Raw genomic sequence first — 144,179 nt, forward strand, 5'->3', positions numbered from 1 at the left:
GTAAGAGCCGTTCCATCCTAAAATTCCCTCTGCCTGTGCTGGCCTTCCCGGCTCAGGCCTTTACGAACATTACTTTGTCATGCTGCCCATTACGATAACTACAATCACCTTGCCTTTGGCAGTTCAGGGCTGCCACCTGCTACTTTGGGACCCAATTAAACCTATTGCATTTAATTCACCCAACTGAGCAGCAGCGTCTCCAATTCTAAGGTCTGACACAAAGAGAAGGGGACAATAGAGGTCTTCATGCTGGTAGCCCCTCACCATTGTGTGTCCTCTAGAACTAGGGAAGGGCGTGTCTTCTCAGCCTTCTCAGTGTGCCCATTCCAGCACTTCAACTTTCTTGAGCCTTAAAACCTCTTCATCCACACCAAGCTAAGGTATATCGGGCATCTCCAACTCTGCTTCAGTTACTTTTGAAAACTGCTTCAGCCAGTCATTTAAGTAAAAATTTAACATCCTTTTAACTGTGTGAGCTTCCATATTAAACCTAGAATCTCCATTCCGTGGGCCCATATCAAACTCAGCCTGATTCTTTTTATGTTTCTTCCCCTATGACCCAACACCCTTACAAGCCATTCCCACACATTTTCCCCAGGCTTCTGCTTGAATGAATTAGCAAATTCATTAAGCTCTTTAATATTGGAATGTACCTCCTCATGGACTACACTTCCCAGGTCCCTTCTAGGAGTCTGCTTAGCCTGAAGTCTGGTTATAGCTCTAGAGGCAACTGTTGGTGGACCCTGAGAAAGTCATTGCTGATTTAGCAGACGCTGAAGAATTATAGAGAAGTCAGTATTTCAGAGGTTGGGGTGGGTGTTAAAGAGCACTTAACAGTTAATGCTCTTACTTTAACTGCCTCCACCCTCCGAGGCTGGGATTTCAATTTTCACCATAATCCTGTCCACCTTACAATGAGGATTTCAGTTTGATTTTCTGCAGCCTGAGCTCTATGGCTGCTGAAGAGCAATTATCTTCCAGTGGACACTTAGAAACCTTTAGACAATGAGCATCTCGAGCCAGTTGATTTTATCACTGAGTCCAGTGTTCTTCACCATATTCTGGAATGCTAGATATTGCTTAATGTTCTCGTGGAGCTCATTCTTTTTCTTTGTCAGTTTACCCAAAGATGCTAACAGCAACCAGCCAGTATCATCGTTTTTCTTATTTTTCCACAAATTGTTAGATGTTTTATATACAGAGTCACCAAATTCATTGTCTTTCACAATGGGTGAATTAGGATAATCAAATGCATTTGGCTCCTTAAGTTTGTACAATAGTTCATACCGTGGGCTTTTAGCACAGTCTGAGCTTCCAGGAGAGGCTTCAGTCACTGTAGCTGTTGGCAGCTGGAAAGCGTGTTCCAGATACTTAAGAATTCACCCTTTTACTTCCGTTGCTCTAGAATCACTCTTGGTAAGAAAATCTGTATTTGTTAGGGTTCTCTAGAGGAGCAGAACTTACAGAATGAATCTATTTATGCATAGAAAGGGGATTTATTAGGATGGCTTACAGGCTGTGGTCCAGCTAGTCCAACATCAATGGAAGGTCCAAGAGTCTAGTAGTTGTTCAGTCCACGAGGCTGGATGCTCAGCTGGCCATCAGTGTATCTCAGAATTCTGAAGAAGTAGGCTCTAAAGCCTTCTAAAGACCTACCAGGAAGAGAGAGAGCAAGCAGGCAGAGAGAGCAAGCTTCCTTCTTCCTTGTCCTTTATACAGGCTGCCTGCCGAAGGGGTAGTCCAGATTAAAGGTGGATTTTCCCACCCCCAAAGTTGGAGATTTAAAATGGTTCTTCCTACTTCAAATGATTTAATTAAGGAAAGGTCCCTCACAGGTGTTCCCAGTCATTCGGGTTTTAGTTAATTCCAGATGTGGTCATATTGACTACCAAAAACAACCATCACAGAAAGGAATATTGGCTATGGGTCCTCAATGTTTATGACAAATATTATTCGTATCTCCCAGAAAGAGGCTTCATGTTTATAATAAGCAGACATGGAATATTTTTTCTACAAAATTTCAGCTATGATTCACACTACAAGAAAAGGCAGAAAGAACCCAGCAGTCCCTCCCCCTGGTTTGGCAAGACTGGAAGTAAATCTGCTTCTCTTTATTAATTCTCCCCCTAATTCTTTTTAAGATGGCTTTGTGACTCTAGAGAGAACTCCCGTTATACCACCCCAAACAGGACTTGAGGGCTTTAAGAGGGGAGTCAGGTAGAGGCCACGGTGTTGTGCTTGGCAAGGAACTCCAAGACTTCCAAAGAAGTGGCTGTCCTTAACTCTCACCCGAGGACTTGTTTACAAGACACAGCAATGCTGGAACCAGAAAAAGAATTAAGTATTTTTCCCCTCAAGACTTTAGTTTAATTTGCATAATTTTTCAAAAGAATGTTCTACTGAAACCTCTGTTCTCTAAACAAGAACAGAGCAACTGTAGGGTGAGCCAAGAGGAAGCAGGCTTTGTGGGTATTAAATGGTCTGTGTAGGGATGAGAAATGTGGAAAAGCTAATCCTGCTTCGGCCCTTTCTAGCTCACAGCTCTGACTTGATGCTTGCTTTTGCCGTGTTGGCTGTGACATCTGCCCCACGCCCCACTCCGCAAACACTTGGTGTTGGGGAAACTAGGAAGATGGTTTCCCAGCAGCTCATGTACAATTTCCTTGAATGCTCCTTGAATGCTTGTGACCACACTGGGATCAACAGTATTATGTCTCCTGGGGACTTGCTGGATATGCAGTATGTTAGCCCATTCCAGACTCACTGACTTGGAATGCCCATTCCAGGACAGACTCAGGAGTCTGGGTTTTGCTCAGCAGAGGATTCTGATGCCCACCTAAGTCCGAGAGGCACTAGCTGAAATCAGTGTCAAATTGTAAATGTTCAATGGAAGTAACCAGTCAATGATTTTCAAACATATATCGTAAAAGAAATATTAAAAAACATTTAATTAAATAAACAAAAGTACTGTAGAGTAACCAACGGGTATAAATCCTTCTCCCCTTGGCCTGCTCTCCAACTAGTTAACAGCCAAACAATGTTGAGCAAATGACCTAGCAATACTTCCAACCACTCTCTACTTCTCCACTAGTTCACTGAGCATGCTCCAAAGACCCTCAAAAGCCTGACCTTCCACCCAGCCCTCTCCTGTCTCTGTTCCCAGTCAATGGCAGTCACCATTCTCTTCTTCTCCCTGATAAGTCTCTTGTGTGGGTTTGTTATGGTATGACATTGTGATATTCTTTGGCTCCCAATTGCCAAGATGCCCTTGTGCCAGAAAAACCCTTACAAGTATACCAATTTATTTTTTAATTTTTGTTGTATCTGTTCTATTTAGAGAGAGTTTGGGGTGTCAGACAATTAGAGAAATCTTCACGCTTGCAATTAAATTATTTTTTAATTTCAATCATAGCATCTTTTTATAACCACCATGGAGGATGTAGCAGGAGATGACATGATGCTATTTTACTGTGTTCTGCTTCACAGATAGCACTGCACATGTCAGAGGCGGGCGGAGGCTGCAGAGCCCCTAAGGCTGGGAGACGCAGTGTGCCCACAGCCTGTCCGCATGTGTGTGTAACCTTTGCGAGAGGAGGACAAGAATGTTTCGGCTCACTCCTCAGAGTTCCTGGAAAATCTACAACGAAGAGGAGCACTCAGAAAGAAGAAAGACCACATGAGCCGGAGAAAGGAAAGTTTGAAGGCGTCGTAAGGGGATGTGAAAACCAGTCCCTCTCCTAAAGGGCTCACTACTTCAACAGTGTGCATGGGAGGCCTCTGTGGATCCCCTTCTTACTCTGTCATCTTTAGAATATGCTATGACAATGCCAAGTTCTCCAGATGTCATTGCCCTCCAGGACGTGGGGAACTGATAGTATTCTGAGTAGCACAAATGCTCAGCGGTGGGGACTGGGGATGAGGTCAGCAGTCTCAGGAGTAGACATTTGTATCCATCAGAGCAAACATAACAAAACATCCCTTTGGCATCAGAGTACTGACTCCGATGTGCCTGAGAAATTGGAAGCCCGAGGATCCTGTGCTGGGAGAAGGAAAGGCTGCAACCTAGTGTCAGCCAGGGGAGAAACTCCTCTCTGGGAAGAGGTTCTGACAAGTTGGGAGACCCTCTCACAGGAGAGACGGGAACAGACATAAGGTTGGGTCACAGTGATGGGCAGGACCGCACCTTGATCAGAACTTCTTAGTTATCAATACCTCTCACCCCCTACTTAAACCTGAGTCTCCTGTCTGAACTTCCAAGGATGGATTTAGGCGGTCATTGGATTTCTTTATTTGTTCCTCTTCTCAGTGTGTTTGCATTTGCTAATCCCCTTTCTCAGATTTCACTGCTGTCTGTTTAACTGGCTGATTGAGGGCAGGTGACTGTTCGGACTGTCTGAGCCCAGGCTCTGACCTTACAGCTTCATAACTAGGAAACAAGCTTTTAAAAATCATATTTTTGTGCTCACCTTGGCAGCAATGCATACTAAAATACAAATGATACAGAGATGCATGATTCCTGCTTGAGAACCATGTGCAAGTTCTTGAAGCTTTCCTTTGCTTTTCTTTTGAGAAAACTCTCAGTGATTAAGATCACTTGCTGCTCTTCCAGAGGACTTGGGTTCAGTTTCCAGTATCCACATGGCATTTCCCGAGTCCAACTCCAGTCCAAGAGGACCCGACAGCTTCTTCTGGTCTCCTCAGGCACTACATGAATGTCACGTACTTATATATGTGAAGGCAAAACACTAATACGTGTGAAATAAAGACAAATTTTAAAATCTTAAACCTACTTTGTATTATCTCCTAGTGTTTTCTTAAACCTGGTTTTGTACTACTTTTATGTGTATAAATTTATATGTTATATTTATACTTATTACATGCACACATGCATTGACATGTAGAAATCAGAAGACAATGTGAGGGAGTAGATTTTTCTGCTTCAACCTTGTAGGGTTTTTTTTTGTTTTTGTTTTTTTTGTTTTTTTTTTTTTTTTTTTTTTTTTTTTTTTTTTTTTTTGAGACAAGATTTCCCTGTGTAACAGTCCTAGCTGTCCTGGAACTAGCTCTTGTAGACCAGGCTGGCCTTGAACTCACAGGGATTCACCTGCCTCTGCCTCCCGAGTGCTGGGATTAAAGGCGTGCGCCACCACCACACAGCTGACATTGTGGGTCTTGTGGTGTGAACTCAGATAATCACGCTTGGCAGAAAGCACCTTTACCCACTGAGCCATATTGCTGACCCTAAATAATAGAAGGGAAGCAGAAGTAACATGAGTCTCTACTGGTCAGGAACATTAAGAGTCTAACTATAGGGAGGGAAATGGGAAACGGGGAGCAGGTGGAAATTTTAATTAAAAAAGAATAAAAATTAAAATAAAATAAAAAAAAATTAAAAAAAAGAGTCTAACTATACTTTACCATGCTTTCTTTGCAATGCTCGATGCTCCACTAAAGTCTGCTCCATCAGCCTGCCTCATAAAATTAAGACAGTGAGAAATCACACGGTAATGCCTCCAGCCAAACTGCTGTGTGTGTATAGTAAGATACACAATGAGCCTTTTGTATTAGGTCCTAACATACAGGCACTGTGTTATTGCAGAATGACCTAACCTATCTGGACTGCAATATCAGTTTTCTCACAATTTAAAATGAGTCTTAAAGGTCAGGCTGTGGTGGTCCCAGCACTCAGAGACAGAGGCCAGCAGATCTCTATTTGAGGCCAGCCTGGTCTACAGAGTGAGTTTCAGGACAGCCAGAGATACACAGAGAAACCCTGTCTCAAAAAAACAAACCAACAAAAATTAATCATATGGTTTATCAAATTCTAGCTTTATTTAATTTAAACAATAGACGTATCAAAATTATTGATCTTTTTTAGTTTGAATTTTTAAAAACTTAAAATATCTTACTAATAAGACACTAATGTATGACACCTGCCTGAGGCCAGAGGATACATAGCTTTTGCAAAAAGTGGGCAATGTTACTTAGCCCAAAGAAAAGACAATTTAACCAAGCTCTCTTCAAAGAGCCAGAGCGGCTAAATAAAGGGGCGTCAAGGTGGGCATCCCCTCCAAATATCATGTGATCCACTCTGCATCCATCAGTCTGCACAGAAGAGGCCAGGCCAGTCAACTGTGCTGGAACCAGGCCTCATTCTGTTGTGCCAGGCTTCTCAGTCCTTTGCTTTCTTTTTAAAACATTCTTTTTTGTTCAAGTATGAGAAGCGAGGTGCACATGAGTACAAGGGCCCCCTAGAAGGCAGAAGAGGACATCAGATCCCCTGGAACTGGAGTTCAATGTTCACAGCTCTTGCAGCCCAGGTACACTGAAGCCTTTGAGATGTCTGCCAGACAGTGTCCATTGCGGAACTCCGAGTACCACTTTTCCTTTACCTCAGGAAGTTACGGGCCCTGTTCCAGCTGACCTCACTATCATCCTTCCTGATGCCCCTATAACGACTTCTCTCAAGCCCCTCTTCTGTCTGGAACAGTTGCCCTTAGCCCTTTCTTCGGAAACCCCGCCAATCCAGATCTTCTTGCTTAGCTTCCTAACCGGTATCATTACATTCAAAGAGACTCAGCCCACTGGAGTCTTTGTGTCCTAAGTCACCGAGGTGATTGTGTCATCTCCCTGCTAGCCAGATGATTTCCTTATCAGTCCCGCGTGTGTTTATCCCCACTAGTGTAAACATGCCCTGTAATGCCCGCTGTGGAAAGAATGGCAAGGAGAAAAACAGACCGTGCACTCTCTAACCCATGGCTGCTTATCTAGGCCACGGGAAGGGCTGGCTTGGATTCACCTTGATAACATAATCTACGCAGGCTTAATCTATAAACACTGCTATCACAAATAGTTTCCCAAATCAACCAATCCATGAAGGACAAGCATGTGAATATTAAAACATATTCATGATCTTCTTTCTTTAGAATTGTCTTTGAAGAACATAAAACTCTAGGTACTATTTCGTGGAGGGGGGTGTCCTTTTTTATTTCTGTGATTCTCTCTGTAATGAATATACCAGATTCTTAGCTAGAAAATACTAAAGCTTATTATTTCAAGCTTTATTTCAGTGCTCTTTGGCTGGGAAAAAAAAAATGAAGTAGTTCCAGGGAATAACATATCTGACTTTTCAGTTTATAGATGACAAAGTCTAGTGTTAATTCACTCTTGGAAGGGCGAATGTACTTAAGTGACTGATAGAAAATAAAATGCCATGCCAAATTCACCAGAATCAGATGACTTAGCCTTATAGACACCATCTTCTTAACTAACATGCCATGCCAAAACTGATGGCTTGCGTTACTGGCTATTTCCGCTCCATTATATTACAAAGTGAGACAAACCATCTGTAGGCAATTACATGTCAAAGGGGTCTGTCAATTCTGAATGAGCAGTATTTTTTCCTGAATCATACAACTTAAATTATGTTTAGCCTCAAGCATGAATACATGCGGGTTTTAAAAGAATTGTACCATGTCTACAGCCAAGTGGAGCTCAAAATTGCATAACAAGGCCTTTTAGTCATCAGATGCTTGGAGATGCTCCTCCATCCAGGGCCTGGGCACGCAAACACGGGCTCCACTGTGATCTTTGGCGCACAGGCAATAGTGAGATGACCAAATAATCTGAGCATGAGAAACTTAATGTTTCCATCTTCTGTAGAAACTGTACACATTTCTATAGAGCTTCTGTTAGTCTAGCTGCGTCTCAGAGTATCGGAAGGCTCATCTGTCATCTGTGAGCTTCTCCTGGACCATGCCTTAGATTCATGAAGACACGTCCCCAGGCAGGCTTGTTAGTAGACCCTTGGGTACATAAACCTCTCACCTTATCTTCCCTGTATTTCAAAAGAAATTAGGATAGCGATTTTTTTAAGTTGAAATAAATTAAGAAATGAGAATTGGTAAAATGAAGAGTTTGCTCATGGGTTCGCCAGAACTGGAGAAACTCATAATTTTCACTTTTGCTATATAATTTTACTAAAACAGAAAAGATGAAACAAAGCCAGGAGATACGCATGTGTGAGAACTGTCAGGACCGTGGGGCACCACCCCACCCCCACCCCAACACAAGCAAGTGAGAATTTGTATATACATTGTTTTAGGATGCTTCTTACACCGTTTCAGGCTCACTGAGCTGTGAAGGGAAGACTTCATCGTGTCCTTCCAGGTCCCTGTGAGCCCCAACAGAATGTTTTCCCTCCCGCAGGAGACGGGCAGAAAGACTTTCTCCAAAATCAGCCTTTCAGTTGAATGTCTCCACCAGAACTCTTCTCTTGAATGAAAGGATCCCGCTTCCCCTTGGTTCCTTTTGCCTGCTCAGTCCTTTGATTCTCCCTTGGTCTCCTGTTCTGGCCAGAGTGAAATGCTGTAAAGGAAGACACCTGTGCCCTCTCTTTGTTTCTGAATATCGAAACGTGGTCCCCAAAGAATTACAGTTCCCAGAGGAAATCTCATTCCGGGGGAAGGAATGGATGATGCTTGGTACCAACCAGAGGAGTTTGCCTCTCAAGAAGAGATGTCACACAGCTGTGGTACCTTATCCGCCTTTCAGACAAACTGAAACGAGACCGTGATGGGTAAGCCACGGGCAGCATCACTCCTTGGAGAGGATTGCTTGGTGAGACACACCTCTTGCCCTCTATTCAAACCTAACTCTTACATCAGGACCATGGCAACTGATCTGGGAGTCACTAGACCTCTTTAATCTGTTCCTCTGCCCAAGGCAGCCACATCGAATTACTCTCCCTGCTTTTCACTATTATCTCTGCAATTGGCATATTGGTGACAAGTGGCTACACCTCACTTGGTGAGACTGTCAGGGCTCAGGTTCTGACCCAAACAACCCTAGTAATGCCTGCAGTGGTGGAAGAGATGAGCCAGTGCCTGGAGTGGACTTGACCTCCCTCCCTGTTCAAAAGGTAAAGCAAACCCGGAGCAAGTGGCTTAGCCTCTCCGGCTCCCAGTGTTCTCCATCAAACTGCAGAGATTTAGAAGAGCATCCTGTGAGAGAAAACATCAAGCACCATGCCTAAATCACGGCGTCCCCAAATACCACCTGCCATTTCAGTAAAGGAAATGTTGCAACCAAAAGTCAGTTCTTTAACTGTCAAATATAGTCGACGCCAGCCACAAATAGTTAAGTCTATTTAAATCAGTTTAAATTAGGATTTCAGTTCTTCAACTGCATTTGACACATCTGAAGTATAGTTGGAGTTATATATATATATATATATATCTAGTGCAGATAAAACATTTTAACCAGAAAAAAACTACTGGACAGGGCCCTGTCCACTTGGGTTCTGCAATACTAAGATGAAATGCTAGTTTCTTTGAAATCTTCCCTTGGTGGAAGAAAAAAAATATGAACCTTCTGTTTCCCACGGGATCTCTCTGGCATGAATCTTACTTGTCTCCAGTTCAGCCTTCAGAGAGAATTCGCTCCGCAGTCCTTAGCCTTAGTTCAGAAGACAGTGGCTAGTGACTTGGCAGCAGCCTGCCTCCCTTGTAGAGTGTGGGACAATGTGGGTAGGTGCTGGATGCTCCAAATTCAGGGATTTTTTTCCTAAGCAAGGAGTTTTACAACAGGGTTTTACTACAACCACTGTGAGCTTTGGGTGGAGACACCACGAAGTCTCCCTTGAACCCAAAGTATCTTCATGGCAGAGGCCAGAGATCAAAGACCATCTGCCCCAATGATTCTGCTGTCCCCTCTGGACAGGACTGCTAGTCCTGACCCAGCTTAAACCTCTATCTTAGGGCTCCCTGCCCCATCTTTAATTTTCTGCCGAGCATGTTATTCCAAACAACACAAGACCAGGCTCTTGATCTGATTGACTGTCTGTGCCCCACCTGCCTAGGTGTGCTCCAGATGTTTGTCTGCTTGCTCATCCTCCTCTGCCCTTGACTCAGGTCTTTCACAGATCTGCAGGAGGAAAGACAGTGCAAAGATGGGCAACAGGACGGAGTGCCGTTTGGATGGTTGCTCGCTGTCCATGCGACTTGCGACTTGATGCTGTAGAACGACTAGCTCCAGAATACCATCTGTGAATGCTGGGGTCCAGGGCAGATGGCAGGCAGTAGGCTGCAGGTCAGAATGGCAGAGGAGCTACCCATCCAACCGCCCTCTTTCCCGGTCAGGTTTCCCCCAGCATTGCAAGCAGTATTTAACAAACTGGGTCTCAACCATTCTTTGGCCCTTTCAGAGGGGCGACCACCGCTGATAAGGTGGGCTAGACCCCCGAGTATCTCTTGCTGTCCTGGATCCTCTCATGTTCTGTCTCTTTCTTACATTTCACTTATTATCTAATTTGTTGCATACTAGGTGGGTGGGTGGTTGTCCTGGAAGAAACTCTAGTCCTCAGGCCTGACAAGAGCATTGTTATTCGCTAAGCTATCTCTTAGGACCCCAGGGGCCCACGCTCCCCCGCCCTCACTCTCTGTTTAGAAACAGCAGCCACCTCTTGCCTTCACTGTCATTTTGCATCCGCGCATCTTCCAGCACTAGAATCTGGCTCCAGCTCAAGGCCTCTCACCAGCATTAAGTAATTCACTTGATTCTCAGAACCTCTGCTCTGCTGTCCACCACCTGTCCTCCCTGCCTCGCCTCCACGCTGACCTGCAGGTGTTCATTACCTGCTCAGAACCTCAGCACACTTTCCTTGTTCCCAGCTTCCTCTTCTAAGTCCCCACCAAGGCCTGAGGTAGCCCATCCCTGTCACCTCTCTCCTCTTTGGCCTGCAGCTAACCTTTGGAGTGGGTTCTCTAAAGTCAGACAGTTGTGAAATCACAGCAGCTGCGGCGACAAAGCCAGGTCCCCAGAGCTAGGGTCGGAGTGTGCCGTCGAAGAGGCGTGCCACTGGCCTCTGACCCCTCTCACCGCGTAATCGGGGACACGCTCTGTGACCCGCTTTCCCGGAGGCGCCTTCTGGTCCTTCTGCTTGGACAGGACGGCGACCCGGGGGCGGAGGGGAGTGGCCGCCGCGGCCTATTTCCGCGAGCATCCAGACCCGGTTTGGGGAGCTCCACGCCAGCCTCCCGCATCCACGCAGCCCCGTTGGCCCCCCGCCGTCAGCATCCATGCAGCCTCATAGACCCCAGCAGCCCGCGCTGTTGCTGAGCCTCTGGCTGCTGCTGAGCCTCGCGCTGCCCGCGGCTGCCGTGGCGTCCCAGGACCGGAAGCACACCGACGTCCCCACGCGGCCCCCGGCGGCGGGGCTGCCACGCGGGATCCTGCGGCGGGCGGCGCACGCTGCGCTGCACTTCTTCAACTTCCAAGCCGGCTCGCCCAGCGCGCTGCGGGTGCTGGCGGCGGTGCAGGAGGGCCGCGCTAGGGTGAGTGGGCCGCGATGCGGAGGGACACGCGCGGGGACCGCGGTGCAGATCGTGCTGTTCGAGGGCCGCGGAGTCCTCAAACTCCGACATTTCCGAGGCCAGACATACTTTACATGCTATAGGGACGTTTGAGGAAAGGGTCTCACAAACAGTCCCTGGTTAGGGTCCCCCAGCATGGGTGACTGTTGGGATGCACACTGCGTACCCAACCAACCTATGGCTTAAATTCTGTGGCTTCTACCAAAGGCTAGGGAGGTGTGTCCAAAGTCTAAGCCAGCTGTCAACGTCGCAAACATGTTTCTGGTGTTTCGTCCTGTTTGGCTGTTAATTGAAAACTACTGTGGTGTAAGATTCCTCTAGGCCTGTGCAGGGACCACCTAGTTCTAGTGCCGTCCTGATCTAACGAGCGAGTGATAGGGCCGCAGCAGTCTGTGATTGTAGGTATGGATTTGTGTGAGCGAAGCTGTCTGGCTCTCTTCATCAAACAGATTTTAAAAGTTTACTTTTAAACTGCAGAGTCCCCAAAGCAGTGTAGCTTTCCCGAATGTTCCACAAAGCCACAGTCCTGCAGCCTTAAATCGTGTGTAGCTCTGAGCATTAAGATTTAAATCGGTAGGATGGTAACGACTGTTCTCTGTCTGGAATCAGATGATGTGAACCGCCCTTTGGACGGTCAGCCTTGCTCCTTATTTCTAGAAAAGGCAAACTATTGTGATTGTCTACAAGCAAAAACCTTTACTGTCTCAGGGACACGCCCCGCCCAAGCTCCAGTCTTTACTAGTTTATCAGAAAAAGGAGGTCACGTTAAGAGCTTGTCTTCCTCTCTGGGAGGAAAGAGGAGCCCTGAAGGCAGCCTCCCTGGTTTTCTGGGGGAGACTTCTCTGTTAAAACAAAGCAAAACAAAGCAAAACACCCAGACTGACAAAGTATACCAGTTTTCAAAGACCAGGGATTTTCCTGCATTCCAAGATGATTTTCAGAAATCATAAAGAGGGTGAGTGAGGCAGCCACTGGGTAAAAGGTGCATGTTGGCAAGCCTGGTAAGGTGACTTTGGTTCTCTGGCCTGGGAACGGAAGGAGAGAACTGACTCCCCCCAAGTTGTCCTCTGATTTCCATGCGCCTGCTATGGCACACATGCACACACATAAGAAAAAAAAATGCAATTTTAAAACCATTAAATACCTTGCAGTTCTGTGCGTTTGGCCACCCCTTGGAAACGGAATCTTTGGCACCCTTACGAAATAAGCTAGCTCTCACAATCTGAAGGGTAACCCACTCCCCTGCCCTTCACCGAGAGCTCTGGTATGGCTTTTCTGAAGCAGTGTTCTGGAACTTTAAGGAGACCCTACTTCGTTGCAAGTGGTGAGTGTGAGATTAGCTGAAACATGGAAACAATTCCCTGATGTTATGCTTCCTCTTAACCACCCTTGACCTCCCTGGTTTTTAACATTTATGTGATTGCGGGAGCCAAGCAAAAGAGGTCAGTGTGCCAAGAATCAATTTCTGCCATGAATCTAGTCAAATCATTTTTCCTTAAAAGGCTACTGAAGAAAGGTCCACCCTTAAAGATGATCAAGCAGGCCAGCAATGGGGAGATAAACATCTAACAAGGGCATGCAAATGTCTGGGAGGATGGTAGGAGGAAGGCGAATGCCTGGGAATGGGGGCTGATTGCTGGCTAGAGATTGCAGTAAGCCGGCTTCCTAGGGTCTGCAGCAGGTCATATTGATACTTTAAAATGGGTCTTGTTTTACCTCCAAAGAGCCACACAACTTGGAGACCCATATATAAGTATTCTCCAGCTATCACCCCACTAAGGACGGAAATAACATATTCTGCCAACGCCGGGTGGTTATAAAAGTTGTGTCATATGATCAAGCAGGCCAAGTATCAAAATAAGAGTTAGAGGTAGCCCATTGCCCAGTCCTTAAAGCTTGAGCATGTTGTGTTAGGCATGAAGTTGGATTTTGTGGCCTTACTTCAGATGTGGGGTAGCAGCCTTAGGAAGGCGTCTTTGGCATTCTTTTTGCTTTGAAGTGCTCAGCCACCTCTCTTAGGTGACACAAACTTAGCCTGATGGGGACAGCTTCCAGAAAGGTGGCTGTAGGAGCTCCAATGGCGAGAGAAGCCGCAGCCCTCAGAGAACTCATCTACTGTAGGTAGATGGCCGTTAGGATAATGCACTAGGTTGCCAAGCTGCATCTGTCCTTCACCTGGTACTGAGCCAGGGGGAGCAAGTGGATGCCTGAGTGGGAGAAGTAGAACTCATAGGGATCCCTCTTCGTTTAGGGCTGGGTATACTCCTTTTTTAATGTGAGGGGCTGGGACTAAGTCTGGTTTTCGAAGTAAGGGATCAATTATGGGATCAATTGCTGCGGGTCCAATTATTGTAATTTTCGGCTCCAGGGATTGATCCCACAGCCCCGTACATGCGAGGCACATGTCAACCACTGAGCTACCTCCAAAGTCCTATGTAATGAAATGACTTGGGCCATATACCATGAGGGTGAGTAGCAAAAGCAAGAGAGGTGTTTCCCAGTGTGGTCCAAATCTATGTGCATAAACCAGGCCATGAAGAGGGATGCAATTCTTGATGTAGACTTCGTCTGAAAACAAAAACAAACAAAACAAAAATGGAAGCCAGGGGATCAAAAGATGTTTAAAGACATCTTCCAGCCTGGAGATTTCCTTGTTTCTCTTAGAGCCTCCAGAGTCCTCATTCTAGAAACACTGTTGCCCTCTTGTGGTCAAATGCAGTAATCACTGTAGATTATGGTTTAAGAAACTGCAAGTCTCTGTCTCCTGATTGAAGATGAGATCTTACGGTAGTGCCCCGTGTTCTCTGCTATGCCTACCAGATGTCACCTTGTTCCTGGTCATACACTACCATTCCATGACCAAAAATGTTTACGTTTCTGCTACAATGTGGCCCAGCCGCAGGATCACAGTTGGAGCGGAGCCGATCCCCTGTGGTGTTGGAAGGTTCTGAGGCTTCTGGGCATCCAGGGTCAGGCCCATGGGTTTCTCCACTCCTGGACACTTTGCTGTCACTGAGATACATGGACTTGAGGAGAGTTCTGTGGGCACATACTTCCTAAGAAAGCCACCTTATTCCGGAATCTGCTGTTGTTTGGAAATTGGTCAGAGTTCCGTTCCCATCCAGGAACAGACACAATTCAAACAGCTAGGCAAGGTGTGTTGGGGGAGGGGATTGCCCATGCTCTACTCCAATAAAAACTAGTAAGTATAAATGTATCCCTTTAGATTTGACATCGGGCTGTTTAACTGAAGTTTTATGGGGGTTTTTCTAGCAAGAAAGGACACACATCACTTCGGGTTCCATTTTGGTTTACGGCCTGTGGGGTGTGCATGTAGAAAGGATAAGGTACCTAGTCCTCTACTCCGGCCTTTCCCCTGCTTCTTCCACAATCGTGGCTTGCTCACACAGCAAGAGTTGAAGAGACGACCCCGTCGATTCTTTCCAGAGCACTGGGCTTGGACCTTGTGAGTGTGCAAGTTAATTTTCTTGTCATCTTGACACAAGTCTGGTCAGAGGGAACCTCAGCTGAGAGCATGTCCTCATCGGGCTGGCCTGTAGACACGACTATGGGAGTATTTTCTGGATCAATGATTGATGTGGGAGAGTCCAGCTCACTGGGAGCACCGCCACCCTGGGCAGGTGGCCCTGGGGTATATTTAAGAAGAAGGGGGTGTTGAGACAGTCATGGGGAGTCAGTCAGTAAAGCAGCCTGACCTCTATTTCAGTTCATGCCTCCAGGTTCCTGCCCTGCTTGAGTTCCCATCTTGGCTTCCCTCAGTGATAGGAAAGTGTAAACCAAAGAAACCCTTTCCAACCCAAGCTGGTCATGGCCTCTATCACAGCAAGAGGATGCAACCTAGGTCAGCGGGTTGGACACATGATTTATACCTGTTCTTCACAGCTCACCCAACAGTCGGTGCCCGATCAGGTGGTAAGTGCACCTTAAATAGCCGGCCTGGAGGCGAGGCAGTGGGTTTTGGAAAACATCGGACCTTGCTTGTCAGGCCAGAAGGAAGAGCAGCTGCTGCTCTCAGGATTGAGACTGAGACTACCGCAGGCCTGAAGCAGGAGCAGAATTCGTCCCCTGGGCCACGCAGCTCCAAGTGCATGCACTCCACTGAGAAAGAAACGCACCGCTTCTCAGTCGACGGAGCACTTTAGTACAATATTAAACACCCAATTACGACTCTCCTTGAACCCTTCTCTCCATTAATGTCAATAATTCAGAGTCAATCATTAAGAATAGGAAAGCAATGCATTATGTAGGACGTATTACACAGAGACAAAAATTGGAGAATCAAAAGAGGTCGCAACGAAAGATAATAAAATAGTAAGGCAAAGTCAGGTTTTCTTTCCCTGAAAAAAAGCCCTTAACTTTTAGGGCCTTCATGAGACGGCAGTCAAATCAGAGGTCCTGTAGGGCCATGCTGTCATTAGGGCTGCAAGCTGCTGAAGGAGGGAACCTCATGGCACAGAGCACAGGGACACACAAAGTAGCACACTTCTGGCCTGGCCTGCAGAGACTCAGGCAGACTACAGTCTTTGCCCACCACACCAGCTCCTAGAGGGCAGGATCCGGGTCCAGTATTTAGCAGGGACTGCCAGCGGTATAAAACCTGGGTGTGATTTTCCTTGTCCCTTGCCCCAAGTTGTCCAAGCGACTGAACCCAGATGAGTCAGCAAATAGGAATGCCCTCAACTGTTCTGTAACAAGTCGGTTTTGTTCACAGTCCTGTCCACAACATTTTACGTTTGGTTTTCCACGTGTACGACCAGGGTGTTTGTAATCACGTGGTATTAGCAATGCCCCAAGTAAAGACTACTGACCAGGGGCAGGTTGATCTTCTTGGGTGTCCGCCCTAAAGCCTTCCTTTAAGGCTCTTAGCGGTTCCACTGGAAGTTGGATGCAAATACCCAATCCCCCAAAGATTAATTTTTAATACTAAAAGATGAACAGTTTCAATGACTGCTAAGCAGAGAGTCACTCCATGCATGCATACAGCCAGGGCAGGGGCAAGTCATTCGGAGAATATTTTAGAGAGCCAGCCCCACACTGGTTACGACTAGCATCCTGACAAGCGTCCATTTGGTTTATTTGTTATGGTTGCATAAGGTATCATCATCATCGCCACTAAAATCAAGTTGTGAAAGAGAATCTTGTGTGAGCTTGTAAAGAGGATCTATGCAAATTCATGATCACATCAAGAACACGTGTCCATGTCCACAGCAAACATTACATTAGGGACCACAACTAATTCTCTATATTTCTTCCTGTTCACATGACACATTACCATAATGCTCGTGGGTTCGACACGTGAGATACAATCACTTGCAGTTCTAGAGGTCAGGGGTCTGCAGTGGGTCATGCTGCCCCGGAGGTTCAGCAGAAGCCCCATTCCCTTGCCTGTTTGGTACCAGCTGAGCTCCTTGGCTCATGGTCCTGTCTCTTCTCCTCCAAGCCAGTAGTGTCACGTCTCCTGACTCCAGAATAACTAAGGATAATTTCATCATAATGATTACAGTGTATTATGGTTATTCATGATATATAAAGATTATTCATGATAATGATTATGAATGACCCCCTGAAAGTACCTCCCACACCGCCAAGTACTGATGGTCCTTGGGAAACGGCTACCCTTTGTTCCCTTTGCTGGCTCTTGAAACCATGGCAGTACTCCGCTGGCTGTGGCCTGTTACGAATGTGAACAACTTCTGTAATATGGGCTCAGTTTGTTTTATCTGCCCTTGCCTGAAAGGAGGAAATACAATAATATAATTCCAGGGCATAATATAATGCACTCTGTCTAGAACCTAAGAATGGCCCAACAATTTTTATTTACAAATGAGTTATTTTTCTCCAAGCAAGCCTGACTCATAAAAGTAACCTTATAAAGTGGAGATGTTTGCTTTTTTTGGAATAGCATGACATTTATCTTTTCTCACCAAATATGAAGATGGAGGGGACATTTAGAAGCAGAATGTTAGACCAGTGGGTGCCACTACGATGAGAGGGGAGACAGGAAGCCCTCTGAGCTCGACAATGTAACCTGCTTCTCACTTGCCCACCACCCCAGCATGAAAAATGTGGAAAGTCTTCAGCCATGGCCCAACAAAGGAGGGGGACAGGGTTTAACAAGCAATGGCAGAGAGGAGAACGGAGGGAGTATTTTTGCTGGAGCACAGGGCTTCCGTTCACACGTGAACCTTAGGTTTGGGTGTCTTATCACTCGGGTTCTTGCGTTGCAAACGAATTTAAACAGGGGGTTGAATTTGTGAACTGTGCTCTCGGGATGGATAAATACCTGTCGTTTGTCTTCTAGTTCCTTGGCTTCTCTTTAATACTTATATCTCCCGGCTCAATGCTTTATACAATGATTTGGAGACAAAGCAACACAGAAGAAACCTGCCACTGGGTGGAGCCTAAGCAGATTCTGCCCCAGAAACAGAGGGAAACAGCTCCAATCCATTAGGATGAAAATAACTTTGCGGTTGACGATGAGCAGCTTTCACTGAAAAGAAGTGAATTGATAGAGCTGCGCTTAGAACGTGTGCTTTTTACTTCTTGATGCACATACCAGCGCTATATATAGCAGTGCCTCCGCCACGGTGGTTTTTGCTCTCTGTGGTTTCTTACTGGTGGTCGATAACAGAAATATGAAGTGGACATTTTCAGAAATAAATAATTGCTAAGTTTTAAAATACAAGCCACCCTGATGGTATGAAATCTCATGCTAGCCCGCTCTGCCCTGCCCTGTATGTGAATCACCCAAGTGTCTAGTGTATCCACGCTGTATATGCTACCCTCCAGCTAGTCACTCAGTAGCTAGACTGGTTATCAGATCAACTGTCACAGAATTACAGGGCTTGTGTTGAAGCCATTTTACTTCCTAGTAGCCATGGGTCTTTAGTGGAACAGAACCAAGAGAGTGTCCATATAATTTAAGTGGGGTTTTATTACATGGACTTACACAGGTAGAGGCAGGTTAGTCCCCCAATAACCCCCTGTGGGATGGAAAACCTGCGAAACCAGCGGCTGCTCACTTCCAGAGCCTGACAGCCTAAGAACAAAATGTGCCGATGCTATGGTCCCAATCTGAGGATGAAGGCTCAGTGAGTAATTGAGCAAGGGCAGAGCCGAAGGCTGAACTATCTTGTCCACAGATAACGGCCAAAGCAAGAATGCCTGCTCAGGAGGTTGAATGTACCGGGACACAGTGTACACGTGGAATTATGAAAGAACAAAATTTGCTACTAAAAATAGTCACTCGCCTTCTTCTGGAATTTTAAATAAATCCTAAATAAAGTGTTCTATAGGTTAGGAGGAAGGGAGACCATCCAATGTGTGAGCTTCCTCCTCCTTCCATCTTTTTGTTCTGTCTGCGCCTCTGGCTGATTACACCCACGTTTGGGGCATTCGGGGAGTGTCTTCTACGTTTCTTTCGCCACATGCCAATCATCTCCAGAAACATTCTTGTAGACACACCCAGAGCTGTGCGCTACCAATTTCCTAGGCATTGCTCAATCCAGTAGAGTTGACAACTAAGATGAACTCTTAATCCATTTTGTGCCTAGTTTGACAGTATCGCCGGTATGCAGTTATAGGACAAACACCACAGGGAGCTTCGTATTGTCTGTGTTTTCAGGCACCCACGAAGGATCTTAAAACACACGCTGCTGCTGTGGCTAATCTTGGCTGCCAACTTGAATACATCTGGAATGAACTAAAACCCAAACAGCTGGACATTGGTACCATGTGAGGGATATTTCTTGATCGAACCACTGAGGTGGGAAGACCCACCCTAAATCTGAGCCATTGCTGGTGGCAGCTCAGCTAAGGGGACCTGGGAGAAGGAAGATTTCACTCTCCCTGTTTGCCCTTACTCTCTCATTGGCAAATCCTGGTGCTGAGGCATTCCTTCACCGGTGTTAGAACCTGATTCTTTGGGATTCCAACAGAGCAAAGACAGAGCCCCATGGACTTACATCTACCAGATTTCTTCAAGGGATAGCCATTGTTGGACTAGCTGGACCATAGCCTGTAAGCCACTAAAGCCACACCCCCTCTACCCAAGACATGGTTTCTCTGTGTAATGGCAAGCTGTCCTGGAACTCACTGTAGACCAGGCTGGCCTGGAACTCACAGAGATCCGCCTGCCTCTCTGCCTTCAGAGTGCTGGGATTAAAGGTGTGTTCCACCATTACCTGGTTATGCCAAAACCCTTTTGGAGACAGGTCTCTCTACAAAGCCCTGGCTTCCCTCGAACTCACTGTGTAGACCAGGCTGGCCTCAAATTCACAGCAATCACCTGTCGCCTCTGCCTCTGCCTCTTCTGCCTCTGCCTCTGCCTGGATTAAAGATGTGCACCACCATGCCTGACCTAAATTCCCTTTAAAAGTCTTTGAAATGAGCTCTCCAGTTCTCCAGCACCTCTAGTGGCTGCGGTCTCTCCTAGCAGCATGGAGAGCCCTGAAAGTCTGCCGTGTGCGCTGATTAACAAGCTGAGATAAATACATTTGATTACCCTGACTCACTTACTGTGAGAAGCAAAGAACTCAATGACTCTATGCATAAAACTTGACAGTTTGTGGAAAGACAAAGAACATAATGATTCTGGCTGGCTGCTTCTAGCACCCCTGGATAAATTAGCGAAACCAAAGAGTGAGCTCTGTGATATAACCAACAGCTAGCATCTCAGGTTATGGTAACCACGGGAAAGAATGAACCCAGTTATACAATTGCCCAGCTCCCAATGTGCATAAACAGTCCAAAGACTTCTAAATGTTCCTTAAAAGAGAATCTCCGGCAGCCAGAGAGCTCAAGCTGAAGAAAAGCAAACCAAAGCCCTCATTACAGGGCTGAATGACATCAAGAACCCAAACCCCAGCCTCCAAGAGTGTCCAATTAAAGGAAGGCCACTAACCAGTAAGGATTGAGATCCTGTAACTTGGTATGGGGATGTCTGGAAGGACCCTAGTTGAGCAGAGAACTTTGACCCCTAAGATTCTCCAGGGTTTGATCTCACCTGAAGAAGGGCCATCACACTCCCAGTTAGCTTTCTCTGCTTGTGGATCAAGCTGAAGCCCCTGTGTTAGCACCATGCCTTCAACCCTGCCTGCCTCCCAGCACAACAGCCATGGACGCTAACCCTCTAGAACCAGGAGCCGGAAATTAAGTACTTTCCTTTATAAACTGCCTTGGTCATGGTGCTTTGTCATAGCAATAAAAAAGTAACTAAGACATCTACACACAGCTACTTACGTGGGTAAGTACCTCGTTACATTAAAGCAAGGTACTTACCCATGTAACAGGAAGCAAGAAGTAAATTTTCTTTTTTTTTTTTTTAGTTTTATTTCATTTTTAATTTTTTTTTTCTTGCTGATTTTTTTATTAATTAATTAATTTAATTATTAAAGATTTCTGCCTCTTCCCCGACACCACCTCCCATTCCCTCCCCCTCCCCCAATCAAGTCTTCCTTCCTCCTCAGCCCAAAGAGCAAGCAGGTTTCTCTGCCCTGTGGGAGGTCCAAGGACCACCCACCTCCATCCAGGTCTATTAAGGTGAGCATCCAAACTACCTGGGCTCCCACAAAGCCATTACATGAAATAGGATCAAGAACCCATTGCCATTGTTCTTCAGTTCTCAGTAGTCCTCATTGTCCATTATGTTCAGCGAGACCGGTTTTGTCCCATTTCAGACTGCCACTTGCAAATAACCCTTCTTGGAAAATAGCCCACACTAGATTTATAGCCCATCAGTTGCTGCTGAAGCAGAGGGTGGCTTTGCCACCTGGATTTCCGAAGTATCATAGTTTGATTCTCTGGAGATTCTGGGCACTTACACTGACCACAGTTTGAAATAAGTCCTCTATATCGCTGACCCTGCTGATGCCTTAGCGTCACTACTGAAGGAGCTACTTGTCACTTCTTATCCCTCAGAACTTCTATGGCTCCACGCAGCAGTGAGAAAGAACTTCTCAAAGTGTGGTCCCAGGACCAGCAGCATTGATAGCAGCTGGAATTGGTTAAAAAACAAGTTCTCAGACCCCACCCCAGACTGTCTGAATTAATACTTGGTGGGTGGGCCCAGCACACGGTGTTTTAGCAAGCCCCTTTAGCGCATTCTGGTGAGCAACCACAATACCAGGATAAAGTCCATGTAAGAGACCTCCTCTAACCTGGCCCCTGTCCAGCACTGTGACCTTAACCCCAAGTCTACCCCATGTTGATGCGCCAGCGATCGATCCAGGCCGCTCCTGTGCACTGGCTCGCACTCTGCCTGTCTGGAGCAGTTTTTCTGACTCTTGCTTGTCTTGTTCCTTATCTTTACTGACTTTCCACATCTACCCTGAGTTTGCTTCCATTCACAATGTATCCAAAAGGGTCTCTCTTCATCCTTACATCCGAACTGTTAGGAATTGTATCACATCCTCCCAAAGGGGTCTGTTCAAGTCTTTATCCAGCTGGTGAATCCTCCCTTACTGTAAAGAGGGTTTCAGAAGATGTAATTGAGGGACAATGAGGTCCTACTATATTAACCTAAGCCTTAAATCCAGTGACTGCTGTCCTTATAAAAGGACCATGAGAAGGGACAGACAGAGGAGAAAAGAACACTATATAAAGGCAGAGACAGAGGTTGGAGCGATTCAGCTTCAAGTCAGGGATGCCAGGGAATGGGATCCACCGCCTGGAGCCAGGAAGAGGCAGCGGTGGATTCCGCCTACTACCAACTACCTGTTGTTTTGAAACACCCAGTTTGTGATCCTTTACTATGAAACCCTAGCAAATTAGTACAGAGGTCCTCCTTGGCCAGTGTCTCCCAGAGAAAGGTTCTTATCTACAGGATCTGGCTTGCAGATACCGTACAAAGTCCACTCAGGCCAAGGATTCATTCCACCCCTCCCTCACGCACACACCAGCAGCAGGCTTGCTGGCATCCTTTTCTTGGAAGGGGCTGCTGACACCTGCTTTTTCAACCTCTGTGTTTGCAGTGTTGGGAGGATGGGCTCTGAGGATGGGTCATAAGTTACAACTAACAGCTCTTGACAGGGCAGTTCTTCGTTCTGGGACAAGTTGCCTGTTTCTTCATTTATAAAATGGCAATAGTGAAATATCTACTTCAAGGCTTTGTGATATAAGTTTCTACACAGGATCTTTGGGAAGTCAGGAGAAGCACAGAATGAGAGTGGCAGATATATATAGACGGATGGGTGACATGGGTAGATAGGAGATAGATAGATAGATAAATAGATAGATAGATAGATAGATAGATAGATAGATAGATAGATAGATAGTAGATAGATAGTAGATAGATGATAGATAGTAGATAGATGATAGATAGTAGATAGATAGATAGATAGATAGATAGATAGATAGATAGATAGATAGATAGATGGTCTGGCTGATTGTAATAGGTACAGACATAAATTCATTCCCTCCCAGGGCTTACAAGATGCTTTATACATAAGCACTAAATGAACACATGGTATTGATTTGATAAGAATCTGAGGAGTTTTTGCTTACCAAAAAAAAAAAAAAAGGAAGAAAGAAAGATAGGCGTAGGGTGATGAATCTAGCTCTTTGAAGGCACCTCATTGCATGTTTTCTCAAACAGAATTTTGAAAGTAGCCCCCAACCCTCCCAAAGGACTGCAAGTCAAGTCCAACAAAGTCAAGACACTGAGCAATTCCCAGAAGCCAGGACAGTACAGCCAGAAAGAGCAGATACAGCTCTTCTCATGGCCACCGGGGAGCAGGAACTAAGGGCTCTACAAACCAAGTGCACAAAGCCCAGGTTCAATATAAACTCTGTGGCACTAATGGTCCAGATGGTAAGGCATTATGTCCTAGGCTGTAGCACATACACTCCCCTTTCTCACGGAACTACAAAGAGTCCCTGCTAATGCCTTTGTGTTGTAGTCACATGGCCACTTGCTTTGTCTGCCTTTTCTTAGCAAAGAACGTTATTCTGGAAAGTGTGGGAATAATGTACTCTCCCTCTGGCTGTGTCTAAGAAAGTGGCACAGCATCCCATCTGTTCTGCAGATGGTCATTTTGGGTGGCATGGGAGACTGGGCATTAGACACTCAGATTGTCCCTGCATTCACTCCCCGTGGTGGGAAAGTTGGGGCTGGCTCACCTCTGCACGGTATTGGATTCGGCTCTTTCAAAATGAATTGAATGTTCTCACTTTTTTACATCACAGATGTGGAAGCCTCTTATGTAAGATGCAGAGAGACTGTGTGATGGGCAGGGGGGGGTCAGTTGACCAAGAGGGGCCTAAGTTCAAAACCTTGCATTGTGTTTCTCACAGTCCTGGTTCTAGGCACTCTAACAATGAGAAAACTAATGAAAGCGTAGACCTAAGCTCTGGGGTGGGGCACCTGTGCCAAGTCACTTTGTGATGTGGGAGGGTCTTCTGTTCTGTGCTGATTTCATTGGTTAATAAATAAACTGCCTTGGGTCCTCTGTAAGAGTAACCAGTGCTCTTAATCGCTGGGCCATCTCTCCAGCCCCCCTTTTGTACCTTCTGATGGGGCTTGTATCAACCCAGCATGTATTTCTGTCCACATTTGTGATTCCTGCTTTGGCTCAAGTCCCTCCTGTCCCCTCAGGAAGCACCCTTCACTCAGGAAGCACCACTCCTTGCTGTGGGTATCCATCTCTGCTCTCCCACCAGAGGCCTTCTTAAAGCTCACCCCCACCCCAAGTCATGTGCACAGTAACCTGCAGGGCAGCCCTCACCCGCCTGGTCAGCTGCTTCAGGCTTTCTGTCCTCCAGTTCTCTTCAGGCCTTTAGCCTTCTCCTCGCTCTGTATGAGATGACTCACCCACTCCCTCCAGTTCCTCATCCATCTTCAGAGTTGAACTCAAATGTCACCTCCAGATCCCTAGATTGGATCCTAGCCTTCCAAAGCCCATAAGTCAACTTAAATCAGATAATCGTGTCTACAGTGGCACATATGAGTCCTTAATGCTCTGGGCTTCCTGAGGGCAGACAATGGTATTGTTTTTGTCTGCTTTTCCCTCACCTAGCACAGGGTTTTGGGTAAGGCAGACCCTCTGTAATCTTGGAGTGAGGGATACTGAAGAGCACGGGCTGCCAATCAAGGACAGTGAGAGTCAAATCTCTCAGGATGAAGGTGGCCCGGCCTTGTGGGGCTTATCTCACATGGGCCAGCCAAGCCGCTTGTGACTCGGGGTAAGGAAGAGGGGGAGGCTTTGGGGAGATTAGATAAGAGTGAGAGCCTTGATACACGAAAAAGTACTAAAATCCTATTTGAGATGAAAAGTAGAAGCTTTCAAGGGTGCCTAGTTAAAATGAGAAGATTCAAACAGCAAAGAAAGGAACATTTCAGAGAGGGACTGGCTCGGCTTCTAAAGGGATCAAGCAAAAGCACCTGGCCCTCAGTAACTGCCATTTTGACTTCAGACCCCATTTTTATCTGTAGGGTGAAGTAAAGCACAGGTTTCCAAGTCCTGGGGGAGGTGGAAACTTCCCAGTGACTGACTAACGTCCTCCTTAGGCAATAGAAACAGTCTGTTATGCCCCTTAGTTCTCCAAGACATTATGGCTACTCTGAACAACAGAAAGAACAAATGAATCTGGTTGGCTGGACTCACATTCTGTGTTGGTCGATAATGATGGAACACACAAGGAAAGTCCCTAGTCTTTGATTCCTGATTGGAGAAATTTCTAATTGTAACTTGGCAACAAATGCTTGTGATTTCATGCTCATAAACCCCACTTCTGCCCCTGCTCGAAGCTGCCAGAAGAAACAAGGCTCCTGTGTCCTTGTCAACTAGTGACCTGCTTATGTGAGCCCTTAAGTGTTGTCTCTCTTCTTCGTGGAGCACAATGGGTTAGGTATGACATTCAGAGCTTTGATGAGCCTGGTCAGGTTGTCACTTCCCCCCTCCTGCCTAACAACAGTTTATTGACCTCACCTGGCTTCATGTGTTTCCAACAATCTGGCAATATAAATACGACCTTAAATTCCCTATTACCCTTAGTTCGGGTGCTCCAAGGTAGAGACAGGTAAATCCCTGTGAGTTTTATTTTTTTTTCTTTCTTTTTTTTTTAAAAATATTTATTTATTTATTTATTTATTTATTTATTTATTTATTATGTATACAACATTCTGTCTGTGTGTATGCCTACAGGCCAGAAGAGGGCACCAGACCCCATTACAGATGGTTGTGAGCCACCATGTGGTTGCTGAGAATTGAACTCAGGACCTTTGGAAGAGCAGGCAATGCTCTTAACCTCTGAGCCATCTCTCCAGCCCCTCCCTGTGAGTTTTAAATAGTGAGTTTCAGACTAGTCAAGGCTGCAAGGGAGATCCCGTCTCAAGCAAACCACAACAGAAATAAATTAAATGTGCCGAATTATCTAAGAATAAGGAAGCCCCTCAAGAGTACTTCCGTCTGGCAAATCAGGAGCTGCCATTTGTTATTGCCGTGAAGGCTGATGCTTCTGTTGCGTCTTCTCTTTCTCTGTGTCATCCCTGGAGGACCTTGTCCACTTCCACACTTCGACCACCTCTGCCACCTCTGCTAAGTCCTCCTGCGCACTTCAGATGCTTCCAATCTGATTTGGCTCCTTCTGCCTCCTCTTCTCGTAAGGGGCTCGCCCTCCATCTCTGACACCCCTTTCTTGTCTGGAAACCTGAGGGAAGTTCTGGCTCCCACAGATACAACTGCACTCAGAAACTACAGCACCCCAGGGAACATGCCGGGCCCATGGCCAGGTCCTTAAGGTCACATGTGGAGGGCAGGGGCCCAGAGCCTGGGCAGCAAGCCATTAAAGGCCTAGAGCCTGTGGTTAAGGAGCACTGCCTACTGTGGGCTCTGACCATTCTCCCTGATGTGCCACCTCCAACCCTTTGTTTTCGCATTTTGTCTAGCTAATAATGGCTCAGGAGGTAGTTTAGGGGCTGGTAAGATGGCTTAGTGGGTGCAAGTGCTTGCTGCTGTTAATCCAACTAGGTAAGAATAAGGCCACTACCACAGTTTTTGAGCCAGACTTAAAGCAAGCTTTTTTAAATCCTGGCCAAGATTATGGATACTGACCAGATCCATACTAAGCATTCCCAGAGTATGATTCCAAATTACATTAGGCAAAACCTACAGGCAAAACCTACAGGGCTATGTACTTTCTGCCTTCATCCAATCAGAGGTAAGCATACATCCTGATGTACTTCCTGCCTAAGTACCTCCTGCCTGCGTGTGATCAAACACACATCCTGTGTAGCTTGTTTACAGACGTGAAACCACTTGACTTATATTTTACATGAACAGCTCCAGCACTCCAGGAAGTTATCTGTCCTTGGGCAAGCAGGCCTTTCAGGTTAGAGGCAATTTTGTTTTATACATCTCTTAAGCACAACAATTTAAAACTATAATGTAACTTTAACCATCACACCACCAGGCATAAAGACCTAAGTTTGATCCCTGAGACTGACCCACATGGTAGAAGGAGAGAACCATCTCTTATAAGTTGTCTCCTGACCTCTACACACACACACACACACACAACACAGAGAGAGAGACACACACACACACACACAAACACCCTCCCCCAAAGAAATGTAATTTAAAAATCAAAAATCAGTTACTTCAGGCCTCACCTACTACAATACAGATAATCTTCCTAAACTTAGTGCCCTTGGCTACGGCTCCACTGGTTGGCTCTGCTCACCTGCTTCCTTACTGGAAGTGGGTTCTGGGAAAGCTGGCTAGGGAGGTCTATGTTTTAGCTCCAAATGGGTGGACAGACAGACTTCCATGTGTACCTTTGGTAACATGCTGAAAGCTTAAAATGAACCCTAGACAAACACCATTCTCTTCCAGAAACAACCATACATTTTTTTATATTTAAATATATTCTACATAAATAATTGCTGCTCACTCCTGTCTCTTATCTAGTTGTAATTGTAGAAATGGATGCTATCTGGTCTATTTAAGGTCAAATAACCATGTTTAGTCATTGCATCCTTGGGCCAAAATTCAAAGGAAATTGATGTTTATAAAAGTCTATTAAATCAGGGTTATGTGAAGTAATTTCAACTCTGTGCAACACAAAGGTTCCCCTTTTTTCTAGATAGTATTCCTCTTATTGAACGATCATTTTGGTCTGTTTTAAAAATGGTGACAGCCGGGCGGTGGTGGCGCACGCCTTTAATCCCAGCACTCGGGAGGCAGAGGCAGGCGGATCTCTGTGAGTTCGAGACCAGCCTGGTCTACGAGAGCTAGTTCCAGGACAGGCTCCAAAACCACAGAGAAACCCTGTCTCGAAAAACCAAAAATAAATAAATAAATAAAAATGGTGACAAATAATATAAAATTCCAGATAACTGAAGTTTACTCCACAAATATGTGCTAGTTTGGAAACATAAAACACCCAAATACGCATATCGAAAGCTTAGAACGTCTGCCTGCCTGTGAAAACTACATGGGAAAGCCCTGCCAATTAGGTTTCTGCTACAGCGAATGCCCAAGACAGCCAACTCTTAATGGGGAAAGGTTTTATTTTTGACTCGCCATTTCAGAGTTTCAGTCCGTGATGGCTCCATCTCGCTGTGTTTGGGCCTTTGGTGAGACAGCACATCACAGTGGGGAGGTGTGACTGAACAAAACTGCCCTCTCTGTGACCAGGAAGGAAAAAAGGGAAGAGACCATGCATGGTCTTGCCATGGCTTGCTTCGGTGGCCCTACAGATCTGTCACTGGGCCCCACCTCTTCCAGTCTCAGCTCTCCCATGGGCACCTCGAGGGACTCAGCCTTTAGCGCAGGATCTTTAGGGAACACTTAACACTGGGACTATATCAGGGAGCATAAGACCTGAGGACGCCTTTGTTTCTGTCTGTAGGGCATCCCCAGATCTAGACGTGGCGGCTGCTTTGCCGTCCTTCAGCACTCAGCTAGGATACTACACTGTCTCCGGCACCTCCCTGGACCACCGCTCTTCCTTTATGCTCTCACCTGAAAATTCACTACCCATTCATTGTCTGCATTCCATTTGACCAATGATGACACCAGGAAGCCTTCATCTGCCTTCCTGTTGAGGTTGCCTGGGAACCCAGATAGTTCCTGGAGTAGACATGCAACCCTGAAGGATGTCAGAACTGATGTCCTTCCAGCCTGTCCCCACACTTGTTTCTCACTGAATGACTGCTCTAAAAGCGAACTTCCACTCTGGGTTTTCCATATCCCTTTCCCAGCTTTGTCTCTGTGAGTGGGTCAAACCATAAGCAGAACAGTCCAAGTCTGGAAGACTCTCCAGTGTCCCTGAGGCCTAGTCACAGCAGATCCACTGACTTGCCTCAGTGCCCCAAGAACATGATGATGGTAATAGCTTTAAAATTCTTGTGCATATGAGTGCTTTATCTACATGTGTGTATGTGCACTATATGCATGTCTGATGCCCTTGGAGGCCAGTAGAGGGCACTGGACCCCCTTTACTGGAATAACAGGCAGTCGTGAGTCACAATGCGGATGCTGGGAATTGAACCTGGGTCCCCTGAAAGAGGAGAAATCACTCTTAACTACGAATCATCCCTCTGGTCCCAAGAACATGACTTGTTTTATTTTATTTGTAACAGAGTCTTCCTATGTAGTCCTGGTCTCAAACTCACAGAGATCCACCTGCCTCTGCCTCCTGAGTGCTGGGATTAAAAGTGTGCGCCACTATAACCCAACAAGAATATAATTCCGGATAGGAAAATAGCTGTGATGATTCTACCATGCTAAGATTCTGTTTCTGCATTTCAGGTCGACCCTCAAGAGGGATGTGAAGTGAACCTGGTGTTTAGCACAGAGCGCTACAACCTGGAGGAGGTAAGTTGCCCTAATGAGTGATGTAGCCCATTAACTGCATCTGTAAATACAGTTGTTAATGGAAAACATGAGACTGGGTACCCACCACAGTAGGGGGAGAGGACTGGAAGGTAGCAACTCAATTTACCCTTCAGGACAGTAGGGAAATAGTTTACTGAGCATGCTCCAAGAAGACAGCAGATGGCAGTAACTGGAATCTAGCCTGCGTGTAAGGCAGGAAGGCTGCGGGGACTCCACTGGAGAATTACTTTTACAGTTATGGTGAGCTTTTTCTTAAGTCAATATGTTCGGTCTTCTTTTACAATATTTTAATTTACTATTTGCAAGTTCCGTACATACACACAATGTATTTTGAGCTCATTCACCCACTAGTGCCTTTCTCTAATTCCCACAGTGGCTTCTCATTTGTATTTTAATAAATAAAGCTTGCCCAAACGTCAGTGCCATTCTGAGGTTTACTGGAGGCAAGATTGCCATTTCAGACTGAGGTCAGGGTAAGAGCCAGTGGCTGGCAGTTTTGCTTTTCTTTTTTTTTTTTTTTTTTTTTTTTTTTTTTTTTTTTTTTTTTTTGGTTTTTTGAGACAGGGTTTCTCTGTGGTTTTGGAGCCTGTCCTGGAACTAGCTCTGTAGACCAGGCTGGTCTCGAACTCACAGAGATCCGCCTGCCTCTGCCTCCCGAGTGCTGGGATTAAAGGCGTGCGCCACCATCGCCCGGCCAGTTTTGCTTTTCTTACCTTCAAGCTGAACCCCAATTTCTGTCTCTAAGTTTTTGTTAATCATGCTTCAAATTCCCTCAACACCCACCAACCTATCTTCCTCCTAACTTCATGTTCATTATTGTTACTATATTATTAATTTTAGCACATGGAGTCAATTAGCACTGACCACATACACATGTGTATGGGGCCATCCACTGAGGCATGGCCAACCTACCAGTGGCCATGTTACCAAAGAAAAATGAGTCTCCCTCCTCCAGCAGCTACCAACTGACCATAACTTCTCACCTAGGGTTGGGGCCTCAGCAGGCCTGCCCCAGTCCATGTGAGAATTTTGATTGGCTCGGCCCTGTGCAGGTCCCCACATCTGCTGTGAGCTGAGTGGATGCGTGCATCAGCCCTGTCATGGAAGACAGCCTTTAACAATCATTTTATGGGTATGGATGTTTTGCCGTCATGCATGTCTGTGTACCGTGTGTGTGCCTGGTGCCCTGGGAGGCTAGAAGACGACACTGGACTCCCCTAAAACTGGAGTTACAGACACTTGTGTCGTGTGGGTGCCGAGAATCAAAACAGGATCCTCTAGAAGAGCAGCCAGTGCTCTCGACATGGCCCCATCTCTCTAGCACGGAGACCTTTCCATAGGTTTTCACCCTCTGTGCACTCTTCTTTGAGGTTCCCTGAGACTTGGATGGGGTGACCTCTACTCATTGATGGCTGAGACTCATGAGACCCAGAATTAACTGCTACTCCCTGCGAAAAGAAGCTTCCCTGCCCAAGGTGGAAAACAACACAGATCTATGGCTATAAACATAAATAATTAAGAAGGAAGTGGACAACGTGATCATTGATCAAAATAACACCCCTGGGGCATATGGGTTCCCAAGCCATGGGCTTTTGACAAGGTTTACAGCACCAGACATGAAATCGCTCCTGAGGAGCGGACTCACCTTTTAGCAGAAACTGAATGGTCACCTCCGTAAGCGTCGGCCCCTATCACACTCGTAGGTACAACGTTGCCGGCAGGTCAGTGTTGCGGCTTGCAAGGGCCCGCGTTCAACAGGACCATTGGCTGCTTCTCTCCCCGAGCAGCTTGTGGAGCACCTTCCAGAATTATGAAACCCAGACAGCATGTAGAGCTTTCTGGTTGGTCTGAGATGGATTTCCTGGTGTCCTGCAACCATGGTTGAAGTCCCCAGTGCTGGGCTCGAATATTTAGTTACAATGCTTTGAATACCCCCCTTCTCCTGGGCCTTCCTGACCAATGGATTGCAGGGAGGTTTCCTATGCCCAACACTTAAAATTTTCTCTAAATGACCTATTTCTTCTGGGAGGTGGCATTTGAGGATCATTTCTTGCCATGCAATCCCTGCCAGGTGAAGGCAGACAGTCAGACTGGCAGGTGAACTGTTCTGGGTACACTGTGAGTCACTCTGCACATAATTTCCAGTTGTACAATCTCTGACACGTAAAGAAGGCCATGCGAATTAGAGGAATTCTGGCTGATCACACATCTGTCCTGGTCCAAGGCGCAGGTCACAGATGTCAGGCCGCAGAGCTCCGTGGCAGCGGTTTAGAATTCCAGGACCATGCTCGGGGACCCCTTTTTTCGTCTTTCCTTAAGGGCTTCAACAATTGCTGGTTTCATATGTCTGCATTTAAAAACCGCCCACCGTCCTGTCATTTCCCCACTTCCGTCCGGCCCTGGCAGAGAATTTCACAGTTCCCTTGGGTGTCCTTCCTCGCACTTCATAGTCCTTAGAATGACTCACTATGAAATGCCAGTGTGATCTTTATCCTGTCAGCTGGTGACATTTCTAGTTGGTAGGCTGGCACAGCACAGGGCCAGTTCGGTATCAGGTTAGAGAATCATTTATACATGGCATTGCATAAAACATGGAGCGGTGAAACCGGGTGGTGGCGGCACACGCTTTTAATCCCAACTTGGGAGGCAGAGGTAGGTGGCTCTCTGTGAGTTCGAGGCCAGCCTGGTCTACAAGAGCTAGTTCCAGGACTGGCTCCAAAGTTACAGAGAAACCCTGTCTCGAAAAACCATACCAAACCAAACCAACCAACCAACCAAACAAACAAACAAACACGGAGCGGTGACCTGCGCACTACAGGCTCTCTCTGCACCTGCGCACTACAGGCTCTCTCTGCACCTGCGCACGACAGGCTCTCTCTGCCTGCCTGCAATCCCCACCACGCAGTCCACGATTTGCTAGTTTGCCTTACCCCATTTTCAGGAGAGAGAAAGCAGAAACCCTGTGTGGAAATTAGAAGCAGATGATCATCCCTGCCTGGAGTCAGACTGAGAGGCGGCAACCAGAATCTGTGTGGAGAGGCCAGCCGGGATTGTCGGTAGTGGTGGGCCAGGCCTAAGAAGCCTGGGAACTGCAGGCCGTTGTGCCCCACGTCAAAGCGTGGGAGGCAGAGTTTCAGTGAAGGCATGGCACCCCTGACCCAGTGCCTCTGGAAGAAAGCTCGCTGGGATCAGAAGCAAGTTCTCGCGCGATACACACTGACTTTGCGTATTAACTGTAGAGTTGATTTTTCTGGAAGGATTAGGGAGGTGCCTTTGGTTTTTAGTTTTGCAAACTGAAAACATTGCCTCTAAACGCTAACGATGACTGTTTTTTTCTGACCGACAACATGCTCCCATGGATTTGATGAAATAGCACTCTCGGAGTGTAGCTAGCCAACTGGAGCGAAGGTCGGACTTTCATTTTAGCGGCACTGTTTCCACAGAACTGTCTGATGGGAGGTGCACAGAGGGGACATAAATACCCAGCTCTCTTCCTCTACCCCGGGGATGGCTGTCATCAAAGGAGCAGGGGCTTCCCTGATAGGAGCATAATCTTCCAGTTTTTCTATGCTGCACCAATCCTTAGCACGTTAGTTACTGCACCAAGCCCTCCTCCCATCCAGAACAGACACTCCCAGAAGAAAGCTGCCCAATGGAACGCTTATTTCAGGTTTTTTGTTTGTTTGTTTGTTTGTTTGTTTGTTTTGGGGGGGTTGTTTTGTTTTGTTTTTGATTTTTCGATACAGGGTTTCTCCGTAGTTTGCTTTTTGTTCCTGTCCTGGAACTAACTCTTGTAGACCAGGCTGGCCTTGAACTCACAGAGATCAGCCTGCCTCTGCCTCCCGGGTGCTGGGATTAAAGGCGTGCGCCACCACCACCTGTTTTTTTTGTTTGTTTGGTTGGTTTTTTTTTTTTTTTTTAAAAAAGACAAGTTCTAGAAACAGGCTTATTTTGAAGACCCAACTTTGATTATAATTTCCTTCCCTTCATTGGGGACCTTTTGAGTTTGTTTCTGGTTCTTGCCTCAACACCAGGATGCCATTGAAATCACTAAAGAGAAATGAAGGTTATTGCTTCAACCGTTCCACTGGTCATATTTTGATAGGACACCCTGACTGGGCACCCATGGCTAGCGGGCTAGTCACTGTGATCTCATCATTTCAAGCCTAATTCTGATGGTTGTAAGTGTGTGCGCTTTTCTGGGGATAGGTCCTTGGCTTTAATGGCCAAGCTAAAGAACCTTGACCAGGATGGGGAAAAACCACTACCCAAGAGCATACACACCCGAAGTCTTTGGATTTGACATAAGTGAAGGTGGTCACAGAATCCTGGGTCTGAGTGCAAGCAAGTGTCTGAATGTGTCCTGTCTGGATGATTGGTGGGTTTAATTTTATAGAGACCTCAGAATAGGGAGGCAGAATTCTTATAGCCTGGGTTAGTAGCTGAGCTCAGACAGGCACCAGTTCAAGTCATGTGAACTGAAGATGTGGAGTGGGTTCCTTTTTAGATGTTAGCATTTTGGTATTTAGGGAAGGAGCTAACTCATGCACGTACGTGCTGGTATTTTTGTCAATAGGAACCAGCTTCGTCTTCCGACTCAAGTTAGTAAGCGTAATACCCAAGTCCTATTGTGTTAGTTCCAGATAGAGCAAAGCAGCCACCATCCTAGAGAGGTGAGCCAAGGCGGGCTCACCAGAGTTCTTTGTGAGATTTCCAGCATCCTCATGTAAAAGCAAAATCAGAAGGTACATAGTTGAGATAGCAGCAAGGTTGAAGGACTGCCTTTCGGTTGCTGTGAGAAAATCCCGACAAGATCGATGTGAGGAACAAGATTTGTCTCGATCGCAGGTCCAGAGTACAGTCCATCACACTAGGGAGTCACACTGCACCCGCAGTCAGAAAGCAGTGATGACAACGCTGTGGCCTCCCCAGCGTGCCCTTCCTCCATTTCCGTAATCCAGGCTCACAGGTACCCACAACAGGGGGATTGATTAACACAATCAAGCCACCCACCTCGGGCATGCCCGGAGGTCTGTGTCCCAGGGATTCTGGCTTTCGGCCAGTTTCCAGTTCACGCTAACCTCAATCCATGAACACAAAACTCACCTTCGACAAAGTTAGGCTCCTCCTGTTGCTGCCTGCCTGTCCCACTCGATGGATGCTCAGCCCGTGTATCTGTGTGAGCTGCCGTGGGCGCAGCTGATAAGGAGCCTTCTTTGGTAACTCCGAAATTTTTATTTCAGGAAGGTGAGGAACGTCTGGGCAAATGTTTCGCGAAGGTGTTTTTCAAGAATCAAAAACCCAGACCAGCCATTAATGTCTCCTGCACGGGGCTCAATGAGAAAATGAAGAGGCAGGAAAGAGATTATCTTCTTTATAAGCAAGTGAAGCAACTGAAGACTCCTCTGAACGTCGACCGCATCCCTGGTATGAATCAGTAGCTGGGGGTCCTATAGTCAGTATAGATATAATCGCTAAACCCTAAAAGGGATGGTTATTTACATTTGCGTGTCTGGAGAGATGCTAAAGTTCAGCTATGGATTGGGATGTGTCTCATTATTTAAACGAAGTTCACAAGTATCATTTTCTGTTCTTCTCTACAATATACCAATGAGTCCCTTTAACTGACCATTTTATATCCCAGAATGAGAACCCAAGAATTGACTCTATGAGTAAAAGACAGAAGGCTTTGAAAACGAAAAAGATCGCATAGATTCAAGCGCAGACTGCAGGGGAGTCTAGACCCTGAGGTGATACTTCTAGAGTTTCCTTGATAGCCTTGGGAGGCTTAGCTGACAAGATACTCCACATCTGTGCTCAGCCCTCCTGCCCCAGGGCTGGTGGAGTGACTGTCTGGGCTGTTCTGGGTTGCTGCAGCGAGCGTGTTTATCTCATTTCAGGTTAGTGGCTAATGGGCAGTGGAGCCGTCTCCCAGAGACGTGCCCTGCCCTCTGCGGTGACTCAGCTGGAGTGGAGCATGGCTCATTTGTCTTGGCACTCAGCAGAGTGTGTGGGCTCAGTAGGGCCTTCAGCACTTACTGGCAAATCCAATTTCCCCGAACCACAGAAGTCAGCTCTGGACTTGCGCTTGGGCACGAGCTTGACATCTGACCGCCCTGGCCCTCTCCTTCCCACACACTCTCTCGTTTGCCCAGAGACCCCTCAGTTCCTCATCCACACCTGAGAGCTCAGGCTCCGTTTGTCACCGCATCTGCCCCCACTTACTGGCACTGACTAAATGCTTGCATTTCTAATATCCCGGGCCTGAGTGATTTGCACCTCAGCCTTCACTGACAACAAAGATCTAATCTTGAGCCAAACAACTATGAGAATTCAGAATATTGTTGAGGATACTCATGCTGCTTGGGATAGGTGAACTAATGACTAATATTTAAAAATCAATAGCTTCATGGGGATCTTGTTTCCCCTTTAGTTGGGAAATAGGGCTCATTTGCTCCTTAAAAAAAAGATTTATTTTTAACTGTGTGTGTGTGTGTTCGTGTGTGTGTGCGCGCGCACGTGTATGTGCACATGTGAGAGCATGTGCCCATGGAGTAAAGAAGGTATCAGATGCCCAGAGGCAGAGTTGCAGGTGGATGGGGGCTGCTCCATGTGGGTCTTCTGCTCTAAGCCATTGACTTTGGACAGGACTTCTTCCGGGAACATTTGCCACAGTATCCTTAGATGTGGAACACTTTTCAATAGAACCATTCAACTGGATCCTGTTCACTTACGAAGTCTTGTGTACTCATCAGGGCCATTCAATAGACTACCTAGATTTGGCTACTATAAAGGCCCTCCCTCCCCCAAGGAAGTCTTGGGGCTGGAAAGGCAGAGAAGAGAATTTGCTGCACAATCATGAGGAATAGCGTTTGGGTCCTATCACCCATGTAGGAAGCTAGGTATTCCACAAACACCTGCCTATTCTAGCTCCAAGGGACTTGACACCCCTTCTGTCCTCCATGCATGCACCAAAACACACCCATGTGCATATACAGACGGATACATACATGTCTGCACACCCGCAAACGCATACATAATTCAGTCATAGGGGAGGGCAGCTTTCATGAACAGAATCTGAGTTCTGCTCTGACTGCGAGTTCAGCCGACACTAAACGGTCCTGGGTGTTCGTATATGCAAAACTAGCTGAGGATCCGAAAGGTTTGGCTTACTAGACAAATACACCAGAGTGTAGTCTGAATGAGTGAAGGCTGAAGATACCAGAGACATTTCTACTGGGAGCTCACAGGTCCCTAAGATGAGCTGTATATTAGTGGACCCATTGTTCCATCGTATCAACGGGACAGTCCTGTTTCCCTGAATGAGTGCAAGATACAATATATCGAGGCAGTTGCCTTAGATTCTTAGAAATTACTGATTATCAATAGGAAGTACAAAATATAATTATTTTGTTTAAAAGACATGAACTTTTATTATAAAATGATGTTGAGTCAATAAATCATGCAATATATTTCTACTTTTATCTTCTAATTATCAACTTATATATATTATTTGTTGAAAAATATACTTTTGTTCATCGTTACTACCCTTTTAATCTACTTACCCAGTTTCCAATAGGAAATGACTTTTGATATATTGAGTAGCCGAAATCAAGTAACCGTGGATGTCTGCAATCAATTGAATTTAGAAATTTCTAGATACAAAAACAAACCAAAGGGGTGGCTTTAGATTGAGTCCAACTATGGAGGCAGGCTTGAAGTAGCCAGTTCAAGCCTTAGCAGTTTCTAATCAATATTTAGTTACTCCAGAGCACTGAACGCTCATAGCTTAATCAATAAGCAAGATAATCTCATTCTCGCTCCGCATCGTTTTTCCTCTTTAGTTAGTTCACAAGCCTCATATGGATGAACACAATCTATAGCAGAGGAAAAGAGCCGAGGAGCTGCAAATCATAAGTAACACCCTGTGTTGCTAAAGTACAGTGACCCTGTCATGTGTCCCCACTACTGACAGTAGTTAGGGCAACTCGTTTATCTTCGAGGGGGATGCATTTGGCGATCGCAAATCTCAGGCCACAGTAAGATGTAAGTGCTGGTGAGCTGCGTGAAGAAAGTTTCAATCACTGGAAAAGAAGGGGGAAAGGATGCCAGAACCCCGTGACAGCAGGACCACGCCAGAGATATTCCTGACACTGTGTTGGCTTTGAAATCCTGCACTACACGTTCTGGAACCCTAAAGATCCAGATAGCTGCTCACACCAAGGAGATACTACAGGTTCATTCATAAAGCGCTAATAATTCTGCCAGACAGCAGAAGTCTGAAACTTCTCTACTAACATTAATCAAGTCGCAGTTCCCCGATGATTACCATGTTCCGGCAGAATGACAACTGGGTTACAGCAGTTACCTCGAGAAGTCGGTGGAGTACCGCTGTGCTCAGTTCCGAGCATGAAGGCGCTTGGTTGTTAGCAGAAGAGACCTATGGAGACCAAACCCTTAGGTGAATCGTGTAACAGTGGATGATGGTGGAGCAGGAAGCCAAGGCCACTGAGCCCTACTCTCAATAAGTTTCCTTCGACGAGCACTTGCCAGGTGCCAGGTCCCCGGTACACCCATTACATCTAATGTCTCCTTGCTCTCTACAGAACAACCACGTGCGAGCTTTTACCTTTCGTCCTCAAATTCTAGTGTTTACTTATTCTGATTTCTGTTGGGGGTGAAGGGGTGGGGGACATACCCGTGGAGGCTAGCATTGTGAGGTCAGTTTTCCCCTTCCACCTTTATATGGAGTCCAAGGGCTGAACTTGGGTCTTCCAACTTGCATGGCAAACTCCTCCCCTGACCCCCATGTCCAGCCCTTTGCTTCCAAAATCACACAATCTCTCTCTTGACCTCATGTCTGGCTCAAGACACTGCTGTGAGTTGATCTAATACTACATCCCTAACTTCATTACTGAAATTTCCCAGGTTTCGCCTTAAAAACCACCGTAGTACAATGTGCTTTTCTCTCCTCAGATAGTCATGGACGTATTGATCCCCGACTGAGACCCATCTGGGACTTGGCTTTTCTCGGCAGCTCTTATGTGATGTGGGAGAAGACAACCCAGTTTCTGCACTACTACTTGATCCAGCTCAGCAGTGTAAAGCACTTGGTAAGAACCTGAAAATGAGCCGGGTCAGCTGAGCCCCGGGGATGTAGGGCTCCTGACTGAGCAGCAGGAACTCTTACCTTCCTGGCAAGGGTTTCATTAGGTTTCATTCATCCAGCAAGCATCTGAGTGCCTGCAATGGCTCGCGGATTGTTTTAGAGATTGAGGTAGCAGTAAACAAAACCACTTTTGTTGTCTTCAATGAGACCCAGTTCTATAAAGAACCCAGACGGAGAGATCATAAAGCAGCGGATATGTGTCAAACAGGGGTAGGAAGGGCTATGGACAAAAGAAAGTAAAGAGGAGGAAACACGGGATCTTGATGGACAGCGTATGTAGTCAAAGTGAGGCGAAAGGAAGGAGAGTCGCACTGGAGCAGAAGCTAATGGCCCTGAGAGCCAGAGAAGGGGATTTGAGACCGGAAACCATGGCAGCAGGGTGGCTGATGGCTGAGGGAGCAGCAAGGCTCGGGGGTTGTTCAGACTGATCAGGGAGTCTGTGCAGGAAATGAGATGCCATAGCAGGAGGTGGAGGCTGTCCGTCCTTGGAAGTCTGGGAGGCAGTGAGCCCAGGCTTGTCTTTATCCTGTCAGGAGAGCAACATGATGTGGTTTGCACGGGCTCTCGCTGGCTCCGTTCTGAGAACAGACGGCGGTGAAACAGGAAGGAAACAGGAAGGCTTGGTGGGGGCACAGACGTAGGGGCAGCCAGGGATGCGGTTTGAACTCAGGTGGACTGGCAATACCACTCAGGGTTGGATGTGAGCATCAGAAAATGGTTAGTGTTGAAGGAAGAGTTTTTGGGGTTTGGACCTGAACCTAGAAGGATAGTTTCTATGCACTGACTGGAAAAGACATCGAGCAGTGTTAGAGGAACTGTCTTGAGCTGTGGCAAGAAGACAGTTTGTAGTCACCTTGTCATAGAGGTTTGTGTTTACGAGACAGTGATGGCCTGTAGTCAGGCCCACGTGATGGTGTTGAAACCACCGACGGGCAAGATCACAAGCGGTGGCGGATATCGTCACAAGAGACCGAATCTGGCGCTCGTCTAACCTGAGAGCTGACAGACTCCACCTGGAGGGGAAGGGGACAGCCGCCAGACACCAGTCTCAGGTGAACACTAGCCCGGGTGGGAGCCAGTGTAAGTTCTCTGCTATGTCCTCTGGGTGGAGTGGGGAACAGAGCCAAGAGACGAGGGTGACAGGGACGAGGTGGGCCCTCACGCGAGTGTTAGTGACCTGTGCAGAGAGTCTTCTGCTCTTAGCAGGTGGAGTAGGCAAATCACACCTTTAACCAGGGTTAGGATTCTTCTCAGGTAAATGTGATACAGGGAGAGAGAGTTTTTTCCAGAGGAAAAGCTGAACCAAGTGTTAAACACCAACAGCAAACATGTCCACAATTCACCCATGGGCAGGTCATCAGTATCTTCTGAGGAACTTGCAATGTTAGTATTTTTGATGCTGATAATAATGGTATTTGGAAAACAGACATCAAACAGAACCTAGGTTGTTGGCTTTCTTTTTTTTCCACTGATCTTTTTTATAGAGTCTTTTTTTTTTTTTAACAGAAATTACCCTAAAATTGATTGTTGCTAGGTAACCAGTCAGGGTATGGCCCCACTTGTCTCCTTCCACTCCTCCTTCTAACAGGGCAATGGAGCTGACAAGGCCAAGACAGCTCAGAGGCAGGAGATGTCGGAGGGTTTCTCACGTCCCCAAGCCTCCATGGGTGGGAATTATTATCCAAATCCTCAGGGCTAAACTTACCTGCTAATGCAAGAGTATAAAGAGATGCAAATTTATAAACTCGCAGCCCCAGATCAACAAGGCCCAACGGAAGAGTGGGCAAAGAAAGGAAGGGCTGAAATGCATTCATAAAATAAGACCCATCATCCAACAATAATTATCTCTTTAGACCTGAAGGACAAATGGCATTCCCAAGACTATAGACTGACTATGCCAAGGATGGGGGAATATAGCAGTTAAGGGAAAAAATGGGGATAAAGACTTTCACTGTTCTCCCAGCCTTTAATACAAACAGACAAAAGCAAAACTACTGATTATTCTAATTCCAGTCCAACAGTAGCAAATCTTGTAGCTGCACTAAAATATCTATCTACCAGGTCACCACTCATATTAGTGAGTTCAGACCATATGTCAGCTTAAAGCCTTCACTAGCCCAGCCTTGCAGAAATTACCTCACCAGCCATATCTCTTCGGCCGAGAAGCCTCTTTTCGACCACTTATATTAATAGCTCAAGCCTACATATTTTACTGAAACCACATTGGTTCTATCAGGGCTTAGCTTCTCCCTTTAGGGGATGCAGGGGACGTGGGTGGTGGGATCAGGCAAGGCTTCCTTCCCCGTGGCTTCCAGGAAGACTAGAGGTCCGAGTTACAAAATTAAAAATAATAACAATAAATCACCATCCATCTGGAATATAAGCACTTGGCATTTGTGATGGTTTGAATAGACGCCAAAGAGGTTATTTCTGAATAATATTAAAAGTAATGACTTCCTGGCAGGGCTTGTCGTGGTGAGGGCAGATAGCGGGGTGCACTGTTTACCTCTGCAGTTCTTAACAAGCTGTGCTTGGGGTGTGGTTCCAAGGACCCTTCCTCCTAAAGGAAGATCCAAGCACGGGGGATTATAACTCCGCCTACACGTTTAACATAGGCAATCCCTGGAGCTTCATATGCACGAGGTGGGCACTCTACTACCCAGCTACATACAGTCTGAGCCCTGATCTGTGGTTTGAGCAAAATAGTTTACTAAATGAAATTGGTATTCTACCGTTTATGGAAAGCCTAGCCTCTTTTAACCTAAAACTTAAAAACTACCATAATTCCATTCAAAACTGCTCTTTTGAAAGCCAGGCATGTAGGACTTGCCTGAAATCTCAGCACTTAGGAGGTGGGAGCAGGAAGGTTAGGAGTTCAAGACCCGCCTGAGCTATAGCTCTAGGCCAGTGTGGACTACATAAGACCCCATCTCCAAAATATACACATTAAAGAATATGCCATTTCCAAAAGCAGAATAAGAAAGTGCTGCCTTGAAGGGATGTAAGTAAGATCAATTTAAACATTTTAAGACTACATTACATTGTAAAGCCAAGGCCTGGAGAAATAGTACAGGCGGTGGCAGCGAAGTCCGTGACTGTCAACAGGGGTCCACCTACGAGCAACAGCTTGGGAAAAGTCAGTATTTCCTTGCAAGGTAAAGTCACCAAAATGAAGGCCAGGCAAGGCCAAATACCTCCAAACAAATACCAGGCTGATAGTGTTGTCCCCTTGCATCTGGGGGCAGTGGCCAAACCTCAGACCACCCTGGTTATAAACCCCGCATGTCTCCCACATGTTATCCTAGGTTGCCTACGTACAAGGAAAAGGCTGTACCAATTGGTATTCTGTTTCGTTTAGGGAGCAGCAACAAAAGCAGGCCCACACATTCAGAATTTATATTTTCTATTTTCTGTCGGTTGCATGCGTAGGTACAGAACCCGCGGATTCAGACGGGTCACTGTAATAGGAAATGCTGGTAGGTGACTCTCTTAGGAAAGACAGTTTTCCCTGGTGAATTCCGGTGTTGTGGCTTGTGCCCTAGATGTTCAAACACTCGTGTGTATACTGCAGGCCAGAGAGAAACCTACCCACTAACAGAAGACAGTCACCAAACAAGAACGGTCTGCTTCTGCCTCTTCCGCGTCATCTACAGCCTCCCCCCAGCCACTGTACATGACTTGGGAAAATCTCCATCCATATAAGAACAAAGACAAAGTCTAAAATCAATTTCCTTTTTATCGTCCTGCTCTTTCAGATTCTTCAGTAGTTTCACTAAAAACTTTGTAGAAGACTATAATAAGGCTGAAGATTTTAAAAATAATCCTATCTTTTTTATTAAAGAGCATACCCTCTCTATATAAAAATAAGAACTATAAAAAGAGAACTAGGAAATTGACTTATTAAAGTCTAGAGGAAACGAGTGTGTGCAGGTGGTGGGGACGAATGCCTACCGACCAGAACAGACCTAACATGCTTTATCTAATAGAAACTTTGTGCTTTTCTCTTGTCTGTCAGAGTGGAGTAGGATGAACATATCACAGGCACACATACAGTACCTACATCACTAAGGTTTCTAGAAGATTCTCCTTATCCTCACAGACGTCAGCCTTCAACAAAAGCCATTGATGCCAGAGAGAAAAGCTTTAAGGACATTCAACCAGACTTCCACAGAACCGAGGGACAAAACCTAAATGTAATCCACTTCTCTAGCTTGATCCGGAACACCGCCACCTACCGGAGCAGACGACACAGCCTGGCAAACCCTGAGCTTACACACTCCATGGTGTCTGCCCTACTCACTCTGTTTTCCTCCTCTAGAAAACCAATGATGATGGCATTGACTTTGATTTCACCGTTCTACTTCATGAATTCTCAACACAGGTAAAGAGCAACGTTTTTTTACCTGTGTGTCAAACTTTTAACTCCAAGTTTTCCGAGTAATAACATTTAGGCCGTTCCTTCCTAGGAAATCATTCCCTGCCGTATTCTCTTGTTCTGGTACCCTGGCAAACCACTGAAAGTACAGTACCACTGCCAAGAGCTGCAGAGCCCAGAAGAAGCCTCTGGAACCGACGAAGCATCAGCCATGGCACCAACAGAGCTCAGCAATTCCTAAATAGAAAAAGATCTGTTTCTATCATATCTGGAACAAGACAACTCCACGGGCCTACTTCAACACTCCTGTACAAAAGCAAAGGTCTAGGCTCCTAGCAACTCAGCAGGCCTGCGGCTACAGGGAAATATTTCCCACCTGATTGGCCTTGGTGTTTAACTCTGAGAACAGATGATACCTATCTGCTCAGGACTTAGGAATCAGAGCTCACTGCTGAGTCTTGGTGCAGGCAGACCAATGATTGCTTTGCAGAAAGGGTTTCACCTCTGAATTTGCGTTTTTCACTATTTTGGACATATTATAGCTATTTCATGTTGTTAAATAGTTCCCACTCATTATGCCAACAAACATCTTTTTTCAGTGAAAATAAACTGCAGGAAAATATTAACTGCTAATTTCAAGCAAGCATTCCTGTTTAAATTGCAAATAAATGTATGCATCTCTAAATAATAAAATGTGTTTGTAAGCTTTTGTGTACATAACAACATTTAGGCCCAAGAACTAAATCAACCCAATACTGCCTCAATCAAATCTTACAAACAGCACACAGTGTCTCACATGAGAAAGCTGCAAACAGAAAAAAAAAAAAAGCACTGATCTAGCTCAGAGTATACCAAATACTTTTGTTTTTTAAATTTATCAGGACAGCTCGGATCCAGTATTGGTGTCAGAAATCTATAAAAGCCAACACAGTATGAAATAATCAAATCGTGACGTCCCTCCTCAAGGCAGGAAGACCTGGTCCAGGAAATCCTGCCGTCATCCATTTGCCTCTCAAATTGTTAAAATTTAATGGAACACTTATGTCACTGTCTGAAACCCCTGAGCCAGGTTCCTTGGCCAGTAACTGATTAGGGGGCATCAGCTTCAACGTTAAAAAAGCACACGGAAGCACCTCATGAAGGGTGAGGTTATGTCCCCAGAGGCTGGAAACACAGTTAATCCACCTAACCCAAACACCCAGCCCAGCAACACCACTGACTCTGCTGTTTACCCCTGTGCTGGCACAGCCAGGTCCTGCTGCTCCTGTCCCCGCCTCCCGAGTCTCATGCGTCTATTCCTAGCTAAGGCTGAAGTTGCCCGTATGGTTTTCCAGAGAGAGTGTCATTTCCGCATCTCTGTCGACCCCTAAAAACGGAGTGCGTTTCTTGGTCTGCACTGTTTGATGATGGGAAACTGTAGTCTTCAGAGAAAGGTTTTAGACAGGGACGCTTAACAAAAGAGTCAAAAGCAGGTCTAATTGTGTATTTTTTTTTCTATTTAGAACCCCAAACTGTTGCAATTATCTCCCCAATATCCACTCCTTTTAGTAAGTCCTAATCCCTCTGCATGATCTTGTAAGGGAAACAGAAGCTCTCCCACCTACATAGTGAAGACTCCGTAGTTTTTCAAAACACCCAAGAAGCAGTACATAATGACCGCATCGAGCCAAAATCAAGACACCAGATACAAGTGTTCTAACTGAAGCTCCCGAACGAATCTTTCAAAAGAGATGCCACAAGCTTTATGTAGACACAGTCCCGTGATCTCTATCCATCTCATCTATCCTTCCAAATGGTATTTCAGCTTTCTCCAAGATCTTTCAAAAGATTTTTCCATTAAGCTTATATGTGACCATAATTCAGCCAGTGAGCAACGAACAACATAATCTTGAACAGACTGATTTAGGCACAGAGTGTGAAGGGGAACGGTACGCAAAAGACGCAAAGGAAAAGCAACAAAGCGCTTCTCCGGGTCTTCATCAGAACATCTTTCCTAACATGAATGCTGAGATTGTGAGCTTGATGTAATTAACATTGATTTCACTGGCTAACAACAGAGCAAGCACTTCATTTGCCGTGGCATAAAATGAAAAGGGAAATTCCCCAAGCCCTCTTTCCACAAGCAGTGTAAATTCCGAGTCACCGCGTCAGGGACAGTAAATTGACCATCACATCCATCTCACGTCTCCAGAACTTTCAAGATTTCACAGTATATCAGAAGCAGTACCAGGCTCTGTCCGCAATTTCAATCTACACTACTTGGTTTCAATTTTTCCTGCTTGAATCTTAATTTTTTAGGTCATACACATGGCAGTTTGAATGAGAATGGCCCCCACAGGCTCCATGCTTGGTCACCGGGGAGTGGTTCTATTTGAAAGAACTTCCTTGGAGGAAGCGTGTCTCTGGAGGTGGGCGTGGAGGTTTGTCTCTGTCTTCCTGCTGCCTGCGGGTCCAGATGTGGAACCCTCACATCTACTTCTCCAGCATCTCGACTGTGTGTGTGCCACCATGCTCTCTGCCATGATGATAATGGACCAAACCATTGGAACTGAAAGCCAGCCTCCAATTAGATGGTTTCTTCGATGAGTTGCCAGGGTCATGGTGTCTCTTCACAGCAATAGAACAGTGGCTAAGACAGTTCATTTGATGGTCAGTTGAAATGTCTATATTTGGACTTGGATGCTAGTCCTTCAAGACACACTGACTTCTCTCAATTTTTAGAAAATTTGGGTCAGTTCTGTGCCCTTTCCTCGCTCTCAAAACAAGGCTCAGCCATCAAGCTCCCCAGCCTACACATGAAGGGGTAAGGGAACCAGCACATTCTCTAGAGAAACAAGTGGGTTTGTTTCTTCAGTGAAGCAAGAAACTAAGTTAGCTGAAGACTTTTAATTCTCGCTCAACAAAGTACAGTTTCAACAACACAAAGAGCTACCTTCTTCAGTGGGAGAATTCCACCAAGTCACGATCACTCCTTTCTGTCTGCAGCACTCCTTGGCTGTCAAATTTAATGATTATATGTTAAAATATTAAAATATAAAAATTCCGATTTTTCAAAACTAATATAATTCTGTTGGTTCACAAACTACACAGTTAAGCAGGAGGAAAAGAATAACACAGAATGGGACTGTTTCTTTAACGACAGTTATCAGCATCTCACTAAAGAATATTGATATTATACATTAGAATTACCAGAAACCTTTAATATTGTGCCCTGACCTATGTGCAGGCGAACTTGCGGTGGTCTCCAACATCAAAGGCTTAAAGCTCCAGGGAATTTTGAGTGAACCAGGCAAGGGCAGGCATGCAGCAGCCACTAGTGCAGCCTCTCCCCAACCCAAGCTGACACCTTCTTTAAATTAGCTAAACCTACTCTTCATAATAGTAATGCAAAAATCTTCATTTATTAATAGCCACATTAACCTTTTCTATGCTATAGGCTTTGTTTGACAGTTACCACCCACCCATCACTAATATAATGAGTTAGCCACAATATGGCTCTGTTCCTGTCCTACGGGATTCCGTTCCATTCACGCTCCTATGTGGACCCATGCCATTTGCCTATGAAATGCTGCAGATGGCTTAGGTACCCAGAATAGTTATTAGAGTCTCTCTCCTCCCCTCCTCTCCCCTCCCCTTCCCTTTCCTCTCCTTACCTCTTCTGCTCTTCTTCTCTTCCCTCCCAAGTCCTCTCTTGAGACAGGTTTCACTGTGTAGCTCTGGCTGACCTGAAACTCACTATGTATACCAGGCTGATCTTGAACTCACAAAGATCTACCTGTCTCTGTCTCCTGATGGTATAATCAGAATATTTAGCAAATTAAAAACACAATTTTTATCCATGTTTCTGATTATTCTCAATATGCAGAGACTGCAGTACATTCTGTGGCAGTGTTTCCTTACTGAGAATGTACTCAGGACCTACAGCAAACACTTCCCAGGTTTGATGCTATGGTACAGCCACACACATGCGGGAGGAAATGGGGCTGGTGAATAATTGTAGCTACAGTATCCATTTGAAAACTCAACCAGCTGCATGGTCTTCAAAAAATCTATCTCTGTATGTTTGCTCTTGTTACAAAGACAGAGTATATTGACTTCCACAGGGTTACAAGAATTAAATTAGACAATGTATCTAATTTAAAAGCAGACAGGCAATTTAAATCTTCTTACCCTAGTAACGAAAGTCAAAGAGGCTGCATAAGGTGTCACAGGCCTGTAACCCCAGCATACCAGAGGTCAGAGGTGGTGGGTAAGAGCAAGGGGTCAAGGCTAGGCATGAAATCCTGTCCAAACCCCCACAAGAAATAAAAACAACTATTTTATTTCTATTATCTACTTTTATCCAAGGAAAACAGACTAGAGCATGTCCGTGGCTTCAGAGGTTTTGGGGTGAAAAAATTCTTAAAGGTATAAAGCCAACGTATTTTGGAAACGAAAGCTTAACATTCATTTTTTCTTAATCTCAATGAATATAATATAGGCTAAACTCCAATTACTCTAACTGAACTAGCATCTACCACGAGACTGAACTGACTGGTCAGCAACTCTACAAATTCTTCTTCGTCAGAATCTATGCATACAACTAAGGAGAGCATATGTGAGCCCCTTGTTCTTGTCTAATACAAGCCTGCAAATCACACTGTGCTAACAGAGCGGTTCTAAGTGTGCAGAAGCCACAAATTGAAGCCATTTGCCATCTTCAGCGTTTTAATAACCCAAGGAAGAATCTGAAAACACTCTCTAGTAAGATCATAATGATTCACGTTTAAATGATATTCCAAGAAATGTCGTGATGTACAATGTTTACTTTCATGGCCTCAACAGAGTAACTTTTAAATCAATGTATGCCACAGAGACAATGAACAACTTATTTGAAAAGTAAACCATTGTAAAAGCATTGGCTCTTGAATATGAATGGAAGAAGCTACATGGCTATTCTGTACTGTTTTTCAGCTTTTTTGAATGTCGAAAATTCTCATGATAAAAAATTTAGGGAGCTGGAGAGATGACTCAGTTTCGCAGGCCCCAAGTTCAAGCTGCAGAACCCGGTAAGGTCAGCCGGGCATGGCACACCCCTGCAACCCTAGTGCTGGGGAAGCAGGGGCGGGAAGATCCAGGGGTCAGTCACACTCCAGCTTCAGGTTTAGTCAGAGACGGTATCTCAAACCTGAGTTAGGAGACGAGAACACAGCCCCTGGTGTGCACATTCACACACAGAACCGTAAACATACACACACCTGCACACGGGGTTGTGGGGGGCACGGACTGCACACCCACAGTCCTAGTACTTGGCAAAAGGATTGTGAGTTTTGAGGTCAACATAGGCTACACACATTTGTCAAAAAAAATTATAAAACAAATTTAAATATATTCTAGGCTGAATTAATATTCTCTTCTTCCCTTAATAAATATTAAAATATACTTCAGTAATAATATAATTTTATTTAATGTCTTTCATTAAACAATAAAATAGTCAATAGTTTAAATATATGTACATAATTATCTTTGCATATACGCTGAATCTCCTGAACAGGAGACAGCAGGGCTCCTAGAATTCAGCCATCTGAATTCATTCTCCTGGATCCATCTTCTCTAAATCTTGTAGTCAAATAAGTCACTACATGCAAAGTGAGGAGAGTCAGTTCTTGGCTTTTCCTTTCTTTACAGGAAGCTGACCTGTAGCTTCCAAATACTTATTAACGAGTTCCTCCTGTGTGGCCGGGGAGCAGGGCTGGTATCTGCAGTACTCCATCGTGTACTCTCCTTTGCCCTGGAAGGCCAAGACAGGGAGGTTGGTTTGCTTGGGGCTCTCAAGCAGAGTCAGCGCTTACTCTGCGGGGTGCCCCGAGGTTTCCCTCCATCTTAAAGCTGCTTACCTCTGTGCAAGACCTAAGTTCAGTGGAGTAGCCGAACATATTATTTAGGGGAACCTAAAGGCAAACATAATAAATATTTTAGTGCCACTTGTTGAGGAATATTTGAGGACAATCTTTAAAGCTTTATAATTCGCTTTCTGTTGACAATTTTAGGTTTAAAGACTCAAAAGCCAGAGTCATTTCTGCCTTATCCAAGACACGAGATCCTATTTGAAAGCTATTTTGACAGGAATAATGAGAGCAACCTTCAATTTCAGAGTGGGCACCACTGCTGCCCTCCCTTCTCATCTCCACACCACTGTCTACCTCCGTCAGTTCAGACACTCACACGTGTTGTCTCTGTGGAAATGTTAATGAATTTCCATTGCGTGCTTGCGTGTGTGCGTGCGTGCGTGCGTGCGTGTGTGTGTGTGTGTGTCTGTTGCTGGGCACTGAACCCAGAGGCTCATGCATGCTTGGCATGTGCTCTCCCACTGAGCTGCACCAGGCCCTCCTCTGTAACCAACATGTTACACAGCATGATCTTCCTAGAGGTGATCTGTAATGAGACCAATACTTTCTCCCCATGAGATTTAAGATGGGTACAGATCAGGGAATTAAATACTAGCCTTATAACAATAAAGCAGCTATAGAAATAAAGTTAAAACAGGAAAAAAAATAACTATACAGCTAAGACAGAAAGAGCCAAGATATAAAGAATCCCATTTTTGGCCTTTGTACTCAAATTTGCCACAAAATAGAATCTACAAACTCAAAGCAAATGCTTCAGTTTGCTCTACGATTTCCAAAGCCAAATCTGACTCATTTGCTTCCGTGGCTCGCAAAAGCAAGACAAAGCTGTACCCCAGAGGGGTTACCTCATGAGGCTGAGGCATAGGGTCACCCTGAGTTCCAGGCTAGCCTGAGCTACAGTGGGAGACTGCATCTCAAAAGATAAACAAGAGACCTGGGAGGCCAGCGATGACCGTACTCACATCGGCATAGAGTGTAAAATAGTCCTCGACCCCGTCTTGTCCTGTGATTACTCCGTGGCGCCGGTTAACCCCTGCGATCACTGCTCCCTGAAACTCGTTAGGAGCTACAACCTCCACGGACATAATGGGTTCAATGATACACAATGTGGCATTGGCCAAAGCTGCGTTTAAAGATAAAGAACAACAGAAAGAAAAGTTAAGTACATTCTTCATTAAACTGGAATTCTTTCCCGTTCTACATGAGGGCAGGGGGCACTTTCCCAAAGGTACACAAGCGACAGGCTTCTAATATCCCCGGACTTACTTTTTTATAGTAATGGTAACAGTTTTATCTATGTAGAAATTCCAAGAGATAATGTTTCATTCTGTTGCTAGTATTTCAATTAGCATACTTTAAAATATTTAAAAATCCTTAAATCTAATTAATCTGCTGAACACAGAAAGCATCAGTCACCAAGTCCTGCGCTATGCAAACTGTGCAGCTGCCTGATCGCTGTGATCCGCACACACAGACACGCATATTATATGTATGTATATATATAATGTATGGATAGTGTATACATACATTTACATACATACACATACATGTAAACTTATCACAGGGCAGGAGAGAGTACTTGAAGAAAAGAACTGAGTCACTTCTGAGAAGCCTTCCCTTTTCTAGGCTGAACAATTTCACTGTCTGATCGAGACTCAGGGTTTTAGTTGCTGCCCTCTAACAAATTATTGCCTCTTGTGAAAACCTGTCAGGTCTTAAGTTTCTTCACCAATAACTAAAAACTGTCCGACTAGATGGTAACAGCCCCCATCACATGAACCTCATTGTGCATTTTCTCGTCCCATCCAACACACAGCTACTGTGCTTCTTAGTCACAAACACTGAGTAATATTTATGGAGGAAGTAAAATAAAACTTCAGATATTTACACGTAATTTAGTCACTTGCTAGAGCAGAATGTTTAGCCTCAGACCAGCTGCACTGTCCCCAAATAAAAGCTTTTAAGCAAAACACAGGAAAGACAACTAAGAAGCTATTGTGTTTGGAAATAACCACGGTTTTCCAGGCACCTCTCTGTTTGTATGGAATCACAGCAACCTCTCTTGTACATTATACAGGCGCCTCTGAAGACATCACGGTCTGAAGTGCAGTGAGTGTCAGAGTGATGACCTACCACACTCCTCAGGAACAGGACGGTTGGCACCAGGACCTCAACTAGGGACAAACTCCACAGCTGGCCAGGTTCCTATGCCATTTACATAACGTCTCAGTAGTTGCAAACAGCACTCTTAAAATTACCTATAGATCCCAATACCCAATTCACTATAAGTCTATGCACTAGTTTCTATTACTAACATTGCTGATTCCCCATTTCAATCCACTAGCAAAAACACCAGCATCAGCAGGCCCGGGGCTTATGTGGCTGATGAGGAGGTAGTCAAGGGTTAAGACTAGTCAGTCTAGGCCGGGCGGTGGTGGCGCACACCTTTAATCCCAGCACTTGGGAGGCAGAGGCAGGTAGATCTCTGTGAGTTTGAGGCCAGCCTGGGCTACAAGAGCTAGTTCCAGGACAGGCTCCAAAGCCACAGAGAAACCCTGTCTCAAAAAACCAAAAAAAAAAAAAAAAAAAGACTAGTCAGTCTAGGTTTAACTTTAAGCTCTACCAAACTAATACGCCAGCTTAGGTTATGAAACCAATGGCTCCAAACCTCAGTTCTCTCAGCTCTAAGGTCATTGTGAAGATAAGCTCTCTCATGTACTCAATATAACACAGCACTCACAAGGGATCAATAAACGCCACAACCAAGGCAAGCATGCTGGGAAATGAGTGGCGCGGCTCGATGCTAACTCACAGGCAACATAACAGGAAGAATTGTATTCAGTGTGCCTAAATGCATGCATGCACATATGCATATACACACACACATCACACTAGGTACATTTTCAGGTAATATTCCCTTCAAGTGCTGGGCCCATTTCTACACAGTAAGGGGAAGAGAAAGAAAGACTCCAACTCAAAGCCTGGCATGGAATGGCGAGAGATCCCAGAGAAGACAGGGCCGGGTCTAATGCGCTAACCACACAATGCTGGCTGTGTTCAGAGGCTGGAAGGCCAGTGTTGGGAGAATAAGCATTGTCTTCTCTCCACAAACCAGTTATGGAGGTGACAGCAACACCCATGTCCTAAGGCCAACACAGGTGACGCACATCTGGTTCCATACTTCAGTTTTAAGTTACACCACTGATTGCTCTCTTTCTGTGAAAGTTACAAACTTCTAATCAAGAATCAGCATAAAACAATTGGTGTTTTTAAATTCAATTTGTATTTCTAAGAAGTGTTAAAGTCACTTAATGTTAGCTTAGGAAGTGTGGGAGCAGCGAACATCTCAAGGTCAAAAGGTGGAAACATCGCTTCTCCTCTTCAGACTGACCAGTTCCTACAGCACAGACTGCAGGGCCTGTTTACTATGCAGCCTTCCTTTTACAACTGAAAACTAGAGTAGAATTACTAACTAAGGAATTAGCAGCTTAGTCTAGAAAACAGCGGTCCTCCCAGACACTGCCTAACATTAATCACAGGTGCAAACTGAGACCAAAAGAAGTTCAAAAAGCTGAAACTCATACGGAATATCAATAGAATTCAGATTTACAGACTGACTGCTTAGGAAATAATGATTAAGAAATATTAATTCTCTACTGCTTATTTTAATTCTCCTTGGTGTAAATATTTTTGAAATGTTTTATGGATCATGATTTTATTACGTAAAAACACTTATGTACATTTCTAAGGAATTGACAAACAGCAGATATGGCTAAGGAGACAAAGAAAATTAAGTTTCCTGGCTTCAGGATAACTATGTAATTCTCTGCTGGATAATTCTGATGTCACATAGTTTTGCTGTCATTTGTTTCCCACTTCCCCGAATTAAAAGCAAAGAATCAGGGGGCTGGAGAGATGGCTCAGAGGTTAAGTGCACTGGCTGCTCTTCCAGAGGTCCTGAGTTCAATTCCCAGCAACCACGTGGTGACTCACAACCACCTATGATGGGATCTGATGCTCTCTTCTGCCATGCAAGCAAGCACACAAGTAGAAAAAAAAAAAGCCAAGAGTCAGATATGCCTGCCTGCAACTGCTCAGAGTTCTAGTTCACAGTTTTAGTAGGGGTGATAGTTTTAGCAGTGTAGCGGGAAGTCTATATTATGCATAAAGATTACTGAATTCTTTCAAAACACTTTTCCATTCTCACAATAATGCCTCACAGCTTAAATGTGATATATGAAAAAATTACTTAGAAATTTATGAACTTCTTGACATTTAAATAAATGAGTAAAAATAACACAAGGAGGTAATTTATCTTTAAAATACTTCTTAAGAATTCTGAGCATTTGTCTTCTCTATTAAAACCTGAACTTCAGATTACATATTAACTTAAACACATTAAAAATGAACACCCAGAAAATTTACAACAGGGTAGGCTTGGTAGGCTTTGATTTTGCAAGAGCCATCTCCCACCACTCCAATCCGTAAGCATCCCTCCCTCCCCTGTGATCCTCCATCCCATAGTCATCTCCCTCTACTCCAGTCCGTAAGCATCCCTTCCTCCCCTGCCATCCCCCATCCCCAGTTCTGCATGGAGGAGAATACAAACTGATGCTCTGGAGGTTATGACGGTCTCCCAAGGAAGACAGAGATGGAGGGCATTGGGACATAGTGTACCTTGTTTAAGAGCACCTTCTCCAGCTCGGATGAAAGAGATTTCATTAGAATCAACCATGTGGTGTGCACCGTCTTGCAGAACAAACCGCAGCCCAGAAAGCTTGTGACCGGAAAGAGGACCCTTTTCGCAGGCATCCAAAAACCCCTAACAACAAATGAATACAACTGCAATGAGATTTCACTTGCAGAGCACGCCCCAAATTCCAGAACAGGTCAGAAACGTAATGTTATTAAGATATAATGTTGTTTACACCTTTCAAAAAATGTTCTGAGTAAGCTGGGCATGAGATGAACAATCCCATGGAACAGGACAGTGCATGAAGATGTGAGGGGGCTGGAAAAGGGAGCCAAGGGCACCACCAGCCCTGCCCATAACCTCAGCTTCAGGAGTTATTAATGCTTACACTCCTCCCAGAGGCAGCAGGGCCTTAGGTCACCAACTCTACCCAAACACACATGTAAGCAGAGGCTGTGGCTTGAGCCCCTGTTACAGACCCATCACTACTCGGCTGGAATGGCAGATCACACCAGAAAAAAGGTTGCATGATGTTGTTAAGAAATAGACTTAAAGGGAATTTCAGTTTTCCAAATGCAACTTCCTTTTAAAAGATAGCTTCATTAAGGCACAATTTACATACAACAAACGGCGTATGTTTAAAGAGTAGAGCTGACAAGTTTGCGACTCCTTTCCAGGCACCTAAATACTTCAGAACTCCTCCAGTTCCGTCACACAGCTACACATGCGGCGGGTTACTTCTGACATTTCGAAACTGTAAACTATGTATGCTGAAAAACATGTAAATTCTTCTCTTTCCTCTGTGAATTTCGGAGACATCTGGTATTTAGAAGTGTGTGAATGGCAAAGGATAATCTTAAAATAAGAGTGGAATGCATTACCACCACCAACAAAAAAATGCTATTACCACTGAAACGAAAATCATAACCTGCTGTCTACAAAATAAACAATTGCTTAGAGCATACAAGTCACGGAGAAAGGGAAGCGAGCATTGGCGCTTCATGGGTGCGCAGCTCTTTGCCGTTCCACACGTAAAACCGTTTCTGGCCTTCATATTTTTGAAAGGTGCAGGTAATCATTTACTCCCAATTTAACTAGCTCTGCTTGGATGGAGTGGCACACACCTTAACCAAAGCACTCAGGAAGCAGAGACAAGGAGATCTCTTTGATTCCAAGCCTGTCTGGGCTAAGTATAGACTACCTGTCTCAAAACAAACAAAGTAGCTCTTCCTTTACCAAGAGCACATTTGGCAGCAGCAAAAAACGCAGTAGGGAAGAAGCCAGGTGCCAGAGTCTAACAGATAAGCATTCCTACACCAGCACACACAGAACTCTCAGAAGCCCCTAAGACTACTACACACTGTAATGGCTGAGTATAATCAAGGCAGTAGCAGCAATTCATGAAAAGCGATTATACCCCACCGTCACAGCCTGTGTCCACAGCCCCTGAACTGGAGGATGAAAGACGGAGAGCCTGATGGCCCATAAGGAAGGACGGTTAACTGGAAGGAGCCACGATAGAACAACCTGACAGGACAGGAGGTGTGATCTAACACCAAATAACCCGCCTTCAAACACAGACACTACAGAGGTTTGCTGCACATCACCTTCTCAACGGCAGGCACAAACTGCTTGGGCACGTTGGACCCGAAGGTCTCGTCGGAAAACTCCAGCTTGGTGTACTCCTCTGGGGCCAGGGGCTCCAGCGCACCGATCACCTTCCCAAACTGGCCAGCCCCGCCGGACTGCTTCTTATGTGTGAAATCAAACCTGCAAGTGATGCAGGAGGACAAAACAGAGTGTTAGTGATCAGTAAAATGAAATAAACGCCCACTAATTTACACAAAATCCACATTTCATATTTTTTTAAAACTTTTTTCTTTGACTATGACGGCTGTACTAAGAAATTCATTAGAGAAGTTATTTAGAAGAAATTCTTCATTTCTGTTCTCGCTCAGGGGTAAACGAGGGGCATATCACCTAAGCAATCACGTTTTTCATTCTAATGGCTCAGTCTACGGCTTCTAATAATCTACATCTGGACTGCTGCCCTTCCGTGTCACACAACGCAGTAAACAAGTATGGTTTATGTAGGTTTATAAACAAGTCCATTTATTTAGGCAGTTTCTATTGGATCTTATTATTTGGCATTACATACAGAGGTGATTTAAAGGGAGTATCAGATGCACTAACTAAGAATGAAAATGATTAATGACAAAATGATAATGGCGAGCACAAACACGGCTTTCAAATGATCTTAAGTTAGCGTTTACATCAAGCCAATGGATGGAATGGTATTTTACATGAATCTCAAGCATGGAGACACAGCACACAGGCAGCTGTTTCTCAGTTCACAGGAGGCTACTTCTTAGGAAAAACATCTCATGTGTAGATACTGCTTGCCAGGCGCTTCTTCCTTCAACCTGAGACTTTCTGGGGATAATCACTTTCAAAAGTGGGTACGCCATCTACAGGTGAACCGACAGACATTAGTGGACAAGCCTGTAAGTGGCGGGGAAGAAGCAAATGTGAATAATGGCAGGAGATGCGTGTCTGGAGGGGCAGACTTCCTGAAGAGCCTAAGTGTGCGTGTGTCTGACTAACTGCCTTCTAATAATCTTCCAGTGGCCAAGAGCTTCAGGATGGGCTGGGAAGCCCCAGAGAGTGAAAACTTAATTTCCCTGAGAGGGAAAAACATCTCTAAGAAGCAAGAGAAGGGAAGCAGAGGGCGAAACCCTCACACATCACCAGAGAAATCCAGTGGAAGGGTTTCCAGGTGCAGAAACTGAGGTCCTGCCAGGTACTCAAAAGTTCTCTGAGGACTGGGCATTTTGTTCTCAGTCTGACAGCAACAACAGCTCCCTAAAGCAGCAGAGGCCAAAGAGGGGGCTCAGCGGGGAAGAGAGCTTGCTGTCAAGTCTGATGACCTGAGTTCAACCCCTGGGACCGCACGGAGGAAGCAGAGACCCAGGTCCCACAAGGTGTCCTCCCTCTCCACACTCTGGCCACAGTGCACACGTACCCCTAACCCATACCCAACAAAATAAAGTATGCAGATTTTTAATGAGGAAATAGTCTGTATCTGTGCTATAGAAATTAACTATGGTTAAATCTAATCACAGCTATTTAAACCAACTTGAAAATTCATCAACTTAACAACTCAAGTGTGCGAGCCCTTGAGACAGTGACCACAAGACCACACAGGACAGATACGGGACACTCCAGACTGCTGAGTCCTTCAGGCACCAATGTCCGAAGAAGCAGCTCACATCCACGTAATTCTATACTTTTAGGGACAATGTAACTTATGAATGAGAAGAAGCCAGGTGACAGAATGTAAGGGCCAGGCTTGTGTCAAATACTTGGTGTGCACTACAGTTTCCGGCTATCATTTTAGAGGCACAGGACCTGAGGGTTGGAGAGGCTGAGTAACTAGACAAACGTAACTGCACCCTACCACCTAAACCAGGACTGGCAACATTTTCCTAGAATGCTAATAAGAAAATATAAACTGACTAGACCCTGACTATGGGTCACCAGCCAGACTGATGGAAACAGATTTTACAGGAATCGGTTAAAAGGACACCGGCCGGCTACCATGCTGAACGCCAAAAACCTCTAGCCTAGAGTCACACTGCTGGCAGCTGTGAGAGGCGCCTTATCAAATGCCATGTCATACAAACATAATGCCAATGAGAACCGTGGGGGTCTTGTTTATCTCTAATTCATATATTCAATTTTACTTAATTTTTTATTTTTGAGACAGGGTCTCAATATGCTGCCCCGGGTAGTCTAGAACTCTTAAGAGATTCCCTGCCTCTACCTTCCAAGTGCTTGAATTAAAAGCATGAGCCACTATACCGGTCCATTTTGAATTTACATTCATACAAGCCACAGTCTTTTTTTGCCTTGTTTAATGCTTATGTTATAATATAAAATCAACACTGTAAATTACCTGGCCCTGGAGACTCATGATAATTGTCGTTCTCTTGAAGACAGTCTGCACACACACACTGAGTAGAATGGACTGAACATTTATCACTGGTGGAATTACAGTAGGTAACTAAGACTTCAGAGACCCAACCAGGGCTGGAGAGATGGGTCAGCAATTGAGAGCACTTGCTCCTCTTGCAGAGGATCTGGGTTCGGATCTCAGCAACACCATGGTAGCCCACAACCATTCCTAATTCCAGTTCCAGGGGATCTGAAAGCTTTTCCTGACCTCCTTGGGCACCAGGCGGGCACCAGGCACACACCCGGTACACATACACAGTGTGCAGGCAAAATACTAAGAAACCTTTTAAAAAAAAGGCACGGATATGGGAATGACATTCTCACAGTTCAGCTTATTCAACATCTAAACGAAAGCAAATTTCCCCTTTAAGGTAATAATTATAATTTTAAGAGAACCTAAGTCGATATGAATATTTAAGTACCTTCATGACATAATCTATGCTAATTATTAGCAACACAATCGGACTCCCCAAAAGCTGACTTGAGAAGCCCACGCTGTAGCCCTGACTACTCCGACTAAAAGTCTACAGTAATTACAGACGCAGCTAGAAGCTTATGAAACGTGATACTGCAGGCTCTGCAGAGTGCCTTCTGACTAACTACACAGCCACTCTTTCCTGGACACTAGCCAAGGAGCATTTACCTCAGAACATGCGCGCGCGCGCGCGCACACACACACACACACCCCCTAAAGGGCTAGTTCATAGGTGAAAGACTTATTCAAAGGAAAAGACATATATTTCCAATTTCAATAGAAAAAACATCTTGTTATCCTCTAGTTACTTCACATCGGAAGTAACAGGATGGGGTGAGAAATGCTATATTGCTTATTATTTCTTAAAAGCCCACCTAGTCCAAAAAAGTCCTCACTCACAGGAAAACTTCAGTAGCACACAGCACAGTCCCCTTCTTCTTAGAACGTCACTACAACATACATAGCAGTCTGCCCCAAATCCTTCAACAATCTACCTTTTAAGAAAAGAGATGGGGCTGGAGAAAGGGTTTAGTAGTCAAGCACACGGCAGAGTTTGGTTCCCAGCATCCACAACTGCACAGAACTCCATCTCCGGGGGATCTTATGTGTCTGCACACACGTGTGCACAGACATATACATACACAGAGTAAAAGGAGAGAGAGCCAGGAGTGGTGGTTCACGCCCACTAAGGCTCATATTTGTAAGATCAGTGGGGTAGCGGAGGTCTGCGGGTACATTGTAAATTTCTCTTCTGATCCCAGTTAGTCCCCCAACTTCATAGCATGTTTTTTTCTGCCTCTCCACTCTGGATCATACTCCAAAGGAAGGAAGCTGAGGTGAGCTGAGGTCTAAGATCGGGAAAGTAGGGGAGGATCACACCTGGAGCATTTTGTACCTTGCCCTGTGAGGCCCATTAGAGGGAAAGCATATGCTAATCTGTACATGAAACAGCCAGAGGCAGCTGAAGAACTCTAGAGGACCCATTGAGGCAAGGCTGGAAGACCCCTCCCTTGCCTCCTGAGTACCCCTGTACCTGCCCACCTGCCCAGCCTGGAGCCAGCGGGAGCCGGAGGGAATGCCCGGGCTTTTCTCCAGGAGGCCCCCGCCTACCCCGGGGCGGGGCCCGGGCTCCTAGCGGCAGAGCCACAGCCCAAACAGTTTCCTGCGCCAAGGAGGAAGAGGGAAGGAAGGCGCTGAGGATCACACACACCCAGCCCAGCTGCCGGCTTCTCCACCACCTCGGAGACCACGCGAGCCGCCGCACTCTGCATCCACTGCGAACCCCTTAAACCAGGGCAGCCCGCACTCGCTGGTCAAAAAGATGGAGATCCCAGCCACCCACTATGCCGCCTCCAGGGCCGCCTCGGTGGCGGAGAACTGCATCAACTACCAGCAGGGGACCCCGCACAAGGTGTTCCAGGTGCAGACCGTCCAGCAGGCCAGCAAGGAGGTGAGTCCCGGGCCCCAGCTAGGATCCGCTTGCTCCCCCGCTCCACGGCCGTGGCTCCGCCTCCCAAACTCGCATTCCTACAGGGTCCCACGGACAAAGCCCCAAACCGTTTGCTTCCACCGTCCCGCAGAGAACCCCTGCGGCCAACCCATGCAGACACAGATTTTGTACGCCCAAAATCTCCCTTTCCCGCGGTGAGACGAGGTCTAGAGAGGTGGTGTTCTCAACAGTCTGGAAGCTGTCACTGTTTCTCAATCTGCTGGCTGTCTTGGCCAACAGAAGCTCATGGCCTCCAGACAACTCCCTAAACTTTCAAGGCAACTCTTCAGCCCTTACCCAAAAGGAAACCGTGAGAAACAAGCCCCTTGTAAGAGGACAAAAGCAGTGTGGGCTGTTGCCAGGCCCTGGCCACCCACATCCTGCCTTAGATGATGCGCAGCCCTGGCTGAAGTTGGGCTAAGGTTTAAGGCCTCAGCTATCCCCTCCCAACTTCCCCTTGCCCCCCCCCCCCCCATTGGACACAATCTTAACTCACAGGTTGATTTTTTTTTTTTTTGGCTGACAAGGAAAAAGGTTTTATTTTTGAAGCTGTACTAGATAATTAGGTGTAAATTTCAAGTTTATCTTTTTTATTTAAAAGTGAAATATCTAATAGGATATGTTGAAGTAGCATTTGGCAGATCAAGTCAAACAGCATGCATACACACTGGCTCTATCACCTGACAGTGATCTGCCTCTAATCAATTGTGTCACTGGACGGATGCTCTGGTACCCTGGGCTTTACGATAAGCCTTTCCAAAGGTGTATCCCCTATTGCTTTGTATCTGTGCACTTGCTGTCTATGCTTCCATCCATTTTCTACACTAATCCAGAATAGATCTGCTGGAGACTGACAAACTGGATGCTAAACACTTGGCGACAGGGACCTTTCTCAGGATGTAAGGCTTGGCGGAGCGGGGAAGAGGTACAGCAATACACACATTCATGAAAACTGTCAGCATGAACCCATCGTGTTACGCTTATAAAGACGCAAAGCCTAAGTGTATTTCCTCACACCAGCCACCTCCAGCCACGTACTAATGAGAAGGCCCCAACTGAAAAGATCTGACTTATCAGGTCTTTTCTCCACTATATTTTTCTTAATTTCAGGATATTCCAGGAAGAGGGCACAAGTATCGCCTTAAATTTTCTGTGGAAGAAATTATCCAAAAAGTAAGTTAAATGTTCTGTCTGGTAAATACATTTTGATCGGAATATTCTAGATCATTCTGGCTGCAGGGTTTGATCTTGAGCTTTTACTATTGCTGCTGTGAAATTTCTGCGTATAAACGGCAGCATCTCTGCGGGCAAAGCCATGTGAGACAGCGTGCACACACTGCCTCGGCTTTCTACTGAATTATTTAGAAGGTCAGTCATTTCAGTTCAGATAAATTACCTGAAGATCACACATTCCGAACAGTCTAACTTAGGCCTGGTATGACTGAATGTAGTAATTTACTCTCCAGTCATGATTGCTTTTCTTACGCCTGCCTTTTAACTGGGTATTCAAATTAAGTACGCTTAGGAATTTGGGAGCAGTAGAATGGCCAACTGTGATTCCACTAATCTTTCAGTAATGAGGCAGGAAAGTTTGAAAAATTTTATGCCTGTCAAATTATTAGTGGAATAAATTTAAAAGAGGGAACTGCAGCTTGCAGCACAGCCATCTTGAAACTAGAAAGTTCGCCCTTTCCAGGAGAACAACTCCAGGAACTCAGGAAATTCCCTGAAAGGCACTGAGCTGCTACTCTACCCCTTCCTGCTGGAGTGGGGAGAGGCCGCTGTGTCTGTAGGGAAGGACAGGAGGCACTCAGAAGGGACCAGTCCTGTGCTGTGGTACCCACTAACAGCGGATACGGGCAGTCTCAGGGCTGGAACTCCTCACATCCTGAGACCTCACAATCGCGAGTAAATGTTTCTAACAGCAGGTTACAGTGAACTGCACAGCAGAAGTCCTTTACCCGCAGACAGGACAAGGTGCTGCCCCAGAGGTCAGCTTCACGTTTGACGGAGAAATCGGCAAGAACCCGGATGAAGAAGATAACACATTTTATCAAAGGCTTATGTCTATGAAGGAACCACTACAAGCACAAAACATTCCAGGTACACACATAAAGCACGGGAAACACGCTTGAGATGTACGATTACCCATGCTCAAAATTGCTTGATGCTAACTATGTCTAACTATGTTAAAACTGACTTTTACAAAAGTACTGATTTCTAATCTAATCCAGCAATAAAAAGAGGATCTGGAGTTTTACACACGCATGGCTTAATTTAGTTTTCACTCACATTATAGAACACTAGGAAGCATGACTAAGAATTTTGATTTTTAATCTAAAAAGGTTAATATTACATTCAGCATGTAAATGTTTCCTCTACCAGACAGCTCTGGAAATGTGTCTCCACAAATGAAGCCAGTTCGCCACTTAGCCTGGGTCGCCTGTGGTTACATAATGTGGCAGAATTCGACCGAAGACACATGGTATAAGATGGCACAGATCCAAACGGTCAAGCAAGTGGTGCGTTCTCTCTCTCTCTCTCTCTCTCTCTCTCTCTCTCTCTCTCTCTCTCTCTCTGTCTCTCTGTCTCTCTCTCTCTCTCTGTCTCTCTCTCTCTCTCTCTCTCTCTCTCTCTCCCCACAGTACACTATTACCATGCATATGGCATTTTTACAAGTTACTGTTCTTAATCTTTCATGCCAAGGCAATCAGACTTAGTTACTTATGATGTGTTATTCAGACTCTTTTCCAGAGCAAAAGGGCTGTAGCTTTATTAGCATACGCTAGACAAAGACTCAGGTATATACTAAACACTTTTAATGAACCACCTTGTCTTTAATTTGCTTTACAAAGGTCCTGGGGGCCACTTTTTATAGCACTCACAAATAAACTTTATTTTTATAGCTCTCACTTCGAAACTGTGAAGTTGTGAGTTAAAATTGGGCCTTTTGTGGGGGGGGTTATTAAGTTCAATACAGAATATTTCCTTTTTAGCAACCTAAATAGTGTATCTGAATTGCTATTGTCAAGCACTACTAAACTAACTGCATTTTTCCCTGCTGAATGGTGGTTCCCTGGCTACCGTGGTCTTTGAAAGCTTGGGGTAGTTCTGGCTGTTCCTTGGCTCGTGCACGATCCCTTTCTGTAATCCCTCAGCCAGAATGATGACCTCACTTCGTATCACGAGCCTTATGCTTCCTAGAGCCTAATGCCATGGGTCTGTAGAAATGCATCTTCCTAGACCAGAAATATGTATGAATAAATTCTTTGGCTTTCCTTTTGGAGGTTAACTGGGGGATATTCAACTAGTAGCTGATGGGAAACAAGAAGAGTACTAAGAACACAAAGACAGTTTCCATAAACAGAGAAAGGGGCTTCCTGCTGCCTCTTTCGGTGTGCAGGCAACAGACTGCGGAAGAGCCGAGTGCTGTGTCCCGGGGAACCCTGGTAACACTCCTGAGACACCATAACCGCAGGCAGGACAGCAGCTATAGCGCTCAGAGTGAGAGGCCAGAGCTACCAACACTGCAGCCTTTGAGGAACAGTGAGATGCTTTCCACAGGCGTCTCACAGACACCAACCTTGGTTACAACATTCCTTTGAAGCTACTGAACCATCAACCCAGGCCAGGTACAGGCCGTAAAACCACAGTCGTGATTTCTCAAGACACACCCAGAAACATACAAGCCTTTTTTTTAACGTGTATTTAAAAAAAAAAAAAAGCAACCTGTGAGCCTTCACTATATTATGATTTTAAAAGTGAGGGTGGTGATTCTAGGTCTATATATATTTTTTTTTTTTTTTGGTTTTTCGAGACAGGGTTTCTCTGTGGTTTTGGAGCCTGTCCTGGAACTAGCTCTTGTAGACCAGGCTGGTCTCGAACTCACAGAGATCCACCTGCCTCTGCCTCCCAAGTGCTGGGATTAAAGGCGTGCGCCACCACCGCCCGGCTTTCTAGGTCTATATTTATAAGCACTGTTAAGCTGGGGAGCCTACAAGAAGCCTTGTGCTGCCCGTTGGAGTCTCAGTACGGCAAGGACAAGTTTAAGAAGCCTCAGTCTCACGGGCACAGTACATTTCTGATGATGGTTTTAGCCCACAGATGCAGGAGTTCTGTGTAGCTCACTGCACACATGCCTTTTCTTCCCGAAGTAACAGAGTACAGAACGAAGTGTGACTATCAAAGCAGATAACTCAGGCATCACCTTTATCGGTGTCAGTTTTCTAAAGAACGCCGTGTGAGTGGCTCCTTTCTGCGGGCATTCCCACTGCCATCGCTGACACTAAGGCTCCCTAGATAAGAAGCTACGGACAGGGATGCTCTAAATAGCTGCCACGGCTTAGCAGGTGAAGAAACAGAAACACAAGTAATAAATACAAAATAATGATTTTTAAAATGTAATTTGAAAGTATTTGTTTATTCAAGATAAGAAAATATTTCTGTCAGGCTAAGTTGAAGGCAGTTATGAACTTTAAATTCATTTTTATAAATCAACATTAACTCAAAAATATTAAGATGTCATTTTGCCATAATATTATTTAAATGCTTTTTTTTTCTTTTTGGTCATAGCCAAGAAATGATGACTTCATTGAATTAGATTATACCATTCTACTCCATGACATTGCGTCACAGGTAATATACGACTTATCTTTATTTGATGCCACTTTGAAATCAGTAATTCTTTTGCCACCACATGGTCACCTCGTGCCTTTGGACTTTACATAAAAGTTAATGAAAATGCAAGCAGGCACCAGGCTGAGGTGCGTCATCTCTGCAGAACTGGCCTTGCTGCTGCTGTTCCTGATGAAGGCACTGTAAATATTGCCAACAAGTAGAAACCCGGTTATGTTTTCTAACCTCCTAACAGCATTAACTGTCTTTGCTTGCAGGAGATCATTCCCTGGCAAATGCAAGTTTTGTGGCATCCACAGTACGGTACAAAAGTCAAGCACAACAGCCGCCTCCCGAAGGACCTGGGAGCGGAGTAAACAGAGCCCCTAACGCCCAGATGAAATGGAAACGTTCCTAATGATGGGGATGACTGTCCTCACTGGCACCCAGCCTAATACCAAATGAATCCCACGGAGTCTCTCTGTTTGTCTTAGCTACAGCACCAAGCTGCACAGATTCCATAAGCAAGAGTATTACTACGTAAAATTGTCTTTCCAACAGCAACAATACTATGTATATCCCCAAATAAAAAGTCCGCTTCAGTCTCGTGGATCTGACTGCATTGTATACTTACGGCACAGGGGCAGTGATGGTCTCTCTAAAGGCCACTTTGGGCTTTCCTATGATGCAAGGGCAGCCATACTCTCTCTCCATTCTCTAAAATGAAGGGGGGGGGAAACACTGTTCATATTTTATAGAGTAAAAGGAAGAAAAAAATACTTTAGCATCGTTCAATGAAATACAGAAAATAACTGAGCAGTAAATTTTAAGTCATTTTAGTAACTGGCAAGAATCAGATGTGATAGTCTAATAACACAAACTACCTTTACATGTCTTACAAAAGTAAATTCCAGTTTTGACTCATTAATTTATACTCAGTACCACTTGCTCTATCTGCACGATCTACTGTTGTTTCATATTAGCACATTCACTGGAAAAACAAATCTTTTATCAGGATTTGCTATCCTAACTGCAAAGACATAATCAGGCCACAGTCTCCACTAGTGTTAGCTTTTGTTTACATTTTGACCATATTTACACTTGATCTAGGAAGAGGGTATTTTTTGTTTTGTTTTGTTTTAAATCTGTATGGAACTGGCCTCCATGTTTTGTTTTGTTTTCTGGATTTTTCAGACAGGGTTTCTCTCTGTAGCCATGGCTATCCTGGAACTCACTCTGTAGCCCAGGCTGGCCTGGAACATACAGAAATCTGCCTGCCTCTGCCTCCCAAGTGCTAGGATTAAAGGCGTGCGCCACCACCTCCTCCATGCTTTAATCTAATTAGATGATTATTTGTGAGACAGGGCCTCTGTCACTCTGGCTGGAACTCGCTCTGTAGCCCAGGCTATCCTGGAACTCGCTCTGTAGCCCAGGCTGGCACTAACTCAGAAAGAGCCTAGCTTCTCACTCTGGAGTTCTGGGATTAAGGCTACTTTGCCCTGGCTTTCATGTCTATGTATGTGTTTGTGTCTGTATGCATGCGCCACGTATGTGAGGTGCCAGGATAGGGGACTGGATCCACTGGAGCTGGAGCTAAAGGAGGTTGAGAGCCACTCAGCGTGGGTACTAGCGACCGGGTTCAAGTCCTCTGGAAGCACAGCAAGTGGCTCTAACCACTGAGCCACCTCTCTGGTCCTCATGGAGCGAAGTCCCGGGAGGTAGGCACACAAACAGGCTGTCTCCCACAAGGCTTACTTTATCTGACCCGATAATCGACCGGGAATGGATGGGGGTCTTATTACAAATCCCAGAGCCTAGATTCTAGGAATCCATGATGTTTAACAAAGACTTGGATAAAAAATGACTAATTTTTAACACAAGAAGGGAAACACTGCAGTGTGCCATACGTGGATACAAATCATAGCTAAGCCTGGAGAGGCGCTATCAACTTAGTACCTTGAGCATCAGTTGGCTTTTTATCTTGATGACCTTGTGTTCCTATTAATCTTCCTGCCTCACCTTGCGGAGGTGTGATTATGGGATGAAGGCCACTCTGCCAGGCCAAAGCACACTTAGTAACAAAGGCGGCTGCACAGGGCTGCTCTGTGAACCATACCTGAGCATAGATTTCCAGGTGTAATTCTCCCATTCCAGATACAATTGTCTCCTTGCTCTCGGCGTCAAAATGGACTTTAAATGTGGGGTCCTCCCGTGTAAACCTGCCAATGCCTTTTGAAAACTTTTCCAAATCATTCTTTAAAAGAGGAAGAAAAGTCATAGGGTTAAGCATGAAAAACTACTGTATTTTTTGAGGTGTTACTGAATAAATCCATATACACTGGCAACTAAGAAATAAAGAGGGTCTATATCTAGTCCCACCCCGATCATTTTGGAAAAAACCATGGCCACCACAGCCAAGACCAGGGCCCAGCCAGCTGAATAGGATTTTCTCTTCATACAAAAACAGAAAACAAGGGTCTAAGATTCTGCTCTCACTTCCCGTCACACTGCCAAACTATCCATCTGTGGGAGCTGCCCAAGTGAAGGAAGCACTGGACACTTTTGGATCTGCTTTGTAATATAGTCAGTGTTTACCAAGAGTCTTCCGTAGAATCAAGAGCATTAAGTACTCTGTGAAGAAGACAGACAGCAAAGGAAATAGCACATCGAGATGTTTCTGTTTCAAAACAACCTCCTCAGTCATCTGATATACCTTTGTACTTTGATGTAATTCCACACAGTGAGCAAGCTAAGATGCCCACTTCCCTGAACTCCAGATAGGGAGCATCCTATGATCTCTCAGAGCAGGCTCAACACAACCTAAGGGTCTTTCAAGGTGGAATAAAGCAGACAGGAGAGGAAAGCCATAGTGATGAGAGAAAGGCAGGAGAGAAGCAGGAACAAGACCCAACCCATTGCTACCAGCACTGAGCACGGTGGAGGAGGGAAGGGAACACTGGAGAGATGGCTCAGGGGTTAAGAGAACTTCCTGCTCTTCCAGAGGTCCAGAGTTCAGTTTGCAGCACCCATGTCAGGGGCTCACGACCACCTATAACTCAAGCCCCAGTGGATCGAATGCCATTGACCTCTGCATGCATACATCCACACATAAATACATTCTATCTAAAGATGATAGAAAGGGCCATAAGCCAGAAACAGGTGCACAGCCTCTGGAAGTTCGGAGCGACCCTGAGGAGGAAAGGAAATGGAAACCCCAATCATATACCCATAGGAGCCCAATTCTCTCCATAAATGTGAGCAAGCAAGGAAAAAGGTTTTGCCTAGAGCCTCCAGAAAAGAATATAACCCTGAACTGGGAGCTCAGTGATGGGGGTGGGTCTTGTATTTATCAATACAAGACCCACCCCCATCAGCTCAGGGGGGGGAGAACATTTGCTTCACAGTCGGAGTTGAGTCCGAATCTCCAGAACCCATGCACCACTGGGTCCGGCAGCAGCATCCCGGCACTCCCACGGCCAGATGAGTGGCAGACACACGCGACTCACGGGAAGGTAGCCGGTCAGCTAGCCTGGTACACACGGGGTGAACAACGGAGAGACTCTCTCTCAAACTAGACGACACGTGATGGTCAACACACGGGGTGAAGACGGAGAGACTCTCTCTCAAACTAGACGAAAGGTGATGGTCAACACACGGGGTTGTCCCTTGACCTTCACGAACACATGCCTGTACTCACACTAAAAAGGATGGACACACATGCACACACACACACACACACACAAATACATCCCTGCTTGATTAATTTAAACTGTAATGAATCATATCAGTCTCTAATCTACAGAACTATAAAATAAATACAATGGTGTAGTTTTACGTTACCAAGTTTTTGGAAATTTCTTACAGTAGCAATAAAAAATGAACATATCCTGTATGAGAATTAGCAGCACCATTAATCACACACTTGAAGCTGTCACGCCTACTGCTCATGCTATCTCAGATATAACTGCAATGTAAGCTTGTAGACAAAGGGTACGTAACTTATCAAGGCCACGCAGGTAACACGCACGAGGGCATCAGTTCCTACATTGGTGCATCAGTTAACTCGACTTTTCTCGCATTAGCCACGCTCCCATTCAGCGAAGCACAGTCCTGCTCACTATCAGAACTCAAGGCCTTAGGGTGAGAGGGACTTCATCAGGTGACTGGAACAAATTTATGTGTGAGAAGGCACTCTTAAATGTTTTCACCAGATTTCCTTCTGCTATGGCGAGTTACTAACCATGAGCTCTGAGTGTGGAACTGGAAGGCACAAAGACACCTTTCATTCCTAACCTCGCTAGCAGCCTTAATAAAGAACTTGAAACAGAGCTCCTTTCAGGGAGGTAAGATGCGAGGGTCAGCCCCCACGAGATCCTGAGAAGAGGGACTGTTTCCATGACTTCCGCTCCCTTGACTTTCTCCTTTCTATACTGGAAACGATCTCAAGACAGACAAAGTAGCAGATGTTAATAATGTTTCCTACAAGACAATTTACCCAAATATGTAAATGACAGTTCTCAGATGGCAAGAAGTCTTAAAATGTTCACTCAGTACATGAATGAATTAACTCCAACAAGGTAACTTAGGAACTAAGTAGCTATGGCTCAGGGTTGAGCTGAGTCCAACGGAGAGCAATATGAACGCAAGGAACTAAGTAACTGTGGCTCAGGGCTGAACTGAGTCCAACGGAGAGCAATATGAACGCAAGGCATTCAAACAATCTTGGCCTTGTAGAAGGCCAAATGATACCAAACCTAATGTATAACTCTAAAAACAGCACGTAAATTTAAAACCCTTAATATGAAATTATAGGTGAAGTTTCAAAAAGTTGCCTTATTAGCTTGTGATATTATAATTAGACGTCTCAAAACAACACAAAGTCCAGAAATACATGATAGCCCACTAAGCAGTGACAATGAAGTGTCATTACAACTTGAGACAAACACCTTTTTCTCTCTGTTTCAGTAACCCAAGACTCCAAGAAGGCAGACTTGCCATTCAGAAGTCAATGCTATGGTTAAGAGTTGTCAAATCTCTCCACTATTAAATGCCATCTAGTCCTCCAAATGCACTGAGGACTTATCAGGACCGATGAGTACATTAAAAGGCCGATCTCAGAACCAACAGAAGAAGGAGAAACCAGCCCAGTGCTGCTTCCCACAAGACACCATGTAGAGAATGACGAGAGAAAGCTCACGTTCAGAGCAATCTGTTAAAGCTTAAACGCCTACCTTGTTAGAAGGCTTCATTGCTACTGAGATGACAGGTTCAGGAACATGAATTGATTCCTAAAAAAAATAAACAAACATTTTTTAAGAAAACATAAAATAACTAAAAGACAATTTTAAGACTCAGCAACTGGCATACTCCATTAACATCAAACCAAAAGGCAATCATTAGCCAACACCTCAAGCTGGACATTATGGGTCTTAGTCTGTTTTGTATTAAATAAAGTAAGAACGTAACATTAATAAACAAAGATGTATACTTACATGAACCCCTACCTCCCCAAATAACTTATTGACTTTATTGACCTAACTATTGAACATAATCACGACAATAAAGCTGAGTAAATGGAGGCACGGTCTATATTCTTATTGCCTGCTCTACATTCCTGTTGCAGTCCTCTGATAAGCTATGTCTCATTCATAATGAGGGAAACAGAAGGGGCCCCAGTCTTCATACACACATATTATTTGATCAATGACAGATCCAAGAAGCAAAACTATTCTCATGTCACAAGTCAAGTTACTGAAGGCTAGAAAGGAACAGGAAGTAACTTGGCCAAGGACCAGGCAGGGAGAACTGGGCAGAAGTGAGGTTAACCAAGCCCCTTCCCTTCAGTGTCTAAGTGGACAATTCCTCAAGCAACCACTTCATAGTGCAATGGCAGGCATTGGCTTTGCACACAAGTGTTTTGTCTGGGTGTACATATGAGCACCAAGTTCATGCAGGAGCCCAGGATGGACAGAAGAGGGTACCAGGTCCCCTGCAGCTGGAGCTAAGTAGCTGGGAGTCACCATATGGGTGCTGGGAACCCAGCCTGGTTCCTCTGCAAGAGCAGATGGATGCTTAGCCCCTAAGTCATCTCCCCAGCTCATGACAAGCACTTACACTAGACCTAATCTAAAAGATAAAATGTCCTTATTGAGATCTTAAAATTGCAAATTTATGGGTTTTGAATGGCCTTATAATAATCTGTTAAACCCAGAGAATAATTTGTTGTTGTTATTATTTGTTTTGTTTTTCTTTAAGACAGGGTTTGTTTGTAACAGCCCTGGCTGTCCTGAACTCACTCTGTAGACCAGGCTGGTCTCGAACTCACAGAGATCTATCTGCCTCTGCCTCTCAAGTGCTAGGATTAAAGATGTGTGCCACCACCATCTGGCACTAAGACACCTTCCAAGCATAGACATGTTGCTATTCCCAAGTCTATTCTAAATATTATAGTCTGGCCTTATAGTTTTCTGGAAGAGGTCACTCTCCGGTCCCTGATTTAGTAAGCAGTGCTCCACTGGGAACATCCTGATAATAACAAGAATTAAAGTGGCAGCCAGAGTGGATAGCAGACCAGAGTAGAAGAGCTGGAGTTACATGCTCCAAGTTTTATCTAGTAGAAATTTTCCTCCACATTAAAATTTTGCAAGATTGTGGCACGTTTTTACTAAAAAAAAAAACAGGTAAGTAGGCCTGCACATAGCACTTATCCAGCTGATAGTCAGAGATATCCAACAAAGGCCATGAGGAACAGTTAATGTAAACCTTTGTAGCTGTTTTGCTGCACATAAAGTACACTCCATATAAAATAGACGCCTAAAATTCAAATGCTGAAGAGCTTTGCAGCTACAGGGCTTACCATGGAAAGGCCACTGTTGTCTTTGTTCGTGAACGTGTCTCCACTTGCACAGTCAATGCCAAACAATGCACAGATGTCTCCAGCGTACACTTCTTCAACATCCTAAATAAAGACATAACACAATTTGTACTTGCACATAAAATAAACCAAGGAACAGCACGAAGCAACTGCATGTAAACTACACATAAGAAATGCAGACATTCTTCCTGAATTCTACCAAGAATGAGCAAATCCAACACCAACAGTCAATCATGCCAAGACATGTCTTCAACAGTCTTGAACACACTATCTATGGGAACAGACAAGATTTTACACTCAGTGGAAAACCCCAGAGCTATGGCTTCCTTAACTGCTCTGTTTTAAAGCAGGGGTGCGCTCTGCTGCCTCAGGGCAGGGAGACTCTGCAGGACGTACATGCAAGGGAGACTGCAAAGGAAGTTTGGTAAACAAAGGTAGAAGAATGGAAGCCACTGGACTAAAAATATCTTTAATGTCTCACAGATGCAAGCATCACGAAAACACAGGAAAGCTAGGACAAAGCTCCGCTGCCTCCAAGCTTCCTTCCTCCGTCCCTGCTCACGGTTCATTCATAACAGCTGAGGGCTCAGTGGCTTTCTCTGATGACACACATTTGCCTGAAGAAATGTCGGTGACATTACTGACCCTGGAGCCTGCCCCTTGCTGCCTATTGTGCGAAGCTGGCAAGTTTTCATCTTCCCAGAGACAAGAGGTCTACCTTCTGAAGACTTCCCATTTTACTTAAACCAATAGGCTGAGAATCACAGAGCCAGACTAGAGAGAGGCGTGGCTTCAGCACCCAGCGTAACTGCCGTGGTCTATCAATAAGGACGACAAAAGGCAAGTGTAAGTCAAAGACCCAGACCAGAAGTTACAGATCTTCGGGTGGATTCTGGAGGCAATGCGGCCCTGCAAGAGTTTGCAGTATGGATCCAGGCTGGCTTGTGATTCTGCCTTTGGTTCCTGAACGCACATAACCTCACTGCCAGCATCTTTGTTGCTCTTGAGTCAAGTACTAAATCCCACGTCAAACAGGAGTATAAGTCTGCATACTAAACAGTACCCTCACCTATGCTACCTTATTTCATAAAGCAACGTCATCAAACCACGTGGAAAACTGTGACTTTACTATTCATTTATCCCCAGGAACTACCTTTCTAAATGCTTCTCGTGCTTTTCCTCTCTCCTGACAGGGTCCCCTTATATGTTTCGAGATGGCCTTGTGATTCTGTCGTCGCTTCCCGAACACACAGCCAGCATCTTTGCGGCTCCCGAGGACGGAGCCTGCGCTGAATCCCAGAGTCTCTTTTCCTGAACCAGGGCCTCTGAGGAAGCAGACTAGCTTCTAGAGGAATAAACCAAGTCCTTACCACCTGCCAACCATTTCACCTACAGCAGGGTGCTATCAGTCACAACGCAGCCGTACAGAGGAACCCAGGAAAGCATCGCCTGCGGGCCGGAAGCAGCGGCCCGGCGGTATACTTGCCTCCATCATGTCGGCGTGCATGCGCACCAGCCTCTGCACGCGCACCTTCTTTCCCGTCCTCGTGTTGTAGATGGTGTTGCCCTTCTTTAGTTCCCCTTGGTAATTGCGGACGTACGTTAGCTGTCCGAAGCGGCCAGCCTAGACGTCAAGAGTGCATTTTTACAAGAACAAAAGAAACATCAGAAAGAGAAAAGAATCAAAACAAATTCCAGCTATATTAACAATGAAGAGACAAAACCGGAAAATAAAAGTGTATGTCAAAAAATATATATACAAAGAAGAGTATCCAAGTTAAAAAAGAAAACCCGTTTTACTACAAATTTTAAGCAGCCAATTGCTTTTAAAAATTCAAATTTGTTAGCAAAAGTTTATATCAATAAGTAAAACACCTTGACGTTAATAATAAAAGGATTAAAAATATTTATTACATTTACAAAATAAGAAATACAGAGTCAAAGAAATGGCTCCGTGGCACCTGTTGCTTCTCCGAGTTCAGTTCCCAGCACCCACATCATGCAGCTCATGGCACCTGTAACTCCAGCTCCCTCTTCTGGCCTCCGTGGGCACCTCCACTCATATACATACACCCTCACACACAAACACTAATCAAAAATAAATTTCACACAAAATAGAACTGTACTATAAATGTAGAGAAGCTATTTCCTCCACATCCCTGCCGATAGAGAGGGGCCTGAGAGAGACCCAGGAAACTAACACATCTTGCACGACATAGAGCTCAGAGGCCTATGGTTCACGAGCGCCCCCCAGTGGTTCGGAGCAGACACAGTTTCTGGGGAAAGAATTGGTGCCTTGGTGCTACAGCCTGCCAGCTAGGCAGCGATTTGAGGGACATGGCTTTCAGGAAGCATCACCACCGGGTGGGGTTTTGGTGCTGCAGAAGTCTAGGGGCCAGCCATACTCCTCTGGCTGCCCCGGTAAACTCACTGGCTCACCAAGATAGACTTAGGAGGAAGAATGTGTTTGGTCTGTCATTGAGCCCTGTTTGGATGAAAAGATGCTTATTTCTTTCCTCTTGAAAAGTCACTTGACAACCTAACATAATGACTTCTTTTTAAAAGTGCAGTAAGAAAGGGAGAGAAAACAAAGAGCCATTTTGTAGGGAAGAGACCCAACTAACCCTACCTAAGTCAGGTGATCAAGGTCATCCTAACAGTAAAACCCGTACATTTGAGATGGATGACGCGTTCCCTGCAGTTACCCATTACCCCAATCTAATCTTCACAGAAACATCAGAAAGTCTCAAACTGGAAAACATCCTGACTAACACTTCTTAAAAATATCAAGGACATGGGAAGCAAGGAAAAAGAAATCTGAGACAGTTTACAGTCTTAGGCTTCCATTGCCGTGGTAAACACCACAGTCAGAAGCAGCTTGGGGAGGAAGGGTTTACTTCCACTCCGAGTTCCAGCACAGCCCAGCACTGAAGGACATCAGGATAGGAACTAAGCAAGGCAGGAACCTGGAGGCAGGGGCTGAGGCAGGGGCCATGGCTGGGTGCCCCCCATGACTTGCTCTGTTTTCTTATAGCTCCCAGGATCAACAGCCCAGCGGTGGCACTGCCCACATCAACCATCATTCAAGGCCAATCTGGTAGAATTATTTTCTCAGTTGAAGCTCCCTTTTTCAAAATGACCCTAGCTTATGTCAAGGTGACATAAAACTAGCTATGACAGGAGCCATGCTAATCTGTGTGCTAGCTGAACGGGATGAAAACAGAAAGGGGCTATAAGCAATAACCATAGACATTCGAGTATGGGCTTTATTAATAGCAAATTAACATTTTCCATTCGCTGCAATAATGTTTATTAAGAAGAAATGGATGAATGAATTCTCTGTACGAATATTTGTACTTTTTCTATAAATCTAAAATACGTTCTTTTAAAATTTATAAACTTCCCATGTCCAAAAACTAGGTCAGCATCTCGGCTGGGGTAATGGCTAAGCAGTGAAGAACATTTTTTTGCCCTTGCAGAGGATCTGAGTTCAGTTCCCAGCACCCACATGGTGACTGACAACTGTCTGTAACTCCAGCTCCAGAGGACCAACGCCTTCTTAGACCTCCATGGCACTGCACATAAGATGGTACACAGACATATATGCAGACAAAACACTTACACACGTAAACTAAAATAAATCACTAAAATAAATAAGCATCTTAATTTTTAAAGTCTAAATAATATTGCACTGTAAAGACACACTGCAGGTTACATACACAAACTACAGTCTGAACATCTCCAGCTGTCTCTATATCTCTCTGTAAACCGCAACACCTGCACATCTCCAGCTGCCTATAAATCTCTCTTTTAAAAACAGAGCTAGGCTGAGCCCCTTCATAAGTGACTCAGGATAAATATTTTTCTAAAAGTGGGCCCACTTTTGCCTACAATAATGTCCAATACCTATATAATTTTAAACCATTTATGGCATATTTACTTAACACGCTATTCTTCCAACAATTTATAACTATTCTAAATGGAAATACCAGGGTAAAACTATGTAGAGTATGGTTTCTGTGAAACTTTACATTTTAAAACTGCAAAGAGTTAACCGCATCTAACGACAAGGAACTACCGACTTACCTACTGTTCAAGGTTCTGGCCACTCTTATCTCCTCTACTTTCCTAAGCATTTCACAAGGACATACAGAGTCATTTTATAACAGGGTCAAAAGTCTAGCAAAGAAAAGCTATAGACTGTGGTAGATATGTCAGATAGCAACTTACCTCCAGTTTAAAAGCCAGGCCCACAAACGGATGGGAATTGTCTCTTTGGGAGTTCATTAAGATTTTGGTCTTCTCTTTTGAGTCACTTTAAATGAAAGAAATATAAAGCTATAAAACATAACACTTGGTATGCCTTTGTGTGTGTTGTATACATGTATGTATGTGTGTGTGTGTGTGTACACATGTGTGTACATGTATCAGCATGCATGCATGGAGGCCAGGGGTGACTTCAATTGTCCTGCTCCATCAATCTCGGCCGTATCCTTCTAAGATGGCATCTCTCACTGAACCTGCAAGGGGGCTGGCGGCCAGCGTGCCCCAGTGGTCCTCCTGCCTCCACACAGTCCCCATCTCCAGCGTGCAAGCTCGTCATCCAACACGGCTTCTTACACGGCCTTCACTTAAGCAGCAAGCATCTCGTCCACTGAGCCAACTGCCAAGCCCCTGAATATCTCATCCACATCAGTTTGCTCTTATCAAAGAAAAAGCTGACAGCTTCTGAATACACACCATGTTTCACTGAAGAGTTCAAAGTCCTGCAGCTTTGTACTACACAGACAGGACCAGAACGGACTCAAACGCTGGACCTCTTAGAGAGCACACAGAGTAATATCTGGAAGAGCCTTAAGAAGGTTTCTTTCCTTGTTGTTGTTTTACACTGTATTCTATGCATATGTATGCAGAGCTCGGAGGACAACTTCTCTGAGCTGCTGGTCTCCTTCCACCATGTGGGTCCCAGGATTAAACTGAGGTCACGAAACTTGGTGGCAGACACCTTTATCCGATGCACTATCTCCCTGGCCTGAGTTTCATTTTTTTTTTAAGTTAAAAAAATTCTATAACTTAAAATAAATGATAGCAAATGAATAAAATATTATAAACCTTGAGAGATAACAGAACAAATTATACTTAAAAAAAATTATTTATATATATATATATATGTACATATGTACATAGTGTTCTGCCTGCATGTTTGCCTGTTCACCAGAAAAGAGCACTAGATCTCATTATAAATGGTTGTGAGCCACCACATGGTTGCTAGGAATTTTAGGACCTCTGGAAGAGCAGCCAAGGCTTTTAACCTCTGAGCCATCTTTCCAGCTCACAAATCATTCTTCTAAGTCATAAATGATATGGAAACTCATATAGCAAATATGTTCCTGTACACCAAAATTGATATCCAACTAAAAATGGTGATTTTTATGAATAAAGAAAATCATAAAAATAAATGAAAGACAATCCTTAAACCTCTTCGTCGTGCATAAGTGTTAACGCATCTTTTCATAAAGCACACTGCGCGTAGCTGTACTCACTCCTGGTTGAGTATGGCATAGTTCTGGACCTCAGACGGGTTGGGAAGGTATTCTAAGACAGCGTCCAGGAGAGGCTGGACTCCTTTGTTCTTTAGAGCACTTCCCAGGAACACTGGAGTGAAGGATCTGCTGAGGGTGGCTCTCCGGATTGCCAGCTACAGAACACAGAGAGTAGAGTATGATTCCTGTTACTATAACAGCCTAGGCGTCAGGTCAGTTATGAAGACACAAATGAAATAATAGTGAAAAATGGAGTGCTGGTTCCAGGGAAGGACAAGAGAACATCTCAGTAAGTCAGTCAAAATATTGAAAAACGAGAAAATTGCTTTTCTTAGGGCCAAGTAGTGATTTATGGAATAATTACTTTTTGATAGTCCTAAAATGTTCCTTTTTATTTGGTACTAAATTATATATATATCATATATAATATATATACATATGTATATATTAGACACATAGAATACTGTAAACTCTATGCTAATAATTGTGTAAGAGGAAGAACACACACACACACACACACACACAGCTAGGTGTGGTAGCACACGCTATTAATCCCAGTACTCAGAAGCAGGGGCAGGTGGATCTCTATAAGTCAAAGCCATCCATCCAGTCAAATTTACACAGTAAGAGCCTGTCTCAAAAACAAAACAACAAACAAAAGCAAGAATCAAATCCCTGGATTCATGAGAAACTAGCATGATTTAGAAAGTGGAGAAACGGCCTTCCTGTAATCCTTGGTGAAGGTCAGTTTTAGCTGTAAACTTGACACAGTTGAGAATCACGGGGGGGGGGGGGGGGGGTGTGAACCTCTGACAATGTTTTTGAGGATTATTTCGATACTATTAATTGAGGTGGGAAGAGCCACACTGGATGTAGGAGGTGCCATTTCACAGCCTGGTCCCTGGACGGAATAAAAAGGAAGATTGAGCTGAGTAGGAGCATACATGCATCAACCCACCACTCTCTCTGCTTCTGAATGGCTGTACTCTGAGATCCACTGCCCTCTCTGTTTTTGACTGGACAGACTATAACCAATTCTCTCAAGCTGCTGACTTCCCAGTAAGAATGAACTATAACCTGAAATTGTGAGCAAAGAAACTCCTTTGTCCCAGAAATGCTTTTGTTGTCTTTTGAGATAGGTCTCATTAGGTGTTCCTGGCTGGCCTTAAACTCACTGGCATCTACCTGTCTCTTTTCGCAAGGGCTGGGATAAAAAGCCTGCACCACCAAGTGGCCAGGAGCACACACATGCATGCACGAACAACCACAAAACCTTAGGATAAAATTAGTCACAATTTCTAAATATTACTATAATAAAAGTCAGATAAGAACTGAGCATATGAACAGGGATATAAAGAGGGAAAGACACATAGAGAAGAAATTAAACGCTTGTGCTGTTTCTAGGACTCAAACACGGCTATGGGACAAGCGATTAGGCTACCATAAGCCATGTCCTCATAAAGGCTTCCCACTTCTCTCTAAGATGCAGACAGGGATACAGCACCTTTAGTCTGCAGCACAAAACACAGAATCATATGAGGATGGTGACAGGAGGAAAGGAGGTGCCAAAACCATCCCATAAAACAGCTGAACAAAGTCCCCGCTTTCCAGACATTTCCCGTTTTCCTAACAATCATTTTCACACTTAAAAGTTGCTGTTTCCCAACACAACAATGAGGGTCCAACCACAGCATAGAGACTAGCGCACGTCCACGTGACCCAAGGAGATGCAGGCCAGCACAGCCCTGTGAACTGGTTTGCTCTACGACGCTCTGCACATGGTGTGCGTTAGATGCCCTTCTTCAAGAGACCCAAATTAGAATATACGCTGAGTAGACCCCAATAATCATCTTGGACACTGAGTTTCTCTTATTTTTGCTTTATTCAGTTTGGTGTTGATATTTTGAGACACGGTCTCCCTAGGCAGTCCAGGCTGATCTCCAATTTAGGATTTTCTTGTCTGTCTCCCAGGGCAGGGATTACCAGAGTCCCCACCAGACAGCCTGGGCTTCCTTGGTAAATCCACAGTGCTGTCACAACTTCTTGCTGAGAGAATTAATTCTGTGAGATTCCTCTGGAGGCTCACACATAGCCCCCTTCAGACAATCTCACGTGCCTTGTCCCTTCCCTAGGTTTTCTCTCAACACTCTAAGTATGACCATCTGCCAAATTTTGTGAGTTCCAGGAAGTTACTAAACATTTGGGAATAAACTTAAAATCTTGACACATTTTTAATGATAAAATATATACACATCCATCTCTATCGTGGTTCCAACATATAATACTTGGTTTTATTTACGGCTAGACCTGTACATCCTACGAGTGTTCCCTGCTCATCAGGGCTAAACTGTTAACTCTTTTGACTCCACCAAAGAACTCGCATTACGAGATAGGATCCTAGTCTAACAATTCAAAGAAAATCAGGAAGGACCCTCAGCTGCAATAGTGTCCTTTCTTGTTTTAGATTTACTGAATTTACTTTCAAGTGTAACATCTTATATACAATAATCACCTAGCTAATCTCTGCTAGGCATACCAAGTGGTTTTAAAAGATTGATGTCTTCTTAAAGATACATAAAATTTACCATTGTAACCATTTTGAAGACAGCAGCTCAACAACGTTTTGTCAACTCATAACGCTATACAGCGCCACCCTTATCCATCTTTAAAACTCTCATATTCTCCACTTGAAGCAATACTTCCCCAAAATAAAGGCTCTCTAACATATACTAACTACTTACTTTTGGGTTTTTTTGTTTTTGGTTTTGAGACGGGGCATTCAGTCCACAGCCCAGGCTACCCACTACATGTCCAGGACGACTGTGAACTAGCGGGAACTGTCCGGTCTCCGCCTCTCAAGTGTGGGTTGCAGGTCCACGCCTCCACACTCAGCTCAAAGCTCTACTTTCTACGAATCTGACTATTCTCTGTCTACCGCATAAACGAAATCATAAAACAACTATCTTAGATATTTGGCACATTTCACGAGAATGTCTTCATAGTTCATTTCCGGTGTCACACTGCTCAGAGTTCTACTTTTGGGGGGATAGAAACTATTCATATTCACAGACCACATGACTTTTACACATCCATTCTAAAGGGCATTGATTAGCGGATCCCTGCTACTCGTTGGCTGAAGTGGACACTGAATACATGTTGGGGTGCGCTGCACTAGCTGGGACCCCTCCTTCTCAGGGTGAGCCTCCAGGGAGAGGCTTACCGCCACGCTGCCTTCTACAGTGCCTGGCACATTTCTACCAGGAAGGCACAAGCGTGTGAGTCTCCACATCTGCATCAATGCATGCTTTCTGGGCTTTTCAGTTTTTTGTTAGTTGGTTGGTTGATCTTAAATAAGATTCATCTTAATGATACGAATGGTCCTCACCATGGCTTTGAGTTGCATTTTTCGTAATGATTAGGCCTGGAAAGCATCTTTTCAGTGCTGACACTTGAACATCTTCATTGGGGAAATGTTTATTCAAAAGCCCTTGGCTTCTGAATCTTCATTTTTATGGAAGTCAACTATGTTATTTTTTTTTACTCAAATTGCATTAATAAAGCCCATTAACAAAAGAATCGTGCCTTCTGCTCCCATATCAACCCCCTTTTTCATTATATAATATCTGAAGTGCTGGAGAGATGGCTCAGTGAGCACTGGCTGTTCTTCCAAAGGACCAGGGTTCAATTCCCAGCACCCACAAGGCCATTCATTCACAGTCATCTACAACTCCAGTTCCAGGAAATACAGCGCCCTCTTCTGCCCTCCAAAAGCACTGCATGCAGGCAAAACATCCGTAAACATTTTTTAAAGTGTTTTTAAAAAGATCTATTTTGAGAGTACTTGCCTTTAAATCAGAAACCGAGGGGATTTTTTCTTCCAGGAAGAGCTCACCAAGCTGCTCATCTGAATTAGCAACACATTCAATTAGCTCCTGCCGGTGGTCAGCTGCTGCAGCCCTCAGCTCAGCTGGAATCTCCGCATACCGGACAATCTGACTAAGAGAAAGAATGTTCCACTGTAGCGTCTCTAGGGTTGATAAGTTAAGCACTGACGGCATACCAGCAGCTACGGTGTTCTGCTGCTGCTCTGCACTCCAACAGCAAATAAGATGACTACGTCTTTACAGATCAGCCAAAATAGTGGGCAAACAGCTTCAGTGGACCAGTCCTTTGCTCGAGAATGCACCACCAGGGAACAGAGGAGCCTAGACTCAACACAGCCCGAGGGAAACAAAGCAGTATGCGTGATGTCATAAGGCATCGCGCCCTATTCTCCTAGCAAGTTTTTCAGAATAATAATGATGAAATATAAAATTCTTCCCCATTTAATACACACGGGCTTACATTACTCTAGAGATAAAATGAGCAGAAGAACATGAGGTCAAAACACTGACTTGGGAGCCGCATGTGGTGGCACACCTTTGATCCCAGCATGGGAGGCAAAGGCAGTCAGAGCTCTGTGAGTTCGAGAACAGTCTGGTCTACATGACAAGTCCCAGGCGAGCCAGAACAGACCCTGTCTCAAAATGAGCAACAACAAAAAAGACTTAGAAAAGCTATCAATTAAATAAGGGATTAAAATTCTTTCCCGTGTGGCCTCAGGTCTATTTTGCCATCTAACTGGAAAACAAAGAAAAGAAAACAGCACTTATTTAAACTGGAGGGCTGCCGGGTGGTGGTGGTGCACACCTTTAATTCCAGCACTCGGGAGGCAGAGGCAGGTGGATCTCTGTGAGTTCGAGGCCAGCCTGGTCTACAAGAGCTAGTTCCAGGAAAGGCTCCAAAACCACAGAGAAACCCTGTCTCGAAAAACCAAAAAAATAAAATAAAAAAAGATATATAAATAAATAAACTGGAGGGCTGCTCACGCTCACACCACAATAAACAGTTTCTAGTATCTACACTTTAAGTGAGAAAGCTGGTCTAAACAAGCCACGTTAGGATCAGCTACCTTCAAGTAAGCTGTCTGAAGCCTGTCTAAGCTTGACAATTCCATTGGCATGGGCTCTGAAGGCTGAATTCTTTAGGCTACTGAAGCTTTTGTCTATTCTGAACCGGTAGCACCGGTCTTGAAGGAGGAGGGGTGGGCTCTGAGACAGAATCTTGCTTGTGCAGCCAACGCTGGCCTTCAGCTTGCTCCTGACTTGGCCTGGGATGACAGGAGTGTACCATCGGGTCTGCTCTCCATTTTAAAATGCACAGCTTGAAATCCTTTGAGACTGCTGTTAAATACTGAGTGTTATATTACAGATGGTGTATTTTACTACCTGCCTTTTCAATCCCTAGATTAGCAGTTCTCAACCTGTGGGTCACGACCACCAGCTTTGGGGATCACATAAACACCCTGATATTTATATTACAACTCATAACAGTCGCAAAATTACAATTATGAGGTAGCAATAAAATAATTTTATGGCTGGGGTCACCACAACCTGAGGAACTGTATTAAAGGGTCGCAGCATTAGGAGGGCTCAGAACCACAATGCTGATTCAAGAACTGGAGTCGAGGATGAAGAACGCATTGTGCTTTGTGCATTTCTTACTCCCAATTGGGATATTCTAAATAAACGGCTGTGTGCTCAACTTTGTTGTTTGTAGGAAAGGAGTTAACGACCTAGGGTCCATTGTGATGACACACGTCTTTAATCCCAGCACTAAGGAGGCAGAGGTAGGCGGACCTCTGTGAGTTCAGAGTTCAAGGCCAGTCAAAGCTACATGGTGAGACCCTGTCTCAAAATAATGTAAGTTATCTAACCCTTCCTACTAGAGACTGCAATATTCTGGTAAGTACGATTATGGTCAATAGAATTTTCAAGAGGCCAAATGGTCTCTAGTATGACTACTAAGAACATTTAATTTTAAGTCATTAAAAATCACCTTAAAGAATAATATTCAAGCACATTTTAAAAAAATAATTAGTCTCTGTTTAACTTATGACTTCCTTTTCTTTGATGTCTTTGAAAATACAAGATTTTGGCAGTGGATTTTAGTACTTACCCAAAGTCTCCATCAAAGTAAATAGCTCGTTCCTCAATGAGGTCTATAATGCCCTTAAAATCGCCCTCCAGACCAATGGGCATTTGCACAAATGCTGCATTGTGATTTAGTTTGGATCTGAAAAACAAAAATATTTGCTTGCCTCTTCTCTCAAAATTATTTTGAAATGACAAAAGGCAAAAACCCAAACAAAAAAGCAACGGCAGACATCGGACAACTGAAAACGATGTTAGCAGTGGAGGAGGGCAGCAAGGCAACTGTGACGGAATCCAAATCAGGGAGCCGCCACCCACCCTGAACAGCACAGGACCCGAAATACCCTGCACCCCAGACTCCCTCAATACGTTCACACAGAGCAGAAGGGAAAGAGAAAATCAACGGCCAGGAGATTAAAGACGGCGGGACGGTGGGACAGCAGCCCACTTCCCATTCTTAAGTCAAGTGACAGAAAGAGCCACTCAGAGAGGGAGTTCTCGTAGGAAGACGCAGCCCGCTAACGTGCACACACGGTTAACACGGGAACTCCGTCTTGAGAAGACTGTCAGCTAGGTCTGCATGTGTAGCTACGGACAGAACAAAGTGGACATGACTAGCATTTGAAGGAAGTCAAGAGCTTATAGAAAAGGGGTGAGCGTAAGGCATGTACTAACATCTGGGGCTGGAAAGATGGCTGAGTGGTTAGAAGGGCTTGCTGCTCCCCTAGAGGACCGGAATTTGTTTCTCAGCATCTGCCAGGGAGGTCACAACTGCCTGTAACTGCAGCTGCAGGAGATCCAATACCTCTTTCTCACCTCCCTGGACACCGGCACATGTGGTATACACTTACACAGACACATAAATAACTATCCAAAAATATCTTTTTTAAAAAGTATTAATATCCAAGAATAGTTACCAAAGGAAAGAAAATAAGATTTAAATTAAATTAATATTTTTGAAGTGCTAGGATTAAACCAAGGCCTGATACGTAATAGCAAGAGCTCTAACACTGAGATACATCTGAGGATAAACTTAGAGATGTGTAAAGTACCTCTGTGATAAAAGTTACAATAATGAAAAATTTATGGAAATTGGTTATATAATTGCTGAGTATTTTAAAAGGCTAAATAACAGAAAAGACACAAGTGACTATCAGAGTCAAGAGCTAAAAATTAACCTCAAAAACTCTGTTTGGGCCAGTAAGATTGCTCAATTGCTAGAGACACTTGCCATGAAAACTTGATAACTCAAAATTCAAGTATACTGGAACCCTGTAAAAGGACCCAAGCCACAAAGCTGTCCTGATTCCCAGGTGTGAGTAGCATAAACACCCTATTTATCACACACACATCTATTTATCACACACACATCTATTTATCACACACACGCCACCCCAGAAATAGGATGGCAGTGAAGAACCACAGGGGAAATTCACCCACTGAGATTGGGTTCCATTTACCAAGACTCACAGAAATGCATTTTTGAAACAAGAAAAAAAAAACTTGAACACACAATTTAATAACTGAATTAACTGTCTGAATGTGAGGTGTGCTGTCCAGACCAGCACTCCGGGGGCTCAGTACCTCATTTGTTGAAGGGCCCTGGCTGGGTTGGAGCCCATCCGGTCCAGCTTGTTGATGAAGGTTAAAAAGGGGACGTTGTAGCGCTTCATCTGGCGGTTGACAGTCATGGTCTGGCACTGGACCCCACCGACGGCACAGAGAACCAAGATGGCGCCATCCAACACCCGCAGGGCCCTTTCCACTTCTATTGTGAAGTCCACGTGCCCTGAATGGGGAGGGTTTTAAAGAACAGTCTGAATGTTTAATACACAATTTATTTGTCCTGAGGTCTCCTATTGCTGGGCTGAAACACTGACCAAAATCAATTTGGGGAGCAAACTGCTTGTCTGGCATCCGGGTTATAGTCCACCATCCAGGGAAGCCAAGGAAGAAACTCAGGCAGGAATGGAGCTGAGCCCGGGGCTGCTTGCTCACTTGTTCCTCACGGCTTGCTCGACCTATTTTCTTATACAACCCAAGACCACCTGTCCAGCAGGGAGACTTCCCCAGGAGACTGGGTCCGCCTATCCATTAGCAATTAAAAAAAGCTCCACAGAATTCCCACAGGCAATCTGATGGAGATATTTTCATAAGCGAGCTCTCTGTCCCCAGAAGACTCTAGCTTGTGCTAGGGGACAAAAAACTAAGCAAGACATGACTGTCAACCTGGCACACTAATACAACTATCTCAGAGAGTAGTCTTTTTTCCTGTTTCTCCAAGATCTCATGTTAATATCAGTATCGTAATATAGAACATAACTATGAAAGTCTCAGTCTTTAAAAACCTGCATCTCTTCTAGAAGTCTAAAGTCTCTCTAAGACACCCAAGATCTCCTAACTGTGGGTTCTTGTGACATAAAAACACACGTTAAATACTTTTCTCTCTAACAGGAAGAATCAGGACACAGACACAATCAAATCAAAGCCAAAGCAAACTTCAAGGGTGTAAAAGTTCCAAGGCTTGGGCGGCTCCACTTCTCCAGCTCCACCATCCAGAACACATACGGCTTCTCTCCTAGGTTCAGGCCAGTTCCACTCTGCAGCTGCCTGCTGTCCCTGGTGGTCACCCCACAACTGCTGGGGTCTCCACGGAGACTGGGCTGCACCTCCACTCACAGCTTCTCCTAACGATCTCTTCGGGGCTAACCCCAGCAAACCTCAATTTCTCTTCTCGACCCTGTCAGTCCTGGACCTTCTCCTGCAATGCCATCACAGTGCCAAGCTTCAACTCCACCCTGCCTTCAAACACCAGCGCTCCCTGGATGAGTCTTTCATGCCAAGTTCAGAGGGCAGCATGGCATGAAATCTTGGCCCCCTCTGGACCCCAGCTTCTGTGTGCTAACTGTGGGGGCTACTCCCAAAAGACTTCCCTTCAGTGACACTGGCTTCTTCTTAACTACTGCTAACTCCTCAGCCCCAGCTGACCAGCATGGACTCTTTCAGCAAGGCAAATGTCTGACTTCCGTGGTGCCTGCTAATCACAACCGAGTCTTCAGCCCCAGTGGACCAGACACAGCATCTTCCTAATTCAAAACACCACATAAGCGGCCCTGAGGCAGCCTTTGCTTCCCTCTGTCAGGCCACCTCACCGGCATCTCTTCCAGCATCCCTACCTTCCTAGCGCCCACCATAGCCCACTGAGTTTTAAGAATTCGGTGACTTTCTCAGTTCAAGGTTCAAAAGTTCTTCCACAGCCTTCCTACAGGTCAGGTCTGTCACGGCAACAACCACAACCTGCCCCAAGTTCTGTATCAGTCAATTTCCGATGTTTTTTGATAAAACACAAGGACCAAAAGCAACTTGGGGAGGAAAGGGTTTATTTGGCTTACAGTTTACAGTCCACCTTAAGGGAAACCACGAAGAAACTCAAAGCAGGAACCTAGACATAGGAACTAAAGCAGAGGCTGCACACTGGCTGGCTGAGCCCAGCCCACCTTTTTTTTTCTTATTATTAATTTATTTATTTATTAAAGATTTCTGTCTCTTCCCCGCCACTGCCTCCCATATCCCTCCCCGTCCCCCAATCAACTCCCCCTCTCTCATCAGCCCTAAGAGCAGTCAGGGTTCCCTGCCCTGTGGGGAGTCCAAGGACCTCCCACCTCCTTTTTTATATCTCTCACTTGACCTGTACACTCAGGAGAGGGACTATGAAGGCTGTTCCCTGAGTGGGCGTGGCCCTCTATTAGCAACTGGTAAAATGCTCCACAGATGTGCCTACAAGCAATCTGATGCAGCATTTTATCTTCCCATTGGTCCTAGCTTGTGTCAAGTTGACAAGAAAAATAACTACCCAGGCCAGGCACCAGTTGGTGGTGCACGCCTTTAATCCCAGCACTCGGGAGGCAGAGGCAGGTGGATCTCTGTGAGTTCGAGGCCAGCCTGGTCTACAAGAGCTAGTTCCAGGACAGACACCAAAAGCTACAGAGAAACCCTGTTTTGAAAAAGCCAAAACCAAAAACCAAACCTAACTACCTGGACACTATTAATCTGTGCTCATTACACCCACTTTAAATTGTACGGCAGACTCCTCACCCCACCAGGTTCACGCACCCAGCCCCATACGGATGAAGTGCGCTAAGTCCTAAATCTGACAGGAATTTTGTACTTTGAAGATGAACTGCGTCAGAGCAGAAGAAAGAACTACATGTATTTTTGCCCAAAGAAACCAGGAGACAAAGGGCCCGCTCACCTGGGGTATCTATAATGTTGATATTGATGTCTTTCCACATGGTGTAGGTGGCTGCTGACTGGATGGTGATCCCTCTCTGTCTCTCTAGTTCCATGGAATCCATGACAGCACCCACTCCATCTTTGCCTTTCACCTAGACAGCAACACAAAAATTTGGAGTTTTCCTTTATCCCAAGAAAGAAATCTTTACTGAAATGGAACCACATAACAAAGTTAACATACACAACTGGTAGGTAAGCCCGCTACTTTAACCGTATCATCTCATAAGCCAATGACGGGTTTCCCGTCTTTGGCTGCCATGTTTGTTTTTCCTCTTCAGCAGCTGCCGAGCACTTGGGAGCAACCACCTGTTTCCTCTGTCCTGCCGTCTGCTAGCTTCTCACAGCCTACGAACCAAGACTCAGGCACCAGGCCTTTCAGTTCTCTTCCACAGAGGCTCTTGAGGCACAGAAGGTCAGGGTTCAGCTTTTCAAGTATATACTTTAATGATGCTCTTCACCTCAAGAACAGTTTAGACTGGAGGGCTCGGTTAATCCACAGTATGGCACTATCTTTCAAGGGTCAATATTTAAAATAATTTTTCTGACAGGTTTTTAATATAGCTATACTCAACACTATGAGCAAAAATCCCTGAAAAAAGCTGTGTCTGGCCATGACGCAGTCTCTGCCTGCAGAGACTGTTGGGCTGATTAGAATTTCAGTATTGTAGAGAGATGGGATTTTGCAGGTTCTTTAGTTATTACCTTATGTTGGGCTAGTTTTAACCTTCTGGAACAGCCATTCCTTGACCCACTCTGTATCTGAAATTGCACCTCATGATAATAAACAGATACACACCCCTCAGAAGCTATCAGCAGTGCTTAGCAGGACACTGGCTTCCGCCAATCCTGAAACGAAGAATGTCATCAGAGAGCATCTTGGGTCTACAGAACGGTTCCCCACGTCTCATGTCTGCCTCTCTGGGGCACCCACCAGGGCATTTTAGACTTGCCTTGACTTACAGTCTTCTTTGTTCTAGAAAACATTGTGAAATGGCTTCCATGCTGGAACATGGAATCTGAGGTAGCCTAAATCCGTGTTCCCGGGCCACGGTCACTCAAAATGGCTACAGGATAAACATTTCCTTTAAGACAGGAGCTGTGGGCTTTTTACATGGACAGCAACCTTTGAAATTCACTTCCCATTTAACGTTATAAACACGCATCCTTCATTAAATGGTTAGGACTACTGTACCAGCCGTGTACGGGTCCAGGACACTGACTTAACATTTACTCAGGATGCTCACAGCGATCTCTTCGAGGATCTCACAGGAATGGAAAGCCAGCTTGGCCTCCCGTCTCTGCACATGTGACTCTGGCCAACAACCCTCTAGGACCCAGCTGTGTGACACTTATAAAATTATAACTCCCAAACAATAAAAACAAAGTGCTTAATCAGTCTGTAATCAACCATGAGCCACACACCTCGTGCATCGTGGCAATCCTGCCCGTATAGTACAGCACCCGTTCTGTTAACGTTGTCTTCCCGGAGTCAATGTGGGCGGAGATGCCAATATTTCGTATTTTCTCATTGGGAACTATTCCTGACGAACACCACCGGCAGGCCTTCCAATTAGCCTGAAAAGAACAGTTTTTTAAAGCTCAATTTAACATACCTTTCGTAAGAGATCGCAGTTAAAATGGAAACTATGGATTTTTTTTTTCCTCAGTCTTAATGCAAGGGGTATTAGATACAGAATCCTGGATTTAATTCCCAATAATAGTCAAAAATAAAAGCAGGACAGGCACCATTGCTAAATGTTAGCTTTTTAAACGTTTTAGATTTTTTTATTTTGTGTATATGTGTTTTGCTTGCAAGTATATATGTGTACCACAGGCATGCCCAGTGTAGGAGGAGGTCAGAGGAAGGCTTGGAACCCTTGGAACTGGAGTTACAGACTGTTCTGAGCTGACATGGGAGAACTGGGAATTGAACTCTTCCCCTGGAAGGGAAGTTCTGCGGGGGTCAAAAGGACAATTTGAAGGAATCCGATCAGGCCCCTCCACCACGTGAGTCTCAAGACTGATACTCACGCTTGGCAATTGCCCTTACGTCTGAGCCTATCTTGCCTGGCCCAGACCTTAGTTTTAAAACACACACCGGATATCATAAAATCATAACTATACCTCTCAAGGACCACCTTAATAAGAAATACAAGTTTTAGATTAAGTTGTACCTTGGGTTTTGTCCACCCTCTTCCTGTACTTCACAGCTAGCAAAGGTGTATGAGGACACACAAGGTCTACACCACTGACTGCCAAAGGTTCCCAGGTTCACCCGCACAAAACGGCGAAGTACCTTTCTTGGTGATAGTTGTTCCTGCTAACTTTACAGGGGGGAGAGGAGCTGTGTTTACTGAATCAAAAAAAAAAAAAAAAACAAAACTGCACACCCAAACGCTCTGCGACCACTTCTGGGAAGGGAGAAACTGACAACACGGAGAAGCTGAGAGTTGACAAGGGCTTGGATAATTAAACCACAGGGTCATTTGACAGCAAAGCGAACGAGGGCTCCAGGACAGGTAAGGTACTACAGCTGCCAATGCCTGCCCTACGAGGAGTACCTCATTCCGAAGGCTTACGAAGTTCAGCCTGTACACCTACGAGGCAGACATGGCAGAGAGCGCCGGGAAGCTGAGCGCCAATCAAAGGGCACAGCACCCGTTCTGAGCATCCAACCACACGCCGGAGTCAGAAGAGCACAGAATACCCGGGGTTCGAACCCCGGAACACTAACTTCTCATCAGACTTCATTCGGGGCACTTCTCTTTAAGGTAGATGATACCCATCAAGAAACAGGGTAGCACAGAGCTGCGGGTCTCAAGGACGAACTGGCGTGCGGATACCCAGGGGCTTTGGTGGCTGCGGACATCGCCGCTCAAGATCCCGGGTAAGGGAAGGGGTGTCGCCACCTGCTCGGCTCTGGCAAGTTCGCCGGGCATCAGTACCTGCTTCCCCTGCCAGCCCAGGGCGGCAGGGACCCGAGGGAGCGGTCCACGGCCCAGGGCCGCGGCGACCCGCAGCAGACGCATGGCAAGTCTGGATCAGCCGCTTCCAGGGCTCCTGCTCGGCCGTGCTCTGCTCTGCACCGGCAGCAGAGCGGGAAGCGCTCAAAGTCACGCCGGCTACCCGGGCCTCAGAGCACTTCCGGGAGGAAGGTCAGGAGGACGGCTAGAGGAAAGCAGAGGGAGAGGCTGCTCGGTCTGAGCTCCAGGGAGAGCGCGCCGTCTCCCGGTCAGGAGGAGAAAGTGCAGTCGGTGCAGTGGCTTGTCACAGGGAGGTGGGGATAGTCTGGTCCCTTTGTCTCTAAAGGGGAAAAAAATAAGATAAAAATCATCTCTGTATAGAAAATGCGCCAACACGTCAGAGGCAGAACTAGGCAAATCTATGACTTTCAGGCTACTCTGGTCTACATAGAGTTCCAGGCCTATCAAGACCAGAAGTGACACCCTTTTTCTTTTTTCTTTTTCGAGACAAGCTTTCTCTGTGTGTCTTTGGCTGTCCTGGAGCTCGCTTTGTAGACCAGGCTGGCCTCCAACTCACAGAGATCCACCTGCCTCTGCCTCCTGAGTGCTAGGATTAAAAGTGTATACCACCACACCCGACAAAGGAATCTGTTTTGGTTACTACTTCTTTTTTAAAAGATTTATTTAACTTACGTATACGAGTGCTATATCTGCAGGCCAGAAAAGGGCGCCAGATCTCAATATAGATGGTTGTGAACCACCATGTGGTTGCTGGAATTGAACTCAAGACCTCTGGAAGAGCAGCCACTGTTCTAACTCTGAGCCATCTCCCTAGCCCAGTGAGACCCTTTTCTGTTGTAAGGAGGCCACTTGTTTGTTCCTGGCTGCTCAGCCCTGAAATAATCACACAGACACTGTATTAACTAAATCACTGCTTGGCCCATTAGCTCTAGCTTCTTATTGGCTAACTCTTACATATTAATCTAACTCATTTCTAGTAATCTGTGTATTGCCACATGGCAGTGGCTTACTGGGTAAAGTTGTGGTGTCTGTCTCTGGTGGGGCTACATAGCTTCTAACTCCTCCTCCTTTCTCCCAGCATTCCTTTTAGTTTTCCCCACCTAGCTCTGTTACACATTCTGTAAGACACAGAATAAAGTGACTGACATACTGCCAACATAGGTGGAACTGTTTTTGAAATCTCCTGCTTTGTGGAAAAGTCTGCTGGATATTATGGGCCTGTAGGTTGAAAAGTCATGCCCCAATGGTACAGAAGAACATTGGATGACTGTCCATGCAGTGAGATCTCTTTGTGTCAATTCTAGAGTTTTGGACAATTCACTGTGACGGAGTTGGAGAATTTATAGTTATAGTTATAGTTTTCCTTAGTTATGATAAAAGATAGATATAAATATTGTAACTGGGGCTGGAGAGATGGCTCTGGGCTGGAGAGATGGCTCAGTGGTTAAGAGCACTGACTGCTCTTCCAGAGGTCCTGAGTTCAATTCCCAGCAACCACATGATGGCTCACAGTCATCTATAATGAGACCTGGTGCCCCCTTCTGGCCTGTAGGCACACACGGAAGAAGGAATGTTGTACACATAATAAATAAATAAAAAAAAAGCTTTAAAAAAATATTGTAACTGTAATTCTTGCTTGATATCTGTTTTGTTATATGTAATCTTACTGTGTTAATGTTAAAACCTTCTTTTTCATTTAAACAGAAAAGGGGAGGTGATGTAAGATTTCCCTCTGTATGCTGTTATTACCATTGATAAATAAAGAAACTGCTCTGGGCCTATAGCAGAGCTATAGGGGAACAGAGCTAGGCAGGGAAAATTAAGCTAAATGCTGGGAGAAAGAAGGGTGGAGTCATTGAGGAGCCATGGAGCCACTGTCGGAGACAGAGGTGCTGAAACTGTGCTGGTAGGCCACGACCTCGTGGTGATGCACAGATGAATGGAGATGGGTTAAACTAAGATGTAAGAGTTAGCCAATAAGAAGCTAGAGCTAACGGGCCAAGCAGTGATTTAACTAATACAGTTTCTGTGTAATTATTTCGGGGCTGAGTGGCCATGAACCAACAAGCGGCCTTCATACAACACTTTTCAACAAAATGAAACAAAAGCAGAGAATTTTAAACATGATTGCTTTACCTGAGTATTAAGGGATAGTGCTTATAACAATTTAAGTGGAAGACGTGCACAAAATGTCTACACTGGTACAGAATTAGAGAGTACGGGGAAGTGATAGTAGATGATGGTCTAGTTAATGTTGGTGCTGAAGACGTGGTGATGAAAGCTACCATGATAGAACTCTCCAGAAAGGGTTTTGTATGGTAAAATAAAATTTGGTCTTAAGATAAAGATTGTTCCCACATGAAAAATAAAAGATGAGGAAAAACTGGTCAGAGAAGGTTAAAACATATTATAAAAACATTGCAAATGTTAATTACAAGATGATAATAGGTGATTACTACGATTAAGGGTAGTAATCCTTAATGACCCTTCGATCATAAGGTCAAAACTCCCTACCCCGATGTAGAACTAGCCCCTGTTTCTTTATTTACAATAAGGCTTTTTAAAAAAACGCTCATCTGCTTTCAGTAACTTACAGAAAAAGTGACTTAGAGAACAAGAATTTTGTTTTGTCCTCTTATTGATGAGCCATTTAAAACGTGGTGATTTGGTTCTATGCAAATGCCAGGATTGTGTATTTGCCTCCTGGGTAAAGCCTTTCCTTGTTGCATGGCCATTGTCTTAGTAGTAGGAAACGTTGTATTAAGAATTATTTCCAGTTGGGATGTTTCAGCTAAATTACATAATAATCGTGATGTATATTTTAATGAAAAATATTCAGACCTTTATAAAATGTATTTGTAAGTCTATTTGGTCTCCCTTACAAATTTCTCATCATACCTATGATCTTCAATGTTCTGAATTGATGGCTACTACTCCTCTAAATCCGAGACCTACTCTTTTTTGAAAAATGTATTTATCTCCTTCTAAGAACTGGGTGTCCTAGCCAGGTGGTGGTAGCAGTGCACACCTTTAATCCCAGCACTTGGGAGGCAAAGGCAGGCGGATCTCTGTGAGTTTGAGGCCTGCATGGTATACAAAACAAGTTTTAGGACAGCCAGAGATACACAGAGACACCATGTCTTGAAAAATCAAACAAAAGAGTGAGGCTTGAAGGGAAATGGCAAAGCCTTTGTCAGAGCCATGTGCAGATGCTGACAGCGTGCGCAGAAAACGTCCCCCACAGCTTTCTCCTAGCCAGAAACTCAGGGCCTGAACCCTGCTCCCCTACAAGAGCTGTTTCTACCAAGGTTAGCTAAATCTGTCTCCTTGATCCAGCTGCACACCATAAACCCTGCCTCCTCCTTTGGTTGTATGTAATGACCCCACTTCCGTGTTCAGCTTTATGGAGCCCCACCTCCCTGTTCAATTCTATATAAAAAAAGGCAGGGTTGTGTGGTTTCTCCAGCAGAGAGCCCAGTCCGACTCTAGCTTTTCTGTGAGTCTTTCTGGGTGTGTATTTTCTTCATATCCTGGCCACCCCAGGCAAGTCTGATCCTGGACCCGCGCTGAATGCAGCATCCTACGGCGTACTTAGACAACCAGCTGCCTTAAAGTAACCTTAATGCTATTTTCTTATGGCATGTTCAAAGATTTGGGTTGAGTCTTTTTTCCAAATTACACAGAAAACAATCAGCCTCGAATGGCAACAACATTCATGATGATTTATACTTAAAAAAAATCTAAAAAAAAACTATGTTTCTTGATTTGAAGAGTATTTACAGTAGCAAAGATTAAAAATTAAAATTAAATAATGTTCATATTTTACCAATACAAAGAAAAATATTGCAAGTAACTCCTGTTGGAGTTCTGTTTCCCTTTCTGATGATAAGAAATAAGACTTGATTGTGTTTAAAAAAACCCTAAAATTCTGATTTTTACCCCATCACTAATATTTGGTACATGTGAAAAAAATGGTTTTATTGAAAAAGTATTTTAAAGCAAAACAGTACAAAACCCGATTTCCTTCTTTTTTTTTTTTTTCGAGACAGGGTTTCTCTGTGGCTTTGGAGCCTGTCCTGGAACTCGCTCTGTAGACCAGGCTGGTCTCGAACTCACAGAGATCCGCCTGCCTCTGCCTCCTGAGTACTGGGATTACATGCATGCGCCACCACCGCCCAGCCCTGATTCCCTTCTTAATGTGACCTTACATTTACTGCACCAAAGTCAACTGCGGTGCCGGGCCACGAAAGGGATACAGGGAAACTAGGAAAAGGAAGGGAACATTTTTCCAGGACTCCATCAGAAACTCCCTAAGACATGTATGTAACACTAGCGCTTCCTGGCTTTAAGAAAAAATCAGATTGTAAGGCCATCCACAGAACATTCAGAGACACCCATATAAGTTCTCAAACGAGAAAAAGTAGTGTACTAGCAACCCTTTGAGAGACACAAAATTGGTCCACATGGCAAACAAAAGACGATTGTGACTTGTTTGAAAGCCCATGTCCATCCATGCCCATGTGTCTTTTTCTTCTTTTTTTGAGAGCCCCCCTTTACTTTCGCTCTTGTGCTTCGAATCCGCGTTTACGATAACTTAAGCCCCACCTCTGCAACATACTGGTTCGCTCTGAGAGCCTTTTTTAAAATTAAACTTTCTTTATATTTTTTTATGTCTTTCACATCATGCATCTCCATCCTATCCATTTCCCAGCCCTCTGCCCTTGCAACCTCCCCCACAAGGATAAAATAAAATTTTAGAGGAAAAGAAAGTAAAAAAAGAAAAAAAATCTTGTCTGAAAAAGAAAGTAAAAAAGAAAAAAAATCTTGTCTGGGAAGCTGTAGTGTCACGCAGTGGGTCACGCAGTAAACCCTTTTATCCGTCGATCTTTATGTGCAAGTGTTCTTTCAGAGTTGTTGGTCTGGTCTGAGACCCCTGGTTTCTGTTACACTATTGACACAGGCCCTTCACTGGGTCTCCTCTTGGATATCCTGCTGTTACCTGTATTGAGGAGACCCTGCAACTTTGGGTCTGCAGGACCGGTCCCTTCATGCGCTCCAGTAGATCACAGATGGGGTGGATGTTGGGGTGGGCCAACTCATTACCCCGGTTGTGGGCCTGGGTGGTTGCATAGTTGGTCAGCCCGCCGGCTCTCCCCCATTCTCACCACCAGGGTGCGCTCTCCAGCACTGCCCAAGCTAGTTCACCCTTTGCAGCCCTGAGCAAATGATTTTATTAAAAAAGTGTTTTTTTATGTGGAAAACTTTCATATTCTGAAAGAAAAAATGAAATCATGAAATTCACAGGTAAATGGATGGAACTAGATAAAACCATCCTGACATGTTGGGAGCTGTGTGGTCTAGTTTCAGATCGGCCTATAAATGCTTGTTTGATGGATCTTCACAAGGCAAAGCCCATAGAGATAGTCTCTCACTCGGCAAGGACCCGTAAAACTTGGGACAGATTACTGCTGGGATCGTGTGGCCTGCACACTGTCTTCTCTCTCATAATACTGAAGACCCTAAGTCAATGATAACCAAGCTACAATCTGTAGTGTCACAGAGGTCACGTATAGAGCAAGTGGCTGGTGGAACAGATCCGTCTTGTTAGGAACGAGAAATAGAATAGGTAGCTATGACGGACTATGGGGCTGGAAATGAGTGTCAAGTGGGAAGGGAAAGGAGAGAGGGAGACAAGAAGGGAAAAGGGGAAAGACAGTCAAGGGCCATTTGAGATGTGGTGTGGAGGCCTAACACTGTAGAAACCTCTGTATTTTAACACAGACCTATATGAAGGTGATCTAAATGAAATCACCGAATAATGGGGGAGACAGTCCACACTGGCCATCTTCCTATACCAAATGAAGCTTCCAGCCCAGGGGTTGGGTTACATCTAATTGAGCTGTTGGCCAAAAGGGTACCTTTGGACAATCCAGGCTGTTACCAAGACTATAGGTTGCTCTCCCCAAACTTACAGAAAGGCCCCATTCCTGAAGATAACACCCAGACAAGAGACTGTAGAGTGAATTCTAATTGTTCTTAATAATAAAAACTCGGAGTCAGACACAGGGCAAGATCATAGAAGTAAAACAGCCAGCCACTAAAGTTCTTACTTCCTCAAAATCCTCAGACCAAAAAGTTGAGCTTCTATCTCCTCCCACTTATACTCCTCTCTCTCTCTCCTCTCTCTCTCTCTCCCTCTCTCTCTCTCTCTCTCTCTCTCTCTCCCTCTCCCTCTCCCTCTCCCTCTCTCTCTCTCTCTCTCTCTCTCTCTCTCTCTCTCCTCCCTCTCTCTCTCCCTCTCTCTCTCTCTCCCCAGCCATATCACTTCCTGTCTCCACCTCCCTAACGCTGGGATTAAAGGCATAAGATCCCTAGTGCTGGGATCAAAGGTGTGAGCTCTGTTTCTCTTTTAGACTGGTTAAATCTCTGGTAGCCCACTGTGGCCTTGAACTCCTGGTCTTCCAGCTTCCACCTCCCAAGTGCTGGAATTAAAGGCATGTGCCACCACTGCCTGGCCTCTATGATTAACTAGTGGCTCGTTTAGCCCTCTGATCTTCAGGCAAGCTTTGTGTGTTAGAGCAGCACAAACAAAGCATCACCACAGAAGGTCAAGCTGGTGTCTGGGTACTCTTCGCTGCTGTTACAGCATCTTTGATATACAGGAAGGTTCTCTGCATTCTATCAAAGAAGAAACATAAATACCAACCCAGCCAAAAACAGTTTGATTTACAGTGGTGTCCTGGCTGCAAGATAGGCTAGCTTAGTGATGGCATAAAACCTGTGGGAATAACCAACCAATATCTTATTTGACTTAAGGTCCACTCCACAAGCAAAAACAAGTGGGCATGTGTAAAAGCCAAAGTAATTTTTTTAATTACTGTGCCTAAGAGATCCATAAAACAAAATATCTCAAGCCTGCAAGCCTCTTGCCCAAGGACAGAAACTTCCTGAAATGCCGGAGGCTGTTGTTTACATAAGATAACAAGTCACGAGTTTTCAATTTCCTCTACAAGTTTGGTGGACTCAACTGCACTAGATACACTTGATCATCTGTAGGCAGGAGGTACATAGTCAGGAAGTAAATCAGAATGTATCCACCCCTACCCTCACCCCATTGGATGAATGCAGGAAGTTCGTAGCCTTGGGGGTTTGCCTTTCTAAGTGCCTGGCCAAAGTAGCTCATTCTCTGGGAACTCTGGGATGGACCTGGATTCCTGGCCTGTATTTAATTAAAACTTGCTTCCAATTTGGCTCAGAATGGTGGGAATGGTCTCATTCTCGCCCAGTAGGACTAGCAAACCCTCCTTTGTATTCAGTCACAACCCGTGTCTCAAGTCAGGCCCAGTCACCTGTCCTCAACAGCCAATTAAAGGAGTCAAATTAAAAGTGGAACGCAAAACAGATTTACTCAACACTGTGAAGAGGGACAGAGAAACCCAGTGAACGTTTAGGGTACTGGCGAGGTTTACGCTTAGAGCACCAAGGGTATGCTCATCTACACAGTCCTGGTCAAAGTACTAGGCAGGAAGACCCCTGGCCATCCCAGAATCCCAAGGCTGCTACATCACTGCCTAGCCTGGAGGCAGGAGCAAAAGGCCCCTGTAAGAGTCAAGCTCTCCCTATTCCCTCTCTCTCCCACTGTTCTTCTGAAGAGGCAAGCAGGTCAATGGTATCATGAAATTTGCAGAGAAATGGATGGAACTAGAACAAAAAATCATCCTGATCACTCAGACAAATAATAGTGGGTACTAAATGTAGAGCAAAGGATAACCAGACCACAATCCACACCTAGGTAACAAGGACCCTAGAGGGATACATGGGTTGCCCAGGGAAGGGGAAATAGATGAGATTTTCTGGGTAAACTGGGGTTGGGAGGGGTAAATGGAAGGGAATGAGGGATAAGAACATTAGGGAATGGGATGGAGTGGGAGAGCATTGAAAGAGAGATCTTGATAGAGGAAGCCATTACGGGGCTAGGGAGATTCCCAGGAATCCACAGCTAAGCAAAAGTGCCTGAACTGGCCTTACCCTAACTGTCATCATAGAACCTATTTTAAGTTTTTAAGATAGCTAAGTATATAGCAATTATAAAATTTAAGAAAAACTAAACTTTGATTTGTATCACTACTGTGTGTGTTAGCAGACACTGGGTGTATTTTATTTTTTGGCTTTTCAAGACATGGTTTCTCTGTGTAGTCTAGGCTGTCCCAGAACTCAGAGATCTGTCTGCCTCTGCCTCCTGAGTGCTGGGATTAAAGACATGCACCACCACTGCCAAGCTTGAGTATATTTTATTTTAACATCCACTTTTTTGCTCTGAACTAAATGACAGAACTAGTTCAGAACTATAATCAATCATGGTAAGTATGCAAGAATATATATACTTATACTATATATAGTATATATAATATCTATTATTAAAATATATAATATGTATTATATGTAGTCCATATCAAAATAACTGAGAAAGCAAAATCAGCATGTGAGTTTTAGTGAGTATGCTTTAAAGAGTTTTATATAGAATGTTTACCAATTTAATCACATTGTTGAAAATCAAAATTTTATTCCTAATGTATGAACAATGCAAAGCTAAAACTTACAAGAACATTCAGATTCAGAAGGAAGTTTCAAAGTACAGTATCAATTTAACGACAAATTGGTCTTGTGTATGTTATCTAGCACCATGACTTTCTTTGTTAAACAACCAATTAAACAAATGAAATGTACTGTTATTTATTTTTTGCTGATTTTCAAAGGTGATCCTTTGATGTTGAGTTTGTCCGCAAAAACGTGTGATCTTCTTCCATTCTCAACGGCTGGATTTTGATGAATTTTCTCTCTAAGAAATATACATATGACTATTAATACCATTTAAAATACTGAATGGTTTATAAGTCACTGCAAACAAGTTAAAAATCACTACAATTTAGAGTTTGATCTTAAAAGTTCCCCCAGAACTTTAGAAAAGTCCTTTATTGAACATTCAAGAAGGCGTGAGCTGTTTTACCTAAGATGCACTGAACTGCTTGCAGCTTAAATGGTGTTGTTAGAGACGGCAGCCACTAGGGATATTCACCGTTAATTCAGCTCCTGAGTTGTCCCACCCACATGTGAAAGGGGATTCGTGGTCAGCCATGTCTAACAGTTAATATGCTGGCCAGCACACTTTATCATGTGGAAATTCACCACTGAAAATTTGAACGGATAGAACTACTAACAGAAAATATAGCTGCTAGGGCCACAGATTTATAGAACAGCTAACATGAGCTTGCTTTCTCTAACTGGGACCTAGATTTTGTGCTGAAGCTTAGCAATGTTAGATGTTTAACCATAACCATGAGACAAATATTACTGAAAAGATAGAGGCAAAATTTTAAGCCATTTAATAGAAAGCATTCAGGCTCTAAATTCCTGACCAAGTACTTTCAAAGAAAATATGCCAGCATGTGGAATTCTGCACAAGGCCCGTGTGTCCAGTGCTGGTCCTGTGAGGCCTTCTCAAACAGTCCTGCATTCTCTCGGAGTCTAGAATGGATTCCTGTGTCAGGGGCTGTTGTAGTTTCTCCCCAAAACTTGAATTAACTTCAGAATATTTACTAAATGTATAAAAACACCATACATTTTAATATTCACTTTTAACAAATTAATTTTCCCAGTTTTTCCAAAAGCAATTTCAAGGAAGATAAAACTTTTTGTAAAATTTATCTAAACTATCTAGTATACATAAAAAGCACATTTCATTAAATACTTACACAATACTATTACATACTGTGAAAGTATTTACAATTAATTTATAACTAAATGATGGACTTTGACTGAGTAAGAAAGTTAAGTTTTCTAAATACAAAACCTTTCTCCTTATAGTGTCTATATAGCTATCTTAACTTTGTGTGAATTATGATTTTGAACATTCACATTGGGAATTGCTTCACAAGATAACTACATCACAGTATATACAGTTTCCTTAGGATTTTTGTCTTCTATTTTTCCCCTGATGATTAAGAACAGCTCGTTTTCAGAAACAAAATTTTGATTTGCACGAACTACTCAGGTTTAATATAAAGTTGTTACTTTTATCATAAAAGTTACAACTTAGATATTCTTAAGAATGTGATAAGAGATAAAGTTACATAATATTTTTGCTTTATGTTTATGTGTGGGGTAAGAATACATGTGTGTGTAGGTTCATGTAAATGTGTGTGTGCACGTATATAAATCATAGAAATTTTGGCTATCATTCTTTAGGTTTTGACTCAGAAGGCAGGCGAGGCTGGCTGGCCAGTAAGAAATCCTAATATGTCAGGCTATTTGTTTTTTAACATGGGATTTGGTTATAAAACTCAGATCCTTGCGATTACATGGCAAACCTTTACAGTATGAGCTACCTCCCCAGGATCACATGGCAAACCTTTACAGAATGAGCTACCTCCCCAGGATTACATGGCAAACCTTTACTGAATCAGCTACCTCCCCAGGATTACATGGCACACCTTTTAATTAAGAGCACTGCTTTTAGAAACAGCTTTTACCTTCTTTTGGGTTCTCGTGACACTGGATGCTCATGACCCACACTTCGCAATCTAGTGTTCTCTAGATTGTGTGGCCGTCCAGTAGGCTTGTACTTCAAAACTTCATTTTGCCACTCATCGTCAAAAGCATGAGCATCGCCTATATGAAAGGACAAGTATTTAGGTTTCTATGCCAGCTTGGCCGTGGGTCACCACACACCGCGCAGTCTAACCTTCCGACAGAGGGGTGCTTCTGCAGTGTCTCCCTTGTTTGTTTCTCCCCTGTCGATCATCTGGCTATGGTAGTATGGGCTTCCACTTAGCTCCTGGATTATCCTCTTACTCTGTGGACTGGACAATCAAGTACACGCATCTCTGAACTTCGGAATCATCTCATCATGGGAGTGCTGCTCCCCATGTTAGTGGGCAGCCCTTCAGCCATTCGCATCTCTCCTCACCTCTTCACGTTCCTGACTTGACTTCTCAAGCTTGTCAGTTTCCTAACACTATCAATTATGTTGTCATGAAGTAGGTAAACTAATTTCTATAAGAACACACAGATGATTGTTCTTGTTCTTTTACATTGTCTTTATAAAATATCCTAACTTAACTTTCCCATATATTATTATAAAATACTCAGTGTACATATGTACATACATATATGTGTATGTTATTTATTTATTTTTTTTTTTGTTTTTGTTTTGTTTTTCGAGACAGGGTTTCTCTGTGGTTTTGGAGCCTGTTCTGGAACTAGCTCTTGTAGACCAGGCTGGTCTCGAACTCACAGAGATCCGCCTGCCTTGTTATTTATTTTTTAATTTATATGTATATGTGTGTGTCCATGTGTGGGTATGAGGATGTAAATGCTGGTGGCCTTGGAGGTCAGAAGCATATCTTTGGAACTGTAGTTACATGTACTTGTGGGTCACCTGATGATGTAACCCACATGGGTTGGCCCTGGCACCCTGCCTAGGGCTGATGAGGGAACAAAGAAATGACAAGGAACACGCATACAGAGAAGCCAGGGTCAGGTGGGCTGCCAGCACTCTGTTGGAGCAGCACCAACTACTCCCGAACAACAACCTGAAACCTGTGTTTTTACTGAGCAGCATAGTTGGGAGGGTTAGCTAGGCTCCACAGGTCATCTCTGTAGACCAGCAGTCTAAATCTGTAAGAACAGGCAGGAGGAGGAAGTTGAAGCTTCCAGTTTTTGTATACAACGATCAATCTCTGTAAACGTTTACACTTGGACTAGAGAACAAGACTGCCAATTCCTAGGCTGACCTACTGGAGAATGCCTTTGCCAGTTTCTCACGGGTCTGAGGCTATGCTCCTTGTGTGGCCGTCCCCACATCAATGATATACATTCCTTTAGGACTTCACTGACACAGGGCTTCCTCTGCTCCCTACATCCTGACAGTAAGAACTGAACTCAGGTGCTCTGTAAGAGAAGTATAAGCTCTTAACCACTACTCCGTCTCTCTAGGCATCTCAGTGTATACCTTAATGATAAGATCATGATGATTGCAGTTATTTGGCTTCCATCTTACTGCGTTAAGAATCTCTCTCCTACCATGTAGGCACCTGGGGTTAAACTAGAGGTAGGTTAAGTAATAAGTGCATTTATCTTATCCCCTGAGCAGTATCACCAGCCCACAGTAGTCACTTTTATCTAAAATAATTTCTTTTCTGAAATGATACACATTTAAATTCTTTATTATGATAAAATATTATTCAAATAATTTTCTGAAAATATGAGGTAAATATGTGACATTGCAATATAATTCAATTTTAATGAAAGCATAAAATCTTGATTACTAATATTTATTTAGACAAAATAAGTAACTTGTCAATTAATAGTAAGTTTAATGTAATTTAAAATATAATAAGGTAAGAAGTAGAAGAGCTTAATGTACTGAAGAATAAATATAAAAATCTAGAAAAGAAACATTTGCTTGGTATTTAGTATATTATCTTACATACATATTAGAAATCAAAATATACTATAAATTAAAATTACCTATACAAACTATAAAATCTTAAGTTATGAAATATTCACAAAACTTTTAGGTAACAGAATATTTTTGAAAAATAATAGGTGTCTATAGTTATAATGGTGGAATAAATTGAGCACAGTATGAACAAAATAGCAAAATATCAAGTTGGAAAATATGTTTATATATACATAAAATTAAGAAATTCGTCAAACCTGGTTGGTATTTTGGAATTGAGGTTATGACTAATTTTTATTTATTCCTTTAAGCTTCTTGACAATCACAAAGTAAACTCATTTTGCCTTTAGTTAGATAATATTACTGAGAAAGAACTCCAAATCTTTCATCCTATCACTTATAAGACAGCTGAACAGCACCTCACAAAGTCAGGTGAGATGTGTCAGGAGACAGAACCACAACTGAGTGCTCTGACGAGCACTCCCTACGCGTCCCTTATCTGACGAGCACTCCCTACGCGTCCCTTATCTGACGAGCACTCCCTATGCGTCCCTTATCCTAATAAAATCCACGGAGTTCCAGGAATGCAGCTACTATTTTACCTCTTGAAAAATAAATTCTGTGTGCTAACTTACTTTCATTCATATTGATGAACTCTTGATTGACCTCTTCATCTCCCGTCTTGTTATTCTTTGACTTCTTAATGACATGAGCTCGGTCATGGATATGATGACCAACAGCCATTTTCTCTAGACCGCTGTCAGAATCTCTTATCGCTCTTCTGGTTTCTTTTATCTTGAAAAATGAGGTAAAAGTTATTTAGCTAGTATTTAATCCTAACGAAAGGATTTAATTCTACATTCTTCAGGCTCTGTTTATTGAAGTAAGGCCGCAGATTTGCTGCTGCCAAGTCCATTATTTTGTATAATTAATAAAATGATTAACTGCACCCAGCTCCATTATCAACTTGGCGTGGTAATAAAGATAATATTTAACTGTTTACAATTTTAACATTTTCCAAGTTGTAAAAATAATAAATCGTTAACACTGTCTCTGACGATGCAATGGATGGAAGCTGACAAGTGCAGCCACTCCTCCAATGAGCCTGGAGGGCTGGAGTCTCACGACCACACCTACCAACACAGGGAGTGTACTAGAGTGCTTATGCTAGTCAGTGATTGTTACCGGGGTGATTTCCATGTGACATCTATAACTACATCAGTTTACATTAAGACTTCACTGTGTTCAGCAAAGTAAAACACTAGTAAATTTGCTAAACGATGCAAAGATATCACTAATAGGTATGATTACACATCAGAACTAAAAATGAATTACTTTACATTCATTATTCTGTTAATCTAAAATCTTACAACAACCTACAAGGCAACGGAGAAATGGGAATTTTTATGTCACTGTTTGTTGAAGCCAAGAATTTTCATCACTATGGGTTAGTAAGTTGGTAACTTTAATTTTTAAAGGTGAGGGGCTATGCACACCCTAAAAGCCCAGAGATACTATCCTAAGATTTCTTTACATGGCATTATTGATAAAGTTCTGTGTTATAGTTATATCCTGGGTGCTACATAGCCGTTAACAAGAAAAAAGTTAGGTGTGGTGGGCCACTCAGGAGGCAGAGGAAGGTGGAGTTCTATGAGTTCAAGGCCAGGCTAGTGTGCACATTGAGTTCCAAGCCAGACAGGGCTGGATTAAGACCTTGCCTCAAAACCAACAAAAACAGAAATTAAAATAAAAAATAAAGAAACCTGGGTTACAGGTGCAACTTGAATAAATTTCTGAAACATGCTGTTGAGCAGTGGCAAGTTTTGGAGGACACAAACAATGATACTATTTGTGCAAAGTTTAAAAACCTATAGAATAATGTTATATTTTATGCTGTATTCATAAAGAATAAATAAAAATATACAAGTATGACAAGCTCCAGATATAGGAAATGGTTGTCTCCTGAGACAGGAAAAGTGATCTTAGAAGAATTATATGTTACAATCATGGTCAAAAAATAAAGAATTATCTTAAAAGAAAAGAGGAAACTGCTGATTTAATTAATCTATGTGGCAGGAATATGGGTTTATTATACATCCTTTCTGTACACTTTAACATTTTAATTTTTTTGGTTTTTCGAGACAGGGTTTCTCTGTAACTTTGGGGCCTGTCCTGGAACTAGCTCTGTAGACCAGGCTGGCCTCAAACTCACAGAGATCCGCCTGCCTCTGCCTCTCGAGTGCTGGGATTAAAGGCGTGCGCCACCACCCGGCAACACTTTAAGTTTTAACTTCATATATAAACTCTAAGTACATATTTCATGAAACAAAGGTTTCTTTTAGTGTCTATCTTATCAATGCACAAACGTAGTGAGGATCAACAGATATTTATGTAACGGCAAACCTCAACTTCCACCAGCTACCCACAGTAGGATGGTTTCCATAGAGAAATACTAGAGCCAGGCATGGTAGTTTATACCAGCAGTTCCTCACTTAGGAGACAGAGGCAGGGCTGCTCCATGTTTGAGGGCAGCTGGGACTACACAGTAAGACTTGGTCTAAAACCAGCAGCAATAACACTCACTCCTCCTGGAGCCCTCCTGGTCTGAGTTGAGGCCTGGAACACCTTCGGTGGGTCATCTCCTACTTTGGAATAGGTCATGACAGAGGAAGAACAAAAGGAATGCCCATTCGGGTCCATTGAGAGCTGACCCTGCAGACAAAGGCAATGTAAATTAAGATTCTAGTTAAATATAAAGAATGAATGCCCAGAGTTGAAATAATCAATACTATTAGCTATATAGTTGTTCAAAATGGAACTAGGTGCCCTAATCTACTTCGATTTTTGGTACTAATTTCTATTTCTTGTATAAAGAATAACAAATGATTCAAATCCCAGTTCGTGTGGCTTAGATTTAGATAAAGAAGATGCACTCCTTAGGCAGAGGCTATCTCTTGTAATGTCCTGCCAATCAAGATCAAGTGAACTAGGAATGTACCAGGAACTGTCATACTTTCTTTGGGTACCAGATTGATATATTCCTAAAACCATTGCTAATACCCTAGATTTTAGCATTCTTAAATGATCCATAGAATTCAAATATGATATTGAAATGATACAGGTCACCTTCAGATCAAGTTACTTGTTTTGATGCTAATATCATAAGCACAACAGTAGCTGTATTAGTGTTCATTTATAATACCTAGACTGTATGGAACTAATCTAACATCCAAACCATTTTTGTTTTCACAGATTTTTTTAAAATATTGAAACGTAGCTACTAACATGTAATGCAACTTTTAAAGTAAATAAATAACAATAAAACATACAAATTTATAGAAAGTGTTCCTTTACAATAGCAACCCATAATATTTTTGTAAGCCAACCAATGTGACTTATCAGACCTTTAGGTTGTAAATAAATTAATGAGATATAATTATAATTTTTTAATTGAGTAAGAGAAAATATCTGCAAGCTGTTATAATTATAATATTCTAATGTAATCACTTAAACTTTTGTTTCAGGAATCAATTACCTAAGAATCGTATATGGGTTAATCATGCAACTTATTATGTAATAATGTTAATTATTACATGTACTACTCATGTAATATTGTTTATGGGTTAGCCATGTAATCACTTCTTTTGCTATGCTAAGTGTGGTTAAAGATGTGTGAAAATAGTGTTCTCATCAGTCTGTTTCAGTACTTACAAAGTTTCTTTGTAACTCCTGCATACTGTTTCGCATGTTTAACATCATCCGATCCATTGTCTGAAAAGGGTTGACAACATCTGCATGCTATAGGATATCAGGAAGTATGTTATTAACTCCAACACCAACGCAGATAAATCTTCCCAGACCAGCAAAGAAACATCCTCCAATTTACTATATCATGCACTAACCAACTAGGCAAACATAATTTCAGGGCTACACATTTAGGGTGATTTGCTAAAGAAAAAGGACCAGATGCAAAAATCATAAACAGACAACATAAATTAGATCTTGTCATTCAGGTAGTGGGGTGAGGCAGGAAGTCAGCCTGTACCACAGAGTGAGCTCCATGCCATCCTAAACTACATAGCAAGACTCTGTTGCCTAAAAGGAGACTATGTATATGCATACAGACAAACAACCTTTTACTTTTTTTTTTTTTTTTTTTTTTGGTTTTTTGAGACAGTGTTTCTCTGTGTAACCTTAGCTCTCCTGGAACTTGTTTTGTAGATCAGGTTGGCCTCAAATTCACAGAGCTCTGCCTGCCTCTGCCTCCCCAGTGAAGGGATTAAAGATGTGTGCCACTACACCCAGCTAAGTTTTACCATTTTAAAGCCAGTATTACTATAGACAAGAGAATAATTACAAAATTATGTTTATTTAGAACAGAATCATGTTGGATGCACCAATAAAATTTTTACTTCTATTTCTTTGTACTGAAAGGATTAGATGCCCTCTGGCATATCACCTAGTTATAAGGAAACTAACAAGTTTAAATATTAAATTTAGTTTTTATGCTTGCTTTTTTTGAGACAGTGTCCTAGTTAGGGTTATTACCACTGTGACGAAACACCATAACCACAACAACTTGGGGAGGGAAGGGCTTCCGAACCACTGCTCATCATCACATGAAGTCAGAACAAGAATTTAAGCAGGATCCGGAGGCACAAGCTGATGAAGAGGCCATGGAGGGGTGCTGTTTGCTGGCTTGCACTGTATGCTGTTCTTAAGCTATTCAATCTAAAGAGTTTTATTATAGCAGCCCAACTATACATGAAAATAAGAGACCAGTCATTTTAAATTTTCATTTAAATGTTGGTCTTGAACTTTCTTTATATTCCGAATTATCCTCTTAACTTGACTTTCCTATTTAATCATGACACTGATTAATTACATTTCTTCTATGTGTTTTCCTCTCAATTAGAAGAAACTTTAGCAAGACAAATATAATTCTGAAGAATACTTAGATGCAAATAGTTCTAAATAATGCATCTTACCAACTACAGCTACACAGAAATGTATCTCTTTATTTGGTTATGTATTCCTTATTCTAGCTTTTCTTAAACATTCAATATTTTTTAGTAAAAGTGTCTGTGGAAGAGACAGTTACTTCTGCTCCAACAGGTATTCAATAGAGTTACTGCTGATTTGTAGTAGGTCTCCAGCTGAATTATAAGCAGGTATCATTTATATGCTTACAAGTAAGGTAATAAAATTACCTTTTCTTGCTACCTTCGTGAAAGCTTATAAGTAGCTCATTTATCCAAAAAATGCATGTTTGCTATGGTTACAGCAAATACAAAACTATTTTAATATTCAAATGATTTTCAACATTTATAATTAATGTGCTCTTGCACTGTCGATTTTTCCTACTTTTTAGCTTTAAAAAATGGATTAAACTAAAAATTATATAAATGTGTCTCATCATGTAACATTAATTTATAATATTATAGATATAGCATCTATAAATGACACTATTTACTAATGAAAAGAAAAGTAAGTATGACTGGGTAAAGCTTACTTATTTGAAAGGCACAGGCAATTTTATTTATCAGGTTTTATGATGAGCCAAACTATTTTGCTCTCATTAAGCTTATTGTGAAGAAAACATGAGAAATGTTTTTCTAGAGTAGTCTAGAATTCTGTGGATTGATCAGTCATTTGCCTGCGGAGTTCTAAATATCTATCTTCAATCGTGAAGATTCATTTTTATGGAAACACCATTCCTGGCGGCTGAAAAGTAACAGAAAGAGGAGGTAAACCCACAATGGTTAACACACATGTGTAAACTTTGCCTTCTGTTTGTGCCCTCCCAGTTTGGCTCTCAGATAATCCTGCTGAGAATATGCAGTTGCACAAGTCTTCTGAAGTCAAGGCAATAAGTTCTCAATGTCTAATGTGTCCCAACCAGAGCTTAGTGATCCAATAAAGATAGAACACCACACTAGATTTTGTTACTACTTAAAATATGAAGTGTGTGGTTCTAGGGTTCCTGCTGGCTCTAATTCAGCATAGGGGAGGAAGTTCTCAGAGGGGAAATATGCAAGAAACAATGGCCTAATTGCTTATAATTGTTCAACCCTGTGGTCCTAAAGTTTTAATAGCACAGAGCAATTCTGTACCATTAACAATTCATTGTTCCCAGTTTTAGCTTTTCAACATGCCTTCCCGTTTATGAAACAAATATTTCCACGGTAGAAGTATTAGTTATACCCTATCATTGTAAGTATGTAAATTCTATATTTTTTATCATGTTTCTACAGAACTTTCTTGCTTGCTGTCTTTAACTTACAGTTAAGGAATCTTCACCATCATTATCTCTACGATTGTGTGTTCTTCCTCTACCATCAGATACACTGAGCAAGTTTCTTCCAAAAGGTTCAGAGAAACTTCTCATCATGTTGCGCATACTTTCTCGGTGTGAAAGAAAGGAATCACTGTTGAGAATACAGAATAATGAAAAATTAATGTTACAATTTAAGAAAAACTGGCATATAGATACTACAAAGAACCTTGTGAGTTAATGTAATTGTTAAGGTAACAAAATATTACAAATTAGAAGAGCATTATTTAATAAAAGACCTAGTATTATAAATACAATTATAAATAAATTTATAAATAAATCTTATCCCATTTGCTATCCACTATATTTATCATACTAATAAAATATACTTTCATCTCATGTTCTATAAAAATGGTAAATACAAATTACCATGTTATAAGTAGTTTAAGATGAGGAAAATTGAAAAAAAAATCAGAAAAAAATATTTCTATCTGGTAAGACCACTGTGGAAAGTCTACAACATAATTCTACAGGGTTAATAAAGAACACTCTATGCTGAATACTCCATGGGTAACAAATAACCTACCAAAGTTGTCTTTTTAAATTGAATATGCAGAAATGAAAGTTTGGAAAAGAACTCTCCTGAAATATAGTAATACTGGTTGGAGCCGGAGAGATAGCTCAGTAAAGAGTACTTGTTGCTCTTCTAGAGGACTGGAGTTTGGTTCCTAGCACCCCCAGAAGACTCACAACTGTGTCTCACTATAGATCCAGGGGATCCAACATCTTCTTCTGGCTTCTACAGGCTCCTGCACCTCTCTCTCTCTCTCTCTCTCTGTCTGTCTTAACAAAAAGTAACACTGCTTATTTTTAACTTTCCTTATTGAGAGTTTGTCATTGAGAAACATAGCGATGTTTAAGAACACTATAAAAGTACAATTATCTGTATAGTCAAAGCCAAAGATACAGATAATCTTTATAAGGTTAATTTTTTTCAAGGCAGGGTTTCTTTGTGTAGCCCTGGCTATGCTAGAACTCTGTAGACCAGGTTAGCCTTGAACTCACAGATCCACCTGCTTCTGCCTCCCAAGAGCTGGGGTTAAAAATGTGTGCCACCATGTCTTGCTTCTAAGACTAATTTTTATTTTTACTAATTCTAAATTTTATAATAATCAAACACCAAAATATCTCAATACCAAGCTTCAAGAAATGTTGCCAAACTTCTTTCAAATTACCAACTATTAAGCTGGTTAAAAATACAGATTCCTGTTCACACCTACCATGACGTCAAGCTGGCTAACAATATGGATTCCTGTTCACACCTTCCATGATATCAAGCTGGCTAAAAATACAAATTCCTGTTCACACCTACCATGATATCAAGCTGGCTAACAATATGGATTCTTGTTCACAATTACCATGATGATCAATCATACTGTCTCTGGGTCTGATTTATGAATATGTACCCCTGGTGATTTTAACTCAACTTTTGAGGAGCAAGGTCCTCTGTGAATCTGTGGTATCTGAATTAATTATAATTTGAGCATTTCTTCTGGAGACAAGTTTTCACAACTATAAAATAAGGATAATATCAAATATTCCTGTTATCATTATCACAATATGTAACTTGAATAAATCTTCATTTCTTAGTTTCACTTCCTCTTTCATGTATGAACATCATTTCCTATTATTCTATCACTAGATGCTTCTCAGGGAAAGAGATTAGACTTTAAAAATACATAGAAATGATACTGTTCCAGCCCTTCTTCTATGTACTTAAGTATCAAGTTCCTTAGTATGCTATCTCTTTCACTGCAATTTTGATTGAAAAGTCTAAACATTTTAACACTTCAGCATCATAATAATTTTCCAGTATTTTTCCAATATAAACACACTAACCATGGGTCAATAATTTACTTTTCATTTTAGAGTATTTAAAGCACATCATGATTGTGAGTTCCTTTGCCAAGTAACCTTATGGCTCCTTGCTTTCTAACTGAACTCCCCATGACAGTGTGGCCTCCTTCCAGAATTCTCCATGTCAGCCACCATCTCTATAAATTCTCTTGGTAATCCAGTCCTTTGACACTACCACAATGAAGGCCTGAAAAGCCAACATCTGCCAGTAATCTTAGACAGAAAGGGCTTCTCTATGGAATCATACAGCATTAGTTTACAATTTAGTTCTACTAGCAAGAGTTCAGATTTCTTCATGTATTACTTTGGAAGTTTAAAAAAAAAAGCATGTGGCTGGAATCATTGCTCAGTAGAGTGCTTGCCTAGCACATGAGGCTCTAGGCTCATCTCTAGCACTGGCTTTGCTATCGTAGCAACCCTAGCTTTCACTGGACAGTATTCCTTCTGTTTTTATTTTATGGACTAGTATCTGAAGTACTGGGGTTAGCTGTTCTCTCCGGGTCCAGTAGATTCAGTAGTACATCCACTGGGCTTGAACTGCTTTCATTTGAAGTCTTTGTTTTGTTCTGTTTTTAACTGCTGCTTCAGTCTTGATACTTGTTATAGATCTGTTGAAATTATCTCATCTTGGTTTATCCTCTGTATGTCATATGCATCAAGAAAATAAATTTTTATACACTTTTCTAGCTTACTGGAAATGATTATTTAAGGTACATCCTAACAATCTTTGGAATTTTATTGTTATCTGTTGTTATGTCCCTCCTTTCATTACTAATTTCATTAATTTGTGCCTTCTAACTTCTTTGGTTAGTTTGGCTGAGGGTTTGTTGACTTTGTTTCTTTTTTTTAATCTTATCTTTTTAAAGAACTCTGATACTTTGTATTTTTTTCATTTTTACATCTTAATTACTGCCATGTTACTTCTATCCACTAATTTTGGGTTTAGATTGTTTTTATTTAAGGACCTATATAGTATAAGATTAAGCTATTAGAGATCTCTTAATGTAGGCATCTGTAACTATAAACTCCCCTCTTAAGGCTGCATTCATTGCATCTAGTACCAGTATGTTGGATTTTCATATTCTTTTGGTTATAGGATTCTTAAGATTCCTTTATTGATCCCTTCAATGATTCATTCATCATTCAACAGTCTGTTGTTCAATCTCTCTGAGTTTAAATATTGTACTACAGTTTCTCTTTCTGTTCATTTCTATTTTTATTCCATTGTGGCCAAAGAGAAAACAAGAAATTCATGTCATATTAGAAATCTATTTTAGAGGAGGTTCCATGGGTTGCTGAGAAATGTATGTTCTGCAGATATATTGTAGAGCCACTTGATTTGAGATCATAGAACTCAGACAGTTCTCTACTTTTTGTTGAGATAATCTATTGTTGAGTGTGAGGTACTGAAATCACCCATTACTACTGTGTTGGGTTTTCTTTATGCCTAATTTTGTGTGTGTGTGTGTGTGTGTGTGTGTGTATGTATAAGGGTACATATATTTAGGAAGGTAATGTTCTCTTCATAAATTGCTTTCTTAAAGTCTATTTTGTTACATTAGAACAGTGGTATCTGCTTGCTTCCTAGTTCCATTTGCCTGAAATACCTTTTTCCACCCTTTTATCCTTAGGTTGTGGCTGTCTTTGATGGTGAGGAGCATTTCTTGAAGGCAACAAATACAAAGATTACAATATGTTGACCTGTCTTTTAATTAGGGAATAAAGACCATTAATAGGGGCATGTGTTTTCTTAATCCTCATTTGCCTAACTATTGCTTCAGCACAGCCATCCTTTCCTATAGACTGGTGGGTGTTTCTTTCTCTTCACTCTGAAAGATGAAAAAAGCTGGCTTAGTGATTATCAATTCTTTCACTAGTTTTCATTATGGGAAACTTTCTTTTCTCCTTCCAGTATGACAGCTTTGCTGACTACCTGGACCGACAATCTTTCAGAGCTCGAAATTCTTCATTCCAAACGTGCCTAATTTTTAGAGTTTCGCTTGAGGAGCCTGCTTTTATTCTGATAAGCCTGTCTTTCTGTGTGACTTGGCTTCTCTCATGGCTTTCTGTGCTTTTCATGTTCAATTTCTAACTAGTTGATTAAGTTTTTTTTCCTGGTCTCATTATTTGAAAATCTAAATATCTCCTACACCTGGATAAGCTTTCCCCCCTAGATTTGGGAAAATTTCTACTATGATTTTATGGAAAATATTTTCTATGTCTGTAGCATGAAACTCTTCTGTATCCATGATTCATAGATTTGGTCTTTTCATGGTGTCCCCTGGGTCTTATATTCTTGTATATTATGTTTATATTTTCTTAATTTTTCCTTGTCACTGAATGTGCCAAGTCAGCCACCTTGTCTTAAAGCCCTAGTATTCTTCCCTCCCCTTGATCCATTCTATTGGTGAAGTTTTTCCTATGAGCTTTTGATTTGATTCAATGAATATTCTACTGCCACCATTACAGATTGATTTTCTTCTCAATTTCCCTTTACCAAATTCTATCTTCATATCTCATATTAATCTCATTTCATTCAGCTGTTAGTATTCTCTTGGAATTGATTTAAAAAGAATAACATAGAAAAAAGGAAAACAGAGAGAAGTAGAACAAAGAGAAACTGCACTGAGCATTAAATAGCATAGGAATGAAATTGAACTGGAGACTTGGATGGGAGTAGTCTGAATATGTTTTCTTTCCTGCTTGCTGATTCCAGCTTTGACTTGAACTTTCCTTCCTGGGCTCCCAGAAGCAAGTCACATTCCTGAGCAATGCCGTTGGCACTCTCCCCCCAAGGGAGGAGACAGCACCTCCCAGCTGAGACAATCCTAGGGTACACTCTGAATTTTCTCTTGTTCTGTTGCTAAGTTTCCTATTACACTTTACTACTAAAACTAGAAATATTTTGGCGATCACCCCACTCTTCTCATAGCTGTATCTAACTCCCCCTGGTTTATTTCTCCCGCGATTATAGCATCCATGCCCGCATACTGTCCACTATCATCATCTTCGTCAAAAAAAAAAATTCTAAAAAGCACAATTGCTTCAAATGTAATTGCTTTTGGGTCAGCAAATGCTTAAGTGAATTTGTGTGTGGGTATACATCTACATTTTTTAAAAAAAATTTTAATTCAGCTTTATTTTGGTATAATTTACATCCAATGATTATAGTTTTGAGTTTTCAAAAATGTATAGTCTAAGCACAATTACACACAACATCTATATCATCTCCAAAGTCCTGCTTCGAGTCTTCACAGGAAACCATCTCCCCAAATTCTACTCGCACTAATAAGCTTCACATTAGATTGCCACCATTGCGATGGAATACCGCACAGGAAGAACCTGAAGAAGGACTTGTTCTGCTCATGGTTTCAGAGCTTCCAGTCTATTGTAGCAGACAAGGGCGGAACGCAGGAAGGCTGTTCTCAGAGTGGCTAGGAGGCAGGGTGACTACCATGCCACGAGCTCTCTCCTTTCTCCCTGGTACTCCAGCCTGTGGGGACAGTGCCAATTATATTCCCTGTGGATCTTTCTGCCTTAGCTAATGCTCTCCAGAAACTTCTCACAGACATTCAAAGGTGTGCTCTACTAATCTAGGCATGTCTCAATCTAGTTGGCAATCAACACTAACCATCACAGGCCTTGTCAGAATAGTTTGGCCCTTTTCAGAACTCAAATAATGAAATTATAGAATGTGTCATCTTTTATATTTAGTTTCTTTGACTTAGAATAATGCTTTTGTAATTTATCCATGCTGTTCTAGTCACCAAATGTTAACTAAACCCTAGAGTGTGTGCGTGTGTGTGTATGTGTGTATGTGTATGATTATAATCACAAAACTTTCTAGTTTTTTTGTCTCTATAGTAAGGCTGCTTGAGTATTCAGGTGCTAGCGAGGCTTTGTGCATACAAAGTTTTATTTCTTTTGAGCAAACATCTGCAAGCACAGCCGCTGGGTTGCATAACAGACACACAACTTCACAAAAGCTGTGTACTAGGAGTTCTTTCAGCACTGCGATCTTGTTCAAACTTGGCACTGTTAGTTTTTCAATTTAAATTATTTGAACAGTAACATAATCGTATCATTGTGATTTTATTTTGTATTTATTTATATAAGTGATAAAAACGAGTGTACAGACATACCTTTCCATTTAAAAATGTCTTTTGCCCCTTATATATTCTGTTTTTTTTTTTTTTAAACAACCCTTGGTCTTGCCTTTTCATTTTTAAATATCAACCACATAGCTGTAAGTCTTTATTATTTTTCAGGCTGATGTCTATTTGTATCTTTGTTTTGTTTTGTTTGAAATAGGGTCTCATGTAGCTAAGGCTGGCCTTGAAATCACTATATAAATGAAGATGCCCTTAAACTTCTAATCCCCCTACTTCTACATCCAGAGTGTTCTGAGTGTGGACTCTGCCACTAAGCCTAGTTTTACGTGGTGCCAGGGGTCCAGTCCAAGGCTCCATGCGAGCACGCTCCCAACCACGCCACACTCACAGCACAGGTGTTCAGCTTCACCGCAGACTATGACCTTGGACAGCATAGCCTACAACTACTTTCTTTTCATGTTTAAGACTTAAGTTAGAAATATTATAAAGTGGATAATAGCACACAAAGGAATTCACTTATTTAGATGTGTGATAGACAACTACTCTAACCGTCTTCAGTGGTGCCAAATCCCTGGTGTTCACGCCATCATGTAACCTCTTCTGTCCTTGAACATGAGATGGACTTGTAGACCTTTTTTTTATTATTATTAAAGAAATTGGTTATAACAGAATAACAGGATGTTAAATTCAGAATCACACATTTCAAAGGCTGAGTTTTGTCTTAGGCGTCTCTCATGCACAATGGCTGGGAAGGCTTATGGAGAAGTCTACATGCGACAACCTAGAAGCACATTTTCTAAACCAGCCAGCAGACATGTGAATGAACTTGAAACTGAACGCCCCTTTAGACTACACCTGTGATAACCTCGGGTTCAACAGACTTGACTGTAGTCTCCTGGGGCTTGAGCTGCTCCACTGAGCTTGTATGTTTCTATAAGTTATTGCAGCAAAAGGTAACTAACACACACCCAAGAGTAAGCTGACTCAGGAACAAGCCTATGGCACTTCTGACCAGCAGAATAACAGTCACAGGTTCTGGGAATTAGGATATGACTATCTTTACAGGAACCATTAGCCTGCCTTCCACGGATGTTTCTAAAATAACTTTTTAAAAGTAATTTTTAGAAAAACCATCAATTTCTGCCAACTATGCATACAATGGTTACAGGAGATTAAAATGCTGTAAACACAGTTTGTGATTAAACTTCATTGGTATATGCTGAATGAACCGTCATGAACGAATAACTAAATTCTTTAACAAAAGTCTGAATGAGAAAAAACAACTTAAAAGGCCCTAAAGTATCAAGGTCTGCAGAACTATCTACCACAACGTCACCATTTTCTCTGTTCTATGCTGAATTGTAATTATTATTAATTGCTATAATTCAAGGGGAGCTTTTTCTCTTCATGTCTCTCTCCTTCTAGACACAGGGTCTCACTGCGTAGCCCTGGCAGGCCTGGAACTTGCTACACAGATGTCCACCTCCTGAGTGACTTGACTAAAACACACCACTACTACTGGTTCTTGCTTTGCCTTTAGCTAAGTTCACTGACTGTTCTGCCATCTCCGTTCTGCTGAGCCTACCCATTCAACTTTTTCCTCTCAAACAATTTTCAGCTCTAGAATTTCTATTTGTTGTGTAATATATACACATATTTATACTTATTAGGAATAGACATATTACATATAAAATTTCACTTCCTTTCTTGAGATGTCATATTTTCTTTCATTACATCATTATTTTCCTTCACATATGGAGCAAAATTATAACTGCTTTAAATTGTTTTACCCATTAATTCTAATATCTGGCTAACTTCAGATAGGTTTATATCTAGAAAATGAGTCATACTTTTCAGTAAAGTAATTTTGAACTCAATGAGCATTGTAGAGGTTGTGGATTTTGTTACATTCTTCAGGGATGGTAAATCTTTCCTAAACAGGTCATTAATGTAATTCAACTTCTATGTCTTAAATGGGAGGTTAAGTCCTGCTTGATTCTTGGATCCTTCTCAGTAAGCGGCTCTGAGTCTGGTTATGCAGAGATTGCTACAGAATTTGTCCCAGGAAAGCTCTCTCCTTCTCCCTTCAGGACACTGTCCACTCCCACCCTCACGCCCTGCTTTTCAGAGACTACAGTCCTTCTGAGCTTTCAGAGACTACAGTCCTTCCGAGCTCTGTCCTTGGTTTTTTTTTATTGTTTATTTATTAAAGATTTTTGCCTTCTCCCCGCCACCACCTCCCATTTCCTTCCCCCTCCCCCATCAAGTCCCCCTCCCTCATCATCCCTAAGAGTAATCCGGGTTCCCTGCCCTGTGGGAAGTCCAAGGACCACCCACCTCCATCCAGGTCTATTAAGGTGAGCATCCAAACTGCCTAGGCTCCCACAAAGCCAGTACGTGCAGTAAGATCAAAAACCCATTGCCATTGTTCTTGAGTTCTCAGTAGTCCTCACTGTCCATTATGTTCAGTGAGTCCGGTTTTATCCCATGCTTTTTCAGTCCCAGGCCAGCTGGCCTCGGTGAGTTCCTGATAGAACATCCCCATTGTCTCAGTGTGTGGGTGCACCCCTCGCGGTCCTAAGTTCCTTGCTCGTGCTCTGTCTCCTGCTCATGATTTGTCCTTGGTTCTTAGGCCCGAAAGAGCTTTGGCTCTTGTAGCTTTGGCTGCTTTGATGGAGCATGTGGAGCTTGGGCACAGGGTAGAAAGTTGTTTTCCTCTTCCCATCTGGTGGGTCCTCTTCAGTATATACATGCTTTGAGCCATTTCCCAGGAATTTTTCCAGAAAGCTGTTTTTATATTCATCATACTTCAGTGTTATCTATAAGATCTATGGGTCCAGTTAATTTGGATATGAGATGTTTTTAGTAATTTGTAGAGTTTTTTAAATGATAGTTTATTTTCAAAAGAAAAAAATTTAAGAGTGATATTCTAACTAGGCAATTCTAACATCAAACATCAAAGCATTTATTTGATGAAAATAGTAATTACTGTCAACAATCAAACACTACACAAACTGCTCAGTGAATCATAAAGGATAAAGTCACCATTAAACAATGTTTACTGAATATTTTCTAAGTTACAGTAACCACTAGAGAATCCAGTGATCAGGTACAAAGTTAGCATCAAGTACAATCTTTATATAAAAACAGTATGACCAATGTGTCTTACTTCCCTTTCGTGTTCCTAAGGTCAGGAGATGGCTAAGTAAGTTTGTCACCTTAATAAATTCTTTAGTATTAAATAATGAATACTAATTTTGTTAGGATTGGAGTAAAGGGGGTAGGTCAAAGGACAAATTGCCTAAAATATAAGTTCATTCTTTCTTTGTATCCTCAGATGTGTTTATGCTATGAGTAATGGTTGTAAAAAAATAAATTATAAGCATGAGTCAGTTTTATAGTTAATTACTACAAATTTGCCTTGTATTTTTAACAATGGTTGCTTGGCTCTGAAGAAGGCTAAAAAAGTGTTGAAGAGTGTGACTTTTTCCTGCTATGCTTGGAGGAAGGCTGCTTTCTGACCTGTCTGTTTCTGATCTGTTACTATTTTTGATCTCAAATCTTGGGTTCCCCGCCTTTGCTCAGAGGGTCATCCAACAGTTTAAGTTACACTCCTGCTAGACATTTTTTTAAAGAAAGATACTAATTACATTTCAAATTAAACATTTAATTAAGGACTGAGCTATAAGTAGGCATACAATAAACCCAAACACTCAACAAAAAACTCGATAATTGTGAAACCTATCTCTGCATGTCTTCTTCCCAAGGCTTATTTACTTCACCACTCCTTGTCACCTGAGGCATTCAGCACACACCGTTTCTTCGTCCCTCCCCAGCTTTGAATTAAACAAGGCCAGTCCTGCTCCAGAAGCAGGCAAAGAAAACAAAAGGTGGTTGCATGGCAACGCCCAACTCCTTCCATGCACCTAGCACAACTCAGGCAGTGCTGCCAAGGTGACAGCCTTCACGCTACGAAAACTTGTTTTCTATAACCTGGCGAACACCTTTACTACCAGCTCTCAGGAGGAAGCAGGTGGACCTCTGTGAGTTCGAGGTCAGCCTGGTCTACACGGAGTTCCAGGCCAGGCAACTCTACAGGGTGAGACCCTGTCTCAAAGAAAACAAAATCAAAATAAAAAACAAACAACCCCCCGAAAAACACCCCACCTGTTTCTCAAGTTAAGGACTGTCACCTTATGAAGCAACCCCCACACATCTATTAAAGTAGTTCTCACCAGAGGCTCCACCAAGGCGGCAGTTATGGCCACCACCTAAGCCCTGCTACTGCACAGGAGGGCTTCGCATCCCAGGCCACCCCAAACCAATCCCCAATGTCAGCAGCCATAGAAAGCTTGTCCCCACCTCCCACCAGCAAATTCTCTCCTCACCTCAGGCCCCTCAGTGCCCTTCCACCCCCAACCCTGCTCAGCTCCCTCTCATGTCCTCCCTTTCTCCTTCCCCTAGAGCTTCAAACCCTCTCCTCAAGGCCCATCTCCACTCTTCACCTAATGACTCCCTTCAGCTCGACCCCACTCCTGCTCACACCCACCGCTCACACCCACTCCTGCTCACACCCACCGCTCACACCCACTCCTGCTCACACCCACTCCTTACGCCCACTCCTCCTCACACTCACTGCTCACACCCACTCCTGCTCACACCCACTCCTTACGCCCACTCCTCACACTCACTGCTCAGTCCCAATCCTCCTTACACTCACTGCTCACACCCAATCTTCCTCACACCCACTCTTCCTCACACCCACCGCTCACACCCACTCCTCCTTACACCCACCGCTCACACCCACAACCTGCAGGGTCCCCCCGCCTTCCGGGCGTGCGCGCGTCTGACACACTCACGCGAAGAAGGGGTCGTCCTCGAAGCTGCTGCTCAGCATCCGGAACATCGTGGCTCCGCGGCGGGCGGCGGGCGCGGGTGGAAATGGGCGCAGCTCGCCGCGTTGCCCCCAGCCTGCTCTCCTCTCGCCCCGCGCGTCTGCCTGCGGCCAAGGCCGCGCCCGCACTAAGGCGGGGCCTGACGCCCCGCTGCCTCTCCATTGGCCCAGGTCCTGTGACGTCACTAAGGGAGGCGGGGAATGGGAGGCCGGCGCGAGGCTGCCATGGCAACCGCAGTAAACACACGGGAGGCTGGAAGTTTGGCTCGAGGCCCATAGGACCTTTCAGCGAGACTCCCCAGAGACAGTTTGGTAGCATAGCCGCGGGAACCAAAACAGCAGACCAGCCCTTTATGACCTTGGCCAAATCGCCCTTGGTCCCTACCGTTCTCTGGTGGTAGCTGATCAAATGTTGAAAAAAAGTGAGAAAACGTTTTGAGTACAGTTATCAAGCAGTGTATTCACGTCTATCAGATTTCAAAAATAAAACTAATACATATTTTTGTGATCTAAAACTCTAAGTAATACACAAACACGTAGACATAGGATCAAAATAAAAATTACTTTTGGTTTACTCCCTGTCCATTTCAAGGACCAGAGCTCATGTTGAAACCAATAAATCTTCATCTTTCCAGCATTCTTTTTTTTTTTTTTTTTTTTTTTTTTTTTTGGTTTTTTTCGAGACAGGGTTTCTCTGTGGTTTTTTGGAGCCTGTCCTGGAACTAGCTCTTGTAGACCAGGCTGGTCTCGAATTCACAGAGATCCGCCTGCCTCTGCCTCCCAAGTGCTGGGATTAAAGGCGTGCGCCACCACCGCCCGGCTATCTTTCCAGCATTCTTAACAAGCAGGATTTGGGCCCGAGATCTGAAACAAGCAGCTATATCTAACTAAGATTCTATTTCTATTATTATAGTATAAAGAAACCTATTTATGACAAGGAAACTGGTTTCTATCTTAAAGCAGTGCAATACCTTAATGATAAGACCAAACATTTTTAGTGATCTTCAAGAGATAGTATTGGTGAGATTTGGATATGGTATTATGGAGGAAGGGGCAACATTAAAGTTGTACAACTGTTGCTGTTTGGGATGTTTGGAAAGTGCTATAGAGGCCCTTCCAAGACCTAGAGACAGAAGGACTAAGGATGATGGCAAGGAAGGGCAAAAAGGTGTCTGCACCCTCAATTCACTGTTCCCACACTCTCTGGGGAGTTCCCTTGTGGAGGTGAAAGGGTGTCCATGACTCCTAGGACCCTGTGAGGGAGGGGTGGCATGCTGCCACTCGGGAGAAGTGTGCAGGACCTGATTTGGAAGTGGCAGGAGTAGTTAGGGTTATTTTTGGAGCTGGAAATTTAATCCTTTGAACCTTTACCCCTCCCCCCATTTCACCAGGTTTCTCCGCAGTCTGTTTCCCTGAGACTATTGGCTTCAGGCAGGGCAGGCTTCACAGTCTAAGATGACATGGCCCTTCCAGGAAATACATCAGCTATTTTAACTTTCCTCTGTCCTCAGCATGATGCTCGGCACGATGGCAAAACTTTCAGTATGAAATTAGTTTCTGTTTGGTACAAAGCAAATGTTTGAGAGATTGTAGTTTAAAAAAAAACATAAAAGGAATACAGGCTGTGGCATGACAAACCATAATATTAAAATACTTCTGCACAGAGGCTAAATAAAGAAAACTGTGAGAAAAAGTTCCATCTTGTTGCATGGAAGTCCACCCCATTGTTGAAACACACAGGAAATCTTGAATTCAGGAACAGGCTGGTAGGGATCCCCCAGTGCATACAAACGCCCGCAGTTTAGACACCTAGTATAACGCCTTTTTAAAAGGTGGTAGAAGAAAAAGAATTGGAACCAAAAAGTCCCATGACATCTATTGTAAATGGGAACAAAAGAAGGGTTGGGTCAGGAGAGGATGAACACTCCATTAAAGAAGCAATGGAGATATGGGGTAGGCTGAGAGTGGTCTTGGAACTGGCTGTAAAGACAATTATAATAACTATTAGCTGTGAAACCTTCCAGCAATTTATGTTGTGTGAGGGTGGGATAAAAATGAGAAGGTAGTATGTGCTAACTGGCAAACTATGAAGAGTGAGAGGGGATGGGGCGTACAGTCACAAATAGGGGGTACTACACCTTACTGAGAAAGCCAATTTGAGCAGAATGTTATAAGAAGGAAATATGTATCTTTCTGAACTTTCTAGGCCGGTACAAAGGTGCCTGATACCTGACATGTATAGCTCTACTCCTGTGACTTGAAACTCACCTTCAGGGAGTAAAATAATAAGCTTTATTTATTAGGATAATAGTTCTCACTTGTTCTTCTTATGTCCCAAACACTGGCCTGAGTGCTTTCAAATACGTTTTCTCGGTTAAACCTTCCAATACCATGTGTACTAAGATGATTACCCTTGATTATCCATGAACATATCGATGCCCAGAGAATTGATGGCTCACTCTAAACTGAGATTTGCCCTGCTCCAAAGGTTATATTATCTTGGCCATCCTACTTTGCCTCCCTGTAAAGTTTACAAGGGTCACGTACTATCATGTTTGTGTGGCAAATTGCACATTCACACATGTAATCTCTAGCCACACTCCTGCTTAGTCTCATTGGGAAAAACACACTGACCAAGTCAAGGAAAGACTTGCAGAGAAACACGAGAAATAAAGCCAATTCTGCAACTCTACTAATGACACCAAGGGTTCAAAATGTCAGCAAGGCCCAGGTTTTTCCACCCATTAACTCACAAGATTTTTAAGAAAGACTAGTTACATCTCAGATGCTATTCTAGCCATTCAGAATACAAAACTCCCTGACCTATTGGAGCTTACATTCCAGCTCACTAGCTCATGTGTCCAAGATTCTACAAACAGTTACAGCACCTTAGAACGTTCAACATATTCCTAATATATTACCTCAAGTGCCCAAGAACGAAGAAATCATTATCTTAGTATAATATCTCAAGTTCCCAAGAATGCGGAAATCATTATTTCTAGTATCTCACGTGCCCAAGAATAAGGACATCATCGGGCTTTGAGTGCTAGATCTTTATGTTATTGTATTTCTCCAGAACCCTGAGTTTTAGATGGTTATAAGCATCTTTGCAATGCTGTTGATTCTAGTGCACCCACAAACTCTGTACCATAGTCTAAATGCCTCTTTCAACAGTGCGTAGATATTGTACCTGGTGAGTTTTACTGTCAACCTGACACAGCCCAGAGTCACCTGGGAAAAGGGAACCCCAAATGAGCTATTGCTTCGGTCAGATTGGCCTGTGGCCAAGCTTTGGAGGAATTGTTTTGCTGGATGATACATGTGTGATGGATCCCTAGCACAATCCTTGGTATCTGAGCCTGGGCTGTGTAAGAAAGCCAGTAGAGCAAGCCAGAGAGTGAGCAAGCCAGGAAGCAGCACCCCTCCGTGATCTCCACTTCAATTCCTGCTTCTGGGTTCCTGCCTCCGGCTTCCTCCCTGACTTCCCTCAGGGAGCAGCTGTTACCTGGAGGCATAAGCTGAAATAAACCCCATCCTTTACAAATTGATCTTAACCATGGTGTTTATCACAGAAACAGAAGGAAACTAGAAAGAATGTGCTCTAAGAACAAGATAGCAAATTAAACTCGTAATTTGTCCTGTGCCAACCATGGAGGGAAACACAATATCTTGGAGTAGTTGGCATATGTAAATACCACCAAGTTACAGATATGAAGGTATTTTTTAAAAAGATTTATTTATATTATTTCATGTGTCTGGGTATCTTGCCTGCATGCACAGCTAAGTGCACTGCATGCATGCATAGTACAATGGATTCCCTGAAACTGGAGTTACAGACAGATGTGAGCTCTTATGTGGGTGCTGAGAACTAGACTCAGGTCCTCCAGAGGAGCAGCCAGTACCCTTAACTGCTGGGCCTTCCCTTCAGTCACACAAGAGTTTTTATGAGGGGGGGGATTAGAGACAAGGTTTCTCTGTATAACTGTTGTCAGAGGCCGTTCCCAGTTGCTCAGACCACGAAATAATCACTCAGAAACTATATTTGCAATGTTGTTTGCCCAACAGCTTGAGTGTATTGCTAGCTAGCTCTTACAGTGCTGGGTTAAAGGTGTGTGGTCCTAAGTGCCGGGATCACCTTTGTGTGAGCTCTGTTTCTCTTTTAGACAGATTGAATGCCAAGTAGCCCAGGGTGGCCTTGAACTCACAGAGAGCCAACTGTTTCTGTCTCCTGAGTGCTGGACTAAAGGTGTATGCCTCCACTGACTGGCTTCTACGGCTAACTCGTAGCTTAGCTCTGCACTTTGATCTTTAGCCAAGCTTTATTTGTTAGATCACAAACAAAATATCACCACAGCCTCTGGTGTGCTGGGATTGAAGGCATACACCAGAAAGTATTAACTAATACCCCAAGAAACATCCTCATGCTACTTCCTAGGCCGCACCCCTCAAGGGTAAGTAATATCCTGAGATTTTCTTTTTTCCTTGAACCCACTTCTAGTGCAGCATGTACAGGCATCTTATTCTTTCTTACTATGTATGAAGTTGTTGTCCATCCTTGATGGAGTTGGATTGTTCCTCTATTTTGTGTTTAAAAATAAGGTTTATATGACTATGCTTGTATATTTTAAAAATCAGAGCTCTGCTCTTCTTAAGCTTTTATATTGAGATTCTGAAGTATTTTCTTAAAGAGAAGTATTTTTAAAAGTTTTCTCATAAAGAGCATTATTTTCCTATTGACTTGGCACATAAAAGTTGGCTAATGTTTTGTGTTTATAGATGTATGCTGAATTTTCCAAAATAAAGGAGAAAAGCTATACCCATGTTCGAGATTCTACAAGATCCAATGGTGGATTAAACTCCGTTACTGTAAACAAGACTTCTGCAGACCCAGAGACAAGTTATTGGGGGCTCTTTTAGTCTTTTTAAATTAAGAGCCATTCATTGCCCAACCCTGTTTCTTTTTGATTACTAAACCTCGTTAAATGTATTTTTAGCAGACCACTGGCTTCCACCAACCCAACAGCTAAGAAAGGCATCTGATAGTGACTGAAATGCACAGCAGAATTTTCTCAGCACGGCTAAAACTTGCTTATTTATGGCATTTGGTAAGTGGCTTGATTGTGACTTGATTCGTTCCCTTTGATAGCTTTCATAGTGGGACATCATATTCAGGGCAACGTGACTGAGTGTATATTACTACGGCCATTCATATTTGGCTAAGAATGAGCTACTCCTTATTCCCTTTGAGGTGAGATTTATGTTTTGCATATACATAGATAAGAAGGAACACTTTAAATTAAAAAAGAAAGCATAATTATGGAGCCAAAAATCAATCGAAAAGTCTAAAAGTTTCTTCAGAAAATAGCACCGAGGCCCCCTGTTCTCAGAAGTGCTTTAATGAGGCCATCTAAAGGGCTATTTTTGAAAGTTATTTTTAGAGAGAATTCAACAGGGGCCCCACGGGCAAGGCGACCAAGGAACTTGGTTGAAAACTACTGAGGGCTAGGGTGTCTTCCTTCCTATGTGATGTGTTTTGATCCCTTTATTAAAAGTTGCAATAGGAAGATTATCTGTCCAGTCACTGGAAGGCCATGAAAATTCCAGTCCTATTCACCGTATGTGTTTGGCGTGTGTGCGTGTGTCAGGTGGGGGAGGTGACTCCTCCCTGTCCTAGTCCCATTTCTAATTATACTATCTACACATGTTTATATGAATAGAAGTTAAATCTAGGATCCACATGTGAAAGAGACCAGGGTATTTGTGTTTATGAGTCTGGGTTACTTAATGAAAACTCCTAACGTCAAGGCACATTGAGTCATCTTGTCACGATTTCATAGAGGAAAAACGAGCTCTGTGGAAAGATAAGTCTTCCTAAAGTCGATGGCCGGGAGGTGCTAGGGTTGGGATTGGAAGTTAGGCAGTCAGGCTGTGAAATCTGAGTTTTTAATCAACATACTGGTATGTATGAGCTCTTCTGGCCTCTTTTCTAATCCCTTCCCCCGAAAACAGAAAAGCAAAACAAAACTCATTGAGCTGACCTCCTTACAGTCAATTGGTGGCAGAATAAAAATACACAGACACTAATTGGAGCCAGTCAAATAAAAGGGATGGAAGTGGATGATAAGCTGACCATAGGATCAAAGAAACAACCAACTTTATTGAGTTTCTGCCTGTGCTGGGCACAGCTTTAATGCTCCAGAGATTGGACAGACAAATGCTATTTCTACGCCAACTGCACAAGACCAAGAGAAGAGCCAGAGCAGAGAAACCACTCATTCAAGGTCTCTCAGCCTGCTGAGAAGCCCACTCCTGTCTTCCTGCTGTGTCATTGTGGGGACCCAGAGGGGTGGGCTGGTAGCTTGCTGCAGGGGACTGGCTTCCAGCTGAAGAAGCATTGCTATTGCACAGAGCTCAGATGCCCCTGCAGAGATGCATGCCCACTGGTCACATAGATTTCACATGACTTTTCTTAATTTTTTTAAATGTTAGTAACTAATTAAAAAGAAAGTCCCTCAGAGCAGGCCACAGACAACAAGCCTGTGGGCTGAATCTGGCTGCAGGCTGTGAGCTTGTGATCCTGTCACTGAGAGGGTGTGTTTTCATGGCATGAAAGAGACACATGAGCCCTGTAACATCCACACACCGGCTTCTGCACGTAACTCTAAACCAGACCGACAGCAAACCCTGGGCTGGGAGAGGTAAGGTGTACTCTGGTCTCTGGCATGAGGCCCTTGCCAGTGTACACCAGTCCCCAGCCGCATCACTGAGGTCCAGACTCTCAGATGTCAGGGTTACAGGGCGGTCATTTCATCTCTGCAGGACGTTTAGACTGCAAACTCATTTTCACATGGACCACAAATGTTTAGTTCAAGTTTGTTGGATTCAGTGTACTCTATTACTTTTAAAATTCATTCTAGTAAATTTTAAATTGGATTGAAATTATATTGACTTCTGGCCTAAAATGTTTGCATTTCAATTTTTTTTCTAGATTGCCTTTTAGTGTGCTTTTGATAAAATATGTCTCCTGATATTAGAATAAAATAGTAAAGGCCCTTATGTCCACACAAAACAATCTGTGAACAAAACTGTCTGCTTCCAAGACTTTTTGCCCTCTTAGTGTTTGCTGTCATGGAGCTAGCACACACAGTAGCTGTGTGAAGTAAACCTACGTTTTACATATACACACAAATATATATATAGTGTAATATTACACACACACATATAAATGTTCTTTTCCTTTTTTTTCTGGTGACACTGAGGATCGAACCCAAGGCCTTACATCTGCTAAGTGTGCACCGAGATGTTTCTCCCCCTGCCCACTTTAAAAACCCTTCCTCCTTTGGTTTATGCATCACAACACTGGAGACTGAAGCTCGGGGCTCACATACATTAGGCCAGGCACATTGTTTGGTCACATGTCTATTAGAAACTTGCACCAAAGCAATCAGTATAGGCCAGAACAAAATGATCAGAGTTAATTATTTCATTGGGCTTGACATAGGAACCAGCAATTAGCTGGCAAATTTGAAAGCATGTCTTAAGAAAACGCTGTAGTTCGTGGTCTGTGTGTTTGCTGGGTCTTTCTGACTTCTTACCTTCTCTGCTTTCATTCTCTCCTTCCGCTGGATTTTTTTCCTTCTGACTTAATGAACTTTGTGTTTTATCTAGATTGATTCTGTGAACTCTGATAAAACACCTGATGCTTCCCTAGAACAAATACTGGTACCGAGCCATAAATAACGCAATAAGGTAGCCACCATTAATTTGATGGCAGTGTTGAGATACTGGCCTCTGCCTGAGAACAAACTCATTAAGGGATCCTCGCTGACATGATAAAGTGCCCGCGAAGATCTCAGAGTGATGTCTCTAATTGCCCAGGCCTTTTTTCCATTAGGTATCTGCATGAATTATAACTCTTCGGCGAAGATAAAAAGGCTGCTGCGAGAAACTGCCCCAGCGCTATAAGGGCTGTCAGTCTGGAGGGCATCTCAAATGAGATTAATGATGTCAGCACTAATATAAGAAGATTTAGCATAACCAAGATTATGGCTTCTGCAGAAACCTGCCAGCACTCATTTATTTTGAATAAATATTATTTTTAATTAAAGTCCTAAGGTGGGTTATTCCTGAAATAATGAGATCTACAGTGATTTCCTTTGGGAATTAATTTTCTCTCTTAATTCCCAGTCATTTTGATGGTTGTGGCTCATAGAATCTTACTCATGACAGTTAGCTTTGGAGCACACGCTGCTTTTCAGCGACAGACACTAAATAACGCAACGTTCTTTAGAACACAGGCCTCTCATTTTTCTAGCCCTCCTTATCACTTAGTCCAAACATTTACAAGGGAATGCCCATAAATGTCTATGGCGAATCTGCTTTGTAAAAATAAGAAAATCGCTCAGGAGGAAAAAAACTTAACCTAAAAATCAAAATGACTGCAAGCATAAACTCAGAGAATTGTATTATTTCTACCTTTATTGGCTCTGTTTCTTTTTATTTTTTGCCCTAAGCATTATGCTAAATATTTACACATATAAATCCCCATTCACGTAAGAACTTGACACGATGGAAAATTTCAATTGCCTTTTGCTAGATCATGAAACAGAGACCCTCAGAGAGGGTAAGACTTTCCATGGGGAGTCAACAAAGTCTAGCACATCACTTTGAGGCAGGATCAAGGTTCTCCCCCCTATATCTAGGCTGAACAAGATATCCCTCCAAAGAGAATGGGCTCCAAAAAAACAGTTCAAGCAGTAGGGATAAATCCTAGTCCCATTGCCAGTGGCCCCTCAGACTGCCCCAGTGATACAATGTCACTCACATTCAGAGGGTCTAGTTTGGTCCTGTGTTGATTCCCCTGCTGTCAGACTGGAGTTGGTGAGCTCCCATTAACTCAGGTCAGCTGTTTCAGTGGGTGTCCCCATCATGGTCTTGACCTCTTTGCTCGTATTATCACTCCTCTCTCTCTTAGATTAGACTTTGGGAGCTCAGCCCAGTGCTGCTCTGTGGATCTCTGTATCTTCTTCCATCAGCTGCTGGATGAAGGTTCTATGATGACAATAAAGTTAGTCATCAATCTGATTGCAGGGGAAGGACAGTTCAGGCACCCTTTCCACTATCGCTTAGGGTCTTAGCTGGGGTCATCCTTGTGGATTCCTGGGAATTTCCCTAGTGCTAGGTTTCTTACTAGCCTCATCATGGTCCCTCAATCAAGATATCTCTTTCCTTGATCTCCCCTCTCTCTGTCCTTCCTCCATCTCGACCATCCTGTTCCCTCATGTTCTCCTCCCTTCCCCTCCTCCTCCCCTCCATTCACCCTCCCTTCTTTTATTTATTTATTTATTTATTTATTTATTTATTTATTTTTTATTCTTTTTTAATTAAAATTTCCACCTGCTCCCCGTTTCCCATTTCCCTCCCCTCCTCCCAAATATTGCCCCCTCCCCCCACTCCCCTCCCCCTATCCCCACTCCTCTTCTCCTCCCCCCACACCATTCCCCCTCCCTCTCGATACTGAAGAGCAGTCCAAATTCTCTGCCCTGCGGGAAGACGAAGGTCTTCTATCTACGTCCAGGAAGGTGAGCTTCTAAACAGGCTAAGCTCCCACAAAGCCAGTTCATGTATTAGGATTGAAACCTAGTGCCATTGTCCTTGGCTTCTCATCAGTCTTCATTGACCGCCATGCTCAGAGAGTCCGGAATAAACCCATGCTTATTCAGTCCCAGACCAGCTGGCCTTGGTGGGCTCCTAATAAATCAGTTCCACTGTCACAGTGGGTGTCACCCTCCCTTCTTCCCCCACCCCTATGTTCCCAATTTTCTCAGGAGTTCTTGTCTGTTTCCCCTCTCAGGGGCATCCATGGATGTCTCTGTTAGGATTCTCTTTGTTAACCTAGCTTCCTGGAACAACCTGGATGCCATGTGAATTTTACAGTCATAGAACCAAAGAAAGAAATGAGAGCATATTTTAGTTAGTGTTCTATTGCTGTGAAGAGTCCATTACCAAGGCAACTCTTATAAAAGGTAGCATTTAATTTCAGGCTCATGGTTCCAGAGGGTAGTTGAGGCCATGACTGTCCAGGCGGAAAGTAGACAAGCATGGTACTGGAGAAGCAGCTTTTGAGCTGCAGGCAGCAGGCAGCAAACAGAGAAAGAAACAAACACAAGGCCAGGTGTGGGCTTTTGAAACCTCAGTCTACCCTCAGTAGACTTGAAAAGGCCACACCTCCTCCAATAGGATCACATCTCCTAATGCTACCCGAATACTTCCACTATCTGAGATCATGCATTCAAATATCTGTGCCTATGGGTCCATTCTCATTCAAGATGCCACAGTGTCTTTATCAAATGCCTTTGTGGGGATATCAGGAAGGCCCAGTAGAGCCAAGGGGAAACCTCTGCATGGGTTCCAGGGGTTACCATATAGCATGCTTAGCTTAAAGATTGGTGGGAGATTGTTTTCTGCTAAGCTCAATGGCACATTCTAAAAGTTTTACTCTGTAGTTATGAGGTTTAGTTAGATACAGAATTGATGGTAAATGGTTATTAAAAAGCACTGATGATAACCTAAGATAATTTTGGCTCTTGATCTGCAATATTTCATCTCTCCATAATCACAGGGCTTTAGTCAGTTTATAGGAACTTAGATAAAAATGTGGCTTCTTGAGAGAACTTGGCTTTTGGAGAAAACTTCACGTCATAATTATCAGGAAATTTTCTGCTATGAATGAACTGAAATACTATATCCCACTGCAGTTTGGATATTAAAATATCCCCCCAACTCATGTGTTGAAGGTATGGTCCGCAGTATAACTCTCAAGGGCAGGCCTTTTAGGAAGTGTTTGGATCATGACAGTTCTAACCTAAATCCATTGGTTTAATTACAAATGGCTTCATAATCTGCTGACATTTTTGGGAAGTGGTAGAAACAGAGATATGGGATTTTGTTAGAGAAACTAGGTCACTGAGGGGGTGCCGTTGAAGGTCTAGACTTTCTTCCCATGATCTCACTCTCTTCTCTGTCTATTTTCCATGAGGTGAGTTCAGCATATGACTTGTGCAAGTCAGGTCTCTCTTTTCATCATGTACGGTATGGGGATATGGGGGTCAAACTCAGTGTGTGAGGCTCAGTGGCAGGTCTGCCTATAGCCTGACCCACACAACGGTGACAAGAAAAATAACTTAATAACTCTCATTTTACATTATAAGAAAGCTATTTCCTTTATTCAAAGCTAGCAAGTGAGCAGATTTATTGCTACCTGAAATGTTCTCTTAATATAATTTCTCTAAAATATATTGACAAATATTGGGAACTTTGAAGAACTTGCAGTCTAGTAAGATGGCAGGAAATCATTTAATTTACAAGGTTCATTCTAGAATTGAACCTGCTTTTTCACTCCTACTGATCGGTGTTACCTTTGTTATTACAAAAAGCGACAAAGATTTTTTTTTTGTTACAGATTGTGGTGACTCCAAAATAGTTTTTCAAATGAGAAAAGACATATTTTAATATCACTCCTATTCAAGGATATCATAGGTCTCTGTTTAAATATCCTATCTAGGAACTTAGGAATTAGTTGAATGTTTCTTGGAAATTGTACCAGAGTTATTTTTAAGATAAAAATACCTAAAACCAACACTTCACATTAGAGCCGTTGTGAATAATGACGTATGTGCCAGTCACCTGTCCCCGTCTCAGCGCCAGCTATAAAGGTCTGCAGAAAGCCTGCATGAGTGCCCCCGTTGAAGGTGGGCCACACAGTGTTGAAGACGAGCACAGGAAGAGGTGCTAACGGGAAGATGAGTCTCTCCTTGAAGGCTCGAGGGCTCTTGGTAGAGAGCTACTAAATGACACAGGGCTCATATTGCTATTTCTGCACGATGGCATACTTCTAAAACGTTTTTGTGAAGTGCAACAAAGCATATTTATAAAACTTTTGATAGCTTTAGATGACTTCTATTTTCTTGCCTGAGGTGAGTAGACACTGGTCATTCAAGCATACAGCATTTTGGAAGAAAACTATTATTTCCAACTGTTACAAAGTTGACAATTCTAAGACTTATCTTCTCCAGGTAAGGGAGAATTACTTAAGCTACAAAATGTCTAAATAGATGATCTATCCATAGATTTTTAGAAAAAACAAAACAAAAACAAAAAGCCCTCAAGAATACCCCACTTGTCTCAACACATCATCCTTGAATTTGGGAACCATTCATGCTTTTCTAAAAACTCCATTTTAACTTTTTAGGATCAAAGAGATAGATAGACACAGTCGTGGATTTTGCCAGAAACAAGGGCTTGGCAGCCCACTGCTGAAAGGCCTCTGAAGGCAGAGTTTTCTATGGGTTTATCTGAGTACCAAGCATAGGATCCCAGGAAGAGAGGGTCAGCTCAGTTCACCACTCTGAGAACTGCAGCGGTTTCATTTTGCCAGTTCTCTCGAAGACCTAAAAATAAGGTGGTACATTGTGGAGTTTGAAGTGTTGTCTTACTACATTGGCACATTTTAGTTTTTGAAAATTGATCTGTCTCTTTGGAAGGAGAGGAAGTCACAGGAGGCCAGCGTATCCTGAATGGTCACACCCACATCACTGGAAAAAAACAAAACAAAACAAAGAAAGAAACAAAACCACCTACCAGTCTTTTAAGTTCATTATGCTGCTATTGGGAAAAAATTATGGTTTAAAAATTTTCAATGCACATTATACAAAGAAAAGTAGACTTTAATGAAAGCCTGGGGAAATATAGGACTAATGAGATGCTTGTTTAAAGTTTAGAGCCACTGTTGGTAGACGCTAATCTAGAAGGGAGAACACCACATATCATACATGTCATGGGAGCCAAATTTTGTAGGGTTAAAGACACTGGATATTTAAATCAGAGAAAAAGGACTAGGTTGGTTGTAAAATTTTTTTTGTACTCATTCCAATGAGCTTGACAAATTTATTTTAATTGCACTTACTATGTATTTTTGGTGCTGAAGCCTGAATTCATATCCTGCACTCCACCACGATAACAGTTACTCTGTCAATCTAAATGACCTGAGAAGTGTCTAGATCAGTAAGGTACACCTCTAGCTGTGACTCTGAGCATATGTACAGAAAGGACCGAGGGAGACCTCTCAATGTGCTTGCCATCATCCCATGGGCTAAGTGGCCTGAAGGGGCCAAAAGAGTGGTTCTCAACCTGTGGGTCACAATCCCTTTGGTGAATCTCTGTTTCTAAGAGTATGATTCTTAACAGCAGCAAAATTATGTAGTAACACAAATAGTTTTATGGTTGGGGTCAGCACAACATGAGGAACTGTATTAAAGGGTTGCAGCATCAGGAAGGCTGAGAAGCACTGCTCTCAAAGGTGAGGAAAGAGAACACCTTGCTGCTGCCAGGGGTACACTCTGCTTCCCGCTAACGCCACGGAAGCTGCTTTGTCATGCTCTCCAGTCACGATGACCTGAAGCCTTCAAACCCACAGGCAAAAGTAAATCCTCTTCCTAGAAGCGCCTTTCCTCCGGGATTTTACCCCAACAATAAGAAATGGACATAAATACCCTACCCCTAACTGAGCAATTTAAATAACCAGCCAGTTAAGAATACTTGCTATTTGAAACGGGAAAGTCTTTCATAATTAAAAAAAAAAATAGTCATGATCTCTATGTCAAACACTGGGTCAAATTCTGGGGTAAAATGTTAGCAAAAGTAGTCCTGAGATGTAATATGTCTGGATGTTTTTTATTTGATTTAGGAGAAAAAAACCACCAGAAATTGGAGATGAAATATTAAAAGTCCATCTTCATGGCAAAGGTTAGGATAATACTCAGATTCACAGTGTTCTTCATCTCTATTTTTATTCTTGACCTCTTGCAAAGCCTCAGCCATGTCCTTATGAAGAGGACACACTTTCCACAAGGGAGTTCCAAAAGTAAGTTTCCTTAGGGTAGTAGTATCTAACAGTTGTCTGGTCATTTCATCACAAGAATTTTGATTGATGTCTAAACCAAAAACTTTGGGAAAGACCCAAGTACAGGAAGAAAAAAAAAGATGAGTCAGGCTGTGGAGCTGGAGGTTCCAGGCATCTTAGCTGTCTAAGACCAGTTGTGGAGCAGTTGCAATCTCATCCATGAAGCCTTCTTGATTTTTTTTTTTTTTTTTTTTTTTTTGGGATTCGGACTAATTTCGCTCTTTCTTTTACATAACCCAGTCTTCTCTCCTGCTAGTATGTGTTAGATTTCTTATATTATTGGCATGCCTAGGCTTGGTAGCTTAGCCTCTTGAGGGTAGAACCCTCACTGATACCCCTTGTGTCTGTCCAAAGATCCCTATAGTGCGTTGAGCATAAACGAAGCACTCAGAGTAATATTCATGACTAAGGTGGTAAACATGACCATGAAGAAGTTTTGGATTTCCTAAATAGGTTCATTGCAGCTCTTCCAGGACAGAACAGAACCTCATGGTGCTGTCAAGGAAGCAGATCAGAGAAGACCGATTGAACACAGAGCAGGGATGTGGGCTATTGCCAAGATCAGCTCAAAGTCCAAAGAAACACACATAAACTGGAGGGTAGCTTTTAAAACAATTGCCCATGCAACTGTTTATTTTGTTTTTCATTAAAATGCTCCCCAAGTCAAAATGTTCACTTGGGCTAAGTAATGTATTTTTCTATGAGCATTTTAAGTGTTATTTTCCCCCTCCCCAAAAATCAGAGCAGGAAGGTCATTTATAAATATCCCCACTTTATACGCTAGATAGGATGCTCAAGTCAAGTAGGTAAACGACCTGAGCACTCCATCCCCTCATCGTTGGGCCTCCTCATAAAGTGAGTGCCAGAAACAACGCTCTTGGTCTATTCTTCCTAGCAGTGTGCCTGGCATCAGAAATAAAAACCTAACTTACAATAGCACCTATTGTTTGCAAGAACGATATTTCCTATTTCCTATGCTATTTCGGTGCACTTAAGGTCTCTTACAAGCTGGGTAATTATCACTAATCAAGCGACATGAAAAAGCTGGTTGTATTTTACAGGCTTATTATGTTGGGATATTAAAGGTGGCCAGGGTGCATCATCCAGCTTGAGTTTGGCAATGCGTTTGATAATGTTCTATGAAGTCTCTTCATTAAATCTGACTTGGCTTCTGTGGTCATGCTGTAGTTTTAGAGAGAAACAAAATTAACGAGATATGGAAACGAAGGAGGAAGTAGTCACTGAGTTCTTTAGGACCAAGTTTATTTTTTCACTTAAAAAAGCAACCAACTTCAATTTGATTTATTCCCACAAAACACTGATCTTTAAAATCCAAATTCCTTTTAATTCAAGTCTCCACATTTGGTGTCCCTATCCCGAAGGAACACGAGTGGAAGATATATTATAAAGTTGGTCACGGGGTCTTCATTGCTGCACAGACAGGGAGCCTTGAACATACTGAGAAAATTGTGTAGGCTCCCTACGGCCAACTGACACCCACATCCTTTCCTAGACACAGACTTCCTAAGGGGCGAGAGCACATCGACAGCTTACAAATTGTACAAGAAATTCACAAGCAAAGTCCTACAGAAACGCGAATCCCTCCTGAGACCACGGCCGTGAAGCCGTGTATATGCATTAACAATGACACAGAGCTGACTTCACACTGGGTATGTTTATTTATAGACCGAGGAAGACAGCCTCTAAGATCCAGAAAATGTATTCATAAAAACAAGCATTTAGAACAAACTTCTTCATGACACTTGCAATTGAGTGCAAGTTCTTTGTAGTTCTCATGTGTAATAGAACCAAGATTTCCCGTGGTTCTAAAGTATGAAGACGATAGAATCAAAATGTATCGTACCCCAAGGCCTTGCCACGGCTGTGTCTGAAGCTCTAGCCTTCACAGAGACCACGTGAGAACAAACAGAGCAAGATGGAAAAAGGAAGCATTTGTTGTGCTCGGGGTTGAAATCCAGTTTTGTCCAGCAAGGATCCGTCCTTCTCTCTAGTACATTTAAGACGGATTGCAGTGAGCTCTGCTGCTCAGCCACAGAGAAAGGCGTTCTACACAGTGGCCCCCAAAGGCTCAACTGTTCAAGGCTTGGTTTCCTCCCTGCTGCTGGTGCTGCGAGAGTTACTGGATCCCAGGATTATAACTTCATCATGGCACAGCATAGGCTGCTAGGCGGGAGGGACAAACTAGAAGCAGGAGAAAGGAGGGTATGCAGTCTCTTGGCTTCCTGACGGCCCATACTGAGCGGCTTCCCTGTGCCTTGTCCTCGTGCTATGCTTTTGCCTGCCACAGGCCCGAGCAGTGGAAGCAGCTGAGCACGGGCTTCTCAAGCCACAGACGAAAACCTTTCCTCTGATATGACGCCAGGCCTTTGTCACAGCAGTGCAGTGACTGATGCACTGGGTTTGATTTCTAAAGGAAAGAGCACTGAATACAAACCCATCTCTAATTCGAAGTTTTTCAGATAAGGCTCCATCACGTACTCCAAGGTGTCCGAGCCCTTCTGTGACGTGCAGACTGGAGTTGAGATCCTCCTGCCTAAGCCTCCAGAGGACTAGGATTAGAGGGTTGACACCACACTTGCACAGGAAAAGGTTTTAGCAAACGCGTTGCCTTCACATCTAACATGGTAACTGTTTCGATCTCATAAAAGGTACCTTTTATGAGACCTAAAAATGTTAAGAAAGGTGAGATAAGAGATTCAAAAAGAGTTTTATAATGCATAGGAGATGAAATCTTATACTAAATATCATGACTCTTATATCCAATATTGGGTCAGAAACATGACTTTGTAAAAACTGTAATGAAATTCACTACTGAATATTCATTTACTTCAACACTGACATTTTTATGATTAGTTTTATTAACAAGATAATATGTTCACACACACATCTTTTATAACAGATTCACTCTTCACAATGTTTGATTCGAAACAGCAAATATTTAGTTGAACATGAAGGAAGAAATGAGATTTGCTTTCTATGCAATTGGCTAAGTTATTTTTATGAGTAAAAGTTAACATTAGTATTTTAAACCCTCAATTTTCAAGGCTTTGTCAACTCAACCGGAAGTCTCTTGCTCAGGCCACAGGACTGCCCATGAGTCTTTCTTGTCGGAGGGCAATTAATCTCTTGAACCACTTTTCTTCAGCTTCGGCTTTTTCAATAAATAACTACAGTAAAAGAGAGAAGGCAAACGTTACTGTGCATCGGCAGGTCGGACCTGACGCGACATGACACAAATCACTGTGATGGACGACTCCCCGGGCAGCAGTGTGCACTGCTCAGCCCCTGAAGGCTACATCGCTGTTAACCCACCCACTGCAGGTTAGTGCTCAGCAGTTGGGGAGCAAGGGGACAACCTGAATGTTGTTTCACTGACAGTGAGTTCATTTATGAGAAACACCAACCACATCACTGCAGAGAGACAGTAAATGGTATTAGTTACAGCTCACACCTGAAAACCAGAGCTGACCTGCATTAGAACTTCTACTGCCAGTTACAAAAAAGGAAGACTATTTTCCTTTTTTGACCATGTTCCTTAAGTACAGAATCATTCTAGCAGGCAGGAAATGTGTAGACAACACCAGACTTGAATATACATAAACAATCTTAAGGCCCGAGGCCAGCTGCCCATCTGCAGCAAAGAGAAGCCATGAACCCTCCCCTGCATGTCTTCCCAGGGCCAGAATAAAGGGGGACTGCTCGGGAGACTCTGAGCGGATTCATCAGGTTTAAGGGTCTCACATTTGGATGAGCTAGAGAATTGTCATCTTGGTACTTGATAGCCGTGGGGATGCTGTCAGGGTCTATTTCCTTTCCAGTGCTGGGTGGCTCAGCAGCTACTGATGCTGGTCCTGATGCTGGAGTCGCATGTTTCACCTCGCTTGGCTCTACCGACTGAAAATGCAACACAGCAATCTAAGCATAATCCATGTTTAGAGGATGGGCTTCTTAATATTTAATACTGAACAATGATTGCTCTAGTAAGTCTCCTCTGAGATGATAGTCATTTCAAAAGGCTCCACATTCCTGAATGAGAAAAAAATTGTTACTCAAAGAAACAAAAACAAATACACGTGTGGAGGGAATTTTTTCATTTCCTGTGATCAGCGTGCTTTTCTTAAGATGTCACTGTCTAGCTTTATACTATTGAAATACACAAGCACACACACATATACATATTTCTTATGACGTCACTGTCTAGCTTTATACTATTGAAATACACATGCACACACACATATACATATTTCTTATGTCACTGTTTAGCTTTATACTATTGAAGTACACATGCACACACACATATACATATTTGGTGTCTGAATTATAATAATAAAAGTGTTACAATATACTTCTAATATTTAGTTGGCCTCAGAAAGCTATCCTTAAAATACTTATCTATCCATGTTAGCTACAAGTTACACATCATATTATGGATTTTAGCACATCTAGAAAATTAGACAACCGTTATCATGATCTATTTCAAAATATCTTAATTATTCCTTCCAACATTCCATGTCTCTTAGCAATCACTCATTTTTTTATAACCTCTTGATGATGACTTTGTGTATTCTGGATCTCTGTGTAAAGAACCATGCACTAGGGCCTGGCGGTGGTGGCGCACGCCTTTAATCCCAGCACTCGGGAGGCAGAGGCAGGCGGATCTCTGGGAGTTCGAGACCAGCCTGGTCTACAAGAGCTAGTTCCAGGACAGGCTCCAAAACCACAGAGAAACCCTGTCTCGAAAAAAAAACCAAAAAAAAAAAAAAAAAAAACATGCACTAATGTTTTCTGTGTGAAGGACCATGCACTAATGGTTTCCTGTGTAAAGGACCATGCACTAATGGTTTCCTGTGTAAAGGACCATGCACTAATGGTTTCCTGTGTGAAGGACCATGCACTAATGGTTTCCTGTGGCTGGTTCCTTCATTGAGCCTAGTATTTCAAAGAGCCATACATGTTAGAACATATCAGTACTTCTTTTTTGTAGTTGCTAAATAATATTCCATTGTATGGATCTGCACATCACCCACTGATGGACTCATGTGTTATCTTTTAAGATTACTTAAAATAGTTTGAAATAAATAAGAGTTTGTAAAATAAAGGTACATTATATTCTGTAAGAATAAAACTACATTTGTTGCTTTTTTTTCAAACTATATGCAATGTTTGCCACGGCCCAAACTGTTGTAAGTGCTGGGAACACAAAGACTGATAACCCATGGTTCCTGCCATGAAGGAACCAGTGGCACATGCCGACTCAGGTAAACTTCAGTCTTCCTGACAGGAGGTGGCCTGAGGAGTGACTGATTAGCAGCCAGGCTGTAGGGATTCTATGAATCAATTAGGTAAGAATATGAAGTTAAAATTAAAATACAATATAAAAGAGACAAATGGGAGATCAATTCTCTGTAGTCTTTATCTCTGTGGTCTATATTTATGGATTCAATTTCTTTACTTTCTATTTTCTTTTGACTTAAATCTACTTCTTAACACCCATTTTTAAAATGAAGTTCAAAACAAATATTACTATGAAAAATGTGTAGAGGATGAACTATGCATAAATTAATTAAGTTTTTTTAGATTACTTTACCTTCAATTTGGAGACCTATCAATTTAGCCATCTCATTAACACTGCTTGGTGAGCCCTAGCTACCAAGGGAGAAAAAGTGCCCTGTAGTTTTGCTGCTGAGCTTTGCTGTCTGAATGAACACATTATAGCACATATATAAAATAAATATACAATTATTAATAATAGCAGACTTTGCCAAGAAATATGTAAGAATGATGGGGACTGGAGAGGTGAGTCTAGTTTAGATTTGGTACCTAGGCACAATATCTTTTATTTAGGAGGTAAAACTTATTTTTATTTTTCTGGAGGTAAAATTTTAGACCCGAATAATAAGAATAGCCAGACACATGATGAGGATACAAGAGAATGCTTTCGCCAGAGGAACAGTGTGTACAATCTGAGAGGAGGAAAATGAGAGGGAGGCCCAAGGAGAGAGTGTAGCCAGCCTTGGTGGTTGCTTGCTCAGCCCAGCCACACCTCCATCAGCTCCAGTACAGGAAACTGGTCCAGGCAGAAAGGCCGGGGACTGGGAGAATCACACTCATCCTAAGATGAGTGATCTTAGGATGCGCACCCTTGTGCTCCCTAATGTCAGATACCTGAAACCTGCTCCTCAGATACTGTCAAGTTCTATAGTTGTTTTGGTAGAAGGGAAAGTCCTATGTGTTGTGATTAGTTTTTCTCTGTGTGTGAGTTCGTGCATGTATGCGCGTGCGTGCGTGCATAGCCGTGGGGATGCTGTCAGGGTCTATTCCTTTCCAATGCTGGGTGGCTCAGCAGCTACTGATGCTGGTCCTGATGCTGGAGTCGCATGTTTCACCTCGCTTGGCTCTACCGACTGAAAACGCAACACAGCAATCTAAGCATAATCCATGTTTAGAGGATGGGTTTAGATACGTGTCATGCAAGCATGAGGACCTGGGTTCCATCCCCAGAAGTTCATAGAAAAGTGTGATGGTGTGTTTGTAGTCCCAGCACTGGGGGAAGCGGAGACAGGTACGATCCCTTTCCTCACTGTCCTCTCCTGCTTGGTGAGCTCCAGGTGTATGCGTGTGCATATGCTAGATGTTAAAGCCAGAGGTCAACGCTAGGTGTTGTTCCTCAGGTGCTCTCTATGTTGTTTCTTGGTCCAGGGTCTCAGACTGGCCTAGAGCTCACCAAACAGGCGAGGACAGTGAGGGAAGGGATCGTACCTGTCTCTGCTTCCCCCAGTGCTGGGATACAAACACACCACCACACTTTTCTATGAGCTTCTGGAGATGGAACCCAGGTCCTCATGCTTACATGACACGTATCTAATGTACTCAACCATCCCTTCATCCCAGATGCATTAATTCGTAATGGTAAGATTCATTCATTGCTTAAGCATTTGATTTGATTCAAACATGAATTCCTTTTCATGCTAAAAGAAGCTGATCTGCATGCATGGGAGAGACTTTTACTACTATAAACAAGATGATCCTGAAGGCTACACTTCTGGGAAGTCATCAAACAAGAGCAGAAATTATTACAAACTAGAGAAATCTATGCCACGAACTGTTTCCGAATGAAGGCATGCTTATCAAGACTGAACCTTATAATCAATGATATTCACATGAACCACAACATTAACTTTTATGGGCATTAAGAAGAAAGTTATTAAACTTTATTTGGCAGTTTTATTATATTTTGGAGTCAATATCCTCCTTCCATACCATCTAGATTTCAAACATTTGAATAACTCTGACCTATTGGGCCTAGAAGGTACATGGCCGTACAGATAAAGTTATGATGCACATTTATGAAACTGAGTTAAAGGCAAGCCCAATATTCTGTATGGGGAAAGGGGGACACATGTCAATTCAATAAGACTCAGTAAAACAACTTTTGGCAGGCCATGTTTCTTCATAAAGACGACCTGTCTCTGTACCCCAGCACAGGACTCAGGCAGGAGATGCTGACCACAGGCTGAACTACCTTGAAAAGATGCGGAGAAGCTTGAGAATTGTCCCTCTTCAAGTGGCAGAGATAACAGTCTCATTATAGAGCCAATTAACCTCACTGTTTTTTCCCATGCGAATTATCCACTTTGTGTGTGTGTTCCGTGTGTGTTGGCATACATGCATGGAGGCTGGGGGAGGACACAGAGTTCTGTTCTATTACTCCGTGCACTGATCCTGGAGCCAGGCTGCCTGCCTGGAGGACCCAGTGACCCTCCTGTTTCTACCCCACAGAACACATGTGGCCACACCTGGCTTTTTTTTCTGGTATTTTCCCCTCTGTGTGCTGGAATCTAAACACATATATTCATGCTTGCAAGAGCTCTCGCTCACCAAGCCATTTCTTCAGCTCCAACATTAATAAAAGTACAAATAAACATATAAATTAAAACTATCAAAAGTGGGGATTGGGAAATGGGAGTTGTTCAATGGTTGAGAGTGTTTGTAAAATCAGTAGCTGTTCCTTAGTTAAGTGACAGAAACTCCTAAGAGAAGTTGTTGCTCAACCATAAAATTGGACCTCATCACAGGCCCACAGAATGCCTGGCTTTGTGCAATACTGCCACCTGGTGGTATAGTTGGATAATACTTTCCTAATCTTAACACAGATGCCCAAATTGTGCGGGGTTCTCTACAGCTCTCCTTTCGAACACAGAGATTATTTGCCAAACATATCAGTCAGTCTTTGGCTAAATGACCTGTGCTAGGTTTATGTGGGAAAACATCCTGAAAACAAAGGACATCTTGTCTTCTAAAGTTAATGATGTATCAAGGATCTATCACATCCCAAACTTCTTGGGTAAGGTTTCAGAGCTAAGCTAGTTTAATCAATATGTATTATAGGAGCCCACGGTGTCTAGAATGTCATTGCCAGGGGCATTTCCTCCTGGTGACAGTTCTCTGGCTTAATTAGTGGACCTAACTCCTGGCAGCATGGACAGCCTTTTTAAAGAGGCAAACTTTAACTAAGAGCACAAAACTGTCCAGGAGAGACAGATATGGAAGCTCGGGCCCTGGGTGATTTAGTCCCCAAGAGAGTTAATCTTTGCTATGTATCAAGGATAGCCCATCACGTCTGCCCAGGCCCTGGATGAAATAGTACTCAGGATAATTTACTTCTCTTTGCTAAGTAATCTCCTCATAAATAATTCATCTCTTCGGCATCCCAAGTCCTGGCCTTCCACTGCAGACGCAGACATTTCCGACTAGAGAGCGAGGCCACTCTCTAAGCTAATAAATTGCCCCTCGTTTTATGTTTCAGTAGAGTATAAATTTATTCTTGTTAGCTCATCACTGCTCCTCTGAGCATCCCGGGTGCAGTTACTAAGAGCAGTCACGTGCTGGGGGGCTACGGCTCTACTGTGTACTCAAAGGGGAATGCCCTCTCCAGCATGTGCTCTGTTGACATGAATCCTTCCCATGTATGCTTTCATGAAGGAAAACATGAATTAAAAGTAAGCGTAAAGAGAAACAATACTTAGAACCAGACAGGAAAGTGTCACAGGACAAAACCCAGTCTACAGACTCTAGACTAGGTTTTTCACAAGAAAAACTTGCTCACTGATTATAAGAATGTCAATAAGAATGGACGTTAGAAAATAAATTCAAGGCCAAGCCTTCAAATAAACACATTCTTTTAGATGGATGTCTTTAGACTATGCAGACTGAGATAGTAAACAGGCACATATTCGTATGAATACCATTTCATCGCTGTGGCTTCCAGGAGCTGTGATGATAACACTATTAAAGTTCAAATACAGTAATCACAGCCAAAACCCAGGACTACAGGTGACCCAAGGCTATCTAGTCCTGTAGCTGAAAGACATTATACACTCAACTCATGTCTTTGTATGCTCTATGTTTAAAAATATCTGGTAATTAGAAGAGAAAGTGGTAAGTAACCTTGAACATATTGGCACAAAAGACCACTTCCTGAAGATAACACCAGTAGCACAGATACTGAGATCGACAATTAATAATAAATGGGACCCCCTGAAACTGAGAAGCTTCTGTAAGGCAAAGGACACAGTCACAAAACAAAATGACAAAAAAATATTCACCAACCCCACATTGGATAGACAGCTGATGTCCAATTATACAAAGAATTCAAGAAACTAGATATCAAAATTTCAAATAATTCAATTAAAAATGGGGTACAGATCTAAACTGAGAATTCTCAACAGACGAATCTCAAATGGCAGAAAGGCACTTAACATCCTTAGCCATCAAGGAAATGCAAATCAAAATGACTCTAAGATACCATCTTACACCTGTCAGAATGGTTAAGATCAAAAACACCAAGGATAGCTTATGCTGGATAGGATGTGGAGTAAGGGGAATACGCCTCCATTGCTGATGAGAGTGTAAACTTTAGAAATCAGTATGGTGGTTTCTCAGAAAATTGGAAATCAGTGTACGTCAAGATCCAGCAATACCACTGTTGAGCATACACCCAAAGGATGCAGACTCACACCACAAGGCCATTTGCTCAACCATGTTCATAGCAGCATTACTCATAATTGCCAGAATCCTAGATGCCCCTCAACAAAAGAATGGCTAAAGAAAATGTGGTACAATTACACAGGAGTACTACTCAGTGGTAAAAACAACAACAACTTGAAACTTGTAGGCAAATGGATGGAACTAGAAAAAAACCATCCCAAGTGAGGTAACCCAGACACAGAAAGACAAACATGGTATGTACTCACGCATAAGTGGAGATATTAAACATAAAGCAAAAGGTAACCAGCCCACAGTCCACAACCCCAGAGAAGACAGGAAACAAGGAGAACCCTAAGAGAGACATACATGGATTCCCCCCGCCCCCCCCGCCCGGGAAGAGGAAGCAGACAAGATTTCTTTGGTGAAGTAGCAAGTGTGGGGGGATACGGAAGGGTGGTAGGGGAGTGAGGAGGGGAAGGGAGTTGGGGGAGAACATGAGGGATTGGGAAGGTAGTTGAGGGACAGAGAGGGAAAAAAAGGAAAGAGATACCTTGAGAGAGAGACATTATTGGATTAGAAAGAAATCAGGCACTACGGAGATTCCCAAGAATCCACAGGATGACCCCAGTTAAGAATCTAAGCAATAGTGGAGAGGGTACCTAAGTTGCCTTTCTCCTGTAATCAGACTGATGACCACCTTAATTGTCACCATAGAATCTTCATAACTGATGGAAGCAGATGCAGAGATCTACAGCTAAGCAATAGGCCAAACTCCCGGAGTCCAGTCATAGAGAGGGAGGAGCGATATCACATGCAAAGAGGGATGGGAAAACCCACAGAAACAGCTGACTCGAGCTAGTGGAGCTCATTGACTCGGACTGACAGCTGGGGAAACTGCATAGGACCAAGTTAGGCCCTCTGAATGTGGGTGACAGTTGAGA

The 144,179-nt window shown here is 43.3% G+C and overlaps 5 protein-coding genes across 5 annotated transcripts in view; 2 read left to right on the forward strand and 3 right to left on the reverse strand.

Moving 5' to 3' along the window:
- Window positions 1–10,826: 10,826 nt before the first annotated feature.
- Rarres1 (retinoic acid receptor responder 1) lies at window positions 10,827–43,456 on the forward strand. Its single transcript, XM_057757119.1, has 6 exons — window positions 10,827–11,333; window positions 29,144–29,209; window positions 34,474–34,657; window positions 38,207–38,343; window positions 42,718–42,780; window positions 42,866–43,456. The coding sequence occupies exons 1-6, from the start codon at window positions 11,079–11,081 to the stop codon at window positions 43,013–43,015; spliced, it is 855 nt and encodes a 284-aa protein (XP_057613102.1). The 5' UTR covers window positions 10,827–11,078; the 3' UTR covers window positions 43,016–43,456.
- A 4,065-nt stretch (window positions 43,457–47,521) lies between these two features.
- Gfm1 (G elongation factor mitochondrial 1) lies at window positions 47,522–89,765 on the reverse strand. Its single transcript, XM_057757096.1, has 18 exons — window positions 89,575–89,765; window positions 88,052–88,204; window positions 86,589–86,721; window positions 83,921–84,125; window positions 82,362–82,478; window positions 80,210–80,360; window positions 76,365–76,519; window positions 75,052–75,136; window positions 72,308–72,445; window positions 70,804–70,905; window positions 69,179–69,235; window positions 66,064–66,201; window positions 64,582–64,664; window positions 54,963–55,125; window positions 53,340–53,484; window positions 49,625–49,785; window positions 48,651–48,704; window positions 47,522–48,544 (listed from the first exon to the last, which is right to left on the reverse strand). Exons 1-18 carry the CDS (start codon window positions 89,656–89,658, stop codon window positions 48,413–48,415), a joined length of 2,256 nt encoding a protein of 751 aa, XP_057613079.1. The 5' UTR covers window positions 89,659–89,765; the 3' UTR covers window positions 47,522–48,412.
- Lxn (latexin) lies at window positions 59,003–64,552 on the forward strand. Its single transcript, XM_057757097.1, has 6 exons — window positions 59,003–59,294; window positions 60,444–60,506; window positions 61,259–61,436; window positions 61,719–61,855; window positions 63,906–63,968; window positions 64,226–64,552. The coding sequence occupies exons 1-6, from the start codon at window positions 59,166–59,168 to the stop codon at window positions 64,322–64,324; spliced, it is 669 nt and encodes a 222-aa protein (XP_057613080.1). The 5' UTR covers window positions 59,003–59,165; the 3' UTR covers window positions 64,325–64,552.
- Window positions 89,766–97,903: 8,138 nt separating the features above from the next.
- Window positions 97,904–119,354, reverse strand: Mlf1 (myeloid leukemia factor 1). The gene is made up of 7 exons (XM_057757061.1): window positions 119,236–119,354; window positions 108,357–108,501; window positions 105,785–105,871; window positions 104,657–104,785; window positions 102,709–102,868; window positions 100,143–100,281; window positions 97,904–98,452 (listed from the first exon to the last, which is right to left on the reverse strand). Exons 1-7 carry the CDS (start codon window positions 119,280–119,282, stop codon window positions 98,347–98,349), a joined length of 813 nt encoding a protein of 270 aa, XP_057613044.1. The 5' UTR covers window positions 119,283–119,354; the 3' UTR covers window positions 97,904–98,346.
- Window positions 119,355–134,490: 15,136 nt separating this feature from the next.
- The window catches only part of Rsrc1 (arginine and serine rich coiled-coil 1), a 284,228-nt gene continuing 274,539 nt past the window's right edge, over window positions 134,491–144,179 (reverse strand). The window contains exons 9-10 of the mRNA XM_057756995.1: window positions 136,993–137,145; window positions 134,491–136,418 (exon numbers count right to left, since the gene is read on the reverse strand). Of these exons, the coding sequence (XP_057612978.1) occupies window positions 136,326–136,418; window positions 136,993–137,145 (246 nt within the window). The 3' untranslated portion in view covers window positions 134,491–136,325. The remainder of the gene's footprint in view (window positions 136,419–136,992; window positions 137,146–144,179) is intronic.

This window comes from Chionomys nivalis, chromosome 24 (assembly GCF_950005125.1).
Source record: "Chionomys nivalis chromosome 24, mChiNiv1.1, whole genome shotgun sequence".
Lineage (NCBI taxonomy): Eukaryota > Metazoa > Chordata > Mammalia > Rodentia > Cricetidae > Chionomys > Chionomys nivalis.

Excerpts from the sequence above, each read along its gene's own strand:
- Rarres1 (XM_057757119.1), top strand. The coding sequence starts at position 11,079 with ATGCAGCCTCATAGACCCCAGCAGCCCGCGCTGTTGCTGAGCCTCTGG. Across the intron at positions 11,334-29,143 it reads TGCAGGAGGGCCGCGCTAGG|GTCGACCCTCAAGAGGGATG; the intron begins GTGAGTGGGCCG and ends TCTGCATTTCAG. Across the intron at positions 38,344-42,717 it reads TCAGCAGTGTAAAGCACTTG|AAAACCAATGATGATGGCAT; the intron begins GTAAGAACCTGA and ends TTCCTCCTCTAG.
- Gfm1 (XM_057757096.1), bottom strand. The coding sequence starts at position 89,658 with ATGCGTCTGCTGCGGGTCGCCGCGGCCCTGGGCCGTGGACCGCTCCCT. Across the intron at positions 84,126-86,588 it reads CAACATTATAGATACCCCAG|GGCACGTGGACTTCACAATA; the intron begins GTGAGCGGGCCC and ends CTCCCCATTCAG. Across the intron at positions 66,202-69,178 it reads CAATGAAGCCTTCTAACAAG|AATGATTTGGAAAAGTTTTC; the intron begins GTAGGCGTTTAA and ends CCTCTTTTAAAG.
- Lxn (XM_057757097.1), top strand. The coding sequence starts at position 59,166 with ATGGAGATCCCAGCCACCCACTATGCCGCCTCCAGGGCCGCCTCGGTG. Across the intron at positions 60,507-61,258 it reads TGGAAGAAATTATCCAAAAA|CAGGTTACAGTGAACTGCAC; the intron begins GTAAGTTAAATG and ends TGTTTCTAACAG. Across the intron at positions 63,969-64,225 it reads TCCATGACATTGCGTCACAG|GAGATCATTCCCTGGCAAAT; the intron begins GTAATATACGAC and ends CTTTGCTTGCAG.
- Mlf1 (XM_057757061.1), bottom strand. The coding sequence starts at position 119,282 with ATGTTCCGGATGCTGAGCAGCAGCTTCGAGGACGACCCCTTCTTCGC. Across the intron at positions 108,502-119,235 it reads GAGGACGACCCCTTCTTCGC|TGATTCCTTTCTTTCACACC; the intron begins GTGAGTGTGTCA and ends TATTCTCAACAG. Across the intron at positions 105,872-108,356 it reads ATGGTGAAGATTCCTTAACT|CATGCAGATGTTGTCAACCC; the intron begins GTAAGTTAAAGA and ends GATATCCTATAG.